Below are 108220 nucleotides of genomic sequence, written 5' to 3'. Positions count from 1 at the left end.
TCTCGATCATATGATAATAAGACAAATAATCAGCCAGCCCTATATATTCTGCCCTTTGGGTGGTGTTGGGGGGAGGGAGACGGTTTGACTGGCGCCCAGCAAAAACAAACAAAAATATCTTGGTCTATCTCTGTGCGGCCTGGTACCAAATTGAATGTGTGAGGAAACCTGAGAACCCGGGGAAAAAAACACGCAGGCACGGGGAGAACATACAAACTCCACACAGGAATGCCGGAATCGAACCCTGCACATCTCTGCGCTCTTTCCCCCCCAAATCGATACGTATGAGACAGTTATACAATTATTCTATGCGTATATGTCGTCATTCAAATATATCAAATGTCATCTCATGAATATGCAGGATTTGTAGACCAACGGGTTCCGACAGGGACACCACAACTTGGCTCTTGACCACCACTCAAAAAGGCTTCGTGTCAGACACTGTACACGACAGGAACAAAAACAAAACGAATGATTGAAAAAAAGAGACTACTGGAATCATTTACTTTCCAGTCTATTTTCTTAATTTGCCGATTGTCCGTCGCCTCCCATTTCCTCCTCGCAGCAGTCGCTCTGCTTTTTTTTCAGTCGCTCTGCTATTTCCGTCAAAGCTTGGGATGTCATGACGTCACAGTCATGCGAATCAATCTGTATCCCAGTGCAGTAGGAAAACAAAGACAGCAATTGATGCAAGACAATTACGTGGCCGTGAAATGACGAACAGAGAAAGACAATGTAACAACAACGATATTCTGACCCGGGCGGGACACAGAAGCGGACGTGTTGGAGCAGCTGTAGACAACGTGCATCTGAGCATGGAGCAATTTTTCTCTGTTGTGTTGTGTGTACTTAGCAATGTGTGTGCGCACGCGCTCGAAATGTGGGTGGTTACTGACTTCCCAATAGCAGTCATTCTCTGCTTGTGAGCAAATAATTGACATTCTCCACTGGGCAGACACAGCACACCGCAGTGGCAAAATAAGGTAGGCTGGGGTGCAGCAGCAGCAATTTTATGCATGTGTTTACTTTGGACCTAATTTCTGTATTTACCCAGCGCGTGTGTGTTCACTTTTCTTACATTGCGCGTGCGGTCCTTGCGCTGCATTTCGTATTTTTTGTCAATTGCTATTTATCGAAAAGGAGAGCTTTCTTATGAGTCAGGTTGCAGGCCATGTGACTCCTCACAGGGCCGCGTTGATTGGCTGAGCCCGTGACGTCATCAATATGGTTCTGCCTCGACCCTCTTCCTTCCAAACAGTCATGCACCCACAAACCCTCTCTTCCCTCCCTCACACGCTTTCTCTCTTCTCTGCGTTTTCCCCTCCTCTAAGCATCCTCTGCTGAATGTATTAGTGCCACAGTAGCACCAAAGGCAGGCCACACCACAGCCGCTGCAGCATCCATGGATTAACGCCCCTTGCTCTTATTTGAAGCTAGTCCGACCCGACCGGGCCCCCACCTCCTCTCTCTCTATCTCGCTCTTTGTATGTTTCCCTTACTGGCTAGTTGACAGCCGACTGCTGGGGGTGTTATAGGCACACTGTTAGCCAGGGCGTTAGCCACGGACGGACACGGCCGTTCTGCTGCCCATTAATTCCGACGAAGCTCTCCAGTAACGAGAGTCTCTTCTTCTCTTCTCCCACATCTCCCGCTTTCGATTCAGAGTCCTTGGAGGTAGAGGAATGCAAATCTGCAACCATGATGGAAGGTAAATCGAAATATTTTTATTAATATGCTGCGCTCGTCCCTGATGCGATTCAGTGTAATCCCCCTTTTTTTGTCCTTGTGCTATGCGCAGCTTCTATTGGCAAGTGAATGTTGAGGATATTCAATTGTCATAAGATGTCTTGCTATTTTGAGCGCAAACATTCCAATGACTTGAATGCTGTTCTCGGGTGAAAAAAAGGCATAGACCCTGGGTGAAATAGGCATAAAGGTGACCATAATTGGACCGAGTGTACCTTTTGTAGTGGAGCGTATGTCTTTGTACACAACAACCCCTCCGTGCCTTTTCCACCTCCCTTCGTAAAGGATTATTTGGAGGTATTGTGCAGGAGGCTTATGTGCCCAGCTGGCGCTCTGTTGTTTAGAATCTCTGTCTGCATATACGTAGTCTTAATGTCTTTGCTGCCGTCCACGTTTGGATTGAGACATAAATCATTTGAAGCACTGTGAAGACAATAAAAAAAAAAAAGAACGATAGCTTTACGACTCCTGGATGACATAATTAGGCGGAAGGCCGCAGTTGGTAGACAAGTACCTCCACTCGTTATCCCTTCTGGTTCCAGTAGTTCTTCGTTGGATTTTATTCCTAATAACTAACATTGATTGAATGCGCCTGCTATTGGCTGTCAACCAGTGCAGGGTCCGATCGCCACTCGCCCAAAGTCATATGGGATAGGCTTCAGTACACCCACGACCCCGCAGGAGTAAGCGCCATCGAAAATCGATGGATGTTGGTTTTGTTTTCTGTTTTAGCTGTACAGTAAATTTCATTGGAACGTGGTTGTTGTGTTTCTGAAGCCTTATTAGTGCTGTCTTCACATCACATACAATATTTTATGAACTGATTCCTATTTTGTTCATTTAGTTTTCCAACATTATTATTTCTCTTCCTGAGTCTGTTAGTTTGAAGCGTGTTGTATGTTTCTGTGAAGATAATGTTTTGTTTGCTTACTAAAAACTTGTTTTACTAGAGTGTAAGGAAAAGTAGCTTTGAAATGTTGACAAAAATGGACCAATTCAGTCAGTGTTTAGTAATCACTCTACAAATGCTGAATCAACACATGCAGTTACATAAATACTGGACATTCATTTTTTTATGTTTTGTTATTGTATATAGCCTACTCCTTGTCTTAAACCAATTTTTAACATAATGAAGACCCACTTCACAAGGTGCTAAATGACACACCTTGCCGACATTCCACACCCCCCAAGCAGACAGCACACTTCTCTGGGAGTCAGACTTACACACTGACACCACATAGTCCATCTGTAAAATACGGAGTCAGACAGACATGCGGATATGTTAAGATGTGAGTGTGATGGCTCAGCAACCCTTAAATGATAATGGCATGCCTGCTGTCCATCAATTTTCTAGCACGGAGGACACGGAGGACACCCTCTACTGGTCTCTAGAAGATTATTGTAACTGAAATGGAATACCCAGAGAAAACCCACACAAGTGTGTGGATAACATGGAAACTCGACTTAGAGAAACACAAGACATTCAAACCTCCAACCTTAGAATTTTGAGGCAGATGTACTAATCACACGCTTCACGGTGCTGCTTGAATACACTTCAGTGTAATTACTTTTTACAATAGATAGGCAGATGTTGCATTTTTAATACAACAACAAAACTGACATAATTTTAAAAGTCTGATCCAGAATTGGGTCATGTAAAGTTCCAGTTCTCCTGCTCCTGTCTGTCTTTGACCAGCTGTTTCACAAGTCAGCCCAAGTGCTGGACAGCCGCATTGGAGAGAAAAAAAAACAGTCTACTTCTATTTACAACATGGCTAGCGCAGGCTTAGCATGGCCTGTGTGATTGCAGGATTATTCAAGTGTTAAAATTGGAAGCTAATCCCTGTTAGCTTTGCTTTTTAAAGCTTCATGCCAAGGCTTGAATGGGGAATACATGAGGTTGAAGACATCTAATGATTACTTTATGTTGGCTTCAAGGGATGGAAACAAGTGTTCAATAGCTATTGTCATTGCCTAACTCATTCTATATCAAGTTCTCAAAAATATTTGGTAAATACAATACTTGTTGCTAGTAACTATCCAACTGAACTTTAAATTTGAATATACCCTCAATACTGCAGAACAGAGTTAAAGAAGGACATCATGTTTATTATGAGTGCCCGGACGTAATAGTGTAAGTTTTTGTTTGCCTATTTTTTATATAAAACTAACTTCAATCTGTTCAGTTTTTATATCTGTCAGTTTAACATTTATAGTTACATTATTATATCCATACACTGTCAAGAAAAAAAGCTCTGAAATCCTTAATGTTTCTGGCCTACCGTGTTCAATTGACCCACAATTATTCAGAGGATCTCTGCAACTACCCTCTGGTTTCCTTGGCAACGGCCATGTGGCTGACTCATGAATGTTGTGGTAATGGGTTTAAGAAGAAACCAAGATCAACAAAATCCAGCATTATGTTGATCTCGGTACATTTTTTAAAAAATGTTAACATTTTTTTTTTATGTACAAAACATTCAGTAATCAGCCTGTCAGCTTTCATGAGGCTGAAACTAACATTGTTTCCACCGGATAGAAAACCTTAACCGTTGTCTGAACTGGTGGATCAGGTCAAACAAGTTTTCTACCTTGTGTTAAGTCACCTCATCCATTAAAGCAAAAAGAGCTGCTTACATCAGTCTTTTAACTGCTCATCTGTACTTATCTTTTATGTGAATGTTTATAAGCATTAGCATGCATACATTTCCTGACATCAATAAGTATTGTGAAAGGTTGAAAGATGTTATCCTTGGCCTTTTTCTGTTCATTGAAGGATATGCTGACTCTTGATCACATCACCAAACGTATGTTGGTCTGTGTTCACATGTGACCAAGAATGAGCCATTGAGGAAAGCTTATTGTTGAAATTGCAGCAGTGCAATAAGTCCACTAAGGTTGAGTGGTGGGCAATAAGTTGACAGAGGTCTGAAACTTTTTGTTAACAAAACAGACACACACTCAAGAAGGTAGACGGCAAAGGGGAAAATCAAAATGTTTGCTCTTGTTGGTGCTTGTTTTTGAATGTATGCAGTGGCAGTACATCCTTCCTGAATGCCATTTTGTTTTTAAAGCAGGCACACCCAGTCTCACTGACACACTTGCATAATCACTTGCAAGATTCAGGCCCAGAAAACAGACATGCTTGTGTAATTTTGTGGTAGCTGACAGTTTTATTCTCAAGTTACGTCAAACTACTTCCTTCAGTAGTAGTTTGACTACCAAGCTATGTAAGAATTTATAGCATTCAGAGTTTCATAGCGAAAAACGATTTTGGCTAGCGGTTCAGAGCGGTTTCAGCCACACGATTATGAAACGATCCAAGCACTTCATTGTGGTGTTTTAACGCACTAGCTGTGTCACTCTTGGGTTATTTTAGTAATTAGCATGTCTTGTAGCTTATTCACCACAATGAAGCTAGTGATTATGGTCTTATGTTCTCACCAGACACAGATAATTTCTTCGCTTCCTCATAGCTCCTTAGACATAGTAAAAGGAGCAACTCACGTTTTTAACCGATTGAGTGAGTAGCTGGCCGTGTTGAGTGGTTAATAAAGAAGGAGAGATATCGCCGCTCGTTCCTACCGACTGCTGTCAGGCTGCTGAATAAAAATAGTAACAATAATATTAATAATAATTAAATGATGTGAAAAACAACTCTAAATAGCACTGCGATTTATCCATTTTGTATTTATATTGCACTTAATTGAACGGTGTTTGTTTATTTTTTCTTCTTTCTTCTTTCTGCCTACATTCTTGCTGCTGGAGGCTGTAAATTTCCCCAGTGTGGGACAAATAAAGGATATCTTATCTTATAAAGTAAAAAAAAATTAAAGAGTTCAAGAATATCTGAAGGGGAGGGTCCTGCCCTACGATAGTGATATTTCTGCACTGAACATGCTACAAAAATGCCCCTGTGTCAGGTCTCCCACTGAGGTAGGCAAGTGATTTCCTTTTCACAAACTCAAGACTTCTCTTGTATCTACTTTATCTTTTTGTTTCGTTCATCATAGGGTCTGTTATTGCTTTTGCGAATAATGGCAATCATGTGTGGGTGCATTTGCGCACACGTGCGGAAACGGGTCGATCACAAGAGATTGGCTGTTTGAAAAGTAAGTCAAAAAAAGGTTGACCACAATGATTGCTGATTTTGATTCCATGTTGGATTCCCTTTCAAACAATACCTGTGATTGACCCAATAGTTCCTGAAATATAAAGGTTGAAAGGAAGGCAGTCATGCTCCTTTTTGCTAAACATTAAAATTCAATGGGCCATAGCTCCTGTTCCGATTGACCTGAAATTTGTGATTTAGTGGCGTGCCATCACAATACACAAGTACAACAAGTTTGATTAAAATCTAAATCTACTTGGTTAAACCCACTGAGTGATTTGGCATGGAATGTCTCTTTCGTTGTTTTTTTCTGTTAAGTGTTTGTTCAATTGTAAATCCGACAATACTGGTATCTCACTCATGCTCTGTAATGATGCTGCTTTTTAATATCTCTTCCTACATTTCACCCCAAAAATCTTTCGTACAATGGACTGTATTTTTACCAACAATAACTTAAACTGCTCTTACATAGTACCAAATGTCTTGCTTGTGTCATTTTTTAAAAGCATGAGTGTGACCAGGCACCCTATGTATTCGTAGTGTATGACTTTAGAGGAGGGCCCAATGCAAACAGATGTCAGTTTCAATCAGTAGAGGATACACCAGCACAGTGTTGCAAAAACACAGCCACAGGAAGAGATTATACTTGAGTTGATACGAGTTTGGTAGACAGATGCATGTGAGGAGGACAGATTTATAGTTGTCTACATGTGGCTAAACCCATTATTTTGAAGAACATGTTAATAGCTGTGTTTCATTTGCCCGTGGAAATGTGCAAATGCAAATTGCGTAATAACAGACAGAAATAGAATTTTCGAAAAACCTCTCAAATAATGCAAAAAAAAGAGGTGGTATTTGAGACATGTTGAAATGGACATGTATGGCAAAAGTGTAATGGAAACACATTTTTTGCATTTCCACTAGTCACGTGAGCCCCACCTGGTCACGTTCAAAGAGTGAGACCCAGTCCACCATCACTGCAGCAGCAACACACTCTCCAGCAACCCCAGCGACGCGCACTGGTTTTGACGGAGGATATTGTCACGGACCTGTGATGCCTGCCCGTGGGCCGTTCCCTGCCCAGGCAGCGTGACAGCTATTACCGTATTGGCCCCGAATAGAAGACGGTTTTTTTTGCATTGAAATAAGACTGAAAAAGTGGGGGTCGTCTTATATTCGGGGTCTGGACATTATACCCGTTCACGACGCTAGATGGCGCCAGATATCATTGAAGCAAATGCTGAACTTGACTCTCCAGCCAAAGCAAACCCCTGTCACGAAGAATAAAAATAAAAATAGCGGTAGCACGAAGAAGAAAAATAAATAGAGGTAAGAAAGAAAAGAAAAGAAAATTATAGAAGAGATAACAGAAAATGGAGAAACGTAGCGACAATCTGGAGAAAAGTGGGTCGAAGATCGGCCAGGTTAACCGGCAGCTGAAGAGAAGTGATGATGTAATTTACATTTCAAAAACCAGAAGCCATTCATTTACGAATGTGCTTGCACTTTAGTTTACATATTTAAATGTTCAGATATTAAGATTTGAATGAGGCAAAATGACATGCTTTTTCTCTCAAATTCATTGTTGGAATCATTTGTTTCAGATGTACTGTAATTATTTTCTGTATAAAAATTAATTTGGTGTTCAAAAAGTCTTTTTTCAAACTTGAGTCCCGAAAAAGAGGGGGTCGTCTTATAATCAGGGCCGTCTTACAGGTATATTCGGGCCAATACGGTATTTCACTGCTTTTTCCTGATGTTTTAGGTTTTTGCCATGGTATTGTTTCCTTTTTTGTGACCAAGTGAAAAAGGGCCTGCTAAAATGAATCAAAATGTCCGGACAGTGTTCAGCTGCTTTTTAATTCTTCTTCCAACGGCCTTGCTTGAATAGACCGCTCTCACTTTTACACCTCTTGTTATTAAATCCGCCGTACGAAAACAATTCAAAAATGAGCAAATTCAGCACAAAAATAAGCAGTCCACTTTCATGGAAGACTACTGAGACTGATAATATGTGGCATTGCGAATCAGAAATTCTGAGCAGTTGTACAATTGTACATTAAAAAAGGTATTTAAATGAATTATCAGTGATTAAAAATTATTATTGATTAATATAATAATCAAATAACCTTTGCCCTGTAATCCTCTTGATTTGAGAATAATAAGAATAAGAAAACCGTTATATTGTCTTTCAAATGGTTATCGTATGCAAATGACAAACCGCATCGATGTTTAACTTAAACTATATCACAGGCTCATTTTGACCTGTTTTAAGTGAGTGTAAAGTTTTTTTTTAATGGATTTTGATGGGATAGAACCTTTCATTTTTCATACTGGTCTGCGGGGGGAGATGGTCTGTCTTTTATCTTTCTTCCAACAGCTCTCAGATGGGTGACTCACTCACCCATCTGAATTCATTTGTACACAGCAGCTTTTCCTCAGTACAGTAGCCACACACATTTTCAGCAGTGAGGAAAAGTAAAAATGGAAACATGGGAGTAAAATTAATTATAAACTGCACCATAGTGTAACCAAATCTCACGACACATTCCCACAAGCCCCATTCTCACTCTAAAGCACTTATGAGGGACGGGCACGATCCACTTTTGTGTGTATTGAAAAAAAATCTCGGAAATGAATCTACTGTTGTTTTTTTTCTTTAAGCCATTATGCCAGGATGTGAGCAAATCGGTGATGATGAATAGATGATGACAATTAGGAAACGTAGAACGAGGTACCGGCTAAAAAGCATTGTTTGCTTGTGGTTAGAGCTTAACGATGGTGATTTTGTCAAGTGTACATTAAATTTAGCCACTTGTCATATTTGCATATAGTGCTGTCAGCATGCTCAGTCTCAACAAGAGGGAGAGATGGTCAATGTCAACTTAATTAACGTAATGTCGTTTTGTGCTGATGATGCATGCATCATTACTCATTTTAGTATTTATGCCCTAAAATGCATATGATATCATGGCGCAATTGCTGTGCGCTTCTTGTTTTCAATGGAGGAATGAGTTTATATGTGTTTCTAGTAAATATTTATGGTTGGATTCATTGGAGATTTACACGCTGTCCCGCTGCAATGATCCCACATGCTTTTCTGATTGGGGGAGGAGTGTTAGGGGGCTAGGCATCTCAAACATTTTTATGTGTAACCCGACACATGTAAATGAGTCACAGTGACCATGTTTCACAAATGAGGGTTTGGCATAAGTGGCACGGTGGTCGACTGGTTACCACGCCCATTGAGGTCAGGGGTTCGAATCCGGCCCCAGCCTTCCTATGTATGAAGTATGCATGTTCTCTCCATGCCTGGGTGGGTTTTCTCCGGGTACTCTTGTTTCCTCCCATATTCCACATATATGCTTGCTCGGTTGATTGAACGCTTTAAATTGTCCCGAGGTGTGATTGTAGCACGCGTGGTTGTCTGTGTGCTCTGCGATTGTCTAGCAACCAGTTCAGGGTGTTACCCGCCTGTTGCCCAGAGACAACTGGTATAGCCTCCAGCACGCCCGCGATCCTCGTGAGGATAAGTGGATCAGATAATGGATGGCTGGTTTTAGCATTTCCAAAAAGAGAATGGTCCCAGCTTTCCAGTATGATTATGCTAAGCTACTCATTACACCATTATTACTCATTATGTCATTACCATACAAATTGCTAGATAGATCCGACATTCCCCCTCAGAGGTGTGTGCCTGAGGATGGTAAACTAGGAGGTCAAAGTCACAAATTGCATCTGTGCGGATGGCAAGAACACAAAGGTCAATACATTGTGCTGCCTGTGGTTGGTATGACATGCCCGGAGGACCTCACCGGAGAGGCGTTGAGAAGGCATCGTAACCAGCTGCCCTCAACACCTTATCTGACTCCTGTTGATGGCTCAACTCTGAATCCCTCCCAGATGACCAAGCCTGTCACCCTATCTCAAAGGGAAATCCCTGACGCCCTATAGACAAAATTCATCGGCTGGCTGATTAATCGGTCAGGCCCTACATTCATTTTCTTGTTCATATCCTCTGGTTCAATTCGTGTCATCTTCTCAAAGATACACTTGATAGGGATATTAGGTCTCTACTGTTTCAAGTTTTCTCAAGAAATGAAGGGAATTTTGGACGTTAGAGTGGCAGCACACTCTAAAAAGCCATTTTTTTCTGTTACTACGAGAAATGGAACCCAGTACCAAAAACGGCCACAAAAACCTTACCCATAGCAGGATTTTTAAAAAAAGATCAATGTGACGAAACGTAGCAAGACACCCTCCCAATTTTAAAGTACAATTTTAAAAATAATTCTTTCGGTCTTTTAAATACATTAAGTTTAGACCTGATACTGGCTGTCAGTCTTTTGGTTCTTAATAAGTGCAGTGAATATATGTTTACTTCCTTTTTTGAGCCATGTTATCTGTGAAATTGAGAGAACTAAGAGAGACCACATTTTGGAAGTTGTTTCATCTGCTACCAGAGATAGAGGCAATCGTGATAGAAGTCTTTTATCAGCAAAATTAGGAGCTCCGCCACTCTTCAAATTTGCTATTTCATTTTGACAAATTTTGGGAAAGTATCTGCCAAACTAGGTTATACTGAAGATCCACGCCTGACATTTCAAATTTGGATGCTGTAAGTTACAGATATTGACTGTAGAAATGTTGAAGGCTACAAGTGAGGTCCTTTTCCAGATATTGCTGTTTAAAATTTGATTTTCAGAGTATGTTTAAAAAAAAAAAATCATACTCAGAAAATCAAAATTTTCGATTTAAACGACACTACATTCATTCATTTTCATTCATTCATTCATTCATTTTCCGAACCGCTCTATGCTCACTAGGGTCGCGGGGGGTGCTGGAGCCTATCCCAGCTGTCTTCGGGCAGTAGGCTGGGGACACCCTGAACCGGTTGCCAGCCAATCGCAGGGCACACAGAAACGCACAACCAGTCGCACTCACACCCACACCTAGGGACAATATAGAGTGTTCAATCAGCCTGCCATGCATGTTTTTGGAATGTGGGAGGAAACCGGAGGACCCGGAGAAAACCCACGCAAGCACGGGGAGAACATGCAAACTCCACACAGGAAGGCCAGAGCTGGAATTGAACCTCTGCACTGTGAAGTCGACGTGCTAACCACTCGACTACCGGGCCGCCCTTAACTACACTACTTTCAATGATATTCTCTATGAGAAAAATATTGAATTTATCTAGAAACCTAATCTTTTTTGTCTCTTTACTAGAATCGGTGGGACGCATTTGATAAAGTTGTATCCAATCCAATCCAATGAAGTGACACGAAATGACCCCACTGTGTTATTTCGTGTATTCTGAATTGTGTGTTGATTTGTAATTGCGATTGCAATGACAGTATATCCTTCTCAACAGATCACAAAATCACCACCCACCCTTTTTATTTTTATTTCTCTTCACCATTGTACAAAAGATATGATGCAGATCTTAGTTTGGAGGAATATTATCCACCCTTGCATTTATGGATCATATGTTATTGTACACCCCCACTGTTTGAGACCAAAGTATAAATCGTTGAATGAATCACTGCATCAAGAAAATGCAATAAATATTTTATGCAAGTAGCATAGTTGCTCTTTAAGAGGATATGTATAATTTCCCCGCTATGGTCCCTGTGGGACCATGCCAAGTATGCATTCATTATCATGATGACTCCGGGTGAAACTATAGAGTAGCTACTGGTTTAAGATATCCTTTGTTTGTCCCGCAATGGGGAAATTACAATCAGAATTCAGAAAGGAAAACGCTGGGTAGGGAGAGGGAAAAAAAAAAATAACTTTGTTGATCCCCAAGTCTAAAATGGCAAATCTAAACTGTGAAGCCGACGCAAGCTATGAAGACATTTTCACTCCTGTCATAGGTACTTTATCAGCAAGTCACGAAGTAGCAGATCCGTGTATGCAGCAATATAAATACCACCCCTGCTACTGTAGTTATAGCTTCCCCAAACAATCAATAACCAAATGCAGTGCTTGCCATATTCCCTCAGAAGGAGCCAAAACGCCCGCAAGTGACCAGTGAAAACTGTCCTAAAAGATGCAAAACACAGATGGAGTTGGACGGATACTTGGATCATGCTTCTTCTTCAGTAGCTGTAGCTACGGATGGCCGCTGGACACGGAATCCACATTGATGAAGCAGCCAGATATCTGTAAATGTACAATGTGCACCGCTTGTCTTTCTCAGCCGGCATCAGCAAAAAGGCGTCACAAAGACACCACAAAAAATTATCAACTCGAGCTACCACATGTCACGTCAACGCCTCCAAACGACATTTGCCGATGTTATTTCAAGACCACAGACGGAAATTGGACTGTATCAAGCCAATCAGACATGGTTGTGGTAGTTTCATAGTGTGCTCTGTGTATGGCTGAAATGGAAATGGTACCTTTTGTATTTATTCATTCTGTAGTGTTTCAGGCAATATTATATGTTCATATGTAGCCAAATTATTGAGAACTCATTTGACAGTGCTTCAGAGTCCAAATGGACAATGACCCGAAGCACACTGCGAATGCAACCAAAGAGGGGTTTTTGTTTTGTTTTGTTTTTGGGAGTGTGGAATGTATGCAATGGCCAAGTCAGTCACCTGATCCAAGTCCAATTGAACATACACTTCAATTGTTGAAGACATAACTGAAGAGACAAAGCCTCAAGAACAAGCAAGAACAAAACTTGCTACGGTCTTGTTATCTGTGTTGTCCCACATGCCACACACATTATGATTGAGTTAGGTTTGTTTTTATGTTTGACCAGGACTTAACTGTTGGCTTAGGCGAGGCAATTCAACGTCCTCTACTGCCTAATGCAGAAATTGTCACTGGCCACAATGCAGTTGCAAAACAAACAAAACAGTAAATATGGTGTGGACCACCATTTTTCTTCTTTGCTTTCGTTCACAACTTGGCGGGAAGCTGGATGCATGATTTTCACTTTCCCTTTTGTCATACAACTCAACATAACAAAACAAATACAAAACAATTGAAGCAAATGTACATTTTGGTGATCCTTTAATATTTTTGCTGACAGTTTATAGATTAGTTGTTGGACTTCTTTTAAAAAAAGCGAATTTCATTTATTAATCCACTTTAACTACAATGACTTGAATAAAAACCGCAAGGGCACATGGATGGCTGCATCACGCATTTCCAAATATCTCTTGGTCATCTCCACAGAAACAGTCATGAGGCTGTTAGATGGTTTCCGGCACTGGCCCACTTTCCTTAACAGTGGATGATGATGCGCAATGAAACAGCTCTATTTTCTCCCCAAAATTGCATCTGCGCAAAAAAATAAAAAATAAAACTGGCATAGACTGCGGATGTTTCTTTACATATTTATCAACACTAACTGCATTCTTCCTGCAAGTTGACATCTTGCAGTGTAGCCACCTGGACAGTACAGCCAGGGCTTATTTTTTGCATAAAAAAAGAGTTTCTTAGTCTTGAACGTGAACAGAAGCATTCAGTGGCCTTAATTATTCGTACGAGATGTGTTTCATGAGGATTGAAATCAAGAATGTGCCCTCATTAATTATACATCTCTGCCTCTGCATTGTTGAGGAGAGCAGGACACTGCACTTGCACACACGCCCACACACAGTCACACACATGCACTCACCTGACCTAAGAAGCCTGTTGGTATCTTTGCTTTGTCAGTTGTGGTGCTCCAAGCATTCGCATTAGTATGTACAAGCAGCAGAAGTACAGTAGAAATTCTTGTTTTGAAGGTGTTCCCGGCAGCGTGTGGTGGCGTGGCAGCTGTCTGGACTCATTGTTGGGGCCACTTTGTCTTTCCGTCACAAACTGTTGCCACCGATATGAACACAACGTCATCCCAAAATCACGTTCAAATGCTAAATAAGGATGCAAAAAAATAAAAATAAAAAAACAAATTAGGTTGACAGTCAGCAAAGTGTCTTTTGGCAGAGAGATGCTCTCATATGACGTCATCTCATGGCGTTGTCTCCTCTCCCCTCCTTTGCAAAATAATAAATGGAAACAAGAATAAGTTGTATGTTTGTTTTGCGCATATTCACTGAATAAAAAAAAATTGAAACATTTGTATGAAAGCCCCATTTTTATATTACATACAGTATAACCCCACTCGCCTTTTATTAAGAGCGGCTGGACGCAGGCCCACAGCCGGAATCGAGAAAAAGCCCAGGAAGGGGTTACCTGTTGGCACCCGCACCCCATCTGCTGCTAACAATAACATGAAATTTTCCATGGCACACTTGGAACACAGCAGAACATGATGCACACTAGCGTAATGATGTCACCCACTCAAACAGGCTGTCACGCATGCTAAAAATACGCTTCCAGGTTTTAAGGGAGCAAGACCCAACCGCATGTGCAGCCACCAGCCGCCAAGGGAAGATGGACTTTTCGGCGCTTACGCAGTAGCATACATTGCGTCTCGGTATGTTTTGGTGAAGACTGTTCTCGATAAAGAAGTGGCAATTGCGCCGAATCGCTACAGATGAACCAAGGGCACTTATTTTACAGGTAAGGGCAACTCATGCTCTTCCTTGGTTGCATCAGCTTGTCCTCCGTTTTGGCTCCCATCCCAAAGAAATCAAGAAAAATGAGAGGATAAACGGTGGCGCGGTGAATGAGTGGTTAGCGCGTCAACCTCACTGTGCAGAGGTACCGGGTTCGATTCCAGCTCCGGCCTTCCAGTGTGGAGTTTGCATGTTCTCCCCTTGCCTGCGTGGTTTTTCTTTGGGTACTCCGGTTTCCTACCACATTCCAAAAACATGCGTGGCAGGCTGATTGAACACTCAAAAATTGTCCCGAGGTGTGAGTGCGGATGGTTGTTCGTCTCTCTGTGTGCCCTTTGAATGGCTGGAGACCAGTTCAGGGTGTATCCCACCTATTGCCCATAGACAGCTGGGATAGGCTCAAGCACGCATTGTGTAAACAAATAATGTGAGGATAAAGCGGTTCAGAAAAATGGAAGTTTTACTCTGTATCTCAACATTTCAGTATTAAATTGATCTCAGTCTTTGCACTTTTTAAAAACATATCTTCCAACATCCATCCATGCATACATTTTTCCAATGGCTTATCTTGATGAGAACGGTGGGCATGCTGGAGCCAATGCCAGTTGGCTTCGGGCACTTGGCAGGGTATACCCCGAACTGGTTGCCAGCCATTCTACAGTATCTGCCAACCTATTTAATGTATTTAAAACACACACACACTCACCACGTCACATTTTTGGGTATGATTTTCATTCCTTTCAATGCATTTGAGTGTAATCATTACTTTTATAAATGTTTAATCTCCCATATTCATGCACAATTTGAACTGTGCATTATGTTGCAGCGGCTTACAATAATAAATACAAGCGTGTGTTTCGGGGGAAAAAAAAACTACCGCATTTTTAAGAACACTTAGGCCCACTATGATATTGTATGTTGATGTTGGTCCTCATGGTGGGACTTGTAGAGCGACATTTTTTTCTGTGGTACTTACTGAAAAAGAACCCTTGCCTCAGAAGAATCACTGATGAAACAAGAGAAGATAATTTAAGGTCTGTATACGGGGAGTTCCCCTTATGTTTGCCACATGCAATTTTATTCAAATACATGTAATAATAATAAATCAGTTTTGTCATGATTACTGCAATACAGTATTACATCCAGCGGCAGAATGCCACACTACTATCGTGGAGACAACAATGTAATTACCCAATTATAACACCATAACATGTATATTTAAGTTTGGAAATGTAGTTCGATATCTGCCTTAATTCATCTTCTGTTTTTGAAAACCAATTTACTGCTTCTCAATAGGAAACTACAAAATTACATTAGCACTTTTGCCTGCATCCTTCTGAGCGGAAGTTATTATGTCATTATACAATGCATTACTCTCTGTTAAATTGCATGACATTGATTCACCACATTAGTTCAAATTAACTTTTGTGCAGTGAGATTTAGCTCTGCCCCTTGCAATTACGTTCACTCTATCTGTACGTATGTTGTTTGCATATAGAAGTATCAGAAACTGAAATATTTGTTTTATGAAAATTTAAGATGCTTTATGATGCTTACTGTTGAGATTAAGTTGTTACTGAAAATCTGAGTATTATTTGATTGATTTTGTTAACCGCCAATATTCTTCAGCTAAAGTCTTTCCCACAAACTCGGTCACAGTGAATCATTGCCTTCCATCTCTTCCGACCCTTTGCATCTTCTACTTTAGCTCAAGCTATCTACAAGTCTTTCCTCACCACATTTCATAAATCTCCTCTTTAGTCATATTTGTCTTCAACCTAGCAGCTCTCTTTCAGGCATCCTTCTATCCCCATATATCTTATCTCAACACATTTTGGCTCTAAAACTATGCACTATATTAAAAGTGTTGTTTATTTGTCTAAAGGTTCAAATGCAATATCACCTTTTGACTAATTTGACAAGTCTTTATTACATGCACGGATTAACTGGTGGTGAACTTGAGTGCAAGACAGATCAAGAACAGGACGTTGGCATTGTGTTACTTGGTGTTTATGTCTGAGTGTGTGCTGCAGTACTTGATTGCTCTAGGGTAGCATTAGGTTCCTTCCATGCACACTCACAGTGTACATGCATATGTGGAGTTGAGAGAATGCGTGAGGTGGGATCAGTTGGTCAGCTGATATTCGGCCGTTGTTAGTTGAGGACGAAGAAGAATGAGAGTCAAAGTGGCAAAAAGAGGGAGGGCGACACCTGGGCTTTCGTCTGGGGTGAGAGTGTGCCTGGGGTATTGATGCCAATGCATCTTAACAATATTGGGGGATACACTCAAGATATATTGAGATTTAAGTTTTAAAAAAAAAGGAGACAGAATATTATTTTGTAGTCCACGAATTTTGTTTGATTAAAATGGAACAGAGGACAATTGGCAAACATAATGCAATGAAATAACACGAGAATTGTGGGTTTTTTAAATTGTGATTGTTCCGTACTGAGGGACAGTCTTTAGATATATGGTGCTGTTTTTGCCAGCTAAAAACACTTTCAAATCTATTTAACCAAGGAATAGACTGGATTTGTGGTGCAAAATCTCAGAAGTGTAATCCATATCATTTTTTCATAGAAAGTTAAAGTGATAAAGCCACAGATTTGTTTGCATTATTATTGAAATCTGATACTAACTTCAGGCCGTATCTCACTGAGCAGCGACGTGTGTGCGCGCACGTCGCAATGTTGTTGTCTTTCGTCAGGGTTGTTCAAGCTGAAATAGGACTCCCAACTTGCACTTGGACTCCTCGCTATTTTTTGAGACTGGCAACTTGACTAAGAACTGTGACTTGACTCAGACTTTTCTTTTGGTCACTTTTGAACATAACAGGTTTCTATGATGTGCGTGCGTGTGCAGCTCAGGTGCTAGGTCATAAATTGCCCCACTCTCTCAGTCTCTGTCTCTCCCACCATACCTCATCTGAATTGTCGAGGGGTCCTCATGTGTGCTGTGTTTGCCAAGGTGTCTTTATTTGTGGTGTGGGGTTTTTAAAGAGTGAGATTCTTTGGATTTGTATTCACATTTTTGTGACTTTTGAAGTTGGCTCTATTTTAAAAACGTACTTGAAACAGTCTAATTTTAATCTTCCTTAATGTATTCATTCCACTTTCTTAAGCCATCTAAACTCTTTATTGCATTGATTCTTCTAATACTAATTGATTTTTTAATTGCAACAACCTTGAGCATCACAAGGATGTGATACCTGTACTCTGACCATGAACACATGCTATAAGTAGTTCTGAGAAAGTGTTTGCCTTCAGTAGAGTGCAAACTGTCAATAGTACCAATCATTAAATGTCAGTCTTAGTCAAGTCAAGTCAAGTCAAGTCAACAGTATTTATAGAGCACTTTCAAACAGCCATCGCTGCATACAAAGTGCTGTACATGGAGCAATTTAACATGCACAATAAACAGTAAGACAAATCGGTAATAAAGGCGGTAGAAAGCACCAAACAGTAAAACCAAGAACAAATCTAAGTCATGCTGAGTCGAATGCCAAAGAATACAAGTGAGTTTTGAGGAGGGTTTTGAAGATGGGCAGCGAGGAGGCTTGCCGAATGTTTAGTGGGAGGTCATTCCAGAGAGAGGGACCAGCAACAGAAAAGGCTCGATCCCCTCTGAGCCTCAGTTTAGTTCTTGGTACTTCTAATAAAGTCTGGTCCACAGACCTGAGGCGCCGGGCAGGTGTGTAGGGGCGGATGAGCTCAGAGAGGTAAGGTGGCGCGAGATTATTCAGAGATTTGAAAACAAATAAGAGGATCTTGAAAATAACTCTAAAATGAATGGGGAGCCAGTGAAGGGATGCCAGAGTAGGAGTTATGTGCTCCCTCTTACGAGTACCAGTCAAGAGGCGAGCGGCGGCATTCTGGACCAGCTGAAGGCGCTTAATGGAGGACTGGCTGACTCCAAAGTAAAGGGCATTGCAGTAATCGAGCCGGGATGTGACAAAGGCATGAATTACCATCTCAAAGTGTTCATGCATCTACTCCACCCAATGCTTCTTCTTCCTTCCCAGGATTGAAAAAACGTACCAGGAAGGCCTTTGGGATACGGAAGAAAGAGAAAGACAATGACTCAACGTAAGTTGTCGTCTTCGTTTCAGGTTGTACTTTGTGATCCCAAACCAGATGATGTTAGTTGAAGTATGTATGTAGTGTAGTAGTGTATTGTGTGTCCACAAAAGACATGTTGGACCAATGTTGGGTAATGTTAGTTTCCTTCCAAAATAGATTCCATTTTTTTCTTTCAAATGACACAGGAAAAGTTTGTCTTAATAGGGTCTAGACTTTGCTTTTGTGTTACTAGGTTATTTAAAGTATGTTTGAGACAAACTAAATTGTCTTTCTCCTCTCATCTTTCATTTCCTATAGGGGGTCCCCAGACAGAGAGGGGGGTGTAAGTACACTTACATTTAGTACACATGAAAGTACATCCATCAATGCTTTTATTTAGAAATTGCGGTTGTGACATGATGTCATAAAACTGTTGCTTTTTTTGTTGTTGTTGGTTTGTTTTGAGAAACGTTATGAATTTTAGTATTGGTATATAGTAGTTACTTGAGTTGGCATTAAAATACATGTATTAAATTGTTTTGTTTTGTCCTTTTTACTTGCCAGGATCCTGAAGAGGTTGAATCGGTACTGAATTCAGTGAATTTGTAGTTCTCAAAAGTAGACGAGCCTGTAGAGTAGAGCAGAATACTGCATGGATTCTTAAAGGCCATATCTCACCGAGTGGCGATGCTTTATAAGTGTTTGCGCAAGAGCGAGTGTTCTTTTTTTCATCAGGTTTCGTTCAAGGTAGCAAGTTTCACAAACTGTTTTTCTTGTCTCGAAGACATTTTGAACATGTCCAAAATTTGATGGTGATAAGAAAAACTCTGCCAATGTCTGTCGAATGTCTTTGCAACCTTGAATGAACCCTGAAGAAAATCCATCACTCACAAAGCTTCGTCTCTCAGTGACATACAGGCTTTAGTTTTGAATATCTTCGCCATTAAAAAACTCTGCGGTAGCAAATAACACATTATTGTTGCTATTGCTGATGCTGCTGTTAGTCCAAAATTAGAAATCTCACTGGGATGTGGTTTATTTTCATTCTAGCAATACAAAATAGAAACAATTAGTTTTCCCCTAAATATTGCTGAGGCAATGTTAGCATTCGTCAAATATCACTCGTGAGGAATGATTACATACTTGTAGCTTCATTGTCTGATGAGGCCTGTGATTTTTTTCTTCTCTTCTCAGTCTCAGAGGAGGACCAATGGAGCCACAAATGGATTCTACGGAGAAATTGACTGGGAAAGATATGTAAGAACCTCGTTTAGCAAATTTGACATGTGGGAACCTAATGTATAGCCAGATTAATTTAAAAGTACTCAGAAGTGCCAAAGATATAATTTATATTTCCCAGTAATGGAGCTTTCCATTGATTCATTGTGTTTCAGAATTCTCCTGAGGTAGATGAAGAGGGTTATAGCATCAGACCTGAAGATGAGGCAGACCAGGCAAATATCCTCAAACAATGCTTTTTCTTTGTGGATGAATAACATTCACCCACCTGTTTGGTCCATGCAGTTTGCAGGTGTCTATTTGTTCATGAAATAGCTTTGGGACGAGTGCAATGTTTTCCACACATATGCGCATCACAGTGCCTGTACTAATTCCATGCACATGTCCCATTGCCTTTAGCAATGCATACCAAAACAATTGTGAATCTGCTGCTCTAACATTTCACAAAGGTGATCACATTCTGCACTGGAATTTGTGTTATACCCTTTTTTTTTGTCAAGCAGACCAGAAAATTGTTCTACTCTCTACTAATTACACCGCTTTGCTTTTCATTCAAAAATACATCATGAAGATCGACAAATTCCATGAGGGATGCAGAGCGAATTAAAAAGACAATATTGATTTTCGGTTTTTGATCGTTGAACAGATACAAGATTTGAACACTTTTCCTTGACACTTCTCTCCCACATATCCCCAAGTCCCATTTCTTCTCTTCTGATGAGTCGGAAGAAGAGGAAGACCACAGGAAAAAGTTCAAAATTAAAATTAAGCCCCTCCCAGCTGATCAAGTTGTGGCAGTGCCCTCGGTTGAGGAGCTCAAAGCCTCCATAGGCAACATTGCTCTTTCCCCTTCGCCTCTGGTGAGTAACTTGGCCAACATTTTTGATTCTCATGAACAGTGTACCAGCCCTCGTAATGAGCATTACTCCTGTTCTTCACATTTTCACCCGCTTTAATCCTGCTCTATTGTGCTAGGCACGGGCAACTGGTGGGCCGTATGCATCCCAGACACTTTCTCAATGTGGCCCGCGGGGCAAGAAATGGCATGTGAATGATGTCCAACTTGTAACAATTCAAATCAGACGGTAGTAATCAAATCGTAGATAGTGGTGCAATGATCGACAAGGTTTTCAGTTGCCACCCCATTGCTGGTCAGCAATGTGGGAGGGAGTTGTCCCCTCTGTGGGGTGGCGTCAATGTGTGTCAGCCGTGTGGCAAAAGTTGATTGATCAGACAGGGTAGCATTGTGTGGATGTGAGTGTGTGTGAATAATAATGATACATAGTTGGTGTTTATTTTGGTCTTACATTTCCATCGCTAATGCAAACAATGAAAAAAAAAAAATTATAGATAATTATAAGGACTATAGACAAGGGTCTATAGTCCTACCGTCTACGTGCTGCGCAGGTTCTCATGCGTGCTGAAAATATTATATTGCCCTTCCACTCATGAACACAAAACTGTTTCCTTCTGTCACTCCACCCTCACAGCAGAGAACAAAGAACAAATTCCCCAGTGACAACGCATTATTTCTCCTAGATGAGCTGGTGACTTTTTCATTTGTAGACAGCCTCTTGAGCAGCTTAAAAAACTAAATGTGAAGTCTAAGAGGCCAAAATCTCGAAGAGAATCTCTACAAGACACCTGCTCATGTAAACCATGCAAATTATAAATCTGTAAATACTAGCAAAGGCAAACAATAATAGTCAAGAGTGTGGCATTTTTAGACATCCCCATTCCTTTTCTAGTTATGAAGACACCATGACTTTAAAATGACTTGTACAGTATTCTTTTTCCTTCACAGTAACCCGGCCTTCTGTAACTCTAGTGGCTGCACAGTTTAAGCCCAAGAACCTTTGGACACATAAGACACACTATAATGTACTTCTACCTTAATTTAGTGCATATGCGGGTAGCTTTTGAAAGTACCAATTATTATACGTTTTTTCATTTGGCACAAGCATGTTCCAACCAGAAACCTTTTGCAGATGAATTTTATGTTGTTCGATATATTTAATGAGGAAAGAGCTGCAGCTATACAGGTATTAAGTTATTCAATGTCAATGCAGCTAAAGAACACCACCAGGCTTCCCGTTTTGTCGATGTTTCTTTGGATGTGTTGTAACTGGGGAAAGTAAATTCCCTGTGTGTTTTACATACGTGGCCAATAAATTTGATTCTGATTCTGATTGCTATATACCACATCTCAGTAATTAATTGTCATGGTAAAAAGTGCTCAAATTGCCATTGCCAGTAAGGTAAATAATACTCTTAAAAACTGGCTATATTATTCCCGTATTTTCCGCACTTTAAGTTTAGAATTGTAAGGCGCATCTTCACTGAATGGCCTATTTCCAAACTGCTTTCATATATAAGGTGCACCCCATTATAAGGTGCATAGAATAGAAGCTACGATAGTCGCTGCAGTTGCGTTTTGCATCCACTAGATGTACGCTAAAGGAAATACAATACAATACAGCTTTATTTATATGGAGCTTTTACAACCGCTGCAGCTATAACAAAGCGCTTTACAGAACATTTAAAATACTGTTCAAGAAATCAGAATACTGATCCATATATTGCACATACAGCACATTTGACAATAAAGTTGTTCTTGATACTTGATATATAAAGTGCATCGGATTATATGGCGCACTGTCGGCTTTTGAAAAATTCAATGCTTATCGGTGTGCCTTATAGTGTGAAAAATACAGTAATTCAACAACAAATAGGCTACAATCTGACACGAACCCTGTAGCACAACTTAAACCTCAATTGAGCAGATCCAGGACATTTACCTTCTCAGTTTTAATCCTTGACTAAAATGCAAATCCCGTGCCCCGAAATGAGTTTAGAACACTTCCTTTCTTCTAAATATTGTAGTCTTAATTTAGATGTGACGTTCACACAACATTGGTAGAGATCCCAGTGACCTCACCACTCTCCCGTTTATGTAGCATCTGTCACACAAAGCATTTCCGCCACACCAACACCCATATGGTGATGACACGCTGCTAAAACAGCACAGTGCAAAAAGTATTTGCTTAGTTGATGAGGGCCAAAATTAAGAGTCGGAGTTGGGACACGAGTGTCCTCCCACTATAAAGCAGTAAGGGGTAGCTTGGGTAGCCACCCTGAATAATTCAGTAAGGAAAGTGGGCACACAGAACGTGTGCGTCAGTCAGCTGTTTTAGGTTGCCATCGTCACATGAGCTCTGGATCTCAATAATTCATGTGGGCCTCTGGGTTCAACCAATATGACTGTCGCTATGTTGAACAGATCAGGTGTGAATGGCTTTTTATGCTGACAGTCATTGTGGGCATTTGTGCAGGAGGCACCTGTCGTGGCATGAGGAGCTAAAGTAAGCTATACATTCGGCTCAAGTTTTGCTACATTTACGTCTTTTAAAGCAGGGGTCACCAACCTTTTTTGCCTCACGGACTGGTTTATGTCAGACAATATTTTCAGGGACCGGCATTTAAGGTGTGTCGGAAATAATACAACAAAATAATAAGATATGAGCTGCATGAAAACTGTGGCGTTTTCGAAATATAATAACAATAAACACAAGGAGCGTATAATCTGGCCGCAACACTCTGATCGATGGTAATATTTAATGCATTCAAAATACGATACAATGCAAATTCAAAGTGCATGAAAATGACGACTCACCACAGCTCCGAGCTTGATTTTCTGCATCCAGACGGTCCCATCTCGTGGTAATAGGAGACAATGACACCTCAAGTGTGTGTTTTATATCCAGTCTACGTCGTAATTTTGTTTTAGTCGCCGTTGCTGCAGAAACCCCCCGCCTCACACAGGTAGCATGTCGGAAATGGCAACAGTGCTATTGTGGCGATCTCAGAATATTCAGACATAACTTTAATCCAGTTGTCTCGAACGTCCTTTTAAGGCTGCCGTCATTTGCAATCTCCAGCAGCTTTTTTACTAATTTTTTAAAGGCTTTTTTTAGCGTAATCGTTCACGTGACGCAGAAGCGTGGTATTGACGCGTGTCAAGCGTGACAGAGACGGATGTAACGGAGAATCCGGTAATTTTTCAAAATAAAACATCTTTCGTATTCCGAAATAAATAAAACGGAATTAAGGCAAGTTCTTTCTGTGTGGCCCGGTACCAAATGCCCTGCGGACCGGTACCGGTCCGCGGACCGGCGGTTGGGGACCCCTGTTTTAAAGCAGCATATTTCCATCTACAAAGAAAGCACATAGAGAAGGAGAACCCAACCAATTGATAGCGGCCGACTGGTAGAACGTGGAGTGCTCCCAAGTCCACCATAAGGGGTGCAGGGGGAGGAAGAAAAAGGTTTTTGTGTGTATGTGTATTATTACTGTTATTATTATTATTTTATTTTATATTTTGTTAGCATACACTACAGTTTGCACATTCTGTCACTCTCCTGCCCACAAAGTTGTATTTATTTTTAAAATTAGAAGGCAGGTCAACATTGTATGTTTAAAAAAAAAACATACAACGTTATTTATTTATTTATTTTGTGCATGCAAATACTTTGTTTTTCCACTTTCTTCCCTTCAAAATTTTGCTGCCGTAAATTGTGAATTCCTCCATTGTGAACCAAATAAAGGTTTTCTTATCTGATCTTAAATTGGGCTACAAAGCATTACTTCCGGGCCACTAGGAGAAGCCGGGCCAAAGAAATCAATGGATAAGTCATCCAACCTCAGTTACCCAGTGGAGCTAACAGGTCAGAGTGTCAGCATTCCCTGTTGACATTGTGAGAATCACAATGATGGGTTGTGAGAAATGGAGTTGCGCTGCGTCACAGCATCCAATGGAATTCATCATTTTCATCATGCCCCTCCCCCTGTTGCATCACTGTAATCACTCATGGCTCACTGCACAACTGGAACACACACACACACACAAGAGGGAGAGGTGGTGAGAGGGAAAAAAAAAATGGTGAATGCCAGCATGGCGTGACACATGAAGACCGGTGAGATTTCAATGTAAATTAAAGAGATAAAGGCAATAGCGAGCATCATCGAAGGAAAACATATTAGATGGCAAAAATAGTGTTGGGTCTAAATAGGCTTTCATGAGATGAGAATATTAAAATAGAGAGAGGAGAAAGCTTTGCAAATTCCTGTCACTATTCTCTCACCTCGTCAACACTCTTGAAATATTTTTCCAGGTTTTGAAGTATTCATGGGGATAAGTGCACACAAAAATATAAAAAATCAATGTGGATAAAGAAACACTTAGGTACTTATATATTTATTTATTTGAACCAATTGAGGTGTTTGATTTATGCTCCAGTCATTTTCGACTGCTTGCATCATGCTGAACTAAAAAAAAAAGAAGAATAAAAGTCCTGGAGAGTTGAGGCTAAGATCTTATTTATTGCCCTGTCATACTCATCCCCACATGGGACCTGCCTTACCAAATTGCTGCAGCTGTCTTCCTCTGATTTACCTGATGTCCGTGTTACTGATTTGTTACTCTCTGACCAGGTATCTCTTCTCTCTTCCTTTTTGCTGGTCACAGAGACGTAGCCCGGTAAGTGTCCTTTGCCTCCATCGCTCCTTGGTCAAACTGTAAACACAGTACGTCACATGGCTCCACGTGCCTAACAAACACAAGAGAATGTACACGGATGGGATCAGTGGCTGAAGTGATGCATTGAAACGCTCATTGTCATTATAGAACATATGGATAAAAGGTGTACAATGATGACACAGAATACTTATGCTGTACATATAGATTCTCTCAGTGCATGTGTTCTTGTTTTCCACTATGAACAGCTTCATGCTTGCTCCCAGTACTGGGAAAAAACATTGAAATTCCGACAGCTGCGTTCTTTGAAGTTTTACCTCAGTCACCGCCCATCGTGGACTTCTCACATCCTCTGGTTTGCTCCCAGGCTTTTCCCTCTCACTATTTTTCCTCTTGTGCTCTCTCTGCCCCCCTTGGTGTGCTCATGGAGACTTCATACATGCATGCACATTGCATAAGTGACTGTTTAAGAGCACAGCAGTAATACCCCTTCCCTGTCGCCTCTCTAACAAAATACTGTATTTTCTTTTTCCATCATTTCAAACCTTGTTTTCTCAGTCGTCGTTTTTCTCGAAGCTAGCATTGAAAGGCTTCCAATTTGCAATTAATATCATTATTTCTTTTAAGATAAACTATTACATCCCATTGTTTGATTGCGTGCTATAATTGGTTCATGGATCGGTATAGTTTAGTCAGGTTAGAAAAATACTTGATCACTAATTCCAACACATTTTCACAATCAATGATCTCTGCTTTGTGATATTTTTTCCCCCCAACTTTTAGTCAACTATGAATTGAGCATTTTAATCTTTATATTACCGGTAGTCCAAGAAAACAATTGTATTCAAAATCTGTCATCATTTTTGTCTAGTTTTAGACAGGACAATCATTTTACCAATCATTTTTGACATGCTATTTAAATCAAATGTCATTGTGATGTGGTGTTGAAGGCAAGCAATTTATATCATAAATACATTGGGATGTAAATTCCTTGAGCAGTGGACAACCCCGGACATTAAAAACCAAGACAATTTTACTTACTTTACTTTTATACCCCATTTAGGCTATTTCATGTGTGAAAATGTAGGTTAAAATTGTTTTGAATCATGTGTGGCATATTATTTTATTTTATCTAGATCAGTGGTTGATTTACCAGTGGTACTGAACCCAACCAGTTCATATGCACATTCAATGAACCCTTCATTAGTGAAAAATAAAAATATGATTGAAGAAGTGTTCCTTCAGGGTGGCCCGGTGGTTCAGTGGTTAGGGCGTCAACCTCACTGTGCAGAGGTAATTCCGGCTCCAGCCTCCCTGTGAGTTTGCATGTTCTCCACGGGCCTGTGTGGGTTTTTTCCGGGTACCCCGGTTTCCTCCCACATTCCAAAAACATGCATGGCAGGCTGATTGAACACTCAAAATTGTCCCTGAGTGTGAGTGTGAGCCCGGATGGTTGCTCGTCTCTGTGTGCCCTGCGATTGGCTGGCAACCGGTTCAGGGTGTCCCCGGCTTACTGCCCGAAGACAGCTGGGATAGGCTCCAGCGACCCATGTCAGGATAAGCGGATCAGAAAAATGAGTGAATGAATGGAAAGTGTTCTTTCAGTTTTGAATTGCTCAACTTGGCATGACAAATCATGCAGCTAAGACACTGACTTTCATCACTTTCCATGATGCATGAGAATCCATGTTGTAAATATTCGCCCGACCATTTTTTTCCTCGACGTAGCAGTTTAAAAAAGAAATCTTTTTAAAAAATCGCGACGTACTATCACAACAGTCACTCGTTGACGACTGAGCGAACTAAATTTCCCACAGCACTGATTGGACAAGATATCCTTTATTTGTCCCACACTGGGGAAATTTACAGCCTCCAGCAGCAAGAATGTGGGTAGAAAGAAGAAAAAACAAACAAACACAAGCAATGTAATGTGATCATATGCCGCGGGCGTGTCATAACTAATTGACATGTTGAGTCGGGTGTGTCTTAACCTCCAAGGCAAAGGCTCCGTCGAACCCCTGAGACTGATTCACCGAATCCCTGGGGTTCGATCTAACCCAGGTTAAGAACCACTGCTTTAGATGCATTGGTTTAGTTTGTTTTAGTTTTTAGTTTGCATGCATGTGTAGCTGCCCAGGTAATTGTTTTTAACTATAGTTTGCTTGCAGCTCCTAGATTATTTGCATTAACTAATGCCTCCTTAATCCATAGTAGACCCTACAGAATGTTGGCGTGCAACAGGACGTCGCGTTAAATACAACAAACACGTTAGCCTGTGTATGCTAATGCTAGCGTCCACACACGATTGTCCCCATATCAGAAATGAAATCAGGCATCATCCGCAACGAGCTTCCTTTTTAGATGCTCGTTTATCACCGCCGAGCTGCCTTGAACGGGAGGTTCGTATTACGTATTTTGGTGAAATTCACCCGAACCTTCGAACTCTGTTGCGAACATGGGCCATTGCATGACACTGCACTCCCCAACCAATTGTGGCAGCCGAACCTTTCACCTTTCACCGTGAATCCACCTCCGGGCTTTCCCACTTGTCTGTGCACGCTATGCTGGCTCGCATGCGCTGCAAATTTGAAAGGGGGTGTGTCACTGTGTGTTAACAGCGGATTAGGAGGAGGAGTCAGGATTTGACAAAATCATAACATTTCAGTCTCATTTTTGTTTGTGAGATAAAATGGCCAAACATGTTAGCCCAGTCTTTATTGACTACATTTTCGCCTCGTCTTAATTAGTCTAGGAAAATACATATTATGAATGTGAATGTAAATGGAAATAGCATTTTGCACATTAATGCTATCGTCCATTTGTCTGGCTGTGAGATGTGTAGAGGTTTATTCCTTGATAATCCCTCTTGATGGTTTTTTTATTATTATTATTACTATTATTATCATTATTATTATCCCCCCCCCCCCCCCCCCACACACAGACACACACAAAACCTTCCCTTTTGGAACATTGCAGTTTTATTCATTTATTTGTACTGCAGAAGGTGCAAATTTATGAGCCAAAAGTAACAGTTTTTTAAGAGCGCAGTGAGTCATTAATTATATTTTGGTGTATTTAATGACTTCACTGTAGGCTTTTGTGGATTCACATATTTAAACTTAATTTTCGTGTTGTTTTAGGGGTTGAAAAGGAACACCTCCAGTAAGTATCAGTTTCTCTCAACTTCCCGTTCAGCTCACTTTTACAAAGCTGATAGAATGCAATGAAAGACTTCATGTGTATCTTGCACAAATGTGTCAAGGTGAGGAGATTGTCAGACCAAGACGTGTTGTTCCCACTGTGGCCCCCACACCTGTTCTTGCGCCACAAGCTCCCAGGTATGTACATCTCAGTTCTCTCACAAGCGGCTTATGACCTTGTAGCTGTATACTGCATCGGTCCCAAACCTTTTTTGCATCATGGACCGGTTTCATGTAAAGACATATTTTTTCGGACTGGCGTAGAAACGATTAAAAATAAACCGTTAAGAATTGACCATTACATTGAGTGCAGTTCTTGTAATTAGCGGGGGCGCCTGCGTCACTCTCCTCCCCGACCTTTGTGGCCCAGCCATTCTGCCACGGAGCGCACCACCTTGTCAATGGCGCCTCTGTGCGGTGGCCCCGACGCTGATGGAGGCGACAGTGTTTCTTGTGGCTCGCAGCTGAGCTCAACTAAACTGAGAAAGTAAAGAATCAGATTAATGAAATTGTTTCATTTCATTTTTTTCACATTGAGCGAGAGATTTGTGTCTGCCATGATAGTGTGTTTAAATTCCACCAAGAGTCGTAATTTAGAGGTCACAACACTGTAATGCCAGAGTTACATTATCCCAGCACTTCTCAACCTTACAAATGTGCAGTAAAACGTGTAACTCCTAACTAGCTGTTTAATGAGTGTGAGTAGCAGAAAGGATTAATTCTGTATCTGTCTGCATCCTTGAGTTGGAAGACTTCGGGAAGTGGGGTGATTAAAATTTGTCTCAGAAGTACAAATTCCAACATTCTTGTGTACCTAACTCACCAGGAGTTGGAGCCTCAATGGCCTCTGTTTTACCAGAGAAATTTTGTTGTTTTATGTGGTGAAAATTGAGGAGGCGGATCGTGGTCCTCATAGATCTGAGGGGGGCGTGCTGGGCATCGTGCCACACGTCTTTCCCAGTTGTTTTTCTGATGCTTCTTTTATTTGGTATCGGACCACCAGACGGGCCGTGGCCCACCGGGGTAAACCCCGCCTTCCCCAGAGGGCCACCTGCCCCTGCCTAGTATACAGTATATTATACTGTGCAAGTGTGCAACACAGGCAGATATTATCCGTTAGCGCGACTGTGTTTGAGCATTAAAAGATATAGTTCTAGTATCTTTGATACAAAATGCAATGTTAATCATGGCGCAGCTGATATTGGAAGCACAGTGTAATCATTGTCAGTTGCAATATATACCCGGTTTGTCCGAAATGACAAAATGACATAGTGTGGATGTTTTTGGGGGGTTTTTTTGTTTTTGTTTTTTTCCTCCTTGCAGCAGCCAGCAGACACCAGCCTCTGAAATCACGACAAATTTGTTTGGGCCTCCTTTGGAAACGGCTTTTGGAGACCAGAAAATAGAAGGTAGTTTCATCTTTTTACTCTTGTTTAATTTATATTTCACTTGACTGTTATGTAGCCATGCAATTTTTATGGATCCAAATATGTGTGCATGTGCAAACTTGTTCCTATTTTTTTTGCCCAAAAAATATAATTCAGTGCATGCAGCATAAACTCTATCTCAGGCAAATCCTGTTCTCTTAATATCTATTTCCTCCCTGATCACACTGATATTCAAATGTCCTTCTTCCCAATGTCCCGATGTCTTTGCTGTGGTCTCAATTTAAAGTGGCACTCAGGGGCTTTGTTATTTGCACCGTGTAGCTTGTTTATATGCAGAGTCTGTTGTCAGCCGCTCGTATTCAATCCTGTTGGATTTATCGATGCAGTGGAGTTCTTAACTGTTGCATAACTCCCACATTTCAAGGATTTATTCTTGAAATGAATCGGACTTATGTGTGGAACAGTGCTCTGCCGGTGTCAACTACAACTGCATGTTTTGCACCCTTACTGTCTCGGATGAACTTTTTTGCATCACAATTTGAAACAATGCTAGAAAACATTGAATTGTCATTCCATTTGTAGTTCTGTTTGTGCACAAAATGTATCTGTATTTTTATCTGAGAGCCTTTAACTCTCATGTTTTGGTGTTCTGCCTCCTTCCTGAACCAAGCGGTTCTGTCTGAGTCTGATGTGTGGGGGGCTTCTGTGTCAGAGCCTGAGTCCTCTTTGAAAAGAGCCTTCCCCACAGGAAGTAAGTTTAGAATTTTCTGCTAATTTGCCATGCCTCTTCATTTCCCTGGTGACTGTACACACATCTCACAAGCCCCCCTCATCATAAAACAAGAATGCTATATACGGCCATACCACTCACAAGATGTCGACCTTTTCATTTGATCACAAAATGACTCATTGTTGGTTGGATTTTTTTTCTTTCATATGCAGTGCTATGGAAAGGTGGAGGACCCACCTTTCCCGGTGTCTTCCTTATGCTTGAGCGTGGTGGTTAATGGATGAGCTATATGTTGCGTGGTTAATGTTTCCTGGTCCTTTTATTGTTGTTGTTGTGCTTTAGGTGATGTCCACACATATAAGGCTATTATTAATTAAACAATGTTTATTTATTTAGAATCTGGAGAAATCTCTCTACATAAGCAGCAAAGCTGAAAACTAACATTGAATGCCCTTGGCCTTTGATCCCTCAGACGGCAATTAACTCAGTTTGTCGCTACATCGATAAATGCAATTTAAAGCTACAATAGAAATCAAATTTCAGCAGCTCCAAAAAAAATGCCCCTGACTTCTCTGGGTCCAAGCTCATCTGAGATGGACTGAGACAAAGAGGAAAAGTGTGCTGTGGTCTGATGAGTCCACGTTTTAAATTATCTTTGGAAATCATGGTCTTTGTTAAATATTCAATTTAATTTAATGTATTGAAAACAGACTTGCAAATCATTGTATTCTGTTTTTTACATTTTACACACCATCCCAACTTTGTTGTGGCTGGGTTTTATAATACATTTTACAAAATGAACACATTGAACAAATTCATGAACACAGTAAAATGACGTCTTGAGAGGCTACACAAAATGGTGACAGCCTAAATCTAAATGAAAGTTCCGGTGATAACCAAAAAAATAAATGGTTTTCTTTTCTTTCCTTCTTTTTCATGAAGTGGACATTGCCTAATTAATTGTGGGTGTCATTTAATCTTCATTTTTGGGGAAACTTTAACATAGAAAATCAGATCACATCCTCGCCTTCAAACTGACATGATGCCGTTTTTTTTATTAGATATTCAGAGTCTGTGTTAATTGTTTCACTGACAATATCTGCAGCTCCACCACCACTTCCACCCAAGAATGTTCCAGCATCTCCACTGACAACTGACTCTACCTCTAGAGATGATACTGGTAACACACTTTAGTATTTAACTCTCACCATTACATCAGGATATCTTTTTTCCTCTTTAGTCATATTCTCTGTATGCAGTGCTGACCAAATGTATTTATCTTGTCAGTAATAGGAGAACTTACCCGGGAAGCATATACAGGCAGCGAGTTAGTATGGATTGTTTTTTTTTCCTCAGTAAAGTGTTAACATTTGCCTTTTTAAACAGGAATGAGAAATTCAGGTTTGAATTCAGCTTTATTCATCTAAAGTTGACAGCAAGCCGGACTTCATTCAACAGTCAGAATATACTGTATAAAGCGTTACATTCAACTATTACAACTTTTTTCAAGGAAGTAAATTCCTATGACTGTTTTAGTCAAGAAATAATCATATTTGACTACTTTTTGTGAAACTGCAAAACAAATTAATTGTTAAATAACAATGGCAATTATATTTTAGTGTTAGTTATGCTTGCAATTAAATACCCCCTGACCGCCGGTACTTTTTTTTTCTTCATTTAAGTCCTGTTATTCAGAAAAAAAATGAAGTTAAAAGTCATAATCAGGGTTGTCAATAATTAAGATGAAGATTAAGATGTTTCTTCTTGCTTCCTTCTGTGTCAGGGATGCTTTATCTTCCTGAATCACCTCTTCAAACAGTCTGTGATTAAAAGAGTGGTTGTCTGTCTCAGATGTATCGACAGAAGCTGAGAACTCAACAAGAAAGACATCCATAGCTGACTTGGATAACCTATTTGGACCAGAGCAGGCTCCTCCTGCAAATGAGGATGCAGGTGACACGTGGGTGTGCTTCAATGAGCAGTCTCCCAAACAGCCACTTCTACCGAAGGAGCTTGCACTTCCACTTCCTCTTTCCCCCCCTCCTCCAGAGGAATCGGCACCTCCATTATCAGGCTCCCCCCCTCCTCCTGAATCTCCTGCCCCACCTTTACCTGTATCACCACCTCCTGCAGAAGACGCAGGATCTCATCACCCAAAACCACCTTCTGCAAAAGAAGTTCAGAGTTCCCCTCTACCAAGTTCCCCACCACCATCAGAGGAGCCACCCTCTGTCCCCTCAGGGTCTTATACACCCAAGGACCGAAATCTTTCGCCCACCGCTCCGTCACTCCCTTCAACCACCGAGCTTGCAGCCTATCTTCCAACTTCAACTAGTCCACCGGTTGATTCACCGGCCAGCATCCAAACAGCTCCCAAAGCAAGCACGCCTCCATCAGTGACGCCTCCATCAGTGACTTTACCCGAGAAGGAAACAGCAACATTCCCTTTTCCACCAATCCAGACAGAGAATACAGATGAACCCCGACCCAAAGAGGATGACGGTGAAATCGTCACTTCACCCAAAGACGCAAGCCAGGGGAACCGAACTACACCTCCACCGCCCCCTCCCCCAACGTACCGGACGGTGGTCTCATCTCCAGGTCCAACATCAGGGACGGCTGGTATGAAAAGCGGTGAGTTGACGAAAATTGGGCCTTCAATACCCTACAATTTGCCTTGTAGATGCTGTCTGCTCGGCAGCAGGGTCAGAAGATGTTGCTGTGTTTCCAAAACTCTATGAATTAAAAGTGGTGTTCTTCTTTTCTTTTCTCCCCCCCCCCCCCCACGTACAACACATAACATGTTTTAAAGGTTCCTCTTCTCCAGTTTTGCCTAACGCTCCTTCAACCGTGAACGCCACTCCACCTCCTCCTCCACCCCGCCCGCCTTCACGACCCAAACTTCCACCAGGAAAACCAAGTGTAGGAGATACTGTAAGTAGATTCCAATATTGTTTTATACCACCAGTGTTAGCTTAGAACAGATTGGTGAAAGCAGTTGTATGAGTGAATTGAGGCATTTAAAGCACATTTTCCATCTGCAAAGTTGAGGTCTCGTTACCTCGCCGTGGGTGCATTTGGAAATGCAGTCCAAGCACACGCTGCTTCCCTCTGAGTATTCGTTAACTCTGAGCATTGTTCAAATGTGCTATTCGGTTATTCAGAGTGCCCCAAAAAGGCAGTGCTGGAGCCCAGTGCGTCAGACAGTACAAGGAAAGGAAACAGTCCAAGCCCAAGGTGTTGATTACTTTATAAGATAGGCTGCATATGGAAATTAATGGTAGGGGAGCACCAGAGGCAAAGCTATTGTACGTGGTGGCCTTGTCACTCTTTGGCCACCCCCACCTCTAGGGGAAGATTTTAATACCTGGTTGTGACTTTTCTGCCATTTTCACATGGATGAAGTATTGTTACACCCCTTGAGCCTCTGTCACAATTCATTTAGAGAAACTGCATATTTCATAACAATTTATCTGAATGCAAACTATAAAATAATTTGTCTTCCATTCAGTCTTACAGTCAGTGTCAAACAAAATCATTACCGTATTTTCCGCACTATAAGGCGCACCTAAAAGCATTCAATTTTCTCAAAAGCCGCTTTATATATGGATCGATATTCTGTCACGTGCTCATGGCGGCAACAGATTTCCGTCACACAATAGTTGCCGTGATTACAGTTCTTCGTCATCTACTTCCATTTCTTCTACTTTGTTTTGTTAGTTAGCATGTACGTTTGGTGCATTACCTTCTTCAGCATGCTATTAAGAAGGTGGCCACCGATGGTAAAACATAGCCATGATACACTACCTTGACAAATACTTTTGGTGCAGTACCGCCTGTGTTTCGAAATGAGGTGATGGTTATGCACAGAAAGTCAACACGGTTAGGGAACAGAGATTTTGGGGTGCTGGTCTGAGTTCTAATTTTAATACACTCTATACAAGTCGCACCCGAGTATGTTATAAGACCAGCCAGACTATGGAGAAAAAAAAAAGTCTGACTTACGGTCCGCAAAAAAATGGTAGTTCACTCATTTCAGGACTGGGTTTTCCGAGCACACCAATTCACCTTAAAAGAAAAGGGCTGGTTTACTATTCACCATTTATTTTATATTCATGTTGTTTCAGAATCGTCCATTTAGTCCACCGGTTCATGGAGCTAGCCCCCCTCCCATTGCTCCCTTGGCCCGGGCAGAGAGCACCTCTTCCATCTCCTCTACCAACTCCCTGAGTGCTGCCACGACTCCCACAGTCAGTAAAGACCTCTCAGTGTCAGGTTTGTACACCATCACTTGGCTGAGAACTTTAAGAGCTGAGCATATTCATTTAAAAATCTAAGCTTGAACATTCAGTCATGTGATTAGATCATTCAAATCCTCACATCAGACGTGTGCTTATTACTATTGTTTGACCTACTATTAATATAAATTATGGATGTCCCGCACTTTTTTGGTACCGGAATACAAGTCTTTGGTTTTAAGGATCTGCCGATAGTTCCAATCCAATACTTTGGCAGTACATGGGAAAAAAACAAACAAACAGCTAGCATGGAGATGGCCTCAAATTAATATAGAAATGTGCATACAGATGTGTGGCTTATACAGTACATGGTTCATATATTTGTATGTGTGTTATGAAATATATTTACATTCAGATGATATGGGCCAATCCACCAAATCAGTGCCAATTGGTTTTACTGTCAAGATAAACTAAAGTTGTATCTTGTTTCTTTGTCTTTTTTTTAAGCTCTTAATTTGATGACCCACAAATTGAACAATTCAAAATGTGTGTTGCTCAGTCTCAGACATGTTTTATATTACGTCATTGTTTTATACTAAAGCTCTTCATGGGTTCATCTATCCATCCATCCATCCATCCATCCATCCATCCAACCATCCATCACCTAATCCGCTTATACTCACGAGAGTCACGGGCATGCTGAAGCCTATCCATGCTGTCTTCAAGCTGCAGGCGGTGTACACCCTGAATCGGTTGCCAGCCAATCGCAGGGCACACAGAGACGAGCAACCATCCGGGCTCACACTCACACCTCGGGACAATTTAGTGTGGTCAATCAGCCTGCCATGCATGTTTTTGGAATGCGGGAGGAAACTGGAGTACCCGGAGAAAACCCGCGCAGGCCCGGGGAGAACATGCAAACTCCACACAGTATATATATACTGTATATATATACAGTGTGTGTGTGTATATATATATATATATATATATATATATATACAGTAATCCCTCGTTTATCGCGGTTAATGGGGACCAAAACCACCCGCGATAAACGAAAATCCGCAAAGTAGCGTCCAATTAACATAAACAGGTAAAAAAAATATTATATATATATATATATATATATATATATATATATATATATATATATATATATACTGTATATATACAGTATATTTTTTAAGTCGCTCCAAAACAACAGCGAGTCACATAGAGCAACATATACAGTATTGTACTCCATGTATATGTAAAAAATATACTGTATATATCTTTTATATGTTTGAAAATATCCGCGATGCACTGAACCCACAATAAACGAACCACGAAGTAGCGAGGGATCACTGTATATATATATATATATATATATACACACACTGTATACATACTGTATATATTAAAGATGCGAGTGTTAAACTTTGCCCTACAACACGAGCATAGTGCAGCCCAAGAGTGGAAAGTAATCAGCCTTTTAAAATAGAACGGCGGTCTCATTTCAAATGTTGTTTTTCAGCTTTACACAGATAGGCATGGGTAATCATAAATATAACATTAACTAACATTAACTACATCAAGACTGTTTAGAATGTGAATTGCAATCTGTATAGATTTTGGGTGTAATTTTGTTTAGAATTTGTTTTATTCAGCGGAATCTAAAAATGACTGGGCTTGACAGTATGATACATAGCCAGGAATGTCAAAGATTCTTAGTTTGTATTCTGGTGTTTTACCATTTCAGTGTACTGGATTTATCATTTAAGTGAGTTTTTTTGTGTGTGTGTTGTAATATTTTGTGTTGCCATATTGGTTTGATTTGCTCTCTTGTGTTACCCAACTTTTATTTGTCCTTTGGCTTGTCAGAAGACGATGCTTACATAGACAAGCTGCCTTCATTTCAGAGGCACTATGATTCATTTACATTTATAATAAACATCCTCACGGAGTAAGGGGGTCAGTCGCTTTGTTCAATATTCTTCACCTACAGTGCACATGATCGAAATTCAGTTGGTTGCTTTGCCTGTAAATGTCAGTCAAACATATATAGGTAACAGTACAGTGACATAGGGTCTTAGCACATTCCTTGTATGGTTGGGTAATTGTAAAGACATATTGGTAATCAACGATGCATTAACCTGACTGCAAATCTCTATTTTGTGTGTGGATGCTGAGAGATGCTCTTGCCAAGCTTAAATGGGAAGCTGTATCATCATTTCTGGATGATACAATGCTACTATTTTCCCCCAAAACTTTAAAACCTGCGGCTTTTAACGTGACACTGTTTATTTATGATTTTTCATTGACGAGCATTCAGTCGTCAATAGTTTGACCCATAGTCTCGTCACATCTGACCAATGAAATTACCAAACACGTCACAGTGGACCAATCCAACTGTCCGAGTCTGCCTTCATACTGAATATTTATCAGTCATTTGTGGTTGCGCACGTGAGTGGAGCAGGCTGCCTGAAATGAGAAATGCAGAACTCTGTATGCGTAGCGGACTTTAACAACATCGGAACGACAGTTGTTGCAGCTTAGAAGAGAAAACATTTGAAATCCCGCTTCCTGTTAACAGAGCGGGGTAGGAGGTTGATGTAAAAAAAGAAGCCAGCGACAAGGTACAGTCATATGCTTACCTACTTTCCGAACCCTGTTGCTTTAGATGCTAGCCAATGAGCAATCTCAAAAGCTCTGAGGCGTAATCAATACCTACACAGTAAAACCTCCAACTTCCCACTCAATGGTAACCTCATGGCCGTGACTAAATGTGTAAACAAGCTTCACATCACAAGATGTCATAAAACTGCAATTGATCTTGACCACTATTTATGCTATCATCCCTACTTGTGTCAACCACAACCACAATATTTGCTCAAATTTTTTGAATTTAATGAGCATCACATCCCCCCCACCCACCACCATAGGTTCTCATTACAGCTTAATGACAAAACCGCTTTGCTGTCCATAAAATCAAAAAAATTGTGGCAATTTTAATAATTTTAGACATTGACCAAGACTCAAATCTGGTGTCTCCCACGCACATAAAAACAATACCTGATGTTCCTGTGGCACACTTGTTTTCTGTAATCCTCATCTTTGCGAAGGCGCTGGAAACAAGCAAAAACAAAATTCTCTTGTCCTTGTCCGGGCAGCCAGTTTAAAATATTGCACTTGTAGTCACAGATTCAACTTCTTCTTGCATGCCAGTACAACCGCCAACAGCTCAACAGGTTCCCAGGCCGTGCAAGATATGTTTCAATTCAATGAGGGTTTCTGATCACTGAGAAAAAAAAAGGGGGGGGGTACAAGTAAACTGCTCAGTGAATGAAACGTGCTGTAACAAAATTCTTACCCCAAGTTGCTCCCATAATCGTTTGCACATGAGAGTACTCAGGAATAAGGTGGATTGGGCAAACACATAACATTTGGATTGTGACTTGAAGCCATTTATGTTGTGCTGCCTGCCTCTCAGCATTCACATAATTAAAGTTGAAAGTGAAACAAACTCGGGAGGTACAAAGGCGATTGAGTGGTGTGCAGTTAAGATAGCCCAGTATATCAACCAGTGTTTTTTTTTTCACCACAACTCATTCATTTGCATTTTAATTCCCTTTAATACACATGCACAGAACTACCACGTCTGTCATTGCCTTTATATTTGACGAGACCTATTGAGGTTTTACGAAAAAGTGTCGGGAAGACGACCCCCTTTTTCTGCTTTTTTAATGTACCATTTACATATTTTTTCTTTTTTGGTTTATTGTTGTCATCACAGATCTGTCAGCACAATTGCAGTCTTTGTGATAGCCTCTTGATTTTCCACATCCCCTTTTTCTTCACAAATTCTGCATTCTTTTGCCATCACTGTCACATGCATTTGAAATAGATTTTGCCCACATGTACCATTTGTCACTTATGTCATGGCTCATTGATCTTCAATTGTGCATACCATTCACCCAAATCTGGGTGGCTTCATTATCCATTTGTCTTTGAGACTTTTCTCTCTGGTTTATGACTGTGCACTATTGGCTGTCTCACCATTTCACCATGGAAACTCGTCTCTTTTTTTCCACCGACACACATTGTATTTTGTGCTCGCTGAGTGTTGTGCAGCCACTCAAGGATGCCTTTGCATGTGTGTGTGTGTGTATGTGTGCGTGCGTGTGCGTGTGTGTGTATTTTTGCTTTTGCTGCTCTCAACTCTCTCTCTCTCTCACTCACTCACTCACACTGTCAGAACAGTTGGGCTATTAGCTGTTTGAAGCAGGAGAATTGCACCAAATTAGGAAGGGAGTAGCTGTTTAGTAGTCATGCCATCCTCTCGGAATCACTTTTGGAGCATGATAAAATGGAACAATCTGGACTGCTATTATTGCCAGCTATCACCTGAACCCTGACCCCCGTTTCTTTCTAACCTGCCACTCCAGTAAAAATATAGACCTTGGAAATCTGAACACCTGCCATGTTGTTATCGTGATGAGGTGCTGCTTTCCAGCTCTCAATGTCTGTCATGATCAGCCACAATGTCTTATAACAATGGCGTGCTAACCCTCTCGTTGTTAAACACATCATCAACATATCAAAATGCTCTGGGGAAATATAATTATTTTCAATGTAGTACAGTAATCCCTCGTTTATCGCAGTTAGTGGGGACCAAAACCACCCGCAATAAACGAAAATCCGTGAAGTAGCGAAACCCCCCCCCCCCCCCATAGGTAATGTGTATGAGTATAAAAAAATATGTATAAGGCCAAATTTAATGGCATACATGCATGTAGAAGTAAATTTTGAAGTAATTAACATTACTTAATGCTGTATACTAATAGATTTAAACATGTATAAGTTAGGTTAGTGTGTATATATATATATATATATATATATATATATGTAGTACTGTATATGTTGCTCTATGTGACTCACTGTTGTTTTGCTGACTTTGGCTGCTTGTCGCGGACCTTTTGCAGACTTAAAATTGTATTCATTTATTTTTTATGAATATGTTTGAAAAAATCCGTGATACACTGAAGCCGCGATAAACGAACCGCGAAATAGCGAGGGATGACTGTAGTTTGCTTTCTGGTCAAGATTCCAAAGTTTTGCTCCAGCCAGTCAATGCTTTTCCTGCACAATGTAGTCTCATGGCTGCCTCCTGCAGGGAGTATGTGGACATTGCATGCCATTTGAGAAGACCAACTCTGTTTAGAACAGGAACTATTGGAAAATGCAATGCACATGATGTTTGAAAACCAATACAAGTGGTTCAGATTAGAAATAACAGTGGGATTATAAAATGTAGCAGTATAGATGTTTTCACATTGTACTTTAGCGGTGGCACTCACCCGAGCAGATTTGCAGCAAAAAAAAAAAAAAAACCATTGCTCACTTCCATATCGTCTCATTGTGTTCCATCATGACTGTGTCTGGGTTTGCCGTTGTCCTCTCTCCCCCACACCCACCAATTTGTTTCACCTCACAGTGATGTGACAGACCTGCCATGTGAGACTCACGCTACTATCCTTCTCTCCTTCCCCTTTCACCCACTTCTTTCAATTCCTTCCTTCCTGTTCATCCCCCTCCTCTTCCACCCGATGTCCCATCCCCACTTCTGTTCTTCAACCTGACCCCACACAGAGAATGACCAGCCATCCCTTGTATGGTTTGACAGAGGGAAGTTTTATTTAACCTTTGAAGGTAAGTTTTATATGCAACAGGGCGAATTGTGGTGTTCACACACACACTCTTTGAGGCGCATTTGTGCAAGCTTGTTTCCTGGCCTGCCCCTACTCTGCTCCCTTCTCTACTTTTCCTCTTCATGAGAAAAAAAATCCGTCCATCCTTCCATCTTCTATTCCTGCCAGCACCAAACTAACATCTTCAGAGCCCAGAACTAATGCTCACGGTGGTCTCATTTTTCTCATCTTGCCGTCCTGACATTGCTCATCGTCATGTTGTTTCCTTTCCCTCCAATGGATCATCGTTCCTTGTACATCATACTTAAAATGTCTTCTACCGTTTCCTTTCGCTGTTTTATCTTTTTGGGTTCATCTTTGCACTTACTGGTCTTTGAATCTGATTCAAACACTACATTAAAAAAAAGCTTGCACATCTTTATGCCAACCTCTTTGTTAACGTCAACATGGTCAAATGTTTAAAATGATTTCATTCACAGTCAAAGAGCAGAGAGAAATTGGTTAATATGATGTGTACAATATAATATGATTGATTTAATGTTTTTTTTCCTAACTTGCACTTTAATATTTTGTCCCTTATTTTAGCCACACGTTTATTTTCTTTTTTAAACTTGATTTAAAAAAATCCTGCACATATACATATTGATAGATAGATAGATGCCATATATATATACTGTATCTGTGTGTGTGTATATACAAAGCTAATGAAAGAAATCATTTACACCATAGAAAATTAGATGGAAGTAAGAATATATTTGTGTGTTACAACATAGAACGTGTGTGTGTTTGTGTGTTATGTTAGGCTGCTCCAGAGGGCCGAGCCCTCTCACCATGGGGGCTCAGGACACGCTCCCTGTGGCTGCTGCATTCACTGAAACAGTCAATGCCTTCTTCAAAGGGGCCGACCCCGGCAAGTAAGTCAAGCGAGTGCTTTATACTGCATATGTCATTTAGATCATTTAAATCAGAAGTACTTCAAATGATGGCAGCTCCTTTAAAATGCATTTGAATGTGATCTCCACAGCCACAACCCCATTTGTAAGGACTATGAACTTGTGCAACCATGTTAGCGCAAGTATTTCTTTTTTACTTCCCCTCTCACTGTTTTTCAATTGAGTGGTGCAGGTTGGTGGAAAAAAAGATTGTATGATTAATCTTGGTCTCATTTTTGTATCCCACAGAAAGCTGCCATTTGAACACCCCCCCTTTTATTGACTATGTTGATTGTGTCAACAAAAATAAAATATGCATATACTGTACGAGTGTATTATCTGAATATATGAACAATTTTGGTGACGAATGGCCTTTTTTTTTTTTTTTTTTTTTTTTGCCTTGAACACCTGCCCCGACCCCCCCAAAATGTATGTGCACGTGCCATACAAATGCTCACTCGCTGCCAACCCTCCGAGTTGCAGTACATATTTGGCATGCATCGCCATCAATGGCAAGGAATGCTTTGTTTTAACTCTCGCAGTGTTTCTGCCTTGTATCTGATTGAAATGCTACAGCCTTAAAATCGTTTTTTTGTTGTTGTTGTTTTTTTTAAGTGAATCACAATCCATGAAACTATATACCTATATGTGTCGACTCAGCCTCGTGCCAGGGATTCCCAAACCTAGTTGTTGCAGTGCATGAGACGTTCCCTTATATTCCTGCTGCCATCGGGGAGGAGACTGCGATGTCTCAGTGCTAGAACCAGCAGGCTCAAGCACAGTTTATTCCACCAGGTGGTCAGCAGATTCAACTCCCTCCATGTTCTGCCTACACCCCCCCCCCCCCCCTTTACCCCTGCCTCCTTCAGCATCTGACATCCAATTATTGCAATTAAACAATTCACTACCTAAGCTTTAACCCGCAATAATCACAAGGGCCCTTGGTTGTCTGTTGTTGCTATTTCATGTTTGTTTGTTCATATTTACATATTTATGTCATTATGTATTTTATGCAGCGCAGGTTGCTGCCATTATTTTTAGCTGTGTGTGTTTCAATGCACTACATGTTTGCACTGTGGTTGAGAGAGGAAAGTAATTTCATCTGTGCTGTATGTTGCACATAGAGTATACTGTATTTAACAATAAAACGGACTTGACTTGAACTCATACGGTCCTTCACCGCTCTACGTTGTCTTTGTCCGGGTGCAGTTTTTCATTCAACTCTCTCTGCTCTCTCCCTCAGATGTGTGGTGAAGATCATAGGTGAGATGGTTTTGTCGTTTCCAGCGGGAATCACACGGCACTTTGCCAATAACCCGTCCCCCGCTGTGCTAACCTTCAGCATAACCAACTACAATCGACTGGAGCATGTGCTGCCTAACCCCCAGCTGCTCTGCTGGTAATGACACTGTTGTACACTCCCGAATTGAAGTTCTTCCCCAAATGCAGAGTCAAGATTAATCCCCTGACATGTCGTTAGAGTCTCCGTAAACCTGGCGATCTACAGAATTAATTTGTGTGGTTGTACCTCGCTTTTTTTTTTTATCAAATATCTTTTCTTATTGAGCATGTAGATTAAAAAGCATGGATGGCACATTTTGCCTTTGATAATCGGGACGTCTCTGTTATGCTTGTTATTTTAACACTGCCAGAGATTGATTTTTGAGTCGCCCCCCCCCCCCAAAAGGCATAGTGCACTTCAAAATATGTCGCATACATTATTTCTTTTCACCCTGTAACACACTGTAACAGCATAAAATGTTTTCTCTTTTTCAGGAATTGCATATTATTGTGTGAAGCCTAATAGGTTGCTTGATTATTTTCTGCATGTAACTCCACTGCTGACTTGTTTGTTCAACTCAGCCCGAAGCCAAAGTATGTTTGTTTTCAAGATAAGTTTGAGAAGTTTGTTGTGTTTTGTTTTCCTGTGTGCCTCTTCCTTAGCGACACCGCCACGCAAGCCAAGGCTGATGCCAAGGACTTCTGGGTGAACATGCCAAACCTGATATCTCATCTAAAGAAAGTGTCTGAGCAGAAGCCGCAGGCAACTTACTATAATGTGGACATGCTGAAGTATCAGGTGAGCTTGCAAAATTCAGCAAACACGAAACCACGTGAGTAAAAAAAGCAAAAATGTGAGCCAGTATACATTTCATGTACCGGTACCTTTTCCAGGTCTCAGTGCAGGGTCCTGTGTCCGCTCCCATGAATCTGGCCATGAGCTGGCGATGTGAACCCAACAGCACAGACCTGAGGATAGACTACAAATATAACGGCGAGGCTATGTCAACGCCAATGGCACTTAACAATGTGCAGTTTCTAGTCCCAGTGGACGGAGGCGTTTCCAAACTACAAGCTGTGTTACCTCCGGCTGCATGGTAAAGACATTATTGCTTTATTTGCTATTGCCTTGAACCCAGTGCGGCACCAAACAAATAAACAAAACAGACTGATGAACATGAACATGCTAAAAATCCTCTGGCTCTGATCGACTGGACTAATGTCACGTTGTCCTAACAGGAACGCGGAGCAGCACAGGATCCTCTGGAAGATTCCAGATATCTCACAAAAATCTGAAAACGGAGGTCTGTATGTTCATGTATTCTTGATCGATGTCCAAAGTTTTAATATATTGATTGACATGAATCTGCTTCTTTTGAAACACTCTTTATTAAAAGCAATGTGCTAGCCGATGATGCACTTCATACATTGGTGTCTCCTGAAGCTAAAATATACATTGATATAATCCAAGAAATCATCTCGTAGTTAGCTACACAAACACAACACACCACGGATGCCTCAACATTTTTCACCAAAGACCGTATGCAGAAAGCCAAGGCTGTAAGGGCCACTTTGATATTCTTTTCCCTTATTAAACATGCTAAAACCTACCCGTCGATGTTAGTAAAGATGTATGTCGGAAATTGTTTTTATATAAACAGTCGTGCCTTGAGATGTGAACTTCATTCATTCCTTGACCATGCTTGTATCTCAGAACACTCATTTCAAATCATCTTTCCCTTTTGAAATGAAGGGGAAAGCAATGAATAGCTTCCAGCCCCCTTATAAAATCCCCCAAAATAAGTTTTTTAAGATGACAAATCGCACTCAACAGTATTGTGCTATATGAAAACACAGAAAAAAACATTTGCCATAACCTGCAAACACTGAAGATGCAAGCAAAAAAAAAAAACACGATTGGACCTCAGATATTGTCCTTCCTTTTGCTTCTTTTATGGGCTCTGTTGCATGAGGCAAATCATTTGTTTTGGGGTTCTCTTCGGCCTTGTATTCCACTAAAAAAAAAATAGTCCATGCCAATTGCCAAGATAAACCTGTGCCATTAGGCAGGAACCATATTCACATCCCCACAGTCATACGCAAAACAGAAGTAATCCGCAGTCATTTGGCACTCTCTAAAGGAGTGTTTACTTGATTCATTAATGTTTCTTAAAGACACCGAGCAGGAAGTGAGGCAACTAACACTTTGTTACGCAGATGGGCATTCTTTTACGTGGGCCCAGTCCCTCCCTCGTCAGTGACAGCTAGTCGGCATTCCAACGTGCTTTCCATGTCTCACGCAGGTGCCGCACAAGCCGACACGCAGTTGTAAAGCAAAAAAAGAAAAAAATTAAAACAACAGACACACACACACGCGCACAGCCTGGTGATCGGTGAAATAAAAACAATCTGGGACACCTGTCAGGTTGAGGTTTGTGGGACTGAAAGGGATACGACACTTTTTTTTTTCTCCCCTGTATTTGGCTGCGTGTCAGGTGTGCGGCACCTGCGTGTGACATTGTACCAGTAAGTCAGTTCTCAAGGCCATTTGGCTCTCGGTGACAACTCGGGCGGACTAGGCTGGCCTGAAAGACTGATTGAAGTTGACTGACGGATGCACCAGCCTGACGATGCCCGCCTCTCTTTCTTCTGCAACCAAATTAGTTTGACTCATTAAGGCGTTATAAAGAGAATCTTTGAATTTTTTTTTGTAAATAATTGTTCAGGTATGCATATGTAAATATCAATAATAGGTCTATCTAAATCCAATGTATTATTTGTAGTAGTGGTAGTTGTAGTAGTTTGTCATAAGCATCACATCCTCTCTTTTTTCAACTCCTTTTTTTTGCATCCCTTTTTTAAGTAATGACTTTGGTTGTGTCAAATGTGATTTTTTGTATGTGCCGGGCGCTGCTAAAAGAAAAAGAGACAAAGGTCCTCAACTGGCCTGCTGAAATACATCTGGGTGCCAAAGATATGCTGGATTGAAGCACAGTATTTCCTTCTGTCATTTTTACGCTTTCCTATTTTGTCAGTTACAATTTTGCTCGCGTGTGCTGGTTATTTCCAAATGGCCTGAGATGCAGTCAGCTCATCGTGAAAAATCTGAAGTCACCTCCACATTTTCAATATTTTCCATCGTGTGTGACCACCAGCTGTTGTTCTGCGTTTTTTTTTTTTTTTTTTTTAAATCTGTAGGTGTGGGATCTTTGTTAGCCCGCTTCCAGCTCACAGAAGGCCCAAGTAAACCAGCTCCACTAGCTGTGCAGTTCACCAGTGAGGGCAGCACACTGTCAGGTTGTGATATTGAACTGGCTGGGCCTGGGTATCGCTTCTCACTCGTCAAGAAGAGGTTTGCTGCTGGTGGGTTTGATATTGTCAATTTCCCCCCCCCCCCCCCCCTATTATGTACATACTGTACTCCTTGGTTTCAATTATGAAAGAAGGTTAAGTGGCCCGTATTTGATCCCAAACGGGAGTGAATTATATTATATTGTTTCAGAAGAGTCAAGTGTAAAGAACTTTTTGTATAATTGGAGCCTTTACAATTTTGTTAAAACTGCTCCGTCCATTATGAAACACCCAAAGGTCTGATAAAATCCATGAAAGAAAATTAGATTTTCATTCAGTGGCACCCAATACACTGCACAGATTACCACTTCCCACTGCATGGGGAATAATAGTGATGGGGCAGCAAAAACCATTTGGGAGCTTTGCACCCTTGCTCAAGAGCAGGTCCAGTCATGAGGGACTTTTTTTTGGGCTTTGCAGTATAGAAAGAATATTTCAACATGTGTACTGGGAAAGGTAAAAGATCAAGGTGGATTTTTTTTTTGTTTTGTTTTTTAATACACAGAGTTAACCAAAGCATTTTGTCCTTTAGGAAAGTATCTGGCGGACAACTAACTCAAAATTTGCACTGATGAACATATTAACTCCAGCGGATGGAGGATGACACAGAGGACAGACCCACGTTCTTCAATCACCCGTCCAGGACAACAGCCTACCCAGCAGTATTGTGAAATGTTCGTCTAGCAACATGGAACCATTTTAGGTCATTTGATAATGGCATTTGTAATAATGGTGTTATTTATTTACTGCTGGTGTTACGCACCTGGACTCTTTCCTTTGAGGAGTCTGTGCCTCTGGTCAAAGTGCGGTGACTTTTCACTGCAGCTGCCTGACCAGCCAAGCTCTACTCTGGATGACGTTACTTCTTAACTGGAGTCTTATCCAAAAATCTGAATGGTCCTAACTCACCTCAAGGACGATGTTCAGTCATTTATTTGCACAGAACAATGTGATAATTTATTGGTACGACAAAATACTTTCAGTGTGGGACCTTTGTCCACACAAACCATGTACAAGCTTAAGCTAAATGGATATTGTCAATTTTTGCTGAGGAATTTATGATGCCGATTGATTATGAGAGTGATGCGCTGATTTCGGAGCTCATTTTAGAGCTGTTCAGCCGCGATTATTTTAATATTTGATTTATCCCTCCGTTATTTTTTCGATTAATTGATGAATTCTTTTTAAATAAATAACAATATATCCAAGTTTCCATCCCTTTATTATACAAAAGCAGGTCATTATTCAAACTGACAGTGCAACAATGTGCAAACAAATTCAGTTGCTGGTTTAGTCTGTATCGTGTCGTGTTAAGGAGGGGGGACAGAATGCTACACTGCACACAGGCTGGTCTGTACTTGGCTGCAGAATCCAAATTACGAGCTGTGGGTGGTCATTTTTTGGGGGGGGGGGGCGGGGGGGGTTGTGATCGGCAGTGAAAGTTCTTGATTGACATGCCAACCACGTAGTCATCCACAGAAATCAGCCGATCGATCAGAGCACCACCGATATCAATGACTCATCCACTGGTTCAAACAGAGTCCGAGTACTCTTGACCGCATCGATGTATTCAAAATGCACTGAGCAATGGGTCCAACTGCTCTAATCTTTCTTTGCGATCGTAGAGATGTTGCGGCTGGTCGGCAGCTGCAATGAGAAACTAATCTGCTGGTCATGACATTAAAAAAAAAAAAGAAAAGTGTTTCCCCTTCCGAATTAAGTGTTAAAAGTGTCATTGAAAATCTATCTTAAAGGGCGTTTGATGTTTTCCTTGTATGGTCATATAGTCTTCTGTTGTTCCCTGGACAGCAATGTTCACTCTAGATGACATGACAGTATCATTTTTTTTCCATTCTTGACACGATTTGTTGTAGAAAATGTGATTCTGTATATGATTAGATTTTGAACGGTATCACCTAATTCAGTCCGCTGAAAGGTAACTCTTTTTGTTATCTGTGTAGTTGAGTAACGTGTACAGTATAACGTATAATTTTTTTAATTTGTTTCAGACCTAATTTTTTAATTCAAGTGCAACAGAGGTTTTGAGCTACAGTATATATGTATATGTATATATGGGTGGGTGAGGTCAAGTAACTTAAAACGCTTAAATATCATCCAGGATGCTTATTTTTTGTGCTTTGCTTTGTGAAATCAGCGTTAACGTAGACTTAAATTGATCATGTGATAGGGTCACATCGAAATGCAACTTCATGTTCATGCTGAAGGTTAGATGAGGATGATGGATGCCTGGCATCCGTTAAGTCCATACCAGCTGGCCCATCAGTAATCAACTCCAATTTGATATTGTTATGATGACACTGGTTCAATTCAGGCTGAGGTAGACGACTTACTGGGGTAATTTCATTCATCTGCATTCTCACTTTTCCTGTTGGCTTGACCCTTGTTCACGCTAGAGCTTTTGTTATGCTTTGCTACTTTACTTCTCTCTTCAAATGTGGCTTCCCCAATTGCGTTTCAGGCACCAGCCTGGTCCTCATGCCCTGCTTGGATCCATAGCTTTATTTTACATAATTGTAATGGTCTCTGTGAGATGACATGATGAGGTTGTAGATGGAGGTGAAGTTGACCAAAATGCTTTGTGTATATATATATAAATATATATATATATATATATATATATATGTGTGTGTGTGTGAGTGCGTGTGCACTCTGTCCTTCAAGCGTCTGTGAATGAGAAGGGGAATATTTTTAATGTTAATTAAAAAGAGACAAATATTTTATTGTTTATTGGGGGGGGGCACTATGCCGATAACGTCTATCTTCCCGAGTGCTCTTTGACAGGCCTTTTGAACATGAAGTGTGTATGTATGTAAGGTGTCGCCGAAGCCCACGATACTTACTGTCTTGTATGTCAATATTGTGCTAAAAACACCCAAATGTGGTATTTGTAAGATGTCTTAGAACCATCATAAATTGGGTTTAGAGCAACAAAGCAATTGTCCTGACATCAATGTTCCCTATATTGTTGTTGTGGTTTTTGATTTTTATTGCCAGTGGGAACAAACTAACTAAATACCGTTGATTTCCTGCCTTGCGTATAGCTGACAGAAAGTTGTGATGTTTTTGGGTGAATATTTGAGGCAATCAGAGGAAAGTCTCCTCCGCGTTATTTCCAATAGCCCTCAATGTCCCATCATGCATTGGTTTCAAGTTCATTCAAGTTGCCAGTCATTTCTCATGCACCTCAGTTTTTTATTCGAAAAAAAATGGAACATTCGTTTCTACACTGGAAAAAAAAATTAGATGAACTTGAAAATTAAAAAAACAATATCCGTCACGCCTAATAGTTGAGATTTGACTATAAATAATTAATTTCGTGAAAATGTATTGACAGCATTCTTATTAAAATTAAACTTTATATATTTACTGCAATGGGTACAAAGTGGCTGACGAGTTAGCACCTCTTCATAGGTTGTGTGTACAAATCCACAGCTTTCAAGTTAAAAACTAAAAAGTTTAAGAGTTCAAACTGGCTTTGCCTTAAGAAGTTAGTTTATGAAAAGTTTTAAATTTCATCTTACACTAAATCAATCATCAGTCAATGCTAAAATATTGGGTGTGACAGATTACTTTACTTTTTAATTATTATTTTGAAGTTCATCCAATATTGCAATTTTTTTCAGTGCATCTGTAAGTGAATGTATCCGGTACTAATTCATAATTGCTTGTAGAGCATGCAGAAAAAGCCGGGCCACCTTTACCTACAACTAATTCTTAAATGATGTTTTGTGTCGTGTACTCACTCATCTGTATTACTGTTGACCAGAGCAGTTTTTTTTTTGTGCTGCGAGTAAGAATACTTTAACATCGAACCATGTGCAAGCTCAATGCTAAAATGGAAACTTAGTATGCCTCCTTCCAAAACCAATAAAAGTTTTAACCCCACAAAATGGTTAGGGTTTTTCTTAATTGTGTGTGTGTGTGAGATAATTTTATTGGTGCAGTCTTTATTCGTGCAGGTCACTTCGCATTGGTTGCCCTCTTCTTGATAGCTCAGATTTATATACCCTTGAGGGAAAAAAACAAACAACCATTTGTGTGTCTTTGTGTATGTTAGTAATATATTTTTGTGTTAATGTACACTGCACCCTAACCATCCTATCAGTCTCATTTTCACAAAAAGTATTACAAAAGTAAAATAAAATTAAGCAGGTAAATCTTTAACCTACGGTGGCGCGTAACCTGCGTCACCCGAAGTTGTTAGCGCTCAGCAGTCTCCAATTGCAGCTTGTGATCATCAGAAGATTTATTTGACACAATAGTGAAATGAACGCACAGTCCCCCCCATTTAAATAAAAATAAACGTGGGCAGTTTACAAACCTGCATATCAATGAGTGCTTTTGACTCTGCGAAATAGACATTTCTCATCCTTATGGTTTGGCAGTACGTTTCACCTTCCCTAAGTTCAATCAGTATTTTTTTATCTGTAAAATTCTGGTGTGACTACACCAATTTTCCATTGCAGGTGTTCACCAAAACACAAAAATAAGAATGAATAGCATTATTACATTTACATACAAGTTAAGATTAAAAAAAACAAATATAAATATATATCTGAGCATTGTGATTTACATTTGGATTTTATTTAAATTAAGGCAAGATTGATTACTTTTTGGTCACTTGGAGAAGAAACGATGATGCCAGGCATGGCCGTCCGTGTTCAGCAGAGGAAGGTGAGGTCGCTCTTCCTGCAGCCAACCTGGCAGCACACTGTCGTCAGGATGTTGTTCATATCCCGTCTGGCCAAGTCTGAGCCTGGGTGGTTCTTGATGCTTGACAAACCGTCCAAACTGTTCTCCTCCCCTGTGGATAGACCTGCACCAGCAACACACAATGAAGAACAAAGAATCTGTCTGACATCACAAAAACACTTGATACATAGAATAGTGGATGGCATTCATAAATACAGTAATATATATATTTTTTAATTGCATATATGTCACTGATGGAGTGGTTCCATCTTGTTGTTCAATTGAGGTTGATGATCCCATTAAAAAGGACTCTTAATGACAATGCAGATTTCCGCGATGCAATTTGTCTTGTGCAGTTTCCCTTTCCTCTTAGCGATCACTACAGCTGATAAGACTAACTGAGTTTGCTTATGTGTAACAGACTGAGAGAGCTTCTAATCTTGATGTGTTCTCCTGTGGTTTAATGATGTCAACATTATGTCCTGGTCTGCCCACACGTGCATGGAAAATTCTGAATAGGTAGAATATGGGGCAAGGATGCAGTCAATATCCCATTGGGTGAACCTTGTTTTGTTTTGCTTCGCTATTTGCAAGGGTGTAGAAGTGAGCGGCGTTATAGTGAGAGCTGATTGTAATCTTTTGGTGAACTTACTATTACACTTAAATCAAATGAGAAGGGCAAAATATTCTCAGTACTCTTCATGGTGATTCGCTGCACTTCTGCAACATTGTGACGGTGTCCATTCAAACGGAGAGGGATTTACAAAGTCAAGGAAAATGGTGATAAAAATGGTAGCGTTCAATTTATGTTAAGAGATTTGGTGCTTGTAATGTCTGTAAAAAGTGAAGAAAGTTAGCTATTTTCAGCCAGTTTTTCTGACAAAATGAAAAAAAAATCATTAGCAAGAAACATGAATCAACAAGCTTTATTTGCTTTTTCTTGGCCGACAAACATGCGCGTGGCAGGTTAGATCTGGCCTTGAATTTGGCAAATGTGCAAATACAAATGAAAATAAGTCTGTGAGCAAAAACATACAATGAAAAGGAACGTAGCATTGACTAAATTACTAATTACAGATTTATCAAAGGAGAAGTCGAAAAAAAAGCTGTACATTTTAGTACAGGGCAAACAGATAACTACACAGTTGTCTCACCATCCATGTCTGACTCAGCTTGGAACCTCCTCCAGCGGGATCCTCCGCAGGTGTACACGACAGCTCTCAGGAACTCTCGGCCGCACAGTTTCACCGCTTTGACTTCCGCTCTTGCTGGGCTCACACAGGCGATGGCACAAAGCAGCAGAGGGAAGACGACAAGAGCACGCATCCTGGATGCCTAAATTGGCTTTTGTCTCTCAAACCGACTGCTGATGCTCTGAATGAGATCTTTTCTGTGCGTGGATCTCCTCTCTTCTGGATGCGACTCTATTCTCCTCACTATATACACATCCATCTTTCTGTTGCAGGAAGCGGAGTATCCGCGCGCCGCCCACTGACTGCTTCTTGGCCCATCCCAGTCACACACATACATGTTTACATGACCACCCACCGTTTCCGCTTTCTGGCCACTTTTGCCATTCTTTGAGGGAATATCACCTCCAAATGGCAATCACGTTAAATGAGGGAAACCCTTTCTGCTCCAGGTGATTACGTAGAGATAGCACTGACCTTTACTGTGGTGTAAAGCTAATTAGGTGAATCAAAGTAACCCCCTCCCGCACTCAGGCAGATGCTTGGTGCGTTTACACACTTAGAAAGCTGGGATTTCCTTGACTTTACAGCATTTTGAACCATATGAGAGGCAAAAGTCAATGTTGACAGTCCATCATCCAAGTCATTACAGAGCTATTGATGATGCAGCGTTTATAGTCGGTATGACATTTCAGCATGATTGTAATCAGCAGACCCATTTACGGTGTTCGTGCTATCGAACCATGCTTGCTTGGACAAAAAATAGCACAGTAATAAAAAAAGTGTGCAGTCATAGGCGAAGTGGTCAGGAGTATAGCCAGAAATCTTTTAGTTGGGCGGCCACGGTGACACAACATTTCACTGAGTATAAATTCGTGAGAAGTGATTTTATTTTTATCATTCCATCCAAAGTCAGGGTTTCACGAAATCAAATGCACACATATAGAGAACCTGGCCCAACACACTTATAATACAAGCAGAAGGCCAAGTCAAAGTAAAGTAAAAATCAACTATTCTGGTTTGTAACTGCTGTCAGCATTAGCATGTGGCTTCCGCTAAAACAAGGATTTACTATTTACAGCGTTGAATGGCGCAATACCTGACCAGGACAGTTAGTTAAGCTGAGCCATTATGCAACAAAAAGAAAAGTTTCACCCAACTGCAACTCGTTTGTTGTCATCAACACAGGGCGCGTTCAGAAATTTACTCTGACGCCCTAACACCACTCTGAAGCCCCTTTCTCACAACACTCACTCAGTGTGTAAAGGCCCCTACACACCAATCCGTCAAATGTCAGGAAAGTCACAGGTATCAACATGTTCCCTTTGGGGTGGCTCGGCAAGTGGCCATGGAGGAAGAGCCTCCATGCATCTGTCCCTGGACGTGGGGCAGTCTGGTATCCCAGCGGTTCACTCTTCTGCCTCACAGTTGAGAGGTTAGATATTTACGCGGCATTGCCTGAGTTTTCTCTTCATTTTAAATGAAGAAAGTTCAATGAAGTAACAGTGAACAGCCAGGGGCCGCAGTGAGTAGAAGTGGCCCATGTAGGGTCCACCTCATGCGGACAGCTTCCCCGAGACACACCTGGGGCTCCGCAAAGGGCCTGATGGGCTTTCAACAGTCAGAAAACGTCAACAAGAATCACATTTAAACGGCGGGGACTTTTCCCATTAAAGGGGATGGGAATGGTACCCATCCAAGTCAATGAGTAGACTATCGGGGGGGCCCCGGGTGGATGAGGTCTCCATTCATTTCAATGGGTATGCAATCAGGGGTCAATTGTCCATAGGTGTGACTGTGAGTGTGACGACCAGTCCAGTCCAGGGTGGTCTCACCCAAAGTCAACTCGGATAGGCCCGAGCTCACCCACGACCCGAACAGCAAAACTTGTGGATGGTTCTGCCAAGTGACAACGTTAAAATGATGGGTACACTAATGACTGAAGAGATACAATACATGCAGATTTATATAGCGCTTTCACAACAGCGACAACTGTAACAAAGCGCTTCACAAAACAGTTAACATAAAGTAAAATAATAAACACAACGCATAACATAAAACACGGACAGTCATGCAGTTCTAACCACTTTTCCGTCACACGCTTTGTTGTTTGAAGCAGTTTGAGATGAAAGAGGAGAGAATCAAAGTGTCCTTTCACCAGTGGATCAGAGACGTCATGCTCAAAATGCGCACACGTCGGCTACAAGCTAAGTTGTGCAAAATTATGTCCAGCTGTCAATACTACAGAGACAAATGCAGTAATTGTGATACTGCGGCAGAGTGTAAGAAAGAGCAAGAAACAGCAAATGCAAAAAAGCAGGATGTGCAATGATTCAAAGGGCGTAATAGAGTGAAGGAGATGGAAAAGGGAATGTTCAGGGTGTGGTATGGCTCAGAGATTTTTATTTTGCTTGCCCTTTTGTCATTTCGGGCAGAATGCACGTCATTACTACGAGCGCACCAAATGGTTTTGTTTTCTTTCTGCAGTTCTAACTATTCGATGAAACCTGTTTTGTGCTTCTTTGTAGCAGCACCAAACCAGATTGTGATGGACAACCAAAAAAACTGCTGTGACTGACTCCTGTGTACAAAAAGTTTTTTTTTAATGAAGGAGTTGACTATCAGTAGAAGTCAAGCAAAAGGAAAAGCCAGGATGGATGGTGATTCCCAGGAACGTGACGATCTTGATGATTGCAGTGTTTTGCACTGATGCTTCATTCAGACTTACTTCTTTTGAAACATATTTCTTCTGAAGTTATTTAATACTGCACTGTGCGGTTATTTATTCATCTTTTGTAGTATCAGTCATCCACACAGTCCACATAATTTCCAAAAACATATTTATCACAGCACTAATTAGGCATTATACTTTGATATAATAATAATAATAATACATTTTATTTATAAGCGCCTTTCAAGACACCCAAGGACACTTTACAATCAGGAACAAATCAATATGTAACACATACTTTAAAAGATTGTATTGTATACTACTTACTGCTTTCAAAAAATCACAGTACTGAAAATATTTCTCAACAGTTGATTAAAAGAATGCAGTGGGTTGCATAAATGTCCTACCTCGGTGGGGGGTTCGGGGGGGGGGGGGGACAATGTGTACCCTGAGTGGGCAACCGGTGTCAAATTAATACTAACAGTATTTCCAGGACTATGACTGGCTGTCAACCAGTTCAGGGTGTAAACCGCCTAGTGCCCCAAGACAGCTGGGAGAGGCTCCAGCATGGCCGCAACCCTTGTGAGGATAAGCGCAACAGATAATGGATGGATGGATATTTCCAGGATTTTATGTACCACTCCATCCTGCTGCTCAAGCTAACTCTTTGTATTTGATGGAACACCCATTAGCAGATATACAGTATATTTAGGTTTGTTTTTTTCAAATATTTGTACTTTGGTTTGTATTTTTATGATGCCTCTTTGACAAATATGGAACCATTTTTATGGCAGTGAAAACATAAAAATATAAAACCAAATAAACTCATTTGTTTTTTTAACAGATTGAATCTGCGCTCGAGGGTTGTTTTTATCTCACCGAGACAATTGGTCGCCTGTTTCTCTGGGAACTAATGTTGGAACAAGTCCTGACGACCAAGTCACGACACGCCCGTAAATGTATGTGTGCGTTTTATCTCAGGTCTGGAAGTAGAATATGGATCATCCATAATGTTGGGCTAAAAGACAGCAGTAAGATAAAGACCCACAAGAGCTGACAATCAGGTCCCACTGTCTGACACAAACAACGGTTTAACGAGCAACATAAAATGCTGTAAAGCCAGAAAAGGTTCGAATGTTAACAAATATTAATCAATGATGGGGAAAATCTTGAGTCTGAATATTGTTTTGTATCGTTGTTTACGACAGACTGAGAGAAAGATGTGTACATTATGTGGTGGACAGGACACTTCATTGCACATAAAAGCAATGACTGTGATCCAGAGGTCACGCATTAGTGGTTAAATGACACGTTAAAGGATTTCAAGCCACTCAGGGGCTTTCACCTTTCATTCTCTTTTAAGTCATAATGACATTGAATTTCAATGATGTCCTTTCAAAACCATTTAGCTACATTATTTACATACAGTATGTGGAAACAAAGGATTGACAAAACCACGAAATGTTTTAAACATAATACTGCTGTCAGTTCAATGAAGTATTTCTCATTTAATACTGTATATATACAGTATATATATATCACTTTTTTTTACATCATCTGTAATGAATGAATAAATCAATAATGAAAAGTATAATAGAACACAAAATGACAGAAAGGAGGCAGAAGCAATGCTAAGAAGAGATGAAAGGAAGACGGTATTACATAATACAAAGGAAAACTGGTGAAATGAGTAAAGCAAGGGAAAATGGAACAGATGAAAGAATACTCTATCAAGATTGAAGTTTGGGCACACGGGGCTGAACAGCACACAATTTAGGATGGGAAAGCATGATACGGGTTACTCGATGTGGGGAATTTTAAAAGGGTTGAAATAATGAATTTGACTGTTTGAGAATAAAAACGCAATCCTCGTGGGGATAAACAGTTCGGATTATGGATGGATGGATATTTTTTTTCTTATTCATTTTATTAAAGAATGATCCACACTCCATGCCAGTAAGTTACGGTAATGCACTAAAGTATTAAGTTGGTTGCGAGAAGAAAAAAAAAAGAAATCGAAGAGAAGGAGGCGGAGGAGAAGAAGGGAGTGCCAAGACACGATCTGCTTTACTCTTCCAGGCCGGTAGACGGCAGTATAGTGCGACAAGGCCAAGCCTGGGGTACCGTTTGACAGCATGGTACCGAGAGCTTCATGTTTTCAAAGCTCATTGAACGAGTCGACACGCTCCGATTTCGGATGACTCGTTTATTGGAATGACTGCAGCTTTAGCACTTCCAATGTACATTTTGTTACTGTCGTTTGGGGCGGACCTACGTTGATTCCGGGGTTTTTTCCACGCCTAGCTATTTAACCTCTACTGCTCAGTCAGCAAGCAGAGCTACAGGACTAGCCAGGAAGTAAGAGGCACCTCTGTGGTCGGTGGCTCCGATCGACTGTCTTTCGCGTTTGACACTTTTACACCCGGTCTTCCTGGCTATTGTCTACTTTTAATACACGACAGTAATTATGTACTACCGAATGTCAGCATTTAAGTTTGCAAATACATTCGTTTTCTGTTTGGTAATTAAATGATTCTCGCACAAACATTACAATGACATCTCATCAATCATATGATTTTGTGAACTAGATCGAGCATGGAGCCTGTACTGCACCGGGTTCGGCACAAGGTCTTCTCGAGCCTCCATAGAGGAGGACTACTTTCCCGCAGGAGCCATTCGGGCTTTGCTGAACCCGTTGCTGCGCCTGCATCCTCTTACGGCAGGCAAATGAAACCCCCACTCCTGGTCTCTCGTCTGTATCAGCCGTCAAACCTGCGTGACATGGGCCCAGACAGCCGAATGCAAGGAGAATTTACCTGCAAGAGCCAGAGGCTCATGCAGCAGGCAGGACTCATTCATCCTTTCAATCCAGGGTGCTTCTATTACCTTCCTGCCACTGTGCGCGCCATGGAGAAACTGGTGAGATGTACTTATGTGAACAGTGTTATAAGCATATTACACTATATTAATCTGACTTCATTCTTGTATTTCGAGATAGGTGGCTAAAGCTCGTTGAAGCCTTGAAGTATTTCTTTAAAATGTGCAGATTTGGGACTTTCGTGCTCCAGCCAAAACAACATTGGGGACCTCCGAGTCGTACAGTGAAGTCAAATGCAACTTATATCCCTAAAGAGTGAAACAGTCTTTAGGGATACTCTTACAGCAATAAAAGTGAAAACAAATGATTAATATAATATTTCCAGAGTTGGACTTGAAGTATGCATAAACAAAAAAATAAGCTTTTTTGATAAATATGTTGGACTTGTGTGCATCATAATTATAACAGGCGTATTTGTGAAAAACCAAAAAAGGACATGGATGTATTTCCACGTCCATCCATTTTATAATTCCGCTTATCCTCACAAGGGTCACTGTCGCACAGATTAGAGGTTGTGTGATGAGAATAAATGCTGTTTTTTAATTATTTGTACCATTGAACAAATAATTTATGTCCAAAATTATTAATACCATCCTCAATCCAGGGAAATACAACGTTCAAATTGTATAGTTGATTAGAAGGCTCACTTATGCTAAAAGTTAGCTAAAAGAGATGGCATTGTACAATTTCCTCCAACCACCAGGTGAGAGTGATCGACCAGGAAATGCAGCAGATAGGTGGGCAGAAACTGGACATGCCCAGTTTGTGCTCCGCTGATCTGTGGCAAATCAGTCAGCGTTGGGACTTGATGGGAAAGGAGCTGTTCCGTCTGAAAGATCGCCATGGTGTCGACTACTGTTTGGGACCCACACATGAAGAGGCCGTGACTCATCTGGTGGCTCACCAGACCGCTCTGTCTTACAGGCAGCTGCCTCTACTCTTGTACCAGGTTAGTTTGGGCTTTTTGGAGGTCGGGGGGACTAGAGATGTCCTGATCCCGAGCACATGATCGGAAATCAGACCCAATCTCGTCAACTGATTGGAATCGGGTTTGGATAGTTGTTGTGGGAGGCTAACTCAAAACGATCGTGTCAGGAGTGCGGAAATATTTTAACGTGTGGAAAGTAGAGAAAGTGCAACAGCTTGCAAACATCACATGAACAAATTCATAGACGGGTGAGCCGTGATTGGACGTTACCTGAGCCCTGAGAAACTGATCTCAATTTCAGTCGACAACAAGCGGCAAATAGCAGCCCCCTGAGATGGACAACAACAGGTGGATTTTGCTGCTGAAGCCATTTTCTACATTCACAATATTAATCCAAATACAATGTTTAGTCTCGTGTGGCCGCATAGACCATATTTCCAGGTTATGCATGATGGCTGTGTCAGAACCTTAAAAGGGAGAATTGCAGCATCTTGAGAGTGCCTAAAAAGCGCATGGAAGAAATTGATCTAAGCGCCAAGAGTAGAATCTGCCCCTAAGTCAACAAGGCATAGCATTGAAATGAGTTGATTAGACGATCCAAAGTCAGTCATAATGAGCACCACCATTTTGTGCTTTTTGTCTTCAACAGATCACCCGCAAATTCCGAGATGAGCCAAAGCCGAGGTTTGGTCTTCTTCGAGGACGGGAGTTCTACATGAAGGACATGTACTCTTTTGATATCAGTGAGGAGGCCGCTTATGAGACCTATGAATCTGTGTGCCACGCGTACACTCGAATCTTCGCGCGACTGGGCCTGCGTTGCGTGCAAGTGCAGGCTGACACAGGGAACATGGGTGGAAAACTCTCGCACGAGTTCCAGCTCCCAGCAGACATTGGCGAAGACAGGCTTCTGGTCTGCAGGAGTTGCTCCTTCTCTGCCAATGCAGAGACGATGCTGTCTGACAGAACTGACTGCCCACAGTGCAAAACTGGTACCCTTTCTGAGTCCAAGGGCATTGAGGTTGGCCACACCTTTTACCTGGGTAGAAAGTATTCTGACATGTTTAACGCCGTATTCAGCAATGCTCAAAACAAGCAGAGTGTTGCAGAAATGGGCTGTTACGGCCTCGGAGTTACACGTATTCTCGCTGCAGCCATCGAGGTGATGTCAACAGATGAAAGTATCCGCTGGCCAGGTCTTCTCGCACCTTACCAGGTTTGTGTTTTGCCCCCCAAGAAGGGCAGCAAGGCGGATGAGGCAACAGGTTTAGCTCAAGATCTCGTTCACACATTAGGACAGACTGTCCGTCATCTTAGAGGTGAGATTGTTTTTGATGACCGCACCCAGATGACCATCGGCAAGAGGCTGAAGGACGCCGGCCGACTGGGCTACCCATATGTCGTTGTGGTTGGACAGGGGGCGCTGGAGGACACACCCAGGTTTGAGGTGATCTGCCAGCAGACTGATGAGACAATGTTTTTAAGTAAGGAGGATTTATTTTGTCTTTTGGGAAAAGTGGAAATCGTGTGATTGAAATCAGGTCTGAGATTGTCTTCAGTTTTAAATGAATGAGCTGCATAAAAGTGCGGTGTGGAATGTGAATCAAGTAAACAAGGATATATGACATTGTGGAGTGTTAATCAAAGGGCTGACAGTAGTACTGGACCTTTAATGGCTGAGAACCACTGGAAATCGTGTACTAATGCTTTATGTCTGCAAGCCATGATAATGTATCTCTTGAAAAGTATTATTCAGAATATGCTGGAATGCCAGTGGACCCAACCACTGTAACGAAAGGTGTTGCCATTCCCTTCCATAAAATAAAATAGATTTTTGTTTTATTCGCGCTTGTGTGTGTATTTGTGCGCGCGCGCGTGCGTACGTACTTGCGTAAGGTCTCACCGCAATTGGCCTTTTGCTTCCTTATTAGAAGGCTTACCACCGTATTTATTTCAATAACGCGTGAATGAGAAGTTGATCGTGTGTCTGCTCTGTGTGTTTGTTCGGATATCTACTTTGCGGCGGAACTTATGGATCAAGGCTGTTTCCAAACGGACCACTTAGCCAGTCGTGCCATCGTTTCACGTGCAGTCTAACAGTCGTTTATCATTTCTCTTAATTTGAGTGTGAAGAAGTTTTGACCTGGGGAAAACGGCGCACCCAAATAACCTTGACGATTCATGGCCTCTCCCGCTATACAAGATGACAGCGACGATGACGTTTTCGCGGAAGCGTTCAAGCGCCACAAATACAAAAATGCCTTCAACGAAGAAAATTGGGAAGAGGTAAAAACTTAATGAAGCTCTAAAAATTTATTGTGCAGCTTTGCTGACAAGGGGGGGGGGCATAGTCAATATTTATGGTAGTTTGCTGTTTGTATGGGTCAAAATATCGAGGTAGTAGAGCAATTGTTTGCTTGTAAACATGGCAGCGATTTTGTGTTATGCTGATCTGTTTTTAATGCACGTCGAAACAATGCTGTTTGTCACACATGTATTTATGGCAACGAATTGTAGTTAATAATTACTGTGTGTGTGTGTGTGAGACACGGAGAGAGAAAGACAGAAATTGATAATGATTTCTGTGATGCCTCCTTCACGTTGTCTTCTCTGAGTGACATGCACATTAATTTCTAAAAATATATGAAAAACCAGCTGCATGTTTACACATTTGTAAAGAAAATAACAGTTTAAAATGAAGTTCTGTACGTCCCTTTCCTCTGGTCTTATTTAGGAGTTTGATAAAATACCCATGTTTATGAAAACGGTACCCGATGAGATTGACCCCAAAGAATATCCAGAGCTAGCTCATATCCAGGCTATCATCCACGATGAAGACAGGACCCCAGCAGGTAGGTGTACTGCAAATGCTATCCCTTTATTAATATGGGCGGTAATATGGTAACGTCTTATGTGTCCGACATTAATTAAGCAATACTGATCATTTGTCTCATTCTCCAGAAAAAGCACAAAGTTTAAAGGATGAGGGCAATGCATTTTTCAAGGAGAAGAACTACCAAAAAGCCATAGTGGCATACACAGCAGCTTTGAAAAATAAGTGTGGTGACCAAGACCTGGATACTGTTCTTCTCACCAATCGAGCAGCAGCGCACTTTCATCTTGGTACAACAATCTCCTTTAAACACCACAAAGAAATCAAATTCTTTCTGAATGATTACCTTTTTGGATGTCATCTGTTGACATGCAGGCAACATGCGATCTTCACTGAATGATGCTGCAACTGCAAAAAAGATCACACCAGGCCATCTTAAAGCGTTGATTCGAGGTATGTTGTTCACTAATTAGGAAGGTGGCATAATTGTATTGCATGCCTTGTAGGGTTGCTCCCGTGCACATACAGACACAGCCCACCCCCCAGTCAAATATTTGACAGTGATAAGCATGCATCTTCAAATAAAAATTAAGTTTGCCGAAGTTGATGTACAGTGAGGGTCACCAACTCTGGTCCTCGGGCCCCTACCCTGCATGTTTTAGGTGTTTCTTCTCTCCAACACACCCGATTCAAATGATTAGGGTCGTTATAAAGATTCTGCAGCGCTTGCTGATTAGCTGACCATTTGAATCGGGTATGTTGGTGGAGGGAAACGCATCCAAAACATGCAGGATAGAGGCCCTCGAGGTTTGGAGTTGGTGACCCCCTTATGTACACTATATCAACACTATTCTCACTTAAAAGTAAACTTTCATTCAATGTTAATATCAAATATTGTTGTAACAATATTAATTATCATTTTGAGGCAGAAAATGTGGTCCGCTGACTTTTTTCCCTGGCCCAAATGCCTTTTGTGTATCAAATAGTGACATTATTGAAGATTACATTCAATGTCATTCTAAACATGGTTATCAGTTTCATTTAATATAACCAAATTGAACCTTTTTACAAGCTACATTGCGGTTATCCAGATTGTGATTTGTATATAAAATTAGATATGATTTTGTGTGTGTGTTCAGGTGCTCAGTGTTGCATGGAATTGCGTAACTTTGCTACAGCCATTCAGTGGTGTGAAGAAGGTCTTAAAGCTCATCCTACAGACAAGAAGTTACAGGACCTAAGAACAGCAGCAGACAAACACAAGGTAGCGTCACTCTTCCAGAAACATTAGTGTCCAGCCATCCACAATAAGTGCGATGGAAAATTAACTTGTGTCAATTTACATCATGCATTGGTTTGATTCGATTTGTTCTTTACCACAGAGGTCAGCAGAAAGAGATGCTCGAAAGGCCAAGGTCAAAGAAAAGAAGTTAAATAACGAGAAAGAAGCTATTATGGCTGCGATAAAGGTCACAAAAAGACATTATGAAATATTTCGTGACAAAAAGAAAAATGTCCTCAACAGGGATGAGCATGAAGGTTACGCTCAATCTTGTGTGTCGCATCATGTTTTTCTTGTAGGAGCGAGGAATAAAGCCCCTCCAGTCTGTGAAGCCTCGTCAGTCAGATTCAGATGCTGAGGATGATGACAAAGAGTCTTTGACTGCAATAGCCGAGCTGAGCCTGGATGGTCTCAGCTCACACAAGGCCACGGGAGCTCAGGTCTTCCTGGATGAGCAGCACAACCTGCATTGGCCTGTGCTCTTCCTCTATCCGGAGCATCAGCAGAGTGATTTCATCTCTGCTTTCTGTGAGAACAACAGGTAGATCTTGTGGCGCGATGTTGAGAATAGTCAGCAAGTTAGAGCATATTAGAGCAAAAAAAAGACAATGCTCTAATATGTTTATTTTTTTGCATTAGTTTTTTAGATCACTTTGCTGTCATGTTTGGGGAAGAACTCCCACCTTGGGATGTGGACCGAAAATATCACCTGCAAAATTTGCAGGTTTGTTCTCTAATTCTTAATCCATTCAGTGCCAGACATTTCTTTACCCTACCACGTGAAAGAAAATTAAAAATACATAAAGACGTACCTCGGATTGAATGCCGGTATTCTTAAAAACATCAAAAAATGTCCTTGGCATTAAATGAGCTTCAAAAAAGATTTTCTGTAAAAGAACTTATAAATAGCAAGCAAGTATTGTCCAAAACAAATTACTACATAATACATTTTGTTTTAATGAATGCAGTTTCCATCTCGTAAAGTTACAGAATGACAGATTGTATTGGTGTTACAAACACAAGTCATTGTCATTGTATACTCCACGTTTGCTATGACTTTGACAATTGCTGTTTTCTAATACTTGTAAATAATCTACTGAGCCCTTAACGAGTGACGCGTCAACTGTGTTTTATTTGATCAGTAACCACTTTCTCACTCTGTCCTGTAGCTGTTCTTTGAGGATGAGGAGAGGGAGGCGGTCTACAAAGTTGACCCAGAAACTTCACTCTTGAAAGTGTTGCAACACAAAAGGTAATTATGTCCAAATAGTTGAGAAGGGAAGGACAGCTTTCACAAGATACTGTCTGTCAGAAAGGGTTCGTCACTGGTGTCAGAGAGTTATTTTTAGAACCCAACTACAGGTTTTGCCGGTCCATCCCCCGTCCTCTGTCCGCGACCTGGGTCCCTCCGTCCTTATTCATAATAGAATCGTCCTCCGTGCCCGGCTTTCCTTGTCCTTTTCAAGCGCTTCCGTCTCCAGTCCGCCCTCCCTCCCATGATGCTGTGGAGAGAGGCTAACGGCAGAGACAGACCCGTCCGCCAGAGCCCAGCCTTAAGGGGGAATCATGAAATGCATGGAGGGGAGGTGGGGGCAATTAATACTCGACCGACAGCACTTACTTTTCATCATATACTCACGTAGCACTGCCAATTCCATCTTGAATGGCGCCTTTTGCGTGAACTGCAAGCAGGTATTATCACAGACGACATTTACTTTGCATATCCATATCCACGGCTTCTGGACTATGTTGACTCCACAGCCGTATTGGATGTGGCAAAGTGAAGCAAATTGAGAAGATGCTTCTGCCTTGGAGAAGTATCATCAAGCAAAAACTCACAGGATTAATACAGAATTATTTCCTTTAATTGTATGTCGTTATCCGAGCTCGGTTTGACGATATTTGCCAAATTTATGGCTAATATTAAAACCACGTATTATATGGCAGATGGGCTGACAAGTTGCTTCGACCCGGTTCAACAATTGTCTGTTACAGAACTGAAAAGAAAAAGGAAAATAATAATTATATTCAATTCAGATTTCCAAAGAGTTTGTGGCTCCCATGGAATCTTGTATAAAACCGTTCAAATGGCTCTTTAGTTGCTAACGCTGTGTAATACATCCCTCCTCCCTTGCCGTACAGCTATGCACCTGGCCAGTCTCACGCATCACGTAGGATTCTGACGTCGACTAATGTGCAAAAACTGCGAACAAATGAAAATCGGTACACACTTGAATCGTTAAACAAACAGAATAATAATGGAATCGCAAATATCAATTCCCATCCCTACCTAATTGCACTTCTCTTAACTCTTTGAATACCACCCCTTTTCACTGGAGCAACCCCCTCAATCCCTCACATTTTACCGAATTTTGACTGATTTGCAAGGCCCATAGAATTTTCTGTTCTATGGCTATATATACACATGCAACCTGTCAAAAGAAAGGTGAGACTCTCGTCTTTCGGCAGGAAAAAAAGTTTGTTTCTATCTTTATCCGTTCGTTGGCAATCAGCATTAGAAAACTGCTAAGTTTTATGGAAAAGGCCGATTTTCTGCAGAAATCCAGAGAAAATGAGCTTTTTGTAAAAGCATGCATTTCAAGCATCATTTCAAGTTTTACACTATTTTTTGCTTTTGTGGCAGCTCAAATACCTCAATAATGTGTTCCTCCTACAAAAGAACATTACAAATAATGTTTTTGTAGCAAAATAATTTATTTGCACACAACAAAACTATTGAACTATGAACAAAAGTACAAATTGAACAATGAACAAAAGTGCAGCTGTGGAGAGGATGGTTTTTGGCTTCCATCCAGTTTGTCACCACATTGATTCATCCCACCACGTCCAGATGCACGACCTATAAATTATAGAAACATAAAAAGTTGCAAATATATCTTGCTGCAAAGTGAGGTACAATCATTTTATTTACCTTTCTTTCCACCACCAAAGCGAGGAGTCGTCATCTTTTGGCTTCTGGGTGGACAATCTGTAATGTATAGAAGTATGTACAATTACCACACTTTTATTTTTCTATTTTTTTTATTGTTGCTTTCCACTTACATATCAACATCTCTCACGCACACATGCATGCTCACACATTGCTATTTACACCATTCATTACACGTTGCTCAGCATCCAATTTGAAATGAAATGGAATATGAATTTAACACTAGTGGTTTTAGCAGAGCTGAGCGGACCAAATGTGTCCTGTTTTGTTTTTTTAAAAACTATGGCGACACGCAAGTCAGCACATTTACGGCGCATATTTTCATCCACATCCACGAGACGCATCAACCGTACATAAATGATTAATGTTACTGGCAACTTCATAGTATAGCGGGGAATGTAGCGGTGCATAAAAGTGACTGATGAGGCATAAGAAGTGATGAAGTTTTGAATGGGAACTTGCAAGCTAGTAGCAGTTACCTCCTCGTTCCAGCGGCTCTGGCGAGAACTCTCAGCTGCTTTCCGTTATGTCCGAAGGCACGTATTCGTCCGACAGATCGGGATCCAAATCGCTCTCCAATTCATCGTTTTCGCCGTCATCATTACTAGACGATTCCAGCGAATCGCTGACGTGTGCCCGGCGTCGGCCAAAAATGCTCTGCCAAGCGATGGTCCCTGACGTGAGCATGTTCATCTTCATCAGATGAACTCGAAACTCGGCGTGAGCTATGCGGGCCGCGTGCAGCACGCCATGTTTGCTGCGTAGGCTGACGTTCGTTTGACGGATGCTGCTTTCGATAACGTGACCTAAGCGTCATCTTCTCTTCCACACAAACACCATCTCCTTTGTTGTTTTGTTTCGAGGACGCTTTTATACCGAAAAAAACAATCCTTTTTAGTTAGTTGTTTCCTTTTCTCCATCGTTGCTAGTTGCTAATGTTCCAATCCACTATCCACATACGCCCCTCCTCCACTATACGCCCTTTCTACTACTTTTGCGGCGTAATCTTGGTGGATTTTTGCTATTTAACATTGCCGTCAAGCCTAATCCTTTGGTGAGAAGTTGCATCAGAATCTCTTGCACCCTCCTCCATGAAAAAAACGTGATTGACGTATAATACGTCATGGGGAGGGAGCGGCTATGCGCTAATTGACGTATTTATACGTCAAAGGGTGTAAATGAGTTACGGTCTTAGCTGCATTTCAATGGCTGTGTGGCCATAAAACAATGCCAATTAAAACGTCTTCCATGTGTGCATGACTAAGACCTGCAGCAGGAAATAAATTCATCATTTCTAATGCTGTAATTATAATGTTCATCAGGCTTTCCTCATTCTGTAGGCGAGGTCTTCATCGCGAGCATGAACTATTTGTCAGCCGCTGCATTTGAGTGCATCACTAAGAGCTGTAGCAGGAAATAAATTCATGTTACCGATGCTGGAAATACACCGTGTGCCATTTTCCCTCACGCGGTAGGAGAGGTCTGTTAATGTTGTCATTTTAATTAGCATGAACTATTTGTCAGCCACTGCATTTACTTCTTGCACAAATTTTCACCATGAAGGCGGTGGTTCTCAACTGATCACTTGATGATAAAATAGCGACTCCATACTATATCTGCATTAGGTAGGTATGTCGAGAGATACTAATACTGAAACTATACCACATCAAAAATGTCAGTGAAAGCAGTGGAATGCGCATGTCCAGTCTTTATACTTTTCCACAGAGAACGGCAGAGGTTTTAGAATCCCGCAAAATAATGTAAAGCTCATTAGCTGGATAATTTCCTTTTCACATCCGCTTGCTTTACAGACATCCACTTCTGGGTTTGACGAACCGCTTGCCATCGCACGTATGTGCCCTTGTCCCGCACATAGCTATGTCTTACAGGCTTACACAGTGAACGGAGCCGAACTCTCATTTAAAAGGCCATTTCATGCAACAGCATTACAAGATTTCATTCTGATTCGAATGCAAATATTTGAATTCTCTATACACTTTTCCACACCCACTCGAATCCCAATTGGAGTCACCACTGTTTTAAGACTGGCAGTTAAAAAAAAAAAAAGTTGAACACACAATTTAATTGATTGTGAAACAGTGTGGACCACACCACTTCACACACATTTCCCTGCTCCCCAGCGTCAGTCTCCTCCACCTCCAAATCTGCAGACTCTTGCAGCAGCAGAGTCTGAGAGTCAAGCAAAAATGCTGGCGTTCATTTCTCTCTCCGCATCCGTAACCGGGGTGCTGTTTCTGAAGCTGCTCGCGCTACTGGGTGTCTCATCATCACCACTAGTAGTACTCATACCAGAAGATGGACTCCCACTGTATCTCTTGTTGAAAAATGTATCTATGAACACGAGCTTCCCTCTGTCTCTCTTTCTATGTCTTCCTCCTCCTCTTTCTTTTTCTACTTCTTTTTCTTCTCCTCCCCGTGCAGACTGAACATGTGCAAAGCGTTCCCGCCGGCTCATTCCCAGTGCAGTACGTGCGGTTGGTTTGCCACGAGCACATTTGAAGCATTCAAAGGCAATTTTTGCCCTCAGACTATTTCACCTGAGTCAGTTGAAATTAACTTTTGGCCGCCTTGTGTTAACGCCGAAAATGTACATACCGTATTACATCCCACACATGCGCATGAGTAAAACAAAACAAAATACACACACTCGCAACACGGGACAAGAGACTTGCGGTCTGTGGGACGGGACTGGAAGGCATACAACAAGCTTTCTTAACCAGCTGGGAGTTTCTTGTGAGTGGATTGAAAATGTTGAGCTGTTTATTTACCAAGATAGCATTTAGCTGCGAACACCACCACTGTCCACCAGACTGACTGGCGATGTGTAAATTTGTTTTGACGGAGGACGAGCGCTCCTTCTCTTGTCTGTTTAAAGCACGGAAAACACACATGAGATGAGCGGCGCGACGTGATTTTTACACATTCGATCTGAAGTCGTTTATTGGCGCAATACACATGCAAGACAGGCTGGGTGTTGTTCTGTCAGTCGTCAAACGTGAAACGGACCTCCGTAGGGACGACTACGGGGACGGAAGAAAACCTGCCCTACGTCCATTCTTAGTCCGTTCTTTAAAAAAATAAAATAAATAAACCCAACTTGTCCTCATCCCCAAAATGGGTTGGATGGATGGACGGACCATTCCCTCCCTGGGACGGAATGCCCATCTCTGCTTTTCCACATATAAATACTATCCTAATTTTAAAGGAGAAACTAATGAACAACTTGAAGCAGTCACACACAGCCTGAGCTACACAGAAGTGATACGATAGTGAAAACGTGGTATCATTCGTTTTTTGCTGTACTTTTCTAGCACATTTGTACTTGTCTTCCTTAGCGGTCATCCAGGGACTTCAATTGCTTTCAGAGTGACTGAGGAAGAAACTGAGGATGGTTGAACTTGAACACTGCATGAACAAAAATGAATATACTGTACTGAAATGAAGTGTCACATTTGCATGGAATTCAGCCTTAATATTGTTGAAGAGGATATCATGATGCCATAATTCATCTGACAGCTTGTTTCGATTTGCTTTCCTTAAAGCTCTTGACAATGCACTCTCTGTCTTGCAGGTTTTTTGTCAAGGTTGGTACGCCCAGCTTCATCATTTTGGTGAATGGCTCATCATTCTGGAAGCAGTTTTTAACAGGAAAGAAAATACGGGCATTGTGAGAATGCTGCCCTTCAGTATGTACTTTGTATACAGTAATCCCTTGCTCTAACGCGGTTCACCTTTCGCGGCTTCGCTGTTTCACGGATTTTTTTAGTGCAGTTTTTTTAAATGCTTTTTTATTTTTTTTAAACAGTGAATTGTGTTCTGCATCGCGATTGGCTAAGGGACTGACCAACGTGAACAGTCTCCGCACCTCGTTTCTGTACAGCTTGCCAAATTTGGTCTTTGGTTTCATGTGATACACGTTTGGTATCAGTGGCGGATGCTGGTCTGTCAAGGAGGGGAAGCTCAATTTCGGCCTACATCATAAAATGTGTCCGTTTATTTATACGTGAATTCTACTCTCCGTTCCTTTTCAAAAAAGATCAATGATTGGCTCATTTCACTGTCAATCAAAAAGAGATTCAGCCTCAGACAGATCATCCAATCATCATGCAGAAAAGCTGAGCTTCCTGGCCAGCCTATAAACGTGGTCGGGACAAAACCAGCATTTATCCAATGACTCGTCTCGTTTCAATGCATTGGGACAACCTACCCTGAACTCTCTGGACGCCCAGCGTCCGCGCGGTCGACGCTCAGCATCCACACAGTTTAAAGCACAGTGAAGCTGCAGGAATGAATGAGAAGAGAGTCGCGTTGTAACCAGTAATAAGAAGCTGATTCGGAACAAAAGTTGAGCGCGTTGTAGCGCATATTTAGTCAATGACATGTCCACACAATTGAACATACACACATATATTTGATCACTTTCTTTTTGTCATTTTAGGGGAAGCTGAGCTTCCCTTGCAGTCTTAGAGCAATCGCCTCTGCATTGTATACATAGTTCAGTATTCTATAATACATGTAACTGTAAAAAATAAAGCTGACTATCAAGTACAACTTTATTGTAATCACATCCAGCACATTAGAAATTTCGTCCCTCTCACTTTTTTTTTTTTTTAAATTAAATCCTACTGCACGGATTTCACTTATCACTGGTTCTTTTTGGAACGTAACCCCCGCGATAAACGAGGGATTACTGTATTACCGTATTTTCCGGATTATAAACCGCGACTCCCCCCCCCCCCCCCCCCCACACACACTTTTTCAACCCTGCGGCTTTTAATGCAACACGGTTCATTTATGAATTTTTACTGACAAGCTTCGAATCGCCAGCGGACTTATCCACGGTCTCATCACATATTACCCAACACATCACAGTGGACCAATGAAACTGTCTGAGTCCGCCCTCCTACTGAATATTCATCAGCCACTTGCGTAAACTGTGCAGGAGCGAATACAGAGAATAGAGTAGAGCGAAAATAAGCATCTTGAGTTGAGTCTAATGAGCATTGAGGACAAGTGCCACCCCCGTCTCTCTGTTGTTTGTTTGGTGACCGACACAACTCAACTCAACTGTATTTATAGAGCACTTTAAAACAGCCATCCCTGTATACAAAGTGCTGTACGTGGAGCAACTATCATATATACAAGAATAAAGCAATAAATCAGTAACAGAGACGAGACGGTAGAAAGCACCAACCAGTAAAACTGAAGACACTAACCATCGCTGGCAACAGGGATAGCAAGTCTCGCCATGGAGCGACATTCCCTCCTGTATTTAAGTCCCTGCGTCTCCCCAACACGCAGCAAACTCGTTTCCAAAGGCGACACTGCTGCGTGGTGAAGTTCGTCGGGTAGTTTGCCTTGTGTGTGATGAGAGACTGAGAAAGTCAGTGTGACGCTCACTGAGCAACTATCTGCGTTTGGCATTGTTGTGGGAAGAAAAAAGTGTGTACCGGTGGTTAAGGTAAAAATAGAGTTTTGAAAAAATCTGTGTGACGCCTTTCTTTCGAAATATCCCTTGTTATAATGTGGAGACCTGAAATTCCGGTATAGTAGAAAATGTTCTCACAAGCCCAAAGACAATTCGTCGAAAGAAAATTGGCTCTCTTGTGGAAATCGGTTGAAAAGCAAGCAAATTTACAGCCAGGATCAACAACCTTTTTGAAACTGAGAATCACTTCATCTATCCTGATTGAAAGGGTGAACACTTTGATGCACGCTCCTGAAATTTTTTCAAATTTCTCTGAATTGTATATGATTAATAATGACATTCCGCAATGTGTAGCAGTGATCATGTTAATAATTTCTCAATAATTATTAGGATTCAACTTGCTGGTAAAATGATACATTTGAAACACATTTCTGAAAGTGCATTTCGAATTGTATTTTTGGGGTCACGTCTACAACATCAATCCCAGGAAATTGCAACATCCCTTCACCGGCGACTTAATTTTTGAACAATCTCTCAGGCTACTCATGTGGTCCTTGGGTGCTCCCCCGGTGTCCTCTAACGCCATGTAGCTGACTGAGGATCTACATTATGATCGCCAGGAGGGAGCTGCAAATAGCTCTTTAACGTGTTTTCGCTTGAGCAAAGTATCTACAACTAAAACCACAAGCAGGATGACACGGTCAACCACTTACATCGGTCAACCTGTATGCAGCTGGATCAAGACGTATTTATAGCATGACAGACTTTAGAAAGGGATTTGAAATCAAACAGGGTGTGACTGGAGTCGACTCAGTTTTAATTTTCCAAATATAGAACATTCGCTCTTTCGAAAGACTGTCGTAGCATTTTTTAGGATAGCCCATTTTTCAATGGTTCGGCAGTATTGTAAATGAAATCGGTTACATTTTTAATGTTTGCTTTAAGTCAAGTAGTCGCCTACCGACACTGCACTCCATTGGGCTGCGATCAGGCCACTGTCTTGGCTGTTGAAAAATATTATCGCGATAGTTATAATTCATTTGTTTTAATTAGTTCAGATTTATATAAAAATAATATGAATCACAAGTGAACGGAACATTAGGGACCGCCTCATACGGTTCTGGGCAGGCAGCACTTCACGGGCTTCACAAGCCAAAGGTCTCGTCGAAATCAGTCATATGCGAAGTAAGGCAACATCAGGCTAGCAAGAAAGAAACCTTTAGCGTAGGCGTGGTCATTGTTACACTGACACTATACTAAATTAAGAAACATGTTGCTCCAGGTTATTACTTGGTGTGATGAGGTTTTTTTTCCCCTCAGGCTCAAGCCATGCTCCCTTTCGAGGAGTGTCTTTCTTTGTTTTCCTCCCCTGCCCTCTTGTTTGTCTTGAACATTTAAGTTCTCCGGGCGCAAAACAGCAAACCGCCGGACTTCCTCTTCTGTCTCTCTTTGTTGATCATTGTTTTTGTTTCTGTTTCTTTGGATGGGGTGTGACTGGGAAGGTAAATTCCTTGTGTTTTAAATACTTGGCCAATAAATCAGATTCTGAGTCTGATCAATTGCTGTGGTCCTTCAATGATTTGGTTGTCATTTATGTCACCTTTATTCCGTCATACAGGCCTGATGTCTGACAGTATCTAAGATCGGGTTATTTAGTGACACGTGGTTAGTATTTTTTTTTACAATACAATGCATCTTTATTTATGTCATGCTTTCACAACACCTGCAGTCGCGACAAAGTACTTTTTACAGAACCTTTAACATATTTTGAAAAAAACAAAAACAATAATAGAACAGAATACATCATTTAAAACATCGACAATATAACCCTAACAACTATTCCTGCATGCGCCTTGTTGGAAGCATTGTCAAATATGAAAAATAATCTCTGACAGGGATTGTTATAGTATCAATTGGTGTAATCAAGGTCATGATGATCATTAAACAAGTGAGAAGAAACACGGATCAAGTCCAGACTGACCGAAGATAAAACCAAAGTCTACCTCTCATCATAGCTGCATATGATATGTCCTAGTAGTGAGGAACATAAGGAGGCGGTTGGTTTGGGTTCATGATCACGACAGGTGGAGGCTGCGAGACAACAGTTTGGTTGAAGACGTTAATGACAGTTGGATCTTTTTTTCGGTATTTCAGCTCACGGTGCATCTGACACCAGCTGCACCACGCGCAGAAACAACTCGTGGCAACGTCCTTACAGAGGGAGCCCTGGGAAAAGGGGACAGAATGAATCTGTACTTTTCACAAATGGCTTCCAGCTTCAGCCACCTTACCTTGATACCGTATTTGCCTCGCATGTTTGCTCTCAGAGCCAAGACGGCGGGCGGCGCAAACAGAGGGATCTCACAAATGACACACACGGCAGGGCTGATGATGTCACACAACGGGAGACATCGGTTCTCTCCATATCTTCCTGCGACTGTGCATGCCAAGCAAGGGCAGCACCAGAAACCGTAGCAGCCTGAGCAAAAACAAAACCGAAGATATCATCATCGAGAAACCCGTCGTATGACTTGGTGGTCTGATGCTGTTTTCGCTACCACATGACTTACAAGTACTGGCGCTTTCACAGCAGTCAAAGAGGTCAGTATTCCAGTCGGTGAGAGTTGGTTGGGAGGCCATCACTGTTTGGAGAACTTGAGCACCAACACTGAAGCCTGACAGAAAACAAACAAACAAAAAAAAACCACCCTATAATAATAATAATAATAATTCAGAGCTTGACAGACGAGAAGGACAACAATATTCCTCAAGAGTCCTTGAGTGCATTCAACTGAGTGTGAATTTGGGCAATTAGGTGGCATGCAGTTCAGGGTGTCCCCTGGCTTCAGCCCGAAGACAGTCGGGATAGGCTCCGACACGCGCGCGACCCTCATGAGGATAAGCCGATCAGAAGATGGATTTATGTTCTGTTTCCACTGAAAAAGGCGGCTCTTCAAACAAAGTGTCCATTGAAAATGGAAAACACTTCTTTCAACCTGATGTGTAATACACTTTATAGAGCCGTTTTACTTTCAGGTTTTCAAATAAAATGCATTCATTAGTCATTCTGGTTTGAGGGTCATTTCCAAACAGGGCAATGACTCAACTGAGCGCTTTAAAAACAACCTCAGCTGCATCCAAAGCGCTGTACATAAAGTCACCACCAGACATATAAAAACAGATAGTTGAAACAGTAGATGAATAACAGTAAAACAGTGCCGAGTCTCATGCTGAGTCAAAAGCCAAAGAATAAAAACAACGACCAATAGCTGGCATGAAATGTGCCAAATTTCTGACAACGGCTGCAACTCAATGTTAAAATTGGAGCTTGAAAAACATGAGCAAATCATCTCTCATGTATTTTTAGTTATTTTTACTGTTATTTTTTTCAACACACGTGTAATTGCGCCATCTTTACCTGACGAAGATTAATGTTGTCTTGGTGCAGGTGCAGTGAATGAAGTGATCCAAGTAGCGTCACATTGATTAAGGTAGGACTGCTTTGCTGAAAAATGCTGCCAAACTTGAATGCGTACAGGGAAATGAAAGTAAAAATAAAGGTGTCTAAACTTTTTTTCACCCTAGATCTACTTTTCAAGTCGCCAACCGCCTGTGTTCGACCAGTTCAGCATCATCATGGCAAAACCACACTCCTTTTCCAGCCTGCAGTAACCGCAACACATTTTTTCACGTCATACGACTCACACGTGCAAACACGCGCGATACACGATGAGCAACAGGCAGACCCTAACATGAATGAAATAAAAAAAATAAACCCGATACAAGACCGGTACTGTCGATCTCAGGGTTTGAAAAATAGGAAATCACCGCCTCACTTCGTGTGAGACCTGAAACTGAGGCAGAGGCAGGGACGCACTTGTGCAGTGGTGCAGCAACGTACTGCCCATAGCCACCCCGACTATAACTTTCTGGCCACCCCACAATTTGAGGAAAATATGGATGCCTGTGACTTTCCTGACATTTCCACATGGATCCTTGGATGCCTTGATTCTCCGCCACAATTCATTGATATTAACTCAATATTCCAAAAAACATCTCAGGAAATTGATATGAATGCAAAGTGTCAAAGAATCTGTTTTTAGAGAAGAAAATTTGATTCTGACTCTTATTGGCAGTGGCGCACAGAAAGGTGGCTGATAAGGTATTCCATCCTCGGGCTGGGCGATTATGGAAAAAAATAATCAAGATTTTGATGATGAAAATGATTACATATCAACTTTGACACAATGGCGATTTAATTTCTTTTGAATATTTTCGTGGCTATTTTTCAAACCCGGAAGTAACGGCTGCCTATTTACACTTGGCTGCTGCACCCCTTTCATGATGTCTTCCTACACCTGGATGCTGTGCGTACCACCCACAAAACACTCATGAACAGTTGAGGCAGACCAGTGTGGCTTTTCAATTAGTCCCAAACGGCCCCGCACCAGCTAGCCAAACACCACACGGCATCTGTTGCTTTTGAGAAAGTACGCAGCTCTGTGGGATCTGAGCACGCCTGATGGCGACATTCACAGTTCGTAAGGCTCTGCCGTTTCACACGACGAGTCTCGGTCACTAAAATATGATTCACAGAAGCACGATGTGGCCACGTCGCAAAGTACAGCCCAACAAACGCACAGAATGAGAAGCTTTCACTTGTGGGCAAAAACCCTATTTCTGGATTTAAGTCAACGAGACACAGATACACAAGACACAAGACAAAAGACAAAAATACAAAGTATACAGTCCTCATATTTTGTCTTTTATATGAACATTGCAACGGGTGGAACCATAATTACAATTTCATGAAGTAGTGTGATTGTGGTTTCGCCATTCATTCAGAATGGAGGAAAAACTGTCAAAAACTGTCATTGGCCGCCTCTCCGAGCTCCGGGCTTGTCGTCTTCACTCTGCGGTGTCCCATGCCCAAGGCAGGAACTGCCACCATCGGGCTGGGGAACGCTCGGCACTGGCGGCTGGGGACGCATTGTGTGAAAGGACCCACTTCTCTCCAACAACAAAATGAGTGTTGACTGGTGGCTGCTCAGAGAAAATAGATGTGTGTTTAGTTGTCAGGCGTGGTACAGGGGTGGCTTCTCTCTTTGTTTGTCGTTTTCTTGGATTTGGTGGAGCTGCTGCTTTTTTTTTGGATCAAATGACAATGCTTGACCTACAAATAAGTGCGACCATCTGATGAGCAAGATGCTGTTGGCATCATTGCCCCCTAGGACTGGAAGTACATTACAAAGTTGGTTGTAAGCAGACATAGTGTCACCTTCTTGAATCTGCTAAAAACTCCGGGGTTTTGTCTTGTTTGTGTTTCTGAAATCCAGCGTATTATATAGTTTTTCAATGATCTCTATTTATTATATTTATTACTTATTAGAATGATTTGTAATGTGTGTGTTGAGCAGTTCTTGGGAACGGCTGAAAAAAAAAAGACTGTTAATGGTACAGTTTCACTGAAGACCAGCAAAGTCCTCCGTGTTGGCCTTGACTGTCCGTTTTTGAGTCCATTCGGGAACTGAAGCTAAGGATCTTAATGCTGCAAACCATGCACCACTATGCAGACACGGATCGATACTCTGCAAACAATACCTTGATTTCCTGCAAGATTGCATTCATTCATTTTCTGTTCTGCTAATCAGAGTGCACTTGAGAGAGAGCGAGAGCGCTACCTCAAAAGGTTTTGTCAATTGAATTTTTAATTGTGCAATGCTGCTAATTGTGTGTTCCGTCGTGAACTGTTTGTTGGCACAATAAGAAGACTCCTCTGGAAGAGGGGGGGGGCATTATTTTACAATTTGGACTTGTGCATGTCTAACTACATCCGAATAGCAACAGTACAGTCAAATTAATATAATAATAATAATAATATCCATCCATCCATTTTCCGAACCGGTTAATCCTCACTAGGGTCGCGGGGGGTGCTGGAGCCTATCCCAGCTGTCTTCAGGCAGTAGGCGGGGGACACCCTGAATCGGTTGCCAGCCAATCGCAGGGCGCACAGAGACGAACAACCATCCACACTCACATTCACACCTAGGGACAATTTAGAGCGTTCAATCAGCCTGCCATGCATGTTTTTGGAATGTGGGAGGAAACCGGAGTACCCGGAGAAAACCCACGCAGGCCCGGGGAGAACATGCAAACTCCACACAGGGAGGCCGGAGCTGGAATCGAACCCGGTACCTCTGCACTGTGAAGTCGACGTGCTACCCACTGGACTACCGGGCCGCCAATAATAATAATAATAATAATAATAATAATAATAATAATACATTTTATTTATAAGCGCCTTTCAAGACACCCAAGGACACTACAATAACAAAGAACACAAAACAATACGGGTTGAGCAGCGGCAGCCAAAACGCGCCAGCGTTCACTCAACCCGAAGGTCAGAAAGAAACCACAGGAGAGGGAGAGAGGGAGAAAAAAAACCCACGCTCGAACTACCCTCATTTTGAGGATAATTTGAGTTAGGCAAAAAACTCCTGCACAAGCATATGACAGTTACAACAGGTCACAAGACATATACAATGTGTCACGGTTCTGTTTTCGGTCTAGCCAGCAGGTGGCATGAGCGGACTTCTGTGCACACCTGCTGTCAATCTATGATTAGTACACTCTGTATTTAAGGACCCCTCTGCTGTGCACCTGTTGTCAGAGTATTGCCTTTGCCTTGCTGCTTCCTTGCTCATAGACTGCTTTTGCTATAGACCTCGTCGTGTTTCGCTTTTGAACTCTCGGTACCAAGTATTTTGTAAGTATGGTTTTTATTTTGTGATTTGGCTTTCGCTTCCGTGTATTTGCTACATTGTTTTTTGTTTGCCTTCGCGGTTCTTATTTTCCTCCCTTGCCTTTTGTGCAAGCGCCTTTTGTTATTCGTTTTTGTGCCCTCTGGTCCTTGTTTTGACCAGCACTTTGTTACTTCTTTGGCAGTGCGATTTTTGTATATTAAACCCTTTTTGCTACGGAGACCTTGTCTGGTGTCTACACTTCTGGGATCCCAACTTTATTCGGCTTGCCCGAAACGTGACAGAATACTCCGACCAACATGGATCCCGTAGACACCAACAAGATTATGACCGCCTTGACCAGCCAAGGACAATTAGTGGGTCAGCAGGAACAAGATCTCGCGGAACTCAGGGGAACGATCTCCCTGCTGGCTCATCGGCTCGAGAATTTAGGTTCACGAGTGGAGCAAAACGCTACCACAGGAACACCATTCCCCCTGACCGGGGAGCGGGAACCAAATATTCCACACCCACCACGTTATGGTGGTGAACCTGGGCTCGGTGGACAATTTCTTCACCAATGCTCGTTGGTGTTCGACCAACAACCATACAGCTATGCAAAGGATAAAACCAAGGTGGCGTTCATAATGAGTCTGTTGACTGGTCAGGCGGCGTCATGGGCGTTGGAAGTGAGCAATGCTAAACCCGGGCTTCGGTCTTCCTTCCCTGATTTCGTGGCAGAGTTTCGACGGGTCTTCCACCATCCAGTTATGGGAAGAGAGGCCGAAGGTCGATTATTAGATTATCGGCAAGGAAAGCAATCAGTGGCCGAATACTCTATTTCCTTTCGTATTTTGGCTGCCCGAAGTGGTTACGGGGACCGCGCCCTTCGTGGATTGTTTCATCGCGGTTTAAATTCTTCCTTGAAAGATGAACTGGCAACCCGCGATGACACCACTACCTTGGAGGAACTCATCCACCTGGCCATCGTACTGGACCATCGTATGCGGGAAAGACAGCGGGAATGCGGAAGCGAAGGGGGTCCTGTTCGTTTCCAGCCCCGACATGCTGAAGGCCAGTCTGCTTCGGATGAGTCATCACGGTCGTCCGGATCAGAGCATCACACCGGAACCGGGGCAGTCGTCGCAGAAGGGGAGCCTATGCAGCAGCTGGTAGGAGGACTTTGGGTCCCGAGGAATCCAGGGCAGGACTTCCCAGGAGACTCAAGTTGGACGGTACTCTTTATGGTCTATCACTGGCTCTTCCGGTTCGGGCATTGGTGGATTCAGGGGCGGACGATTGCTTCATTGACACTGAAATAGCTAACGAACTGAGTTGTTCGGTAGAGGAGTTAAATGAGGTCAAAAGGGTTCACGATCTTGATGGGCGACTCCTGGCGGAAGTGAAACAGATCACAGGCCCTTTAATGTTGATGTTATCGGGCAATCACGTCGAATATAGGAGTTTTATCTGATGCGGTCCCGATCCGTACCATTAATCCTGGGGTTACCCTGGCTAAAGACACATAATCCAGTCATCTCATGGGAACGCCCCACGATTGAGAATTGGAGTCCGTTTTGCTATGCTCACTGTTTGCAGTCTGCTGCGGGGGGGGCTTCCTCGTAATGACCCGCCTGAGTCTATTTGTTAAAGTCCCGAGCATCTACCATGATTTGCGACAAGTGTTTAGTAAGGACCGCGCTCTGTCCTTGCCACCACACGATTGTGCCATCGACTTGCTCGCTAACACCCCTCTTCCGAGTTCTCGCTTGTATCAAGTTTCCCACAAGGAACAAGAAGCATTGAGGGAGTACATCGACAGCTCACTCTCTGCTGGCCTTATTAGACCATCTAGATCTCCTTTGGGGGCCGGGTTCTTTTTCATAGAAAAGAAAGACAAGTCACTACGTCCGTGTGTAGACTATCGGGGACTTAATGAGATCACCATCAAGAATAAATATCCACTTCCGCTATTAGATTCCGCGTTTGCCCCTCTCCAATCTGCAACCATCTTCACTAAACTTGATCAACGTAGTGCCTACCATTTAGTCCGCATACGGGAGGGGGATGAATGGAAAACTGCATTCAAGACCCCACTGGGACATTTTGAGTATTTAGTCATGCCTTTTGGGTTGACCAACGCACCCGCCGTTTTTCAGTCTTATTCATGACGTTTTGAGAGATTTATTGAACGTGTTTTGCTTTGTTTACCTGGACGACATATTGATTTTTTTTCTCGTACGCTTCAAGAGCACCAACACCACGTCAGGCTCGTCTTGCAGCGTCTCTTGGAGAATCGACTCTTTGTTAAAGCAGAGAAATGCGAGTTCCATGTGGAGTCAGTTACGTTTCTTGGTTTTGTCATTGAGAAGGGTCAGCTGAGAGCTGATTCCGCCAAGACTAAGGCGGTGGTGGAGTGGCCTACACCACTAGGAAACAGCTACAACGTTTCTTGGGTTTCGCCAACTTCTACCGACGATTCATCAAAAACTATAGCCAGAGAGCCCTTCCGTTAACTTTCACTAACCCCCCTGTTTTGCAACATCCTAACCCCGAAGATCCTTTTGTGGTAGAGGTGGACGCTTCAGAGACTGGAGTGGGGGCGGTATTGTCACAGCGTTCCCCAGTCGACCAGAGACTCCACCCTTGCGCCTTCTTCTCTCGGCGTCTCAGTCCCGCGGAAACCAACTATGATGTGGGAAATCGTGAACTGCTGGCCGTCGTTTCAGCTCTACAAGAATGGAGGCACTGGCTCGAGGGGACTAAGGAGCCCTTCACCGTGTACACCGACCACAAGAACCTCGCATACATTCGCTCTGCCAAGAGACTGAACTCACGTCAAGCCCGGTGGGCGCTACTACTTACACACTACGTAGATAGTCCACACCTTAATATGCAAACACAGCAAGCATACTTACTTCTGTTCTTCATAAGCCAAGCGCATAGTCAGCCACCCACGTATGGCACATTGCAAGTGATTCCACCCCACGACAACTACAGTACTGTACTTAAGCTCGCAAACGCACGAGTATTTTTGAGTAATGACCAGCATACCCGCGACCCCATCGAGGATAAGGGGTTCAGAAAATGAATGGATGGATAGGTTAAACAGATAAATGTGGGTATATCCAACGTTTTCATCTGTTTGTGTAAACAAAAAAATCTGAATATAAGACCATTTATTATGTCTTAACTTGCCTTTATTTTATATTGAAAAATGTTTTTTTTTTCCAACTGACATTGTTGTTGCATATCAAAAACTCTTTCCTATTTGATTTTTCTGAACTACCTGTGTATTAAAAAATAATCAAAAGTTACCAGTTACTTAAGTAACGACAGGTGAGTAATCATTGTCACACACTTGTTCTTACTAATGTAATAATTTGGAGTTGTGGTATTTCTTGACAATTACTCCAACGTAAGTTCTGGAGAGTCAGTGACTAAATCAAACATGGCAAACAACGTTATTGTCAAACTTCCGGAGTTTTGGGAGATGTCCGCGGCAGAGCCGGGTTTACATAGATAGAGGCTCAATTAACCCTTCGCGGTATGACTGATGACAACACTTGCTACTACTATGCTGTTTCACCACTAGAAAGTGCCACTGCTGCGAGTGTGATGGGCGATATTTTTCAGGTGAAAGAAACTGTTTTAGTGATGTGGTTGATGTGGCTTTCAAATGAGAGTGATTCATCAAAGATGGCGTCAAGGTTACGGATATGGGTAGAAGCGAGAATGCTGAAGCAGTCAATAGAGAGTGAGAAATCAGGCCAGGATGTGTGAAGTGATTTCGGGCCGATGAAGATTTGTTGCTGTAGAGTTTGAGGAAGTTGGTCTGCATGCACCTTTTATGTCAAAAAGGCAGTTGATGATGGTAGAATGAGTGGCAGCAGTGATGGATGAATAGTGTTAATTTCTGTGAGAACCAAAAGGTTGAAAAGTGCTATACTGGATTACCATTTACTCCTCAACTATACTTTCTGAGAGCCACTCATTTACACAACAAATTTCAGTTAAAAAAAACATTTGAAAAAAAAATGTTGGGCGCTTTAACGAGGAAAATGAAGTCAACACATTTTTTGCCTTTGTGAGCCACATAAATTGATGTGGCCGGGCAGATCTGGCCCCCTGGCCTTGAGTTTGACATCTACATTGTAAAGTAATGGTAACTACGGTGCTCTTATCAGAGAGCAATTTAGAGCTTCTTTTCCCATCTTTCTGTGAAGATCAAATAAGGTTTAATAATTGAACACATGTGGTTTGGATATGTCATTGAAATTACTTCACAAAGACACAATTTGAACGAGTATTTGTCTTTTCTCCCTCGGCTTTATAGGGTTGCACGAAGCAAGATCAGATTTAACTGTAGCTTGTTTTATGTCCAATAGGGGGCAGCCCATATTCAAGGAATTATGTACTGTGCTACTCATACGATGAAACTACATACATCATGTTTAAAATTTGTTTTATGTCAATGTTTTTATTTTTCATGTATGTTATTACATTGGCTTCGATTGTTTTCTCCCCTTGTATCGGCTGTAACGTAAAATGTGTGTCTGTATTTTGTGTTTGGGTTTTTTCCCCCCAAATATGTAAGGACTCCTGAGCATCCGGGGAAACATGCGAAAGTCCAGAGCCCACAATATTGCCCCAAATTGTTGAACCCTGAGGCAGACGACACAAAATATTATATAAATATAACTTCACCCATAACACACACTGTGATCCAAAGTGTTTACCCTGGTAAAAATATGAGCAAGGCAGATTAATAGTGCAATACATTACATAGCATTAGATATTATAAAGAAATATTATAAAAAATTACATCCACATTACAAAGGAGGTTTAATTTTAAATTTTTATTGTGGTTTTGGAGTTGATCTTTTGACTTCCAATATGCATGTCAGTTGAATACGCATGAAGTCCAACAACAAAATTGTAAGAGCAAATAAAAATTAAAAAATACATCAATGAACTGGAAGATCCAAAAATTAGAAAATTCTTCCACATACCTAAACCTTGCAAAACTCACCATGTGCATAGAGACCGAGAGGTGTTATCATATTCGTTGTTTTTTAATCAGAGATTCATGTCAAAGAGAGACGAACCTGCTATTGATTATTTTGATACCGTGATATATGGTATCAAATTCGGTATCAAGTGATGCCCAAATATTACAACAAATGATTTACCTTGATCATTCTCAAAAACCTTGAGAAGCGTACTCTCTTAGCATTCTCTTTCTTTAGTACAGTACTCTGCAGTTTTTGGGAGTATTTGTTGACAGATTTCAGAGCCCAGACACCAATTAGAAAATACCTGATTCACAACCGTTGATATAAAACCAAAACCCCAGAGTTGTCAAAGACCGTATGTTGCTCTGAATGAAATGCCATCATTTCTCACCTTTTTTATGTACCCACAATGCTCATCTTTGTAGCTGTCAGCTGCAACTTAGTCAGTCACATTGGCCATGAAAAAAAAAGCAGGTGCCATCTTGCTTGCATTTGGTTGAGTTCAAGAACCGATTAGAGGGGCGCAGGCTGCATATTGATGACGGTGGGGTTTTTCTTGCGGAACTTCAGTTCGCGGTGCATTTGACACCAGGTGCACCACATGCAGAAACACGAGGACAGGATGTCGTTGCACATTGAGCCCTGTGGACAACAGGTACTATCATAAGAAGCCATTTCTATGGATTTTCAAAGTAATTGCATGTTCTTGCATCATTACCTAATTACATAGAACATTAGGCAGGTCGGGCTTTTTTTCTTCAAACATCATTATGCCGATTTATTTTCAAGGAGACATGAGAGAAAGTACTTTTTATTGTTTGCATAGAAATTGGTGGATCTTTGGAGCACATGCTCAACCATCAAGTGTGAAATGAAACAACCAAATCAATCTTTAGTTAGCTGCCTACATCTGAAATGCGCCCGAGTGAGCTCTTCTATACTTTGGCTCCACGTAACAATGAGGCTCATGAGAAAGCCCCTCCCTCTGACTTTGATTGAAGGACAGATTCGTGTTATAACAGTGTTAATTTGCGATAGGCGCCACTCTGTGAAGGAGCACCACACTCACAGTTAAAATGCTTTCAGTGTCTTTGAGCAAAGGTTACTCGCATGTTTTCCACAGCCTTGGTGCTGCTTATGTTTGAAGAAGACGGCAGCCGGCTGCCATGAACGCTCACCGTCAAGCCACGTGGAAGAGCAGAAAGCAAAAGCTGCCAAGAAAACGCCGGGCAAATCCAGCCTACTTGTTGTCATTTGTACCAAAATCGGACTTGCCATTGGCCCAGCTGGGACGAGGGCTGGTAAATTCATCATGTTTAATTGTAAACAGAATATGTCTCCTTTCACATTTCGGTAGATGTAAGAATCAAACATCATGCATATTACCTTGACACCATATCTGTTGCGAATGCCCACTCGTAGAGACAAAGCTGCAGGGGGTGCAAACAGGGGGATCCCAAAAGCTGTCAAGACCGCAGGGCTGAGCATGTCACACAATGGGAGACATCGGTTCTCTCCAAATTTTCCTGCAACTGAACAGGCCAGACAGGGGCAGCAAAAGAAACCGTAGCAGCCTGAAAGACGTAAAAAAAAGAATCTTTCAAATTGGGTTTTGATGACGCCTATCATCATAGTAGTCGCCATGATATGATGACACCCTCATCTGGCTTGTGTTTACAAAACACGCGAGGTACAGTCAGTAATACAAAAGTAGAAAATAAAATACTTTGTTAAGCGTGTGGTGACTTAAGGAGGAGATCATTATTGAGAAATCACACCCATAAACAGAAGACATGCAACTCTGTCCTGCAAGTGGTAGTAAACTCTCGGGGCAATATAAAATTGTCTCGTTACAACATGGATTCGAAACTCAATAACACAAATGATTATGCAGTGAAACATCAACTCGCCATCTCATTGTAAGTTGACTTTGTGGTTCAATTAAGAAACAGTCCTTACAAGAGCTTTTGTCTTGACAGCAATCCAGGAGGCCACTGTCCCATTCTGTCAAAGTCTGTTTCGGAGACATGCTGAAGAATCGAATTAGACAAGGCAACAAGTAAATAAACACGTCAAAAGTTGCACACTTGGTCATGATTCAAATTGATGAGATTCAATCGTTGATGTACAGTATAAATCGTATTTCCAAATCCAGAAAGTCTTTCTCCTGCTCTTTTAGTGTATACTGACTTCAATCATGACAAATGAAGCATAAGACTGTAGAAATAAGACCCTGCTACTTGGCTGCGTAACTGTTGGGAGGACCGACATATTTTTAAGACAGTAGACTCGGCACGATTTGCGTTACTTTTCTCTCTGCAGTATTTCACCACTGCACGTTCAGCACTGACACTTAACGCGTACCGCGTTGCCATGGATTTCAAGCTTTTCTTTAATTCTCTGCAGTCGCAGAGAAAATTCCATTTTAAAACTCCCGAAGGCTGTCAAGGGTGTGACCTGTGGCCTTCAAGCTTCAGACCGTGTGAAAGAAAGTCATGGCAAAGGGACTAGAATGTACCAACAAAAGTCATGCAATTCATTTTGAGTTTTTTCCTCTTGTTTTTTTAAAATATACAGATATTGACAGCAAATCACCCCTGTAAAGCAGCCGCTATGCACTTCCAAACTGTTGGTGGTTAGAAATACTTTTGTGCCTTCGTCTTGTAGATTTCCAATTAAAATCTGGGGTTGCGTCACATGAATCACAATGACTAACAATCAGAAACACAAATATTCCTTACCTGCTCGATCTCGCGTCTTATCACACAGGGGAATGCTCGAAAAGACTACGACACTCTGAGGCTCTTGTCCAATAAACACTCGGCTGAGCAATGCAGCAGAACCTGAATACATGGCAGCAATGTACATTTCGACAAGTCGCCATTGTCTTGTCATGCGGGTGTGTCCAACGAGTAAGACGCACAAGATAGTCAGTCCTGAAAAACTTGTAAGCTTCCAGACAGCCTTAAAGTTGACCGATTTCATTATTATTCCTTATTTGGATACATTTGACAGACTGTGTCCTCTGTATGGGCAGATTATATATTTTTGTATGGAACATTTTTTTTTACAATGCAGGTACTGGGATCAACTTGTAATGTGCGAAATGCTGAGCAGCTTTTTGTTTGCATTGCAAGCACTGAGCGGGGGAAGCATACCAGTACAATAATTGGCTTTCCTGTAACAAATTGGAGTGGTGGAAAATGACCACCCAACAGTTGGGGCAGAGAATGCAGACCTGTCCCAAGACTTATATTCATCCATCCATCCTTTTTTTGTTTGTTTTGTTTTTAGATAACCGATCCAATTCAGGTTGCCAGCGGGGCTTGGAGCCTGTCCCAGCTGACTTGGAACCCGTCCATTCAGACAACTGCAAAGAGTGCTTTGAATGGGACTTTCTCCCAGTCCAGTTGCACTTAAATCAGCTCTATGGACCCTGGCTTCATTGATGAAAACTACTAAAAACATTCAGAAAAAGAAGTACTCCGCAAATGATTCGTCTAAGATCTGTAGACTCAAATGTCAGAATAAAATTTTTGATATGTTCTGAAAAGTCTCCAGAGAAGTGTTTTTATTTTTCCCTCAGCTCTGCTGGATGCAGCCTGACTTAAATCCATTGTGAGTGAAGTAGAATTTCCTTAGCCAACAATCTGCTTTGAAAATGCCACCGAATTTTACATGAGGTAAACAACATGCACAGACCGTCGAAGACGGTGATTTAAATCCAGATGCAGCAAATGCATGACTGAAATAAAATACTATTACTGTAGTCATGAGTGAGTTCACAGTATGAATACGTGATGTACATTGAAGCAGGACCTCAATACAGTACAGCCTTGCTTAAGATGTCATCTGAAATGCAGTTGTGCAGTTCCTTTGTCATTGGTCAAATCACATTTGTGAGCATCATAGAAAGGGGAATGATTTTGTCAATGTTTTCTTTTTAGCCGTTTGTTCAGGGGCCACCGTCTGCAGGAGCCTTCGGACCAGCTGCAGTCGTCCTGTCCTGATGAGAGCTCGAGACAACTCCGTGACCTCCGCCGTGTTTGTCCTATAAAGGCACCTCAACTCAGCCTTCACCACATCCTCGGGGTACTTCTCCTCAGCCCTCTGCAGGCACTGCTCCATCTGGGTGATAACCTGGTTGAGCTCAGGACCTCCTTGCATGAACACAGCCAGTAAGGCCTGGAGGAGGCAGCGCAGGGCCGTGGTGTCACTACTAGTCGGTCTCTCTAAGTCGAGAGCGCAGTTGAAGCAGTCCGCAGCATTTCGTTCCTCGCCCTTTAGCAGGAGGCAGCGTCCTTTCAGCAAGTGGAGGTCAGGCAAGCTGTCTCCCAGTTCGTACACTCGGGCCTGGGATAGACTCACCAAGGCGTTGTTTATTGCTCCCTCATCCACCAAAAGGCTCTCCTGCAGTGCATCTACACCCATGTAGTAGTACACCTAACGGAGGACATGTTTAAATATTTAAGACAAAAAAAAATTGCCATGAAAGTTGACTTTATGGCTTACCTGTGCCATCTCCAGGTGAGTCCTCAAACAAGGACACACAGCCAAGACTTTGTCCAGGTTTTTCTGGGCCTCGGTTAACATTTGTCTGTCTGGGACACCGCCTTCCCCACATTTGGCCTTTTCTAGGTCCCTGACGTAAAGCATCGTGTTGATCTAAACGAATCACAATTACGTCAAGTCATTTCATGCACTGTTCTGTGCGTAAGCCATTGTAGACACACACACATCAGCGTCAGGGGCAAGTGAGACCCGTGCAGCTCAACGGATGGTGCTTTCATGAAAGAAGTATTTTTCTCCGTCCTTCTGTGTAGATCCAAGTGGCGGTAATTTTGCAAAGATCAAAGTGTGGCAACGCTTCTTTGTCGAAGACATTTTAACTTTACTTTAATTTTACAACCAAAATTGGTCTTCTGGCCTAAATCTTATGTGCGGGGTCTTCCTAGTCATGTCTCAGGTGGGTGTGTCCCCTGAGGCTGGTCATATGAAGATTGTTGTTAGCAGACGTCACTGGTGAATTTAATGAAGTCATCCATCAGTGCAACGTCTTCAACAAAATGAACGAGTCACGTGGGCTCGAGTCGGTCTTTGCAGAGATCCAAAATACGTTTTAAATTTCCAATCTCATACTGGTTGTCTTCTCGCAGAACTATGTTGCTGTGGCTTTTGCTGTTCTATTGACCCTTTCCTATCTTTGGCGGCGAGGCTCCACATTACCACGGATACAGCCGAGTGAGCGTGTCTGACATCCGCCAGTTTTCATATTGGAGATGGTGTTTGTTTTCTATCAAGCAGCAAGTGCGCAACCCAATCAAAATTTCATTGCCGATGTAAAGTATGAGGAGTAATCATTAATTCTTGTTTTTTGGTGTATAGCCTCACCCTTTTTTCATGGAGAAATATCAACTGCTTTTCAATATATGCTGTAAAACACAGGTGTCAAACGCAAGGCCCAGGGGCCAGATGTGGCCCGCCACATCATTTTAAGTGGCTGGCAAAAGCAAATCAAAGCTGACAACAATGATGCTTGCTAAAATCTGTCCCAAATTTTCAAATTTTCATATGTAATAAATCAGTGACATATTGTAAGTATTGTTCCCAAACCTGTCATGACAGTTACTTAAACAATAAAATTATTCTTGACTTCTTTATATAGTTTCAGTCATCACTTCCCTCCAAGGTAAACGGTAATTATCATGTGGCTCACGACAAATGAGTTTGACACCCCTGCTGCAAAACATATTTCATTTCCTATTAATCAATAAATTCTGTTGGATTCACCTGGTGCTTTAAGAGGGGCGGGGCTGCCACTGACAGGTGACAGTTCGCGCGACGTATAAAAAGCAGCATCGCATTATGTTACGTTAGTGAATACACTCGCTTCGTCGTCGGCATGGCCCAATGGTAAGCTACGCTTGTGCTTTTCCTTACCAGATATCTAAAGTTAGCTTTAGATTCGATGATGATCGGTTGCCTTGTTTGTCTGCTTTGCATTGTGTCCGTTGTGCTTTATGTTTGCCGCATCGCTATGCAATCACAGTCAGTTACCGTTCGCAATCGGCAATGTAAACGGCGTGGGCTAAAGTGTTGCTAGAACAGTGGTGTCTTTATTTAACTCATTTTGCATAGTTGTCATGTTTGTCCAGCTGCAATTCGATGTTTGAACGAAGTACATTGCGTTGCAGCTGGGCTTAATCATGCCGGCGCTCCACTTCCGGTTTGGACCTTTGGGACTTGTAGTTCTTTTGTTCGAGTCGACTTGATATGATTGTGATGTATGGTTTCTTACGTTTAAAATAATGGATAATGATGACGATAATAATACATAGTAGTGATGGGTCCATGAGGCCTCATGAGGCGTGTCGACACAATGACACACTGTGTTGATACTGTACTGATACTGTGTCGCTGACCACTGCCACCTGCTGGACCTTCAAAATCCCTGCAGCCAACCCACTTGACAGACTGAACAAACTGATTTGATGATGACATGTATACAATGCACTACCTCACTCTACCCACAATAGCCACAAGCGCCATTGTTTATCCATCCATCCATTTACCGAACCGCTTGATCCTCACTAGGGTCGCGGGGGGTGCTGGAGCCTATCCCAGCCGTCTTCGGGCAGTAGGCGGGGGACACCCCGAATCAGTTGCCAGCCAATCGCAGGGCACACAGAGACGAACAACCATTCACGCCCACACTCACACCTAGGGACAATGTAGAGCGTGCCATTGTTTATGTTGTTGTTTATGCTTTTTATATTGTTTATATTGTCTATACTGTTTTAGATTACATGTCTTTTTATACAGTGTAGCTGCTATCCTTTCTTAGCTGTGTGTGTTTAATGCACAGCATGTTTGCATGCATGTATGCACTGAGGATTGAGAGGAAGAAATTTCATCTATGCTGCATGTCATACATAAAGCATATTTGACAATAAAGATGACATTGACCCTTGACAATATCATTCACATCCATGCATTCATATTGTATCATTCAATGTGTTTCAATAATGTGAAAATCATGTGAATGAGGATGCTTGTGGGCTTTGTCTTCACAGATTTTGATTTAGAAAAATAAGATGCTCCAGTGTTTTAAATTTCAGTCTGTTGCGTTTAATGCATGCTATTTCCCCTGTTGTGGAGAACACTCACACACAATGGAATAAGACATGTCAAAAATCCGAGACAAGGAGATTTTAATAAATACCTTATTCTCCAAAAGGAGATCAAAATGGCTCTACACGGCGGACAATTTGTATTTGTCCGGAAGCTGCTCCATAATATGCACGTACTGTAGCAACGTCACTCGAGTGAAGCGCGTCTCAGCAGTCGATAGTCTGCTGCTCTCTGCTGTGAGCGCGAGCACGTACTCGCGGCGCCGACCCAACCCACGCCACATATTAAGCTTTGAACTACGACAACAGCTAAACTAGCCTAACCGATGTAATGATGGTCAGCAGACAAGGTTTACGTTTTATCTGACTTTTAATAGCAACGTGGCAGAGTCATCAAAAATGCGGTGTGCTCACTCGCAGTCACTTTCTGGAACTCCCCCTTATAGGCGGGACCTCTCAATCAACTGGAGTATGACGTACAGTACAAACGTTCATAAAGCACTTCTCATATAATAATAGCCTATTATATGACAGCCGACATGCCGCTCGAAGTCAGACGGACACATTTTTTCTGATAATCAGTGTGTTTTCCGTATTGCCCAAACATATATTTTTATTCGAGCGAGGGTGAGGTCTGGCTTGTTTCGGCAATCGGCATCGTGTCGCCAGACGCACTTCCTTAGGATACACTGTGCGGGCTTTTGCTGCGTCAACGCCCCCTGCACTGAGTCGACGCCCCCTGAACTAAGTGGCGCAGCTTGGACTGTGCCAAGCAGCCGATGTAGTCTAAACTGCACCGGTGCAGTTCACGTGTCAATTAGCAGCCTGGACTGTGTCAACGCAGCCGATGCAGTCTAAACTGCGCCGGTGCAGTTCACGTGTCAATCACGTGACGTAATGAAGCAGCACATGCACCGACACGTGGTTTGCTCTGTGAGCCCTGCGCATGCGTCAACGCATCGGTGTCGCTGGACCCATCACTAATACATAGTGAAATCATGGTTGATTAAAGTATTTATTAAATGTATTGTTATAAAATAAAAGTATTAATGAATGTCAATTCTATACCGATTTACATCGTGATGCAGAAAGAGAGATATATATTCATTTTTTACTGCATTTATGTGTGCTTTAGGTTATTACCTGCTTCTGATACTGCTACTGCAACTACTTCTGTTTCATCTACTACTACGACTACTTCCGCTGCAAAGTGTTCCAATAAATGTATCAAAAAAGTACAGAAAGAGTGATCCTTCCATGCTGGCCGACGATCCCTATTCAGAGGGCCGTGAAAAACGGAATTAACTGAACAAATTCAGCTTGCGTCATCTTATCTCGTCGGAAATGAGAAAATATTTGGTGTGGTACCGGTGTTGTCTAATACCTTGGCAAGTGTGCAGTAAGCCTGCCAATTGAGCTCAGGATCGGGCAGCACATTGAGAGCCATGTTGCAGATCCCCGTGGCCATCTCATGCTTACCCAGCAGAAAGAACAGCTTGGCCAGGAGGTTAAGGATGAACGCATCATCATTTGCCAACTTTATAGCCTGAAAAGCAGATTTTATTCTGTGGGGTTTTTTTTATTTAAGTTGTACTCTTGATACTTTTAAGATGATTGTGTTTTGTTTTGTTTTTTTTTGGCCTGAGTGGCGCAAAACTTACATTTCCATAGCAGGATAAAGGATCGGTGGCAGAATAGCCGCAGTCGTGTATGGACATGGGCACTGTGGGGAACTCATCCTGTCTCTCCAACATGATGCCAACATAACACCAGGAAAGAGCTAGAAACAAGAAATCCGGATTCTTAAACACGCCCTGTTATCTACCGCTAGAAATCAACATTGGGTACATTCAGTCGTTCTCATGATGTGCTATAAGAAGTTACGTTCACCTTTTTGTTGTGTTTTCTCCGATTCAAGTGTTTCTGTGAGAAGCCGTAGCCCCTTATTATATTGAGCGAGTCTGGAGTATTCAGCGTCCTCTTTGGTCTTGACTATGTCATCCAGTCTGCAGGGAGGAGAGAAGATCAAACCGGGTTATTCCACAGCCACAATATGTTTTCGTGAGTTAGTTAGTTGGGTTGGTTAATTTTGATACCTTATATAAATGGTTGCCATCTTAAAGTACCAACTTCTTTTTTCTTCCACTGGTATCTGAAAAGCAGTGTTCCAATTAATCCTGGTGATGTCTGCTAGCAAAAGGCATTTCCTATCACTTGCCTCACATATTCAACGTGGGAACTTGAAACTGTACAGTTGGTGAAAAACCTGAATCCAAATACGTGCATTATTGATTTATTTTATTTCTTACTAGCTGTGTGCACCCAACCAAATTCAGTTGCGACCTGCCATTTAAAAATCACTTTGGAGCATTGACTGTGATGAATGAATGGATCTTCAATTTAGAGTAAGTGGTATGGCTATCACTTTGAACTCCATTTTATTTATGTTTTAGGCAAATTTAGGCTTTAAAAATGAACTTGGCGAGACACTGGGAAAAATTCAACCCAGTATCGAAACGTCTTAAAAGCCTACTACTTGTTTGACAGATAAACGGTCAGAATATTGATTAGGCAGCCAGCGGAATAAAGCAAGCATTTTTTTGTTTCCACCTCACCAGGTGACCGCCGTAGTCTAGAGCTCTGTTGAAGAGCACCAAGGCTGTCGTCAGTTTCTCCCTCAATTCATCCTCTCTCTCCAGCTCCACATCGTAAGGGTAAACATAGGCCTGTTCTGCCAGGCAGCGGGCCGCCATTTGCTTGGTGTCTTCTTGGGTGGGCTCTTCAGCGTCTAAGCCCATCAGCTGGGATACTTTCTCCACACATTCCCCGGCATCCAGCTCCCTTCCCAGCTTGTCGTACACATAGCCGAGGTTGGCCCAAGCGTTGAGGTTCCCTGGGTCTTCTTTGCAAATGCCTCTGGAAAAACCGAGATATACAGGTAGGTTTGAAGAAGAGCAGCAAATTAAATTGTTCGAAATGATCAAATTTGTTTTTTTGTTTTGTTTTCCAAGATGGCGCCCGCGTAGGCAGCCGTCGGCAAGTGCTCTTCAAGAGCTTTGCGTCTTTTGTTGTTTTTGTCTTTTGTTTTGTCACATGGTGTTCTTGTTGCATCGTGTGGACCGGATGCGGATTGTTTTTCAGCATTTTTGGCCACGACATTCGTCAAAGAAGAATCTGTGCTTGGTGGTTGAGCCTTCTCGGCAGCACGCGTGTACCAGCACTGATTTTGAGTGAGATGAATGTCGGAGCCATTTGACTGTCGTTGCTGGACAGCCCCGGGGCGATTGTGTTTTGCGCCTGTCGGGGGCAGCATTTTCACAGCCCCGCTTTGTTCAGCGAAAAGGACAGTCTGCGGCTGGATGGCTGCATGGCTTGAGGAGCCGACGATGAGAACAAAGAGCGTCAGCGCAGAGCGTCAGCGCAGAGCGCCGATGCGTATGTGGAACTGGGAGTCGCGGCTTGGAATTGAAGCGGATTTACATGGGACAGGAGATGTGAGCCAATCTCGTTTTCGTGAATGGACGCTATAGCTTCTTGTTGCTTTCAAACTTAGCTTGTAGCAGACGGGTGCACATTTTCAGCATGACGTCTTTGATCCACTGGTGAAAGGACACTTTGATTCGCTCCTCTTTCATCTATAACTGCTTCAAACAACAAAGTGTATGCAGGAAAAGTGGTTGAGATTGCAGGACTGTCTGTGTCTTGTGTTGTGTTGTATTATCTTGTCAATTTATGTTCTTGTGATGGTGGCGCGGGCACCCGTAGCGGCTCCTCTTGTTGTCTGGTTGAGAGGGAAGACATTTCATCTGTGTTCTATGTTACACATAGAGCACATTTGACAATCAACTTGTACTTGACTTAACTTGAACTTGAAATGCCTTTAAAACGCTGCCAACCAAATCATGTGAGTCACACACAGTGACAACCCCTGGTGGGTGGAACCAGCCAAAAGTCAAAACGACAACAATCTTTTGTCACTAATTGGCTGGGGGGAAACCTGAAGTTGTGCCTCCCTAATGGCTGCGGTGTTTATTTTGTCTATTTCGTTCCTGAAGGTCAAATTACCAAACATGGCCGTTTACAATACGTGCAATTTAAGGAATCACTTTGCCATTTGACACCTTTTACCTTAAGCGACACATTCGCTAAACCAGTATTATATTCGACAATTGGATCAGCAAGATCTCATCTGTCTTGAATAAAAGGATGCTCTGAAGTAAGCCCCAGAAAGTGGACATTATATTGACTAATAATTACTTAGGGTGTGACAAAAAACAGTTTGAACCCGTAATTAAAAAAATATATATACAGTGTGTGTGTATATATATATATATATATATATATATATATATATATATAAAAAAGATGCGAGTGCATCAAATGGAACCAAATTGAATAATTCCACTTTGAAATAGCTTGAGCTACGCTTCAAATCATTTTTTATTGGAGAGATATATCCGAGATGGAAATGGCACATTCACAGTACTGACAAGTTCATTCCAATGAATGTAAGGTGACAAGAAGAAAGTCATACCATCTCCAACTGAGCCGTATATCGTAATCCAAGTGAGTCGAACCGAAACAAATCATTCCACTTTCAAATCGAAGCGTCCTTGAATGGTTGTGGAGAAATGCACATCCTTAGTAATTACAAACTTGCAATTACAATTGCAACGATTCGTAGTCAGGAGAAAATCATGTTCCCCGAGCATAAAAACAAAATTGTGATTTATATTTCTGTCAGATGGCAATTTTTTTTTCTCGTGTTATTATTTAAACCCAAGTTTGTCCTGTAATATACTCCGTCCTTGTGGATATGCTGTATTTTTGTTGTGGTGTCATACCTCCCTAACTGTGGATGAGAAAGGTTCAAACGTCTTGATTGTGAGGTTCTGCAAACAATATGCTCAACTATGCTCCGTCCTCCTGTACTGACACCGTCTGACAAAACCACAAGCATGGCTCTTGATCTGGTGTCGTGTTACAATATTGCTGCTGGCCTTAGCAAAAATGGCAACTAATGTATAGACGGTATAACGAAAAATCCAAACGAAAGACACAAAACGTACTCAAACTAATTCACCCTTTTAGCATGATGGTCCAATAGCTGTATTTCAAAGGTCTGACTCAATCATGGGTTATTTAAAAAACAAACAAAAACCCCCACACACATCCACATGCATCTATCACCTGAAAATTTCCTCTGCAGTTTGAAGATGGTCGAGATGGAAAGCCAGCAGGCCGAGAAGATTGCGAACAGCGTACTGTAAATATCCAGCTTCAGCCTCCAGCTCCCCCTTTAGACTCTCCTGTTTCAGGTAAGTGTCTCTGTGTCTCAGTTTCAAAGGTCCTTTGGGATCACAGTTGAGGTTTAGGTCCAGGTGGAAGTGACCAGGAATGTAATCCATGTCCTCCATCAGGGACTCAATGTCCTTTGTTTCATCCTCTTCCATGCCGCCCCACCTACTCCACCTATCCTTCTACGTAGGCTTTGTTACAAAACAAGGAAGGATACAGTAAGACATGCGATTAAGATACTTCATGCGTTGGCACTGAATCGTGCAAAAATAATCGAGCTAATCCTGCTCAGCCCGCACAACTTTGCTGCTTTGACATGACACACGGTGTGAGCATTCACCTGTTGCAAACAGGTTGAACAGGTTGGACTTGGGAGTGACCAGGGAGTGGAATACAGCCCAAAACGGAAAGTCGTGTTCAGATGCACGTGCTTCCTTTTTATGAAGCATGCGTTTGAGAAAAGGCCCATTAATGAGCACTTTCTAATTAACGCTTGCAAAAAAATGCCCACAATGTTTTTTAAAAGGCATTTCGAATAGGAACACTCGTGACGTTCCGCTATTCTGTTCTTTTATTTGATTTGATTTTTTTAAAATACCAACTGAAATTCCATTCCATTTAGTTAATTTTGACGGGGATGTTAATCATGCCTTAAGTGATAACTTATTAAAATTTTTAAGTGACTTGTTACAAGCTCGTGTCACCAGCCGCTACCTGAAGAATGTCAGCAAGTTTACCTGCAGGATTCATTGAATTTACTTTAAGTGGAATGTCAATAAAAATTCAAGAAGGCAATTGAATGATTAACTAAAACAGCTTTTTGCTTTTATGCATTTTACAAAACTGTACTTTTGCATCTGCTGCTGAATGTATCCATTTTGTGATAAATCAGAGTGTGTGTGTGTGTGTGTGTGTGTATACATATGGAAAAATTAAATGATCAGATAAACAGTTTTTAAAAACGTTTCTTTATTGTATGTTCTGGCGTGTGATGTCCTCAATGTAATGCAGTGCTGCCTACTGCTGACAAAACATTCTATACATTTTTTTTCGGAAGTTGTTATGCAGCGGATTGTGATATATTATCCCGACAGCACTCCATGGTTGCATAAAGTGCTTTTCTAGCCCCCATATGATTTTCTGTGGGCAGTACTTTCTGCTTGCAGCGTGTAGGTGTTTAAAAACCCTTGCTTCACCGTTGTCATGGTGGTCATCATGGCAACCAGCATGACTGCATGGAAAAAGAAAACAAAAAAATACAGGAGATAGAGGACCAAATACTGACAGTACAGTTTTTACTGGAGAGGTAATGATTCGAGATGAAAATGCCTGTATATGCTTTCTATGAAAGGGGTTTTGGGGTATGCGTCACATGTCGGAAAGGTTTCATTGATTGTAGTTGTAGGACACTAATTAAGTCCCTGGAAAAGACGCCTTGTTGGTATGACAGGGTCACAGATAATTTTCTTGAAAAAGAACGGAGAGTAGAATTCACGTATAAATAAACGGACACATTTTGTGATGTCGGCCAAAATTGAGCTTCCCCTCTTTGACAGACCAGCATCCGCCACTGATGGACAGAAAATGTTCTGTTTGTGAAATATGCTCATTGTAAAACAATACAATGTTATACATTTTTTTAAAAAATCGATATATTCATAATGCAAGGATCTGTAAGAGTTCCGGAATTCTCTGCATCCCACAAATGTCAAGGATAAGCGTTATTATTGAATAAGGTGAAACCAACAAAGTACAAGGAAAGATGCTGGTATCAAAGAGCCAGGGAAAGAACAAGACAAAGCAAAGGCGCTTGCAAAATGCAAGGAAGCGTATAACGCAAAATCATTAGTCACACAAGGACAAGGATAATCCAATCACACCGAGAATAATACTGTGACAAAAACACTACTTACTTGAGCAAATACAAAGCGCGTACGACAGAACAATGAGGCAAGGTCATGAACATCTCGAAAAATCAAATACTGAGCAAGGCTGACTAATTCGACATTGACATGTCGGCGTGGCAGTCCTTTTAAAGGCAGATGATGGTTAACGCTGGTACCCAGGTCGCGGATGGAGCACGGACCAGCAAAACAGGGTAAAGTGCCAATCTCTGGGAAACACCCTTTTCTCCAGCAAGATATGAGACAAAACAAACACACACAGAACATGACAGTGAGAAGAGCTTTTCATATGTATTTGAGAGAACTGCTTCATTGTGCAATTAAAACAACCCATCTGTATTGTTTCACAGATATCCTTCAATGTTTTATAATAAGAAGGTGTATGCTGTTGTTTATAAAAAAAATAAAATTAAATTAAATCGGGATTGGCACTTCAGGCATTTTAAAGATCGGAGCTCATGATAAGCCTGAAAATTGTGAGCGGTGAACACCTAATTTGATATGACCTATAAATGGTGGCACAATACATATTTTACCCTGCATTGTAATTTATAGCTATGATGTTTCAGAATAAAAATCCACCAGTTGCTGCACCTCGCCCTTAATTCATAAATATGATCAAATCTATTACAATATTAGATATTATTATTATTATTATTATTTATTATTAGCAAAACTGGATGTGCTGGGGGGAAAAAAACGGGGGCAGAATCAGATCAGAATCACCCCCCCCCCCAAAAGAACACCTAGAAGAATGTGCTCATCAATATAATTTTCAAAAAGGTTTTTGTTGTGGTTCCCCAACCACAGTTTGTCTTTGTAACGCGTTCGTTGTTTTATTTTGGTAGTTTTACAAACAGTTCAACATGTTCCTTTTTTTCTTTAATTTTGAAAACCCAGTAGCGGAAATAATGTGATATCATCTTTGGGTGGCTTTGACAAGTCTGTGCTGTGGTTCTCAGCTTCTCTGCGGCGAAGCGACTGTCATCATGCAGGTGGAATGTGCTCAGATTGGCAGCTGGTAGCGGACTTCCAGCTGGGAGAACTCTTACCGAGGATCTCGTTCCGTTCTATGTAGTTGCGATGAGCGGTCCGATGATGACAGTTTGTTTTTCCATACTGGCGCAGTCCGCCTCAGCCGGACTCGCATGTGATGCCACAGAGTAGCCTACTGCGGGAAGTCACTCTCCTGACAATTTCGGAGCAAACAACAGGAGGAAATCTGTCTCCATCAATTCTTTTCAACCAGCGTTCCATGACCATGATGGATGAAGGAACTTCTTGTGAGAACGCTCCAGACCTGAAAGACATAGAGGCGAAAATCGGCCGGAAGACCCCCGAGGGTTTGCTCAGGTGGATGCGGGAAGAGGCATCCTCGCACAGGGGAGAAGACAAACTGGCCCTCGCCGCGCAGGAAACAACGAAGGAGACTGGGAAGAAGAGCCTGGATGAAAAGATCACAAAACTGAGGACCGAGATGGTAAGTGTGCGCGTGCGTGAGTGTCAGGTGCGCGCTTCGTCAAATTGAACTTGACTCAAATGTGTTCGTTGCGTGCCGTCGGCAAATGCAGTCGTCAAGTATCCGTCAATGCAGTTCTGTCGTTGACAAGTAAATATTGAGTGTGAGCAGGAATGATAAACAGTGAAGTGTTTTGGGTCCCTCACGTGTCGTACTGAAATATACGAGTGGTGACTCCGTTAAACACAGTCCAAAGTATCCTTAAGGAGCAAAATTAAGTGTAGCTATGATGATCTAGGTCAGTGGTGTCAAAATTCGGCCCGCGGGCCGGAACCGTCCCCCAGGAGGTTCAATCAGGCCCGCAGGATCATTTAAAAGTGAAAAAAGGCATGGACATGGAATGCATATTTTTAATAAGGTGCAATTCACGGAGTATCCGAGTGATCAGAGTAGAAGACAACATTGTTTTGGTCAAAGAAGAAGACGACAGCAATCTCAGTCTTTCACTGAGACGGACGCTATCAAGGACATGTGAATACTTTATTCTTTACACATTTAATAGCAATCTCCTTAGTTTCGAAGGTGTAGGCAGGGATTAAATTTAGATTTTATATGCACATGTGCAAATGGTTTAAAAATTCATTTCTTTATAAATCTTGTTTCATCTTAAAATGCATTACTATATTTTTCAAGACCATATTACTTGTTAAAATTTTGTGCCTTAGTACAATCAGTGGGATCAGTTGCAACACATATATGTGAATGACAAAAGTAAATTGCACATTTGTCTAAGGAAATCCAAGGTGCTTCATGAAATGCTTTGTAAAAAATATGTTCATTAAATTTCAACATTTTCAAAATATTCTTGTGCTTCTTTAGACCAAAACAAAGGAAAGACATGTTACTTTGGTTATTAATAGCAGAGTATGGAAAAATTTAATGGTCCGGCCCACTTAACATCTACCGAGGTCATATGTGGCCCACAATGTGAAATGAGTTTGACACCCCTGACATAGATTAAAAATGGAACATTTATGACTCTTGGTGTAATACTGGCATGATGGTTGAATTTTGGTTTTACTTTTATGCGCAACATATTTTAATTGAATCATCGAATAGTAAATACAATGTTTTATTCTAGATAATTAGACACAGTGTTAATGTTCCAACTGTGCATAAAGTCACAGAGGCGTGCACGAATATTAAACACACTTTTCAGAAATAAAACATGTACCTTGTTTCTGATGACCTCTTGGGCCTACTACACCATTTTTATACTGCATAGTTTTTAGAAACCATAAGGGTAAAAATACATGTAAACATACCTGTACATATAAACATATAAATACAGAAACCTTTTCGACCTACTCAGATTTGTTCCTGCTTGTATTGAGTGTGTTGGGGTATGGGTCTGTGGATGGTATGAGAAAGAATGACTTCCCGGCCATGTGCGTTGTGTTACAAAGGCAGACATCACAAGCTCTGAGTTGCGAGGTTACAGGCGTGCGCACGCACTGGAAAAGTTCAGGCTCAAAAGATGTTTTGAATATTTTGATTGTAGCTTGCTGTCCTTTAGAAACGTGCTGCATCATTCTGAAATGTTTTCTAATATTTTGGTAAAATAAGCTACCTCGCAATAGATTAGATGAGACAATAAGTGCTCAGTGGAAGCGTCATTTATTTCAGACAATGTACCCATCGTTATATTCATGCCAGTAACACTCCTTGAGTTTAGTTGACTGAAGTGCTAGTTTAGATTGGCACATTGACAAATGACTCTTCGAGCGCCACCAAAACAACCGAATGGATTGACAAACATGTTTGGGCTTGAATGATTTTTGAATGCAGCAAAGAGATACTTTCTATTTGCAATAGTGTGAAAATTGCACACACTTTAACATGCCACCATGCGTTTCATTTTTCTGTGTGAGTACGACACGATTGTAAAAGTGTAGCAGTAGACTTATGAACATTGCACTTCATCAGCACCCAGCAGCCCCCCCCCCCCCACCCCAAAAAACATTTTTTTTCCATTTTCCTGGGGACCACTAGTGAGAATTTGCTTCCAAATGACTGGGCTCTGTCTCTCTCATTCTCTTTTGTTCTATTATTTTTTTTAACAAATTTTGAAAAAGCTTGAAGCATACTTTTTTCTTCTATGTATCTGAAATAGATGCCTCCAAAGTGACAAGTGAACTCTCCTGTGCTAACATAAATGCAGTAATTATGTTGTGAGTATGTGTGATTTTCTCACTTTTCTGAGACGTTGAATCTTCTCCATCCCTATTTGTAGAGTAACAATAAAGAATAATAAACGCATGCATTCTGTGATGTCTTTCTAACCATAGAGAAGTATAATACAGGCTGCAAGTGTCTGTTGTAAAATCACACGAGCCTTTGGGGCCTTTTTTTATGTAAATCCTGTGCAGTGTGTAGCATAACTGTGTACAGAATCTAGGTTGGTAAGTTTGAAGATGAGAGAGAGAGAGAGAGAGATAGAGAGTGAGGGCTGCGCCACTGTGGGAGTGGTCACAGCCTAACAGTGGCCAATCAAAGCAGTTCTTTTTATTCCCTTTAAATGCATCTTACTATTCGCACTAGAGTCTTGATATGGCAGAAACGCATTTGTTCCATGAAGTGGGCACTTGGAAACCACGCCCCTCCCCCGATTGTTCGTGTGCTTCCCCCTTGGCTATTCCACCCAGTGGAATTATTTAAAAAATATCTCATGCAATAATTAAGAGGGTTTGATTCCCATTGTTCACAAATGTATGAATGAAATATGTCATGCTACACCAATTGTGTACCCTGTACCAGTGTTCAACGTGGTCTGAGGAGGCGCAAGGTTTAGACTTTCTGCCACCAAATTCTCACTCCGCCAGCTACCTCCAAGACACTCCTTTTGCTCACCCAGCTTGCCGGAGTCTTGGTCTGCAAAATTCCTGCTCACAGCAAATTCGGTCACTTGCCTGCTTTTGTGCCATGGTGCACATTCTTGCCCTTTTACCGTAAAAGGAGTTTACCTTTTCACTCCTGGAGGAAGCTGTGCAGGAGTCACACTCCAAGGTGAAATGCCTGCAGGGGGCACGTGTTTAATTTTTCTTTCCTCTCACTTGCTCTCACCTCCTTTGAGCCACATCTTGGGCAAATGTCAGTTGATGTCCAATTTCTGTCCAAAAACAAGAGCAATGAATTAGCCTGCTATCTGTCACACTGCGGATATTGGCAAACAGCTCCCTCAAAGGGTGCCAAAGACATACTATCGTTGCATAAATGAGGCCAAATCGTCAATCTTCAGTCACATATTTTGTTTTAAAGTTTACAGTGTTGATGTAAAGAATATGGATCATTCAGTTCTGATTCACCAATCAAGACTCACATGACTGCATTTGGTTTTGACATCAAAATGTGCTGTGGTTTGCAGTATGTTGTGGGTCAAGGTGATTTTATACAGATGGATGACGCACGGGACGTTGAAAAAGATCGTAGTCAACCCTCTTTTTGTTTCATGGTGAGTGCAAGGATGCCAACCGTCTTCCCGAGTTCACCCGGCAAGGTGAAACGACACCAGGGGACATGAGAGCGGTTGTGCAGAATGAGCTGGGGGCGGGTGGCCCGTTGCTGCTGTATTTTTGAAAGCCTGTCGCTGCTCTTTCTACTGGCAGTGATTCAGCAGTTAAGGAGGCGACTGTGTGACTTGGGAGGCAAGCGGAAGCATCTATGTCATGGCAGGCGTTTGCATTTGTAAGATCATCGTGTCAGTTTACCAAAAGAGTATGTCCACGTACCCCGGGGTGTAAAAGCGAGTCACTGACAAGCTAGATTTGTCATTTATAATTCAAACACGTATGAGTATCACATGCCGTCTCCAGTTTCCTTCCTTCAGCAAAACTTTACAGCATCTCTGAGCTCCCAGACTTGATTTTCCAGCCACAATTGGACTGTTTGGATTCATTCGTGCCGCTCACACTTTGCCTGTGTGCCAGTTGGCCGACATGAAGCTTGCTGATAAAATAGCCACAGTGTTCATTTTTTTTAAGCAGAGGACAACCGGTCATCATGCGATGTTGATGCAGAAAAAAAAGAAATCATCTTTCAACTGTAGAGCCTAATAAAATCAACCGGGCTTATCCCTTCTCCGAAAATCCCAGAGGAGAGAAACCACCAAAGTTCCAAACTCCATTCAAGCCACAATTTCTTTTGCCATGTGTTTAACTGAAAAACAGTCACAGAAAGGCTCCAAAGAAAACTACACCCGAGCAAATGTCAAACAAAATATCCGTCAGTAAAAAAAATTGAAAGAGGCTTTTTGGCAGGACAAACTTTCTTTCTGATGTGTTTGCAAGTTGTCGGATGGTCTTTCCTGGTTCCTTCTCTCGAAGGAGTAGCCACAAGCTTGCCTCTAATTTAATTCCAATAAAATATATCGATTATCGGTGGTAGTTTTGTTCGGCCTTTTTGCTGAGCAGGAAAGCATCTTTGGCATCGAATCCAGTCCGTGTCATCCATCCCCGTTCTCATCATCGTTTGATGCTATTTGACCTTTTCCAAAGAAAGGTCCTATTCATAATGAGGACGTTTCACTACATAAAGAATCATCATTGTGCTAGATAATCAAAATAATGGGAGTGATTAACCAGTGTGAACTACAAGGGAAATACACGATCCTATTGGCATACATCTTAACAGTTGTGATGCATTTGACATGATGGAAAGCAAATACTGCATAACATTTAAGTACCGGTAGGTCGTATAAGACATGGCTTGACTGAAGTCATTTCATTTAGATCTTCCACTTTACTCTCTTTTTTTCCAAAAATAAAATGGGCATTGTTGGATTGAATAGGCAAGGCAAGAAAGCTTTATTTTATTTCATATACAAGGCACCATAACTCAATATGCTTTACATGATGAAAAGTCCAACATTTAAAAGCAATGCAGTCATGCAATCATGCAAAATCTGGACAGTATTGTATACGTGCTACATCTCATCTGGATTTGGTCGCACGGTTAGGACATTTACAAGGTCCTTGGACTTCAACCTGATTGTAACTTTGTTTTGAAATTTGTCGATTCCGTTTTAGCATGGCGCTCAAATAAACTCACTCACTCAAAATGCAAACGATTCCGGAAGAATTGGAATGCTAGTCCCGGTTTCAAAATTAATTTTTACCCGGATTTTTGCAGGTTGTTCACTTAGAAGCTACACTATAATGTGAGTAGGCATAATAATTGTTTTGCGGATTTGGAATAATATGCAGGACATAGTACAGTATTTAAATAATATTAAAATTTTAAGTGAGTTGATTTTGTCAAAAGACAATACAAAATGAATTCATGCACGCAATGTTAGTTTGCTGTTCAGCAGTTTTGTACCATCTAGAAATGGTACATTTTATGCGAGAGCCCTTTGCACTGGGAAAAGAAAAAGCACAGCATTTACATGTATTGAAAAATGTATGATGGAAAATGAAATATATGAAGAGCACCTATTTTGTCCACATGTATTCATTTTTGTCATGGTTAGAAAGTGCGTGGGCTTATGTGGACCCCCCCCCCCCCCAGTAGCACTGATGAAAAATTGCAGCCCCCTCCAGCGATTGAATTACCCATCCCGGAACTCAACAGGACATTTTTTTTTTTTTTATATCTAGTGAAGACATGCCGGTTCAAGAAAAAAAAAAGATGTGACACGCTGATGTTGGACTGCTTTGAAGTCGTAAATTCCAAAGAAAACGCAAACCACTCGGGTTTTGTAAATCCTTCCGATGCTTGCTGGAATGAGTCAATATCCTAACATCTCGTGTGACATTATACCTGATCGTGATTCGAACCAAAATGGATGACTTGAATTGAGAAGCTACTGTATCACAGCAAAGAAACAAAACAATGATTTGGCTCCCCACCCTCAGCTGCAAAACCGAGAAGCGAAGAACACAAGAACTTTGTTAGTTTTATGCTACCTCAGTGCTGACGAGGCCCTGGAGAACCTTTTACGGCCACTCTCATTAAGCCTTGACCGTCTGCCAGCCTCAAACCTCAAGCCCACCTCTCAAATCACCAGTGTGTTGATCACCACGCACTCACGTAGACATGCTGTGGTGCTACTGCAGGGGTTAATCACACATGGGCATTACGTGTCTTATATATTTAGCCTTAGACTAGACATAGTAACAGTACGTTTGTGTGCTGTGTTCACTGTCAAGAGTAACTTCAACATCAGATGGTTGACTGAATGTTGTTCCTCTACCCTCAAGTACTGTACATAAGCATACAATGGGGGTACATCTAAATTAAATCTGTTTTGAGGCACTGTCGAGATTGTAAGTGAGATAGTTGTTCATCTCTCTTTGCCTCTTCGTCTCCTAAATCACAGCGTCACAGCACACGAACAATGCAGGCTTTCTAAAGAGGAGGAATTCTCATATTGAGGCTAAATATACTCGCACTGCCTCAAACATTTTGAGCTTTTATGGAGAATAATTGGGTTGTAATAATCCCTTTCAGATGATGAATGGGAGATATGAGAGTAGCTCTTGGGAAGAAGAGTCATTTTAAACGTATGCCGATGGAAGGTGCCAGACAAACATTATGTCAACTGTGAAGTACTTTTAGAAAATCACAAACGAAATGTTTTTATGTCACAAGTACAGTCATTTAAAAAAATACATTAAATATAGCATGAAAATATGATTTGTATTTCATAAATTTGACAATGTAATCGTTTTCCCAAAGTGAGATCCTGACAAGCGACAAACCCGGAAGTGTGACGTCACATCAAGACAATAGTTGGGCTCACTATGGAAAATGTCCAAATGTCCAAAGCTAGATGCATCCTCTTTAATCTAAATGACAGAATCTCCATTATTTTTCTGCAAATTAATCTATTCGGCTCACCTTAGTTATTTTCCTGTTTTCAGCACGTAGGTTCAGAAAAGCCCTCATGTTGTTCAAGTTCAAGTCAACTTTATCGTCAAATGTGCTACATGTGCAACATACAGCACAGATGAAATTTCTTTCCTCTCAACCACAGGAGAGAGAGAGGAGCCGCTGCGGGTGCCCGCGCCACCTTCGAAAGAACAGTTATCATAAAATGACAAAATAATACAACACAACACATAAGACACAGACAGTCGTGCAATCTCAACCACTTTTTCTGCATACACTTTGTTGATTGAAGCAGTTGTAGATGAAATAAGTGCGAATCAAAGTGTCCTTTCACCAGTAGATCAAAGACGTCATGCTGAAAATGTGCACACGTCTGCTTCAAGCTAAGTTTGAAAGCAAACAAGAAGCTGTGGCGTTCATTGACAAAAAATTGATTGGCTCATATCTCCTGTCAAATAAAAGAGCAATTTATGTATCTGATCAAGTTCTTCCCGCATGTTTTCACAGGCACACTTGCGCTCCGTGGACATTAAGATCCTACAGCAGCTATTGGCGGTCCACGAAGGCATCGAGGCAGTCAAGTGGTTGCTGGAGGAGCGCAGCACGCTAACAAGCCGATGCAGCAGCCTGACCAGCAGCCAGTACAGCCTGGGCGAAGGCCCCGACACCTCCTGGAGAGGTTCCTGGAGCAGCCTTCATGACCCCAACGACAAGCTGGACAACATTTCCATCGGTAGTTACCTGGACACCCTGGCAGACGATCTGGATGAATACTGCCCCTCTAGCTCAGAGTCAGCAATCTGCTCTTCCACGCCACAGGTCTCTGAGGCCGCCGCTGGGGGCCGGACAGCAGAAGTTTCCACGGTTTCGGGTACTGCGACTGGGGAGAAGCCTGGGGCTAATGCAGGGACTGGAAATGGAGTTGGAATAGGAATTCGGTCCCGATCGAATGAGGATGGAAGTGGAAAAGGGCCCGTTGTTCTCAGCGATGTCAATGGGAACGGGATCGTCGGAAGTGAAAGTGGAAAGCCACTGCTTCCGAGCAACATTCCTGAAGCTCGGCCCAATGCCGAGCAAGATGCTTCAGTTCGCACTAAGGATTCAGAAACAGGCCTGGTTTCTTTGAGGAATACCCAGCGCCAGATCATCAAACCTAACGGGAACCTAGAGAAGATGACAACACCGACAGGCAGCCACACTCGAATGGGCCTCAGTGAAAAACTGGGCATGAAACAGAGCCCTAAACGTAAAGCTTACAAAAATGCAAATGTTGACTTGGATACTTGCAAACTAAATGGCAAAATGCATCTGGAGTATGATGCTCACTGGCGGTGGGTGCAGTCACAAGAAGATGTGACGTTTTTGTGACGCTACTGACCAGCCAATCATTCCTTCGGATAATTTCAACAAATGGCCATTGGGTTGCTTCCACTGCAATAAGATGCTGACGGCAAAGGAAAAAAAAAAAAAACAACAACTCATTTTTCTATTTGCACAAATAACATTTTGGTGGTGTCAATACTTGGATCAATGCACACGAAAGGATTTTGATCATTTTCAATCAGTGTTAAGTAACAATACTACCAATCTAAAATCCTTTGCAAAATTGTTTTCTCAGGCTCCTTCTCATCATTCTCCCTTTGAGCTTATATTTCTGTTCCAAGCCCAGTGAGATGATCTCTGAAATATCATTTATAGATATTAATGTCATGTTATGTGGACTGTTGGTCGCAAAATACAGTCCTTATTAATACAACTTCATATTTAGTGGCACGACAAAAAAATGTGGCTATAAATGATCGATCTGTAGCTATAGTCCTTTAATAAAACTGTGATTGTCACTATCTAAACCATGTCGATATAGTAGAAGACCAAAGTTTTTCCCTGTTTGACTCTATTTGGGTCAGCCGATTATTCAAGTCTGTGTCCTAGTATGTATACCGTGTAACTGAAATATATCAGTTATATGCTACTTGCTGACGTATTAACACGGGCAACACATGTATTACACTGAGTGTTATGATCTGTCAGCATGTTTGTCTCAAACACGTAGTGAACCTGAGCTAATGTCAGAGGGTGCCCCCCCCCTCCCCCCATTCTGTGTACTATGCACATGATGTCTCTACTGTATGTGGAACTAAAACCCTCGGCGCTTAACCTATCATCTGCCATATGTTGATGTCATGGTACAGCTCCACTGTACCTTTCATGGCTAGTTGTCGGTGCGTTTTGAATATGCCTTCTTGTTAAGACCCAAATGTTGACCTAATGACGTCTTTATGATGAGCAGATTTGTGCCTGATTGGTGAAAACCTTAAATATACTGTACGTTCTGTGCCCGGCCTGTCCTTTCCCTCTTGCGATAAACTGTTGTTGCGAAATCGGGTTATCAATGTATTTTTGCCTGCTCCTGCCTTCTGCTTGTGTGTATAAATGGCTCGACCATCAGTCTGTGTGTGCTCTCATCTGAACAGTGTGTGTGTGTGTGTGTGTGTAGTGTACAAATCTAAGACTAGTTCCTCTCTAAACTTATCAGAAAGGGTGGTCCTCACTCCTTATCTGGAGTTACCCGGACCTCACTAAGATAGTCAAACAGGAATGTGTGTGTGTGTGTGTGTGAGCGAGAGAGCAAGAGAGAGAGAGAGATTGGGCCTCTTCCCAGTTTTGGAATACAGTATCTCTTTAAACATGTTTGTTTGTTTGGTTGTTCTTTTTTAACTCATTTTTGTGGGCTTACATTTTTTTCACATATCACTCAACCAAGATGAGCGAGTTGACTGGAGAGGGGAGAATGCATAATTTTCAAAATCAAACTTCTTTCATCCATCCATCCATTTTCTGAACCGCTTTATCCTCTCAAGGTTCGCGGAACTTCTTG

At 41.7% G+C, this 108220-nt stretch overlaps 8 protein-coding genes and 2 long non-coding RNA genes across 18 annotated transcripts; 4 read left to right on the top strand and 6 right to left on the bottom strand.

Annotated features, from left to right (window-relative positions):
• Nucleotides 1–674: 674 nt before the first annotated feature.
• On the top strand, nt 675–49925 carry sgip1a (SH3GL interacting endocytic adaptor 1a). Of its 7 annotated transcripts, XM_086116602.1 has the most exons (25): nt 675–983; nt 1664–1708; nt 18402–18465; nt 18757–18781; nt 19003–19023; nt 19633–19695; nt 19833–19902; nt 20371–20537; nt 25202–25213; nt 28351–28372; nt 28473–28548; nt 29734–29819; nt 30469–30549; nt 31634–31708; nt 32380–33162; nt 33341–33462; nt 34656–34803; nt 40392–40451; nt 41253–41364; nt 42626–42781; nt 43327–43462; nt 43558–43760; nt 43903–43967; nt 45862–46026; nt 46547–49925. In XM_086116602.1, the coding sequence occupies exons 2-25, from the start codon at nt 1699–1701 to the stop codon at nt 46567–46569; spliced, it is 2745 nt and encodes a 914-aa protein (XP_085972728.1). In that variant the 5' UTR covers nt 675–983; nt 1664–1698; the 3' UTR covers nt 46570–49925. The 7 variants fall into 7 exon arrangements, with proteins under 7 accessions (XP_085972728.1, XP_085972730.1, XP_085972727.1 ...); XM_086116604.1 differs by lacking the exon at nt 675–983 and having other exon boundaries at nt 1276–1708; nt 29737–29819; XM_086116601.1 differs by lacking the exon at nt 675–983 and having other exon boundaries at nt 1277–1708.
• On the bottom strand, nt 24127–38028 carry LOC147202083 (uncharacterized). Of its 2 annotated transcripts, XR_015101468.1 has the most exons (4): nt 37815–38028; nt 28713–28889; nt 25130–25283; nt 24127–24560 (listed from the first exon to the last, which is right to left on the bottom strand). It is a non-coding gene; the product is annotated as an uncharacterized LOC147202083 (long non-coding RNA). The 2 variants fall into 2 exon arrangements; XR_015101469.1 differs by lacking the exon at nt 28713–28889.
• A 672-nt stretch (nt 49926–50597) lies between the features above and the next one.
• insl5a (insulin-like 5a) lies at nt 50598–52296 on the bottom strand. The gene is made up of 2 exons (XM_086116609.1): nt 51882–52296; nt 50598–50851 (listed from the first exon to the last, which is right to left on the bottom strand). Exons 1-2 carry the CDS (start codon nt 52051–52053, stop codon nt 50697–50699), a joined length of 327 nt encoding a protein of 108 aa, XP_085972735.1. The 5' UTR covers nt 52054–52296; the 3' UTR covers nt 50598–50696.
• A 4404-nt stretch (nt 52297–56700) lies between these two features.
• pars2 (prolyl-tRNA synthetase 2, mitochondrial) lies at nt 56701–60236 on the top strand. 2 transcript variants are annotated; one of them, XM_086114996.1, is made up of 4 exons: nt 56701–56946; nt 57177–57507; nt 58170–58415; nt 59044–60236. In XM_086114996.1, the coding sequence occupies exons 2-4, from the start codon at nt 57184–57186 to the stop codon at nt 59923–59925; spliced, it is 1452 nt and encodes a 483-aa protein (XP_085971122.1). In that variant the 5' UTR covers nt 56701–56946; nt 57177–57183; the 3' UTR covers nt 59926–60236. The 2 variants fall into 2 exon arrangements, with proteins under 2 accessions (XP_085971122.1, XP_085971123.1); XM_086114997.1 differs by having other exon boundaries at nt 56701–56964.
• A 125-nt stretch (nt 60237–60361) lies between these two features.
• On the top strand, nt 60362–72463 carry ttc4 (tetratricopeptide repeat domain 4). The gene is made up of 10 exons (XM_086114998.1): nt 60362–60680; nt 61129–61246; nt 61356–61517; nt 61603–61680; nt 62367–62491; nt 62610–62696; nt 62809–63050; nt 63149–63233; nt 63679–63761; nt 69052–72463. The coding sequence occupies exons 1-10, from the start codon at nt 60576–60578 to the stop codon at nt 69149–69151; spliced, it is 1185 nt and encodes a 394-aa protein (XP_085971124.1). The 5' UTR covers nt 60362–60575; the 3' UTR covers nt 69152–72463.
• On the bottom strand, nt 63453–70779 carry LOC147202079 (uncharacterized). The gene is made up of 3 exons (XR_015101332.1): nt 70697–70779; nt 65442–69759; nt 63453–65369 (listed from the first exon to the last, which is right to left on the bottom strand). It is a non-coding gene; the product is annotated as an uncharacterized LOC147202079 (long non-coding RNA).
• A 111-nt stretch (nt 72464–72574) lies between the features above and the next one.
• LOC147202077 (cornifelin homolog B-like) lies at nt 72575–74473 on the bottom strand. Its single transcript, XM_086114999.1, has 4 exons — nt 74327–74473; nt 73479–73583; nt 73200–73387; nt 72575–73134 (listed from the first exon to the last, which is right to left on the bottom strand). The coding sequence occupies exons 2-4, from the start codon at nt 73546–73548 to the stop codon at nt 72940–72942; spliced, it is 453 nt and encodes a 150-aa protein (XP_085971125.1). The 5' UTR covers nt 73549–73583; nt 74327–74473; the 3' UTR covers nt 72575–72939.
• An 8015-nt stretch (nt 74474–82488) lies between these two features.
• Nucleotides 82489–85513, bottom strand: LOC147202076 (cornifelin homolog). Its single transcript, XM_086115704.1, has 4 exons — nt 85405–85513; nt 84623–84693; nt 84050–84237; nt 82489–83305 (listed from the first exon to the last, which is right to left on the bottom strand). The coding sequence occupies exons 2-4, from the start codon at nt 84690–84692 to the stop codon at nt 83177–83179; spliced, it is 387 nt and encodes a 128-aa protein (XP_085971830.1). The 5' UTR covers nt 84693; nt 85405–85513; the 3' UTR covers nt 82489–83176.
• A 704-nt stretch (nt 85514–86217) lies between these two features.
• Nucleotides 86218–95426, bottom strand: ttc22 (tetratricopeptide repeat domain 22). The gene is made up of 8 exons (XM_086115703.1): nt 94984–95426; nt 92409–92709; nt 91890–91945; nt 91684–91799; nt 91455–91573; nt 91178–91339; nt 87176–87328; nt 86218–87106 (listed from the first exon to the last, which is right to left on the bottom strand). The coding sequence occupies exons 1-8, from the start codon at nt 95244–95246 to the stop codon at nt 86570–86572; spliced, it is 1707 nt and encodes a 568-aa protein (XP_085971829.1). The 5' UTR covers nt 95247–95426; the 3' UTR covers nt 86218–86569.
• Nucleotides 95427–98148: 2722 nt separating this feature from the next.
• On the top strand, nt 98149–107790 carry lurap1 (leucine rich adaptor protein 1). The gene is made up of 2 exons (XM_086116639.1): nt 98149–98475; nt 105850–107790. Exons 1-2 carry the CDS (start codon nt 98149–98151, stop codon nt 106708–106710), a joined length of 1188 nt encoding a protein of 395 aa, XP_085972765.1. The 3' UTR covers nt 106711–107790.
• The last annotated feature ends 430 nt before the right edge of the window (nt 107791–108220 follow it).

This window comes from Hippocampus guttulatus, chromosome 7 (genome assembly GCF_054856545.1).
Source record: "Hippocampus guttulatus isolate MCC_2025c chromosome 7, RoL_Hgut_1.0, whole genome shotgun sequence".
Classification (NCBI taxonomy): Eukaryota; Metazoa; Chordata; class Actinopteri; order Syngnathiformes; family Syngnathidae; genus Hippocampus; species Hippocampus guttulatus.
Note: the sequence above shows the minus strand (reverse complement) of the source record. Positions and strands in the feature narration are given on the sequence as shown.

Excerpts from the sequence above, each read along its gene's own strand:
- LOC147202077 (XM_086114999.1), bottom strand. The coding sequence starts at position 73,548 with ATGGCCTCCCAACCAACTCTCACCGACTGGAATACTGACCTCTTTGAC. Across the intron at positions 73,388-73,478 it reads CTGTGAAAGCGCCAGTACTT|GCTGCTACGGTTTCTGGTGC; the intron begins GTAAGTCATGTG and ends GTTTTTGCTCAG. Across the intron at positions 73,135-73,199 it reads GAGGCAAATACGGTATCAAG|GGCTCCCTCTGTAAGGACGT; the intron begins GTAAGGTGGCTG and ends CCCTTTTCCCAG.
- pars2 (XM_086114996.1), top strand. The coding sequence starts at position 57,184 with ATGGAGCCTGTACTGCACCGGGTTCGGCACAAGGTCTTCTCGAGCCTC. Across the intron at positions 57,508-58,169 it reads TGCGCGCCATGGAGAAACTG|GTGAGAGTGATCGACCAGGA; the intron begins GTGAGATGTACT and ends TCCAACCACCAG. Across the intron at positions 58,416-59,043 it reads TGCCTCTACTCTTGTACCAG|ATCACCCGCAAATTCCGAGA; the intron begins GTTAGTTTGGGC and ends TGTCTTCAACAG.
- lurap1 (XM_086116639.1), top strand. The coding sequence starts at position 98,149 with ATGCCACAGAGTAGCCTACTGCGGGAAGTCACTCTCCTGACAATTTCG. Across the intron at positions 98,476-105,849 it reads CAAAACTGAGGACCGAGATG|GCACACTTGCGCTCCGTGGA; the intron begins GTAAGTGTGCGC and ends ATGTTTTCACAG.
- insl5a (XM_086116609.1), bottom strand. The coding sequence starts at position 52,053 with ATGCGTGCTCTTGTCGTCTTCCCTCTGCTGCTTTGTGCCATCGCCTGT. Across the intron at positions 50,852-51,881 it reads AGCTGAGTCAGACATGGATG|GTCTATCCACAGGGGAGGAG; the intron begins GTGAGACAACTG and ends TTGCTGGTGCAG.
- sgip1a (XM_086116602.1), top strand. Across the intron at positions 19,024-19,632 it reads ATCCTGAAGAGGTTGAATCG|TCTCAGAGGAGGACCAATGG; the intron begins GTACTGAATTCA and ends TTCTCTTCTCAG. Across the intron at positions 34,804-40,391 it reads TAAAGACCTCTCAGTGTCAG|AGAATGACCAGCCATCCCTT; the intron begins GTTTGTACACCA and ends GACCCCACACAG.
- LOC147202076 (XM_086115704.1), bottom strand. The coding sequence starts at position 84,692 with ATGTCTCCGAAACAGACTTTGACAGAATGGGACAGTGGCCTCCTGGAT. Across the intron at positions 84,238-84,622 it reads CTGTCAAGACAAAAGCTCTT|GCTGCTACGGTTTCTTTTGC; the intron begins GTAAGGACTGTT and ends TACGTCTTTCAG. Across the intron at positions 83,306-84,049 it reads GCAACAGATATGGTGTCAAG|GGCTCAATGTGCAACGACAT; the intron begins GTAATATGCATG and ends TGTTGTCCACAG.
- ttc4 (XM_086114998.1), top strand. The coding sequence starts at position 60,576 with ATGGCCTCTCCCGCTATACAAGATGACAGCGACGATGACGTTTTCGCG. Across the intron at positions 61,518-61,602 it reads AGCAGCGCACTTTCATCTTG|GCAACATGCGATCTTCACTG; the intron begins GTACAACAATCT and ends GTTGACATGCAG. Across the intron at positions 62,492-62,609 it reads CAGCAGCAGACAAACACAAG|AGGTCAGCAGAAAGAGATGC; the intron begins GTAGCGTCACTC and ends TCTTTACCACAG.
- ttc22 (XM_086115703.1), bottom strand. The coding sequence starts at position 95,246 with ATGGAAGAGGATGAAACAAAGGACATTGAGTCCCTGATGGAGGACATG. Across the intron at positions 91,946-92,408 it reads TAGACTACGGCGGTCACCTG|ATACCAGTGGAAGAAAAAAG; the intron begins GTGAGGTGGAAA and ends ACTGCTTTTCAG. Across the intron at positions 91,574-91,683 it reads GGAGAAAACACAACAAAAAG|CTCTTTCCTGGTGTTATGTT; the intron begins GTGAACGTAACT and ends TCTTGTTTCTAG.